Source organism: Pleurodeles waltl, chromosome 10, assembly GCF_031143425.1.
Source record: "Pleurodeles waltl isolate 20211129_DDA chromosome 10, aPleWal1.hap1.20221129, whole genome shotgun sequence".
In the NCBI taxonomy this organism is placed as follows: domain Eukaryota; kingdom Metazoa; phylum Chordata; class Amphibia; order Caudata; family Salamandridae; genus Pleurodeles; species Pleurodeles waltl.
This window is the reverse complement of record NC_090449.1, coordinates 350,028,726-350,172,904: the sequence shown is the minus strand read 5'-3', so window position 1 is coordinate 350,172,904 and position 144,179 is coordinate 350,028,726.

Genomic DNA, 144,179 nt, shown 5'->3' with positions numbered 1-144,179 from the left:
CAGTGTGTGTGAAGTTGGGTGTACATTCATACCCATCAAATGTAATGTGGATTTTTCAGTATCCTAATCTGTATTTCTGCAATGCTCCATGAAGCTACACTCTGATTATGAATCTTAGGGATAATGTGATGCATAAATGATTACCCAGACCATGATATAGTGATTAGAACAGGTGTTTAATGACATATGGTAAGACAGTGGTGATGGTGACTATAGTTAAAAGAAGTTTTGGACAATGTGTTGCCTCCGACGCAATTCTGCTGCAGTGTTTGGATGGTCCCCTTCATGTTGATGGACAGCATCCCCTTCTTCCTCCTCTTCAGCCATTTGTGGGTCTGGTTCATAGAGGGGAATGTTCCTCCTTACACAAATGTTGTGCAGGATGGCACAGGTCAAAATGATCTTAAAGACTATTTCTGGTGAGTATAGGAGGCTGCCTCTGTGATGTTGAGGCACCTGAATCTTGACTTCAGGAAGCCAAAGGTCCTCTCGACTATGGTGCGTGTCCTGCGATGTGCCTCATTATAGGCACGCTCTGATGCTGTGCTTGGGTTTGCAAATGGGGTCATGATCCATGGCTAGATCCCATGCCCCTGATCAGCTGTGAGAGAAAACGAGTGAGAGAATTTTGATGTTGCTTGCACCGTGATTATCACTTTGCACGGCAGCTGTTCTCTTCTGTTGTCTGTGCCTCATCAGTGTTTGTGTTATTGTGTGGAATCCTAGGCTTCTAGGATGTACCATCAGCTTTGGGACGTTTCATTATCTGAACTGGTGTTTGGTTGATTGACCGGATGTCAGCGGTATTTTTGTAAACTTGCAGTACATTGTGTACTCCCATGCATTATGTCATGTGAAAGAGGTGTCCACATGTCATAACTGGGGCGACATGATACTTCTATACACAGAATCAATTCCACAGTGGTGGTAACACGGTTACATCTATATGGCCTGGACATCCCATCCAATTTAACATATGCAATAGAATTTGTTAAACATCAGTGAGGCCCTTTGATTTAGCTAGGTGACATTGTACAACACATCTCTATAAATTTGCAGCACTCACGTGTTGACAATTCACAATGCACAAATATCCCATGTGTGACAAGTTCTCTGCAGACCTATTTATCTGCCCTTACCGAGTTAACTCATGTTCAAACGTGTACCTATACTACTGACCCTAGTCCAGTTCAGCTGGCTAACTTGGTTGTGAGGTTGATGGTTTGAGTGTCAGAAGGTCCATCTGCCTGTACATCTGTTGTGTATGTGTGTAATTGTCTCAAACCGTATGTGTAGGAATGTGCACTTTCAATATTGTCACATCAGTATGTGTTCTTAGCACAGTCAACTTGCTTATTGGTAGTGGGCAATGTCAGACCAGGAGTGATGTGAGATATTGGTACAGCCTTAATGATTCCATGTCACCTTCATTAGAGTCATCATCATCATGCTATGTGTCTCATGGTGTTTGACCTGCAGTGAAACACATTACGCACCCCTTACACAGTACTTATTGCTTGGAAGGGTGTGTGATTGAGTGTTATTGATATGATATTGAAAGATTCATCTTCCAAGTTGTACTGCCAGTAAGGCCATGTCATTGTCATTGTTTTAAATTGGTCCCTTGTGTCTCTGGAGTGGCATCTGTTGTTATTTGCAACTGTCATTTGTCCATAGGTGTGTATCCCATTGGGTGAGGATTTCACACATGACTAGCAGTGTCACAACCTCATTGTATTCCTAGCCACATGTCAATATAGTAGTGTATGTGTTGTGTGTCCTACAGGGTTGCTGTGCTGTGTGTATATAAGTAGGTTTCTGTACTTACCAACAAGTAAGCCATTTCCATATCGTCCATCCTGGAAGTGTTGATTGATGGTGCAGTGGCAGACGATGAATGAATCATGTACACTCCCAGGATACTTTGCCACGATGTTGGTGATCAATCCCCGGTGATCGACAATGGCCTGCATATTGATGGAGTTTGTGTGCTTCCTGTTGCGGTATAGATGTTCGATTGCAGCAAGTGGCACAATGCGTACATGTGTGCAGTCAATGGCACCAAGCACCTGTGGGAAGCCGTTGATTTGGTAGAAGCCCTGTTTGGTCTCCTGGTGTGGCAAGGTGTGAGGAAGATGATGCATTCAATACCTTGGGTAGGAAGGCAGAGAATGAGTGCTGTGAGATTCCGGCAACCAGGGCACCAGTGGTTTGAAACAAGCCACTTGCCAACATGTGGAGGACAGCTAGCAGCTTGGTCTCTGGTGGAATGGTGTGGGGTGTCTGCAAGCTGGGTGCCAGCTGTGGCTCAATGTTGCGCAGCAGCTGCTGAATGGCGTGCCAGTTGAGTCTGTACCTCTGGATGATGTCTTGTTGCCGGAGTCCCAGAAGGGTTGTCCTGGTCCTGAATATCCTCTCCTGCCTTCTGTGTTGCCTTTGGGGTCCCTGCTGGTGTGGAGGAAGCTGCTGGTGTGCTCAGCGTCTTCAGGCATGCTGGATGAATAGCACCTCAATGTCTTCCTTTTGGAGCTCTGCTGTTGCTTCTGTGTGTTTTCGTTAAGTACTGGTGTGTTTGCCCCATTTTGACACCTGCCCTGACCCAGGCATTATTTTTTTACGCAAATCGGGCTGTGCGTCATTTTCCGGCTCCGCCTCCCAGCCGTGCGGGATTTTTGCGCGGTAGCATAAATATGGTGCACAGGTGTTTAAGTCATTTTTTAGAGGGGAACGCCTACCTTGCATGTCATTAATGCAAGGCAGTTTCCCGCATCCAGAAAATGACACACACAGAGGAATTTGGACGTTCGCAGGGTTGGGCGTCATAGTATGAATATGGTGCAAGGTTTGCGCCGAATGTGCGTCAACATTTCTGGTGCACATTCAGTGCAGACAGAGTATAAATATGCCCATTAGGGCCTAGTTACGACCTTGGCGGAGGGGATTACTCTTTCCCAAATGTGATGGATATCCTGCCCACTGTATTACAAGTTCCATTATATCCTATTGAACTTGTAACAAGGCGAAAAGTATATCTGTCGCATTTGGGAACGAGTAATCCTCCCCACCAAGGTTGTAATCAGGCCCTTAATTTTTGGTTGTGGGTTTGGTAGTAAGGGGATTCTATGAAGAGATTGAAGTGGGTAGCTACACCTGTGACTGGTACAGCTATTAGTTTTTGCTTTATTTCAGAAGCAGATTGACTACTTGTTGCACATTTTCCACTTAGTGCAGATCTTTGATGGTGTCTCCAAATCCTTTGGTTGAAATAATAATAGCAGCATTGGTTCAGTGTTTGGGTTTGATTTTTAAAATTCTTTTATCATTTGTTGCTCAAAATCTATTATCTTTTTTGGGGTTAGAACTTGTTAGTTTTTATTTTAATTTGGATCAGTATTTTGTAGAAGGAAGCATTTTGATTGTTGAGAAGCAGCGCATACATTAGGGGGTATGTTATGATGTTCACCATGTATGGTGTATATCTCTATGAATTGTGAAGAACATGAATTAAAAGTGCCATTCGTCCACTTTTTGGTTTGGCGTAGACTCAGGTGGTTATTTTTTTGTTGTGTATAATATTGTTTTTCTGTCATCATTTTGATCGCTGTACAGGAATAACAGTTCTTCAATATGTATAGTGATAAGATTCTCAGGAATGGGTATGTTTTAGTATCTTCTGGTAGCAGCAGGGGCTTCTCTGGTAAAGCAGAGATTTCTCTTGTGGCTATTCTGGTTTATGCTATTATATTAAAAAAAAAAAAAAAAAAACAGGTATTTCTGGCATTTGCCCTGCGGTTGCTCAGGAAGTCTTGGAATTATATTTTTAAAGATTCTTGATGTGGGTTCCTGGGAGCCAGAGCTTGCTTCTTGCAGGCCTTGAAACACATCTTGCTTCTATCTCTGTTTTCTGTGGGCAGTGGTTTTGCTCACATTAGTTACAACATTTCTAATTGTAGCTCCCCCATAACAAGCATTAGCAAAGCATTTAGTACATTTCCAATATCTATTCTTGGAACTTGTGTTCTCCTGGCCATATGTATATCCCAAATAATAAAATAATGCTTTGCCTTTCTGGGAGATGAGATATGTGGCAATCCCAGACATTGGTTCTGCACTGTTTGGAAGTATACATTTATTACCTTACTTTTGTTTTCAATTTATAGTTAACTTTTTAAAAAAGGATTTTCACTGTTCACATTTTAAGGTTACATAGTTTCTGTCTTTTTACCATGCTGCTTTGACTCTTTTCTGTTAAGTTCAGTTGTGGGTCAGATGGGGTTTTTATCTTTGTTAGATACACAATAATTAAATTTGTTTTAGTTGAAGTTGTTGTTAGTAGTGTTTCAATGATTTGAGTTTCTGAAGTTAAATAACATTTGAGTATATTCACCCACTTTTTCAGTCAGTTTATCCAGTTTGTCATTTGGGAAGTTAGTGTTTTTGGTGAGCAGGATGACCTTCCCAGTTGTAGTCTTGTAATGGCAGCTGAAGTCTAGAGATATAAAGAGAAAATTTTATTGTAGTAGCCTTTTTAAGTTAAGGTTAGCCAAATAGTTTGGGTTAACTGTTAAGTTGACAGGTTTATTTACTTACTTTTTATCCTACCTTTATACATAGATGTTTGGCTTTGTGCAGGGTACCTCTTGGAATTTCAATGTAGAATCTGGAAGAGTGTCAGGTGTAACATTATTGAAGCAATATATACATAACTTTATTGCTTTTCCTATAGCGTTTATTTATTTAATTTAAGAGTTTTAAGGGTTATTTTGTTTATGTTTATTTTTATTGGTTACTCTGTGTTTAGTTTGAAGTTTTTGGCAGTTTGTTTCTTATTTGGTGGAAGCTAATTAAGGATGATATCAACTGTAACATATATTTCTATACATTAAGAATATTTATTGTAAGAGCATATCATTTTATGTTACATTTTTTAGTTATGCTTTGGTATAGATGAAAGTTTATAAGTTTTATATTATTTTTATATGTTTAATTAGTTAAAATCATTGCATGTTTTTTTTAACTCGATCAGTAAATATGGTTGTGAATATAATTTCTTATATTTTATGTTCTCTGGTTATTGTAACATTTAATAGAAATAGTGTATGGTTACTTTATGGACTTGTAACATTAACTTTTAGTTAAAAATAATTGATTTGAATGTTTTCAATTTATTTAAACAATATTTTTGTGGTCGATTATTTTTTTTATTTTTTTTACATTTGAAATGTTTTACCAATTTTTATACTATTTCTGCATTCAATAATATTGAATTATGGATATTTTATGGCACAATATTTGTTATCAATGATTTTGTGTTTTGTATTTGTGTAAAGGGTGACATTATGTTGGTAAATGGTATGTTTTGGTGCTGTTGTGATAATTTGCTATATGGTTGCAATATTATGTCATATTACTATATCCTATGCAGACAGTACACAATTATTTTTATATATTGTGAAAAATGTTCAGGCTACAAGATGTGAACTTGTAGATTGCTTGATGTAGGCGGATATGTCGATGCAGGGATACTGCTTAAAACTGAACAGGGATACAATGGAGGTGATCCTGTTCAGGAAGGCTTATTTTATTTGGGATAAGAACTAGTAGTCTAGTACTCTTGGCCATGTCCTTACTTCCAAGATCCCAGCAAGGAACCTGGGAATTATAGTTGACAATGTGTTCTCCTTGGAAGATCAGGACACTACTGTTTGCAGGACCAGCTAGGTTATCTTGGGTCTACTCCACAGGAGTATCAGGTTATTCAGAAAGTGTTTTAAAACCATCATCCACCCACTTATCATTAGCCCCCTGGTTTGTGTGAATACCCTGTAAGTGGGCATGGTAGATTGTCAGTTTTTATGTCTGCAAACCATACAGAACACAGGTGCCTCCATGATCCACAATCTAGTGAGCAGATCTGAATTTTTTCCTACATTTATGTTGTTACTGTGAGAAACTGGGGCTGATTGCAGAGGCCCCCTAACTTTTTGCCCCCATTTTCCACTTTATGCTGGTGTTTTCCTGACTCTGATGGTGCCCTGGGTACTGCTAACCAGTCCCAGGGCCTGTGCTCTGTGTAAAATGGATATGCAAATTAGGCTAATTATAATTGGCTAAGTTAACCTACCTATAAGTCCCTAGTATATGGTAGGGCATGTAGGTTTAGGGACCACAGCATAGGTGGTGCACACCTAGGTGCATTGCTGAGGTGCCCAGTGTCATTTTAAAAGCAAGCCTGCCTTGCTGGCTGCTTTTAAATTAAAGTTATATGCAAATTCGACTTTGGAATTAAAGGTACTTCCAAAGTCTTAAACTACCTTATTTTTACATATAAGTCACCCCTAAGGTGTGCCCTATGTGCCCCTAGGGCTGGGTGCCATGTAACTATAAGCAGGGACTTTATAAAAATAGATTTATAAGCCCTGGTGAGGTAAAAACAGCCAAATTCGTTTTTCCCTCACTGAAGTAAATGGCCTTCATAGGCTAGAATGGGCAGACTTTATTTAAAATTTTAAAGTCTCCTTAAATGTTACATACCAAGAATTTGGTATCAAATTGATTGTTATAATAAATCCCACAACTTCCAGTTGTTGGATTTAATATAACTAGTGCAGGTAAAAAGTTTAGACTTTACCTAAAAAGTTGCCAATTTCAGCTCTGCATTGTTTTTGCTGCTGTGCTCTGATTGGCCAGCCTGCAGCAGCTTCTGCCAGGCTACTTTAATGAGGTGTGAAGTGGCCTGACTTCACACAAAGGAATGTGCTTGGGGGAGAGAATCTCCCCTCAGCAGATGGGGAAGCAGGAAGGGGGAGGGCTGCCAAACTGGTCTTCAAAGGCAGAGAAGGACATTTGCAGCACCCAGCAACACCCCCACATCCTGCAACCCCAGACAGCTAGGTGCCCCCTTGATTAGATTAGGAGAGGGCAGGAGAGGGGTGTGTTTATGATTTTTAGCCACACCAGTGGGTGGGCTCAGCCAGATCTCTCCTCCAAAAATCAGATTCATCCATTTTGGATTTTTAGAGACTGTTGCCTTCTGGGATGGATTTTTGCCACACTTCCCAGGAAGTGGTCATCACAGGGGGACGACCCTGTCCCTGATTGGAGGACCAGGGCCCCCCTGCTTTTCACCCAGGAGCAAGGATAAAACTGGCAGACCTGCACCCACGCCTCAGATCCCCACCAAATTTCAAGAAGAAAGAACTACAAGGAGAAGAAGGACTGCCCTGCTGGACCCCTGGCCTGCACCTGGACCCTGCACTCAGAAAGACTGCACCAGCTGCACACTTGGGCTTCACCACAAGAAGGACTTTGCCTGGCTTCCACTGGTTCAAGGAGGGACTCCCTGTTTGCTACAGGTGAAAGATTGCTAACCAGAGTCCCCTGCACCAACTCCTGAAAAAGTGACCAGCTGACCACTGCCCAGTGGCCAAAAAGGAGTTTGCGCCAGGTGCACTCTGGGAGTTGAAGTCCGCACTTCCCAAGGACCATCACAGAACTTCTGGACCCTTGGGGTGAGCTGTGGACCCCAAAAGAACCTTAAAAGAACATCTGGGTGAAGCCCCAGAAGTTTGGAAAAGATTGGAGAAATTTTGGAAAAAAGCTCCATAAAGTGACCGACTCGACGCGGAAATTCTAGCCGGCTTGCCTCAACCGCGACCCGGCCTGACTTCGTGGTTCGTCCCGGTCAAGAAAAACATCCGAAAAAAAGACTAAGTCCGAACGTAAAAAGTTGACCGGGACCTTCCAGCCATCGTATCCGAGAAGGGCTCCACGGACGTCGGATCAAGATCCAGGTTTACCCCGGTCGAAGGATTTTCATCTCGAAAAAACGACTACGTCCGAAGGTAGAAATCACCACCGAGGAAACCGACTTCGCGTATCCGGACAAGGGCTCCAGGAGGTCGGATCCAACTGGCAGGTTTGTCCCGGTGAAGAAAAACTTCAAAATAAAGACTAAGTCAGAAGGTAACTTTTTAACCGAGGCCTCCCGCGACTTGTACCCGAGCAGGGCTCCATCGCGGTCGGCCTGAAAGTTTGACTTTGCCCCGGTCCTGGTGCAACCAGATGACCCGATTGGCGCTTTTTGTTTCTATGCGCTAGAAAATAATAATACTTTAAAAATTCATATCTCCGGTTCCCCTGAACCGATTTTAATCGTTTTTGTGTCATTTTAAAGATAAAAATATAAGCTATTTTTATAAATTGGTTTTGGATTTTTAAACTGTTTCCTGTGTTTTATTTAATTACTGTTGTGTGATATTTGAATGCTTTACACTTTGTCTCCTAAGTTAAGCCTTGACGCTCGATGCCAAGCTACCAAGGGTAGAGCTGGGATTAATTTACTGAGACCTAACTGTACTTTTGTGGAGGTTTGTGGCTTGTTGCTAGGTATAGGTACCTACCTGCCCTACCAATAACCCATTTTCCAACAGTTACATTGGCTGCATGTTTGCAAATGTTTGCAAATGTGACATTATTAAATCAGTTAAATGTCTTCAGAACCCTCTATGGTTAAGGGTCCTACTATTATTAACTTAGCAGAATATTTTTCTACAGTCCATCTAGGTCCCTTGGATTGGCCATGTAAGTTATTTTCCATACACAAATTCACCGGTCCACTGGAATTCCCTTACAAGGAATATACTTCTCATCTCAAGCCTTTCAATATCATCTCTTCAAAATGTAGCTTTTTAAATTTTTGCTATCTAATATTTGTCCTTTCTCTGCATAATACACCCTCTGACGTGACTGGTTGCCCTACGATAGTACTTGAGTAGGGGCAATACAAGTCATATTAACATCACATAACATAAAATCTATTCATTTATACATACATCTTTCATTTCATTCACTAACCTATCAATATATTAATGGATCCATCCATCCATCTGTTCATCTATTCAGGCTTCTTCATCTTCCATTCGCTCACCCATCCTTTCACTTGTTAATACTTTGATTGTTGCCTCCAGCCTTTTACCCATCCATCTATCCATCCTTTCACCCTTCCATCCATTTATTCTTTCATCTTTCTATCCTACCTTTCATCTTTTTTTCCTTTCACATTTCCATTGTTGCTGTTACCTTTCCTTCCTCCTCTGGTTCTTTCTTTCCCCCTTTCTAGCTACTTACCACATTTCTCTAACCCTCAATTTTTCTTTGTTACCTTTCTCTGTCATTATTGTGTTCTATTTGTTATTCATCCTGTCTCCTTCCCTGCTGTCATTGTTTTTCTTTCTTTGTTGCTGTCACTGTGCATGTCCACCCAAACCCCTCAGCATTTCATGTTTTCAGTTTACAGGGAAATGCAGAATGCAGGTTGCTGTACATTTCCAAAAGTCTGAATTCAGCAAGGGGTCATTGGTGTAGATCCCTCCTGGTATTCCCACATAAACCAAACATTGAAATAAAAAAATATTGGAATCAAGGCATAGGTGATTATGTTTTCAGCTGTAATTTCTTGCCCCAATGGCTAAACAACAAAAGTTATATAACGTTATGTCTGCCAGACTTTTCTGGTCACAGGGATATGAAGTCTTTGTTAGTTGACCAAAAACATGCGATACCCAGAGTAACAACAGAGCTGCAGTTTAAATAGTTTTCATTGTGTGCTGATTATAAAGTCGGGTAAGGTAAATTCTAATGAATATACAATGGTTAAGAAGGAAAGCTATGAAGTTTTTAAATGTGCCTAGCAATTTGATACTAGGAAATAGTGGCTATTTGTATGATTCCGAATTTGAGGTTACTCGTAATGTTTTAAAGTTCAAAGGGTGTGTTGTGAAATGTATTCTTTCTTGCATATAAACTTTCATTTAGCACCCAAAAATTGAGATAAATAAAACAGATAATAACAAAGGTTCTAATATTCTGTCCACCAAAACGTTTTCAATTAAAACAGTACCCAATTTGTGGGTGACCCTATCACCCCAAGAAGAAAAGGCCCCAAAAATGCAACATGGAAGCATCAAGATTTTCGCTTGGAATTACAATCTTTCTGGGTATGAGAGCAGCTGTGGCCTTTAGGCCGAAAATCTGCCAGCACCAAGGAAAACTTTCAAAACCCCAGAGATTTCTGAAAATGAGGGACACAGGAAATTCAAAGTTGGTTGGCCTAATTGGATCCTGCAACTTTTCCCACTCAAAATGCTTTGCCAAAACATTGGTTAAAAGAACCAATTTTCCTCACAATTATGAGAAGGGAAGATGATGACTTCATGGTCATTGACACAATCCCAAACATCCACCATTCACACACTCGTAAAAAAAAACTGTAGACTACAGTGTTGGTGGCATATCACCCACTATAGGAAAGGCCCCACAAGACACTGTAACAACAAGATTTTTCTTGAGTTTTCAATATTCCTGGGGATGTATTTTGCTGCAGTATTTGGACTCATGGTTCACCAGCACCCAGACAAATATGACATCTCCAGAGATTTCTGAAAACATGGTCTTGGGAGTACAGAGTGGTGTGGCATGCGTGCATTATCTGCTTCCTCTTACCCAGAAAGCCCTGTCAGCATCAAGCTTTGTCTACATGTACAGATTTGTCTCATTTTTCTGCGAGGGGAAATTCCAGAATCTGTTGGAATTGACAAATGTCTTATCAATCATTGCGGCTACACTTTTACTGATAAAAACATTATCCCACAGTTGTGAGGTGGGCCTATTGGACGCAATTAGAAATGCGACAAAATGCAATGTTGAAAATCTAGACTTTTCCATGGTATTTCAATCTTTGTGGGGATGTGGACAACTATGGAATTTGGTCCAGGGTCATCCAGCACATAAGAAACATTTAACCCCAGACACTTCTGTAAAGTAGACACTCAGGAGAACCTAAGATGTTGTGACATGCATGTCTCCCCACTACTCTTTCTTACCCATAATGCCTGCAATTTTCAGTTTTTGGCTAAAACCTCAACATTTTCTCACAGGGTTGTGGAAAAACTTCCATAATCTGTGGCGAGTTGCAAAAGTCCTACCACCTAGCATTCTCACATTTCTCACAGTAAAAATATTACGTCACTTGTGTGACAGAAACTGGTCAAACATCGACCCTGTGAAGTCAGTGTAACATCAATATGGTCTTCACCTGATTTCAATTTTGGTCCATTCTTATAATGTATTTATATTTATTTTTTGTAAAGCGAGCTTTCACCCTACTAGGGCAAATTGGTGGTAGGTCTAAACTTACAGTAAACCTCAAATATATACCAAAGCTGCAGGAAGCTGCTAAAATGAGCAAATAATCAGAAGTTTAATAACATTCAGGAGTTTAGTAAATAGGGTCCCGAACAAAAATACAGGGGTAGTGAATTATACCTGTTCATGACTGCAGCACAAGCAGCTCTGTCATCCATGGTTTTGGGGGAGTTTTTTTGTATCACACGAAGGCATAGGTTTGCATTCTCTATTCACAAGAAGGAAGGTGCCATTTAAAATGGTGCTGAAAATGTAATTTATCAAGAGAAAAGATCGCTTCATGAACCAGACAGTGATCTAGATAGGATAGTCCCTTTCACAGGAAGCCAATGAGCAGACGGCAAAGCAGGAGTAATGTGGTTTCAACAATTTACACCACATGCTTGTTTGGCTGCATGATTCTGGATCAGCCATAATGTACAAATCAAAGAGGAAGGCAATCCCAGATAAATGGCCTCTGAGTAACTATGCATAAAGGTACAAAATCAATCAGGATTTGAAAGGTAAAGTACATGCCTGAAAGTTGGTAGATGGAAAAGGCAAGATTTCACTACTCTTTAGACCTGATCTGATTGAGTTAGTGCTAATTCTTCTTCAAAGTTCATCACATCTTTCAGCGGCAGAGGTGCTGGGCCTAATGAAGTTTGTCAAATAGGAAGAGGTCAGGAGAACAGGGAGTTTTAGGAGAGCATGAAATCTCTGGGCCTGATTATGCTTGGCAGATGGTATACTTCGTCACAAACGTGACGGATATCTCACCCGCTGTATTACAAGTTCCATTATATCCTATAGAACTTGTAAACCTGCAGACAGTATATCCGTCACATTTGTGATGGAGTATCCCATCTGCCAAGGTCATGATCAGGCCTAAAGTCTTGCTGCTGTTAAAAGAAGTTCTGGTCACCCAGCACTGCTTTGATGTTCTAAACACTATTTCTTTAAACTTGCAAAATGTGTAACTCTGGTTCTACCAACTGGAATTTTGTTGTTTTGTTTTCAAATAAATTATTTAAATTTACTAAATCTTTCTAAATTAATGTAGGATTTTTACAGTGTTTTGCTTTCACTCTATTGCTCTTTGCATGCTGCATCAATGCTTTACACATTGCCTTTAAGTTAAGCATGTCCACTTTTGTACCAAACAACCAGAGGGTTAAGCACAGGTTCATTTAATGACTTTCATAGTTCACCCTGACAGGGATTGTGGCTGTTGCTTGAACAGAGGTCACCCCCCTATTCAACCAACAACCCAATTTCTGACAGTCTGCAACTCTTACTGACATCATCCTACTGTGTGAGGGTGAGGGAAGGTCCTCCTCTCATTATCTGACCATGACAAGGCCAGTCAATGAGATGAGGCAGGAAAACTTCCTGCTTTCCCCATTTGAAGCATCCAACTCCTTGTGGTGCCTTCTGCTTCCACTCCCACAGGACATGCCATCACTGCCGCAACCCAGTAAGTACCTTTTTTAAATGTTTGGCTGTTGGTGCATGTATGTGCAAGGACGTGCTGTGAATGTGTGTGCGTGCGTGTGTGCTTGTGAATGATGGCTGTATGTGAGTGAGCTTATAAGTGTGCATGTGGGATCATGAGGGTGAGTATGTGTGTGTATATGTTGCCCACCAAACTGCTCAGTCACATTACTGGCATAGCTGGCCCCCTTATGCCTAATCTGTGGTTGAATGAAACAAGAACTACTGAAATAGGCCTCAGATCTTTGGAACTTTCAAAAGTGGCATCTTCTAGAGCCAAACTTTACTCTTGGGATGGCGACAACTCACTCTCTCAATCCTCAAACAGCAAAAATGCTGGTTTGCCATACATATACTTGCATAGATTTCCAAATTACGATAGTTTCAAACACTGCTGAAGACACTTTGAATTTGAATATGGAACCGGTGCAAATAAAGGCATGCACAAGGTTCAGGCTTGTATGGTCATGCTATCATTCAAGCATGGAATTTTTTTTTCAAAACTGTGCCTCTATCCCGGACATTACATGTGACTCTTCAGTGCACTTTGTACAGTACACTTGATATGCACCATATGAAGACTGGAATTTGAGTAATTTTCCCACACTTTTGTTCATACATTTTCATCATTCACTTTGAGATTGAATATGTTGGGAAGTGGGAAACACGGATGTAATATGTGCATTATTCATGGCTAAAGGCCTTCTTTTCAGTTTGGTGGACTGGAGTTCCTGCTGTGCCCAACTTGTGACTCATCTGCCTCATACGAAGGTGGCCAACAGATCATTTGCTACATTCGCTACAGAGCCCTCATGTAATGCACCGCAGAAGGATCATCCTATTTATAACATTCCTCCTGATGTGCATTGTTTCTGCTCAGTACCAACAGAAATCATTATTTGGACTGGCTAAAATAGGTAGAAACAAATATCCCCGCTTGCTGAGAATATCTGTAAAGTGTCAGAACTATTTATTGTTTTAGAGAAACAAATACCATCTTTGGGGATTTGTTTCTAGGAAAAAAACAAGAAACTTTGCAGAGGGATGCCACAAAATCAAGGAGCCCACTCATTAAACGTGTTTTTCTTTTATAAAAGCATTGCCCCTGAGGATGCCTAGAGGGCAATGAGATGCCTGTCAGGCAGGTGAATATCTCATGATATGGCAGGAAGGAGAGGGACCATTGCCTCCACTGACCTGGCAGGCTGATGGACTGCTCCCTAAGATTTAAATCACCCTCAGTTACTGAGTTCTTACATCAAAGATGTTCACTGAATTTGCATGAAAGCTCCCTGACCACTCCTCTGATGCACTTTTGAGGATACCCATTGATATCAACTTGGTTAAAAAAGTATATGTAGGTAGTTTGAATATGGGCTTGTAGCTTAGATATTACATGCATTTTCATCTATTGCACATTTTATGATTCAAGCTTATAATACATGTGCATAATTTGCAACCTTTCTAGGATATAAGTAGACCTTGAATCTGGAAAAAGCTGTGTGCTCCAGATTCCTTTGGCATGTTTACTAAGAGCTGATACAATGTACAGCAGCAAGCAAAGTTGGTGTGCTGTGCTGCAATGCGTCAGCTGGAGGGAGCAGATTTGCCCCATATATTCAGAGCGATGTTGCAATTCTGCTCTCTCCGTGCGCAGGAGCACTTTGGGCTAACTACCACATATGCAAGCACCCTTGAACCGTAGTGCAAGGATGTGGGCTTTGGGGTCAGGATAGTTTTTGTTAAAAAAGGGGTACCTTTCCACACAAAAACTGTCCTTTGAGGCTTTTACCTTTTTATATGTGTGCTGAAGAATGCTTCAGATTTCTTGGATGGATGCACAAGAACATGGAATGCCTACCTGATGTAAGGTAGCGATAGGCAGCGCAATGTGTTGCATTGTGTTGCTTTTCGTTAAAAGTCATGCAAATAGACATTTGCATGACTTTGTAAATAACAAAAATGATTTATGTCTGAGGGTGCATCAAAATAGTGACGCAACTCAGACGCAAGTTCTTTATAAATATGGGACTTCATGTGAAACGTCTCTCCCCTTCTGCCTAGTAGCCATAGCTCTCATTACCACTGTCACCCAGAGACCAATGTTCAGTGTACTGCTTGTATTAGTGTTAATATTGATATGCAATTCAAATTATTCACATTCTTAACAGCTTTTACAGATTGGTGTTTCAAAACGTGTTCCCCTGGAAAATAGGTTTACTTAAGGTAACTGCGGGGCATATTTATACTCTGCCTGCACTGAATTTGCATCAAAAATTTTGACACCAATTCGACGCAAACCTTACACCATATTTATACTTTGATGCCCGCGAACGCCAAAACTCTGCGTGTGCGTAATTTTCTGGATGCGTGAAACTGGTTTGCGTTAATGACATGCAAGGTAGGTGTTCCCGTCCCAAAAATGACTTAAACACCCATGCCCCATATTGATTCTACCGCGCAAAAATCCCGCACGGCTGGGAGGCGGAGGCGGAAAATGGCGCACAGCCCGATGTGCGTCAAAAAATAACTCCTGGGTCAGGGCAGGCATTAAAATGGGGCAAACACACCAGTACTTAAGGAAAACACACAGAAGCAACAGCAGAGCTCCAAAAGGAAGACATGGAGGTGCTATTCATCCAGGATGCAGGAAGACGCAGAGCACAGGACCAACAGCAGCCGCTTCCACCACACCAGCACGGACCCCAAAGGCAACACAGAGGGCAGGAGAGGATATTCAGGACCAGGACAACCCTTCTGGGGCTCAGGCAACATGACATCATCCAGAGGTACAGACTCAACTGGCAAGCCATAAAGCAGCTGCTGCGCCAAATTGAGCCACAGTTGAGCCACAGTTGGCACCCAGCTTGCAGACACCCCACATTATTCCACCAGAGACCAAGCTGCTAGCTGTCCTCCACATGTTGGCAAATGGCTAGTTTCAAACCACTGGTGCCCGGGTTGCTGGGATCTGAAAGCCCTCATTCTCTGCCTTCCTAACCAAGGTATTGGATGCCATCATCTCCCTCACACCCCGCCACATGAGCTTCCCCAACACACAGCAGAAGCAGCAGGAGACCAAACAGGGCTTATCTCAAATCAACGGCTTCCCACACATGCTTGGTGCCATTGACTGCACACATGTACGGATTGTGCCACCTGCTGCAACCGAGCATCTATACCGCAACAGAAAGCACACACACTCCATCAATGTGCAGGCCATTTGCGAACACCGGAGTTTGATCACCAACATCGTGGCAAAGTATTCTGGGAGTGTACATGATTCATTCATCTTCCGCCACAGCACCATCAACCAACACTTCCAGGATGGACGATATGGCAATGGCCTACTTGTTGGTAAGTGCAGAAACCTACTTATATACACACAGCACAGCAACCCCGTAGGACAAACAACACATACACCACTACATTGACACCTGGCCAGGAAGACACTGAGGTTGTGACACTGCTAGTCATGTTTGATATCCTGACGCAATGGGATACACACCTAGGGACAAATGACAGATGCAAACAACCACAGATGCCAGTCCACAGACACAAGGGAACAATTTAAAAACACACAGTGACAATGACATAGCCTTAACTGTCAGTACAACTTGGAAGATGAATCTTACAATATCACATGAATAACACTCAATCACACACCCTTCCAAACAATATGTACTGTGTAAGGGGTATGCAATGTGTTTCGCTGCAGTTCTAATACCATGACACACATAGCATGATTATTATGACTCCAATGAATGGGACATGGAATCATTGAGGCTGTACCCACATCCCACTTCACTTCTGGTCTGGCATTGCCCACTACCAATAAGCAAGTGGACTGTGCTAAGAACACATATTGATGTGACAATATTGCAAACTGCACATTCCTGCACATACGGTTTGAAACAATTACACATATACACAACAGATGTACAGGCTTATGGACCTTCTGACACTTAAACCGTCAACCCCACAATCAAATTAGCGAGCTTAATTGGACCAGGTTCAGTAGTGTAGGTACACTTTTGAACATGAGTCAACTCAGTGAGGGCAGATAAATAGGTCTGCATAGAAATTGTCACACATGGGATATCTGTGGATTGTCATTTGGTTGCACGTCAGCTCCAACTTATGGAGATGAGTTGTACATTTTCACCTAGCCAAATCAAAGGGCCTCACTGATGGTTTAACGAATTCTATTACATATGTTAAATTGGATGGGATGTCCCGGCCATATAGATGTAACCGTGTTACCACCACTGTGGAATTGATTCTGTGTATGGAAGTATCATGTCACCCCCAGTTAAGACACATGGACACCTCTTTCACATGACATAATGTATGGGAGTACACAGTCTACTAAAATACCACTGACATCCGGTCAATGAGCCAAACACCAGTTCAGATAATGAAACATCCCAATGCTGATGGTACATCCTAGAAGCCTAGGATTCCACACAATAACACAAAAACAGATGAGTTACAGACAACGCAAGAGAACAACTGCCATGCAAAGTGATAATCATGGTGCAAGGGCCATCACAATTTTCCACTCTTTTTCTCTTACAGCTAATCAGGGGTATGGGATCCAGCCATGGATCATGATCCCATGTGAAAACCCAAGCACAGCATCAGAGCGTGCCTATAATGAGGCACATCGGAGGACATGCACCATAGTAGAGAGGACCTTTGGCATCCTGAAGTCAAGATTCAGGTGCCTCGACATCACCAGAGGTAGCCTCCTATACTCACCTGAAATGGTGTGCAAGATCATTTTGACCTGTGCCATCCTGCACAACATTTGTGTAAGGAGGAACATTCCCCTCTATGAACCAGACCCACAAATGCCTGAAGAGGAGGAAGAAGGGGATGCTGTCCATCAACATGAGGGGGACCATCCAAACACTGCAGCAGGATTGCGTCGGAGACAACACATTGTACAAAACTTCTTTTAACTCCACTCACCATCACCACTGTCTTACCATATGTCATTAAACACCTAACCTAATCACCAAATCATGGTCTGGGTAATTATTTATGCATCACATTATCCCTAGGATTCATAATCAGAGTTTAGCCTCATGGAGCATTGCAGATATACAGATTAGGATACTGAAAAATCCACATCACATTTGATGGGTATGAATGTACAGACAAATTCACAAACAGTGTAAATGACATATATCCTGTCTATTTCACATTTGAAGGGCAATATCAGAGGACCACAGATATGGCACACATCCATGTTGGCAACATGGTCCATTGCAGCATATGGCACACAACTAAGACACCATCATTCATAAGGTAAAAAACTGTTTCACACATGAGGCAGTGGATGTGCTATTGCATTGGTAACAGGAATGTATGACCAAACCCTTGACAGCAGTAAGTGTGACATCAGCTATCTCTGCAAGGAGTATATGTGACAAGAAGTCCATTTAAGCTGCAAATGGATAGCACGAGTGCCCCAGGTATGACAAGCATTGCTCACAAGACATGCCCTGCGCAGTCCATCCACGGTTATAAGTCCTGCCACTGCCATGTTTTCAGTATCTGCCCACCCTTCTCTTTCTTTTCTATGGAAAATATTTTTTTCTACCCAGATAATACTTCATCTAAACACACCCAGACTCACATTCTGACTCCAGTGTGCTTCCCTCTTTAGTATGGCATACCATAGTCAAAGTTCATCTGTCTGCATGGACTTCATGTCCGATAATGCACTGCCTGGTAGTCTGTAGGACCTGTAATCACCTGTCCTTTGCTTCCCATGTGAAAGTTACTGTTGGGCCTTTGAACTTGATTCCCACCTACAGGACTTGCGAGAGACTGAAGCTGTACACACCTGCACTTCTATGCAGACCAGCCATTTGAACGTGCACTGCCCTTGCTGCTGCCTGGAACGGCTTAGAAGCTGCCATTATATGTATATCCTTGTTGTGCGTTGCCGTATAAATCACTTGTGTAACACAGGTTTTGGGTGATTGTGTAACGTTGCAGCCCACAGAACAAATACTGTTTTCATTTTCCACAGTGTTGTTCTGACTTTTCCCAGTCTCAGTCTGCTCACTGTGAAATTGCCTTGTTCATGTTAGTTCCTGACAGAGCCTCCATCCTGTTAGCCTGATTGGTTCTTGTCTTTGTGTTACCATAAAGGTTCCCTGTGGTTACCTTTGTCTCATAGTTGCTTTCCATGCCTTTACTTTCCTCCTGGGGTATTGTGTCTGGTAGGTCTACAATGAATCTCAAATAGATTGTATACCGTAATCAGCTTACTTATCGTATCATGGTGTGGGACATGTTTTCAAATAGCCTAATCATGGCCCATCCCTTGTCTGGGTTGCATGTATGCATGAGTGACAAACAGGACAGTGCATCATGGCTGTATGCATTGATTGGGTATGGTGCCTCCAGCACCACAAACAACGTTTGCTAATGTGCATGAAAGGACATGACGTGCCCTGACGTCCACACACAGATTCACATCGGCCTCAACCTATTGTTGAGGCTTGCGTGGTGGCTAGCTGTGAGATTAATCAGCACAGAGGCACTGATGTTCCCGCTTGCAGTGGGAATTTTAGAGGCTACTCTGTGTACAAATGTTGTGATGAAACCTGCTGGTTTAAAATTACTAATCCATTAACTTTGTGAGCACACCAAGATTGCCCTGTTGTCAGTCTCATAAAACGTCTGCAGTGCCATAGCTGGACTATCCCCATGTGTGTTTTCAATTCCTCTTTGGCTTTCGGTCAATTCTGCTTTGAAGGATATTCTGTTAATGCAGGGAATGACTCCACAGACTCATGACTAGACCTGCACGTAACTGTGACAACATGGACCCCAGTAATGGCACAGGGTACACATGGCCACACCCTGGAACTGGACACCTTTGTGCAATTAACCACTGGAAATATGTGGACACATGCTGCTTGGTCTGCTGATCCTCCACTGCCACAAGAGAAACATAGGTCATTTATATGACTTAAACTGTGGAGTGACATTACATATTTTGATTGGATTTGGGACTCTGTGTCACAAACACTTTATAAACATAGCATTTTCAAATGCCTGACTCATGGGTAGTATACAAACAAGTGACCAGGAAGTGGTATCTAACATTCCAGTACATGTGATGGCTTAGTCTTGTAACATTGCCATTATCAACCGTCCTCTATCTATCCTGTGCATAGTTTGTCATGGGAGATGCTTTTGTCCCAAAAGTCAGGGAAGTTCACACAGCATTAGTTGCTATGTGTATGACAAACACATTTCCTAACTCATTTCCACACTGAATACCATCTGATGGTTATCCACATTTACAACACATGCATCAAGCACATTTATGAAAACACGTCTTGTGATGTTCACACAGAGGCCCAACTAAAATTGAAATAGCCAATTCACAGACAATGACAGACAGGCAATGAGTTAATGTATTAAGTTGCGTAGCCTTGCTATCCTCTACTGATGCACAACCTGCTCAAACTGGCTAATACCAATTTGTATTTCAAAGGTTTGGGTATCTATTGTGTCAGTGAAGAGTGCTAAACCGGTACAACAACTAGAGGATCATGGTCCCCAGTAGTGTGATCTGCCACATGTGCCCAAACACTGGAATGCACAATGCAGGTGCAAACAGCTTATCTCTGTATAGTTACAGCTGTCAGTACTACAAAAATGTGAGAAATTACTTAAACCCAGTAAAAGACATAAATTGTGACGCACACGCGTAAAAAAGACGCAAATGCATCACAAATCGCCGCATATGCGTAGAAAAATGACGCTCACAGCCATGACACATCCATTGGCAAGGAAGTGTGAGAAGTGTGGCTCAATGGTTAGAGCGGCAGACCCTGAAGCAGAGATCTGGCTCAAGACCAGGGTTCAAGTCCCCTTGACCAGATAATTCTCGCCTCAGTGCCTAATCTAATTCATGGGTCCCACTCTGCAACTCTGGGCAATAGCTTGCTTAATCTCCACAACGGCCCCAACAGCGCTTGGATGCCTGGCTTCACCCTGGGGGTGCTCAGGAGTGGGTGCCTCACAGGGAAAAGCCAGGAGGGGTTCCATAGCGGTATGAGTACAGCGCCTTGAGACCCTAACGGGTGAGTAGTGCGCTATACAAGTGCTAATTTACATTTTTTACATTTACATTGGCCCCGAGCGCTAATTCCTACACTGTACCCCATGAAATTGGTTACCAATGCAAAATATTTGGAACTATGGATGTAGAGTAATTTGTAAGCATTTACGAGAAAGAAAATTGACGCACATACTGTAAGCGTCATAATATTTTGACGCATCATAATAAAAACACACCACATTTGAGGCAGAAGCTGATGTAATAGGATATCTTGTTTACAGAATTGGTACAGTGGGTGTACTTTCACTTTCACTTTGCAGTCTGTGATTTTTCTAGACCGTGTGGCTGTGCTTAGAGTTTTGTCTGTCCCAATTGTGCTTTTGTCTCCTGTGTGCCATCAAATATGTCATCTGTGTTATTTGTAAGTGTCTCAGTTGTTCATTGTAAGTGTTTATTTGTCATCATTGGTGTCTAATTTTGTCTTTGTACTGTTGGGAGTCTGTTGTGGGTATTGTTAGTTTGGGGATAGTTGAGCAGTTTTAGGGTTACTTTTATTTCATTTTCCTCCCTCCTTTCACTTTATTATCCTCTGTACCCTTTAATTTTCATATTATTTCTGTCATGTTGGGTAGGCCTCATCTGGGGAGAATGGGTGAGGAGGAGCTGGGGGATTCATTTGGCTGGTGTGCCACTTCCTCCCTTTGATGATAGAAGCAGGAGGCAGGGTGATACTGGGGTATCACACAGAGGCGAGAAAGCTCCGGTGGTCAAAGGTGTTGTACCATCTGCGTTACATCTTCAACACACCGTGCAACAACCAACTAAAGCACCGCTGGGCTGACCTTGTTGCCAGAGAGCAAGTCCTGCTGGACCACCTGGGTATTGTGATTGGTGGCCCTGTTGGTCAGTACAATTCAGAGTAATGTGCAGATTTAAATGCTCTATAGTGACAGTAGCAGATTTGTTGATATGCTGCAGGCAATGTTTTTGGACATCTTGAATGCAAGTTAAACATATAGTGGCCCTGAGTTATACATTAATTGCTACAGATTACCGGCTTATGTTGAAGCAACAGCTGCACTAATTTACAAAACTCAACTGGATCTTGTAAATTAGTGCTGTCTTCACGTCAATAGATGATGCTAATGCAGCTCCAAAATGTTTTATCCAGGGTCTGTGAGTGTACCAGGAAAGAGATGGTTTCACCAGCTAATTCAAAGAATTAATGTGTTCCCCAAATATTTTGAATACATTGCTGAACTGTATTCTGGCCAATTTCTTTCTAACCTCAGGTAATATCTTAGGCTGATAGTTTGACTTGGTTGTGCCGCAATTAAATTAGGAATGGAGGCCAAAGTAATGCACACAGGTTCATATCTAAATGTTTGGTGCTTCTTTCCATAGCTGTAACATATAACATGAAGCAAATGATACCAATTGAGGGATAACAACTATCCCTGGCCCTCTGTTCATTGTACCGGTGTGTTTTAAATTGGTCTTGGTCCAATAGCTGGACCAGAGCTAATGCATTACCCATCTGTGTTACTCTATAGCCATGCACTTCTCATAAGTTATAGGGTCATTATGGGATACCTGGCGTTGGGGAATGTATGGTCACAATGTATTACGTGCATGATATTGTGCAAGGGACCCCTGACCAATTCCATCATACGTACAGAGTTCCCTAATACTTTTCTTGTTTACATTTGGTACACCTTTGCTGATCTAGTGCAGCATATGTACAATAACTAACTTCCCAGTATGGAGGCTATCACAGACATGGGTGTATGCTAAGATCAGAAGATCAGCATTCCTGTGACTGGTGCCATTCCAAAGGTACATACAAATTGAAACCTACATCATCATGATCGACACAATGGTCATTTGTTAAAGCATGTTTCACTAATGTGACAGTGTCAGTTTGCTGTATACCTGCTGATCACCCAACTTGGCAAATGTAAGATGATGAATGTGGCTAACTGTGATTTCCAAAACCCATTATGGGTACACAGGGCAATGAGTGACACATTTCAGGTGCAATGACTGCATCTGTGCCCATGCAGTCTGTCATGGATGACCACAATATACACTGTCAGCATATATTTCTTTGTTGTTTTAAAATATAAAAAATGGCCAATCCATGGCTTGCCTCAAATTGTCACCAAGTAACGCACAGGATCCCTACCATTATGGTGTCATAGGGGGCATATGTGGCTCAGGGTACACTGTTAATGTACCATATGTAACCTACACACAACACAGGCCCTACACGTAAGAGACCATAGAAAGCATAATAAATCATGACCTTCAATCAACCCACATGAGCATCACACAGTAACTGACTGTCCCTTAATGCACAAGCCACAATACTAAGTGACTGGTAGTGCAGTGCTCCAGCAATGTGGCTTTGTCTGTCTCTCATTACTACAAATGATGAAAGGAGTACACTCCATAAATGAGTCTGCAACCAATTGATGGATCATGTTTGTCACCACTTGATAGTTAGGGCCACTGCATGTGTGCAGATGTGTGTGTATCACTCACTGGAGTGAAAGGGTCTATACATGTTTGCAGTGGTATATATGCTGAAGCATCATCATGCCTGAGAGGCTGGATTTCAGATATAATGTCACACACAGTAATTTTATTTGAAAGTGTTGTACAGTGCACCGACATTGAGCACATTACACCCTTCCATGCTTTACAGGTGGTCCTGCCCCTTTACACAATTGGCGAAGTGGCACGATTTGCGGACCCAGACATATCCATTAAGTTTTGAAATTTCTGTTCTGTGTCGTGTTTGCAGCTGTTGTGTGATCGACTCCTGTGTGACAAAGAGCAAGGTATGATGTGCTGGCACATGATCTGATATGTAACTTTTCCATATTTGAGTTGGACAATCAGTAGCGCATAGTCATATCTTGTGATTGTAGTGCAGGCCTGTAGGCATGGCCAAGTGAATAGGGTGACATTTGTTGTTAAATTTTTTGTAATGAAAATTTTGCAGAGGGCCATCTTCATGATTTAGTCAGCAAGTCAGACCCTGCATCTCACAGAATTGGGATGCCAAAGTCTTACCCACAGACTTGAGCCTCCCTGTTCACTAATGGACATGTTCGTCTGTATGTTTGACTTCCTAGCAGCATGTAGCTTCACATGTTGCGCTACGTGTATGTGGCACTTGAGTACAATGTCATAGGTGTATATGCAGCTCATGCCCAGATGTGTGCTTGCATCTCTCTGCTTGTTGTAGGACAGGTATTAGTGGTATCAAATGAGGTTGACAATTGTCTGCAATTACAAACATAAATGTGGATGGGATTGTCAAAGGTTTGTGTCTATCCTAGTTGGACATCCACCTTACCTGTGGTGGACTGCCTAAACCCATGTACAGCTGTCCAAAGCTTCCTGGGTGTGCTTGATGTTTGAAAGTATGTGTTGCTTGTCCATCCCCCCCTGAGGCACAGGCTTAGGGTTCTGAAATGTGTACCTAGATGTGATGATCCAAGTTTAGATATGTAAATCACTTGTCCAAACTTAGGATACCCACTCTTGATTAGCAACTGCATACCATCCCGGCAATTCCATTTACAAATCACAGATCTTGTGGCCCTTGATTGTCATCCAGAAGATAGACATTAGTTGGCCTGTCAGATGTGGAGGACTTGCAGCATTTTTTATGTGACTAATGGCTGAACAATGATGCTTAGATAATTGAAGTTGGTACACATCTTTTAGAGCATTGCTGTGCTGTTAGATAGGACATGTGTAGGCTGCGTTGGCATGTACTTCCTCAGGGAGAATCTGTGATCTGTATGGTGATATTACCTGTTTCAGCTACATTAGATGTATTGTATGATTCTCATCAGTAGCTATATCACACAATGAAGTTCCTAATGTTTGGCTTTATCTTTTTTAACAGCAGCCAATATGGATGCCAGCCAAATCCGTGAATTTCAGCGGCGGGCGATGCGTTACCGCCACATTCTGGATGTGGAGTCTGGGTTCTGCCACATGTCACAGCGTTATTGCCATGAAAGAGCCTCAGGGGTGTGGAGGGCATTTGCCCAAGGGGGCCCTTTGGTGTCCACATCAGCCGTCACCACCAGCACCACCACTTCAACCCAGGTGGCACCAAGAATGACAGCCACCACTGCAGGACCATCGACTTCGTCAGCTCCAGGACCACTGACAGCAGCACCTGCACCTCCTACTCCAAGCATGGCACCAGCAACCGGACAACCCTCAACAACTGGCACTCAGACCACCCCTGCTGCAGTCATTGACACTGGTGATTTTCAAGGTATGCAACGTGACATGCAACAGATGTTGCGCAGACTGGACAGGCTGCAGCAGGAGGTGTCACAAATAAATAAGAGAGTGCGGGCCATTAAGAAGACCATATGGAGGGTGAACTTGTGAATCTGATACCCTCACCCATGATTCCCTCCCCTCCCTCCTCTTTCCTGGTTCTTTTAATTAGTGGGTTTAGGGGGCTTAGTGTTAGGTTAGAATAGGCTGTTAGTTTAGTTTGTAGTAGAGGGTTGGGGTGGGGGTATAATATTTGTACATGTTTTTTATGTGTGTTGATGATGTTGGGGTTTTTGTGTTTAAAAAAAAATATATATATATATATATATATATATATATATATTTTTAAAAATCCCAAAAATATATATTTGTTTAGTATGAGATAGTATGTGTTTAGGTTAGTATATGTTGTCCTCCATGTGTCCCGTCATGTAAGGGGGGTGGGAGGCTGATGTTTAGAGTGTTTAGCTAAATGTGATAAGTAAGTTTAGCTTAGGTTAGTTAGTGCCAGTTATGGGTAATGTGTAGGTAGGATAGGTTAGGTTAGTTAAGGTGTTGCCCCTAGTTGTAGTATCCTTTTTTTACTGTTAATGAAATATTTAGGTACTCCTTTACAGTATGTGTCAAATGCTTGGGGATCAGGGCATTGGCATGGGTAAACAGTGTCAATTTAGTATTTGCATTTGTGTTCCATCCAGCATCCAAATCCCAATTGAGCTGTCACATTGGCAGCTACACCAAAGCTACATCTCTATGCATCTGCCATCCATTGCACCCACCACTCAAGGTTACTATGGATCCCAATGTGTTGTTAAGTTTGGATGTATGTTTTCAATCTGACACACTTTGAGACCAGATTTGGTATTGAGGACACTGTGTTACGTCTGCCTGCAGTTTGATGTTCATGTGAACCCTGATAAGGTGAGTGGTGGTATAATCTCATGTAGTATAGTATACATAACTCACACCTATTATTTGTTACATTGTACAGCGAGGTTACTTATTTGTACGTACACTCATACACATCCATTCCTGCTGTATGGTGTGTGTGTGAGGAAAAAGTTGTGTCAAATGGAAGAAAAATTAGAAGACAATATTTTTCTGCTTAGACATCCCTTGAAGAAGACTTAGGGGCATATTTATACTCTGTTTGCGCCGGAATTGCGTCGTTTTTTTTTACGCAATTCCGACGCAAAACTAACTCCATATTTATACTTTGGCGTTAGACGCGTCTAGCGCCAAAGTCCATGAAGTTTGCGTCATTTTTTAACGTGGACACCTACTTTGCGTTAATGATATGCAAGGTAGGCGTTCCCGTCTAAAAAATTGACTCCGAGGCATGTGCGCCGTATTTACACTCCCGGGCAAAATTCACGCCCGGGAGTGGGAGGGTAAAAAAAAATGACGTACGGCCGCTTTTGCACCGTTTTTTAGCGCCTGGTCAGGGCAGGCGTTAAGGGACCTATGGGCTCGGAAGGAGCCCAGAGGTGCCCTCCCATGCCCCCAGGGACACCCCCTGCCACCCTTGCCCACCCCAGGAGGACACCCAAGGCTGGAGGGACCCATCCCAGGGACATTAAGGTAAGTTCAGATAAGTTTTTATTTTTTTATTTTTTGTGGCATAGGGGGGCCTGATTTGTGCCCCCCTACATGCCACTATGCCCAATGACCATGCCCAGGGGACATAAGTCCCCTGGGCATGGCCATTGGGCAAGGGGGCATGACTCCTGTCTTTGCTAAGACAGGAGTCATTTCAATGGGGGTTGGGAGTCGAAAAAAATGGCGCAAATCGGGTTGAGGCGAAAAATTTGCCTCAGCCTGACCTGCCCCATTTTTTGGCGCCCAAGCTCCATATCCCCCTACGCCGGCGCTGCCTGGTGTAAGTCGTTTTTTTTCACGCACATCAGGCAGCGCCGGCGGCTAACGCCGGCTAACGTAATTGAATAAATACGGTGCCCGCATGGCGCTTCAGAATGGCGTTAGCCGGCGCTAATTTTTTTGACGCAAAACTGCGTTAGCGCAGTTTTGCGTCAAAAAGTATAAATATGGCCCTAACTCTGTCAAACACAGCATTATACTGTATAGTTTCTAGTTACCTCAGAATTAACCCTCAGGAACGGTAGATGATGGACAATCCAGACCACAGTGCATAGTTATCAGCCCACATTCTTTCAGGCCAGTTGTATTGACATTCTATAGGCATTGACATGAGGCAAACATCACTAATATCCCTCACGTTTGATGTGTCACATTACACAGAGACAAAGTGGTTGTGTGCTATTTATAAAGTGCTGCAGTGCTATTTTACATAGTCCGGAATTGTGAGTCCATTAGTGTGACACCTTCCATTGGGATGCTACACAAGTGCAAATGGACATGTCATTGGACATGCTGGGGTGAAGTGTCATACAGTGCAAAGGGACATGAATTGCCAATGAGGTAGTGGGAGACAATCACAGGGCAGAGTGACAAGATAAACAGTGGGCTGGAGAACAGTGCCTGTGAGCAGCTGTTGCAAGACTGGCATGTTACAAATCACAGGACCTTGGTTATAAGTGGCCATGTGGCATGGACTTGTGCGACCGGGTACTCTTACGGGTGAAGGTGATCTGTTCCATGTCTTCATCTTCTGATGTGTGTGTCGTCTCCTCTGCCATTGGTGGTGGTGGGTGTGAAGGGGCAACACACACTTCAGTGTTTGAAGTGGAGTCAGAAATCCCGGTAGCTGCCAACTGTGGGGCTATTAAGGCCAGTACTGTGCAGCATGGAGGAGCTGCTGGTTCTTAAGGATAGCAGCTACATCACTGTGGTAGGCAGCCAGGTCGGCCCTGAGGGGATCAATATTACGTTTGTGCACACGTTGAAAGGTTTGTTGTTGGAGGTGTTGTGTCAACTCCCTTACTGCTGTGCTGATTTCCTTCACACTTTGTTGCAGTTCTTGCAAGATAGATGTTCGCCCTTGCATATGAACGCACCCCCTCTAGGCTGGCTGCGATATTTTCCATCCCCACCCACACCTCCTTGGCCAGCTCCCGCTGTACTCCAACTACAGTTCTCTCAAAGCTGGTGCCAGTGTTGTCAGAGTCCTCAGCTGGGTTGGAGCTGGCAGGTCGTACTACTGGGGTGGTGGGTGGGTCCTCTGTGATGGCTGCTATATCTGTGCTCCTCCTTGTGACTGAAGGTGGGGTCTGGAGGGTTCCGAGGACATCTGGGAGGGTCTGCTGGGTGATGTTTGTCAGCTCGTCATCCATGTCATTAGGGAAGTCCAGGACAGGCACACCCCCAGGAGATCCATCGTCCTCTGCAATGAGATATGGTACAATTAGTGTGTCTATGTTGTGGCATTTGTAATGTGATGTGCCTGACTTCCTATTAGTTGCACATTGTGATCTTGGTTCCTGTTCATTGTTCCTGTCATTAATATTAGCATTCTCCCAGGTCTATGCCCCACCTGCATGTCACATGTGGTGTGGGCAGTTTGGGGCAATGTCAGCATCATATCCTCTAGGTGTAGGTTCTGCCCAAATTGTATGTTGCCACCTTCCTGTCCTACTGAACCCTCCGTCTACTTCCATTCTCATGTTGTGGCCTTGCACTGGCTGTGGGTGTTCTGATGGCACTTGCACCACACTTAACAATGTGGAACTGCCCCAGTCTCAGATATTTCACATCCAGCTATATGTTCTGAGACCTAGCATATACTATGTATAGCACTGGCATGACACACTACAGATGTCAGCATTGGTAGTGTGTAATATTGATGTTGGGGAATGTGTGCTTCATTGAATTGCACTGATGGTCCTAGCAGTATTCCAGTTCCTCTTCTGACTGTGCGGGTGTATTTCACTAGCCAGTTACATATGTCCCCCCCTCAATGCTGTTGTCTGAGCAGTAGAACAGTTGGGATGTTGCATGGTGTCAATGCAGCTATTGTGACCCATGCACAGGGTGGACCCTGACATATGCAGCATGGGTATGACATTACTGCTGTGTACCTCATAATGTTTATGACAATAGCTGATGTTTTTAGCGACTATGGACATTCACATTTGTCTGGTTTGGCACATTTTGATTGATTTCAGGGGATTGATAACGTTGTCATTGTTAACCCTATAATTTGGGTGTGTTTGATCCATGAGCATGTAACTGCCATTAGCTACTTGAACTGCACACACAGCAGAGGTGGTAGTGGCAACTGTTGTCAATGTTAAATTCCCCTTGTGGATATTGCCTGAGACTGTTAATTTAGCCCTAGTTCATGCAGTGACAATACCAGCTGTCATGTGGCAGCAGGCCAGTTGTACCCTACCCTCCTGGACTGGCTGTACCTTTCCATCATCCTTGGCTTGGCAGCATACCCCAATGCTAAGGTTGTTGGTGTAGTGTAGTACTGTGCCCCAGATTTCCTCTGAACAGCCCATGCCCCGTGTCGTGCCCCTTTGCCCATTCCACTCCCTGAATACTATGATTTCCAAGCATTGTGTAGTAGGTCGGTCCCCCCCGCTTACAGTTTAGAAATAGCCATTGAGGTTCCCCATGCGATTTACCCCGCATCTGTGTTGTCTCCCGGTAGTCTGTGCTGTCCTGTCCTGGAATCCCTGTGACCATCCCCTCAGGGATGATGGCTGACACCATCTCCTCCATGTGGTCCAGGGCCTCCTGCGGTGCTGGACTCCCACCTCCAGTCTGCAGTGCTACCTTCCTGTTCCTGGACATCTTTTCCTTGGTCAGGCACTTGCAGTCATGCCAGCGTTTCTTGCACTCAATGACTGTTCTCCGTACTTCAGCCACACTGTTTATCTTGTCCACAATTTGTTGTCAAATTGCATCTCTCCTACCAATTGGCAATTTAGAGGTGACAAACACTTGGTGCTGGTGTTCCGTCACCTCTCTGACCAGTATTTCCTGCTCCTCTGCACTGAACCAACACTTTCTTTTCTTCTTCTCCCTCTCCTGGGTCTTTTGTGGGTCCTCCTGGCTGATTCGTGGTCTGTTGTCATCTTCCTGGGGTCTCTCAAAGTTTCTGGGATCCATTTTGGCTCTCCATTGCACATTTTGCAGTGTTTGCACCGCTTTTTGACGCAAATGCGTCAAAAAAAGGCATGTATCCGGTTTGCGACGTCGTAAACAGGCTCACAGTCATTTTCGCCGTGTTAACGTCTTTTTTCTTTACGACATGACGCATTGGTTTGAGTAAAAAAAAATGAGTCACACCAGTGGTTTGCGCCGCCGTGCGTCAAAATATAAATTTTACGCCCGAGCGGTGCAAAGCCGGCATTACATTTTTTGACGCAAAACTGCGTTGGTGCAGTTTTGCGTCAAAAAGTATAAATATGGCCCGAAGTGCTTCCCCTGGACTACGACAATCACCAGACAATCCTCAAACTCTCCTCCTGAACTTAAGACAGTTGCACGTCTTTTTCTCTTATGGTTGAAAGTAATTCTAAGACCGTCTCAACCCGTAAACAACAGAATACCCTTGTAAATAAGTCACTTTTTTATGTCTAAGGTCGCCTAAGACAAGAAGAACCTTCGTACCTCAGGCCAAAGTGTCAGTGCAATATGAATCTAATACAATTGGCTACATTCGAGGGGTGTCTGCAAACTCTCAGAATTCCGAGGCCAATTAAGAAGCATCATAGTTATTTATAGGCACCCTCACTAGAAAATATTCTTATAGGAAGCATAATTCGTATCCTTCATTTAATCAGCATCGTTATACTCATTATTAAATAGGCCTACTCTCTAAGAGAGTACGATCTTTCAAAGCTCTCTTCCGCCCTAGAAAAGCGCTGTGACCATTTCTTCTTTGTGTTTTGTCCATAGACCTACACCAGCAAAGCTCATAAAATGCACCTGTCATAGAAAGGATCTCAAATGCTCTGGATAACTATGTCACGTGTAAAAGAACAAAACACAATTTGAACTAGTCATTCTAATACTTTTCGAGTTAGAAATATATTTTTTTAAAATACCTAGTTCGGCAGTAATTTTATATAAGTCTACCATCTGAAATCTCCCCTCAAAATGCTATTGTTAAAAGGAAGCCTGCAGATTTTTTTTTTATAACGTATGCTTGCAGGAGCAGCCAGGTGTAGAATATGTCTATGAGTTTATAATTGGCTACAATATTTTGCTACATGGTTAAACGCTTGACTTCCCTTTAATCGAAGGCCACTGAAATCTGCATCAAATTTGCCAGTCCATGAACATCAAATGAGCTGTGAACAGCGTCTCCAAAACCTAATGAAATGTTCATTCGCGGACTTCTGGATTTAAGTAGCGCCTTGTTACCATAAATCAATAAACACATTAATGGATCACTTTTCTGAAAGGTCTAATTCTCTGTGCCTAAAATTGGCGATCTTGCATAGATTGATGGCCCTGCCGCATGTTTCCACCAAGAGACCCTCAATCTTTGAGCTTCAACACGAAATTTGAGATAACTCAGTGGTACTATAGTGATGCAAATCATGCCGCTGTCCTTATTTCACCTGTGTATCAAGGCCTTTTCAAGATGCAAAAAGGTATCTTAAGTTTGCAGAAAGTTGTTCATGCTTGACAGTGAAACTTGCCCCACACAATCACTCATATTGTTTCAGCGAACATGCAACAAAAAGGAGGATGCGAGGGTATCAATTGCAAGCTAATATATATCATGTACATTAATTGGCAATTTCGAAGTTGAAATGCTAAATGATATAATGATAAATCATTTGAAGTAAAAAATAAACATACATAGGAAAGATATTGTAATACATATTGATTGAGGCATTAGATTTTGGTAGTAATCCAGGGGCATCAACGTTGGGTTCGATTTAAATTTACCCAAGGTTTGATATAATATTTTTAAACATTTCTTTATTGTCAGTATGAATAACCTCACACACATACTCAGCGCCTTCAGTTTTGAATGCTTGCCAGAACCGATTCTGAGGGCCACATGACAAACAGATGATACAGAGCCACAATCATCATCACTGAGCTATTTTGCCGTTGGTGTGCAGGGGTCCATCCAATATGGCTCTGCAAATGGGTTTAGTATACACCTTCCCCTGTTGACTCTCATGGTAGAGAGGGCAGGCAGTTAAAGGTTTCTCAGGGTGGTAATGTGGGGTGGTAGAGACTCAGAACTCAACCAAACAACAGACACAAGAATTCACTGTCTAGCCCAGTTCTTATTTTATTATATAGAGGATTAATTGTTTTCACAGAAAAACAGAAATCTACACTTATTAATTGCAGTTCATGCTTGGCATGCTCCTTCAGGTCACAGAACAGCTTCTGGACCTCTTAATCATCATGGAGAGGCCTATTCCTCAATCAATCAATCAATCAATCATTTGTAAAGCGCGCTACTCACCCACTAGGGTCTCAAGGCGCTGAAGGAGGAGGGGATTGCTACTGCTCAAATAACCAGGTCTTGAGGCGTTTCCTGAAGGTCAAGAGGTCCTGGGTCTGTCGTAGGGGATGGGGAGGGAGTTCCAGGTCTTGGCGGCGAGGTGGGAAAAGGATTTGCTGCTGGCTGTAGTTCGGTGGATGTGAGGGACGGTGGTGATGGCGAGGTTGGTGGAGCGGAGTTGGCGGATGGGAGTGTGGAAGGTGAGTCACTCGTTAAGGTAGGCAGGGCCATTGTTGTGGAGAGCTTTGTGGGTGAGGATGAGGAGCTTGAAGGTGATCCTCTTGTTGACAGGGAGCCAGTGTAGGTCTCTGAGGTGAGCTGAGATATAGTTGTGGCATGGGCTGTCTAGGATGAGGCGTGCGGAGGAGTTCGGTATACGTTGCAGTTTCTTCTGGAGCTTGGCCATGGTTCCAGCGTAGAGAGCGTTGCCGTAGTTCAGTCTGCTGCTGACGAGGGCATGGGTGACCGTCCTTCTGGTTTTGGTGGGGATCCATCTGAAGATCTTGTGAAGCATGCAGAGGGTGTTGAAGCAGGAAGATGAGACGGCGTTGACTTGCTGTGTCATGGTGAGCAATGAGTATAGGATGAAACCTAGATTGCACGCGTGGTTGGTGGGCATTGGTGCGGTTCCCAGGGTAGCTGGCCACCAGCAGTCGTCACACGCGGAGCGGTTGGAGCTGAGGATGAGGATCTCTGTCTTGTCCGAGTTCAGTTTAAGGTGGCTCTTCTCTATCCAGTTGGTGATGGAATGTAGTCCGTCGTGGAGGTTGGTTTTGACGGTGGCAGGGTCCTTGGTGAGTGAGAGGATCAGCAGTGTGTCATCAGTGTAGGAGACGATGTTGAGGATGTGGGATCGGACGATGTTGGTGAGCGGTGCCATGTAGATGTTAAAAAGGGTTGGGCTGAGAGAGGATCCTTGGGGAACACCGCAGTTGGTCTTGGTGGCTTCAGAAAGGAAGGGAGGGAGGCAAACTCTCTGGGTCCTGCCAGGAGAGGAAGGATGTGATCCAGTCCAGGGCCTTGTGTTTGATCCCTGTGTTGTAGAGGCGAGTGCGGAGGGTGTGGTGACAGACGGTGTCGAAGGATGCCGAAAGGTCCAGCAGGATGAGGGCCGCGGTTTCGCCTTTGTCGAGCATGGTCCTGATGTTGTCGGTTGCAGGGATGAGGGCAGTCTCGGTGCTGTGGTTCCTACGGAATCCGGATTGGGAGATGTCCAGCGTGTTGTTGTCCTCCAGGAAGCGGGTCAGTTGGCCGTTGACGATCTTCTCGATGACCTTCGCCGGTAAGGGAAGGAGGCAGATGGGCCGGTAGTTCTTGAGATCTCCGGGATCTGCTTTGGGTTTCTTTAGCAGGGTGTTGACTTCAGCGTCCTTCCAACTCTCCGGGAAGGTGGCTGTCTCAAAGGAACTGTTGATGGTCATACGGAGTTGGGGGGCGATGATGGGGCTTGCTTTGTTGAAGCCCCAAGGCACACACCAGAGTTGTGTGTTAGCTGAGCCAAATAAAAGTGAGGATGTCAGTCTCACACGCAATACGGTCAATTGGGATGGGGGTACATGCAGTGCACATCACCATCCTGATACTTATTTAAATGTTGTCAGAAATTGGGTTATTGACTGAGAGGAGTGAAAACCCCACTCCAGCAACAACCACAATACTTGTCAGGGTGAACCACAAAAGTCACTAAACTAATCTGTGCCTAACCCTCTGGTAGCTTGGTATAAAAGCAGATAGGCTTAACTTGGAGGCACGGTGGCAGGAGAAAGCTCTGAGTGGGAAAAGCTGGATTTCCAGACTGAGGAGGTCAATGTCAATGTCAAGTCAGCCTGTTGAAGATTTTTACCTTCAGGCTAAGACAATTTTTTGGAAGTTGAAATTCTTCTGTTGGGATGAAGCTGCAGACTGTACCCGAAGAGGGGTTCACAAGGCCGGATACAGTTGCTGAGAGGTCCTGCTGAAATGGCTTTGCTGCTGCAGAGAAGAGCATAGTAGGAGCTACCACAGAGGCTTTAAGCCAACCGGCGAGGCACCTAGGACAGGTCATTTGGAAGCTAGGTCCCGGCCTTCTGTTGGTTCTCCAGGCACTTTTTGGTGAAAATGAGAAAGTTTTAAGGTTAGGAAGGAGAAGCTTTTATAACTGAAAAAGAGTGAACCACACCCGTCTCAATGTCAGACCTTTACAAGTGTTATCCCAGAAACCCTCAACCATTAATTACCACCAGTGATGTATACAATCTATACTGGGGTGGCATCATCATCTGGTCCAACACCTGGGTATTTGCTTCTCCAGGTGAGTAATGCCTCCATCAGGAGGGCGAGTGTCTGTTAAAAGGTACTGGTGGGATCTGTGCAACCATAAAATTACCTCCTATACCAAAAAAGAGATTCTTCAATATAGAATAAGGGATAGGGGTATGGTTAGAAAAAGGGCATGATGTTACACCTGACACGCATCCACAAAACTTCAAAACACACACGTAGACACCCCACAATCTTTTGCAGCGCCAATAGCATGACAGATATTGACACCACAACACTCATACACTGAACTAACCATCTAACAAGTCACACACACAAATACACCACCAAAATTCATACATTGCACATCCACCATCACAAGCTACACACCCAACCACACAACAGCACCATCACCAACACACCTATAACACACCACTCACAACACAAACAATAGCACCCCAGCTTCACAAACAGGGAGTTAAGGACCATGGTGGACAAAATACTCAGGGTCTAGCCACACCTATTCGGGGTACAGGTGCAGCAGATACACTTGGTCAGGAAGATGGAGCTATGGTAGAAGATAGTCAACAAGGTCAATGCAGTGGGAAACCATCCACGCACAAGGGATGACATCAGGAAGAGATGGAATGACCTGCGCGGGAAGGTGTGTTTCATGGCATCCAGGCACAACATCACCGTACAGAAGACTGGTGGTGGTTCCCTGCCTCCTCCCCCCGAATGCACCGACTGGGAGGAGAAGGTCCTGGCTATCCTGCACCCGGAGGGCCTCACTGGACTCACTGGAGGACTGGACTCGGGTAAGTCAACTACAATACCTTAACCGTCACCACATCTGTAATGCATGTATCACCCCATCCCTCTCACTACCACCATGCCCCCAACCCCTACCCAGCCCACAACACCCACACACTCATATCCATGTCACCTGCATGCCCACAATCCCACATACAAATCACCATCCAGCCCCCTGTGCACAGTCACCAACCCATGCATGTAATGTCAGGAGCACTACAGCACCCACAATGCGCCCCCCTCTATAAATGCATCAAAATGAACACAAAGGGACCCTGCATGCCACTACACGGGAATTCAACCACCAATTACTGCTGACCAGTGCTGCAATTGACAAGAAAGTGCATGACACCCACATCTCTATTCTCTCACATATAGGTACCACCACCCATGCCACCCGGACGGAGACGGTAAGGAGTGCCAGTCCTCCACCTGAAGATGAAGACCCCACTCAGGAGAGTGCAGATGGATGCCTGGACACAGAGGAAGTCCTTGGCCCATCCCACACCGATGGACAGTCACCCTCCAGAAGCCCCACCCAGGATACCACTGACACCCCTACCACTCAGCCACCAACATCATCTATGGCCAAACGCTGCCGCACCAGTGCCCCAGACCACGGTCTGGCTGCCCACATGTACAGAGGCCCGAGTCCCACCCACCACAAGGCAGGATGATGACGGGCCCAGTGCAAGTGGGACTGCCAGAACTATGCAGTGGACACAGGCACTGGGGGCTAGGGCAAGTTGGAGGGTATCAGTGGCCCAGGGGGGTGGCCCAAGGAGGGATGCTGCTGCCCAGGAGGTCATTGCTGAGGTCCTGGGAGCATACCACCATTCCCAAGACAGGATGGGCCATATCCTGGCCACGTTGGAGCAGAATCATAGGCTGCAGGTAGCACACCACCAAGAAGCTATGGAGCAATGGAAACAGCTCAATGCTACCGTGGCCTCCATTGAAGGGGTGCTGCAGCACCAGACAAATATCCAGCCTGAGTCCTCCACCCACCTGCAGACACCAGCACCCCTTCCCCTGCTGCCCAGCTTCCCCCTCGCAAAAGTGGCTTCAGACCCAGACATCCCACTAAAACACCAGCCAAGACCAAGCCCACCACCAGGAAGTGACTCTGCCCTGAGCTGTCTCCCTTGGTTGCCACTGAGCTACCTGTTGACATGCCACTACCATCTCAACATCTTCCACTGGCCCCATGGACTATACCCCTGTGCTACCAACAACTGAGCAAATGTACCTGAGTATGTTGTTCACCATGTGCCCACTCACTTCCACTCTCCCATCACTCATGGATGTTTTGACTTTGAATAAATACACGTGTTCACTCAAAATATCTGTCCTTAATCAATATGAGCAATCAATTGTGAATGTGAATGCATTAGCCAGTTACCATCATTATGCCGCTTTTATAGTAGGAGGGGGTCTTAAAGACTGTAGTGTCTGAAATATGTCACACTGTACATTCCATAGTGTTAACTCACATCTACCACTTCAGTCATGATTTTGCTATATCACTGGTAAGGGACACCACAGCACTTACGACATGAGTCACCCTGAAACAATGCAATGAAGCCATCAGCATCATAGGAAATGTACCTGAGAGTCATTGGAAGTGTAGCCAAATTGGCTGGGTCTTGGAGTTGATGTCTTCCCCTCTTCTTCCCCATCTCTCTCATCCCCCTCTGAGGTTGCAGGGCTGGTTGGACAGCATGCTCCTCTTCCAGATGTGGGATAGCTTTCCTCACAGCCAGGTTGTGCAGCATGCAGCAGGCCACCACTATCTTACACACCTTGTCAGGGACATAGCACAGGGATCTTTCAGAGAGATGCAGTCAACAAAATCTTACCTTCAGGAGTCCTGTGGTCCACTCAATCACCCTCCTAGTTCGACCATGTGCCTCATTATAATGCCTTTCTGCATCTGTCCTGGCATTCCTCATAGGTGTCAGGAGCCATTGCATGTTTGGGTAGAGAGTATCCCCTGCAAGAGTGTGCGAAAGAGGGTTGAAACACACAGTATCCACTTGCATACAGCCTGCCTGTCAGCTATGTAACTGATCCAGTGTCATACACACTCACCTATGAGCTAAGCTCTATCCCCCTGTAGTTGTCCCATCATATGTGACACACTGCTATTTCACAGGATAAATGAATCATGGACTTATCCTGGGAACCTTGCATTGACAATTGAAATGTACTGATCAGCAGTACACACCAATTGGACATTCATGGAGTGATAGTTTTTACGATTCTGAAACATCTGTTAATTTACTCTTGGGGGTATAAGGGCTATGTGGGTACCATCCAATGGCACCTATCACATGGGGGATGTTTGCAAAGGCATAGAATCCTGATTTGATCGTGGTGAGATCAGCCCTTTGGGGAAACTGGACATAACCTTGCAGGTGTTGAATGAATGCATTCAGGAAATTAGACAGGATGTGGCTGAACATTGGCTGAGATACACCTGCAGCCATGCCCACTGTCACTTGGAATGAGTCTGTGGCCAAAACATGGAGCACAGATAGTACCTGCACAGTTTTAGGTATGGCAGGAGAATTCCTATTAGCTGGCTTCAGAACAGGCTCCATTTCTGCACAGAGTTCAAGGATTGTAGCTCGATTCAGGCGGTAATTTATGATGATGTGATGTTCCTCCATGGTGGCCAGATCTACCAGGGATCTGAAACAGATGATGCCCTCCCTTGCCACATGGGTCTGTACCTATGGGGGAGGAAGGAAGACACATTGAATTGGGACATACACTTGCATCACATGGGACAGAATTCATGTTTTACGCAATACACAAATGTACTGCACACAGACACAAAGAAGGTGGTAATCCTATCAGGCTAATGTGTGGTGAGGTGTCTCAGTCATAATGGCATCACAGTGTAGACACACTTCCCACCATGATTACATGTGGAGGACCAGTACTCATGTCAGTACTCGACAAAGGGGAGAGGGAATGGAGCCATGGATGAGGCCCCCGGCCAGGCTATGGAGGTGTGGTGGATGCAAAATTGCAGCCTCCTGCCATACAGGTAGTGCAGTGTGGAAGTGACTTCATTCCACTGGAGTTACTCCTCATGGCTGTAGGATGTAGGCGGTGTTCACCACCATGCACCTGATCAATGGATAACATTGTTGTCAATGGGGAAGCTGGGCCAATCATGACCCCAACCGGCGGTGACGGTGCACACCGCCGCGGTACCTACCGCCATTTTGACATGCCCTTGATACTTCACTCCTACACTACGGGGAAGGAAGAACTCCACTGCATGTGCTGCTGTGTCCTGACTCTGGTCCCTGAGATGCCACGTGTTACAAGGAAACAGGCCTCGGCCTTCATTGTGGAGGAGTGGAGAAGCTGGTGGAAGAGGTCCTACCCCTGTATGCCAAGCTGTATGGGCGATCAGAGGAGCAGGGGAGTTGCTATTTGTCCTTTTTAGATGTGTGTGAATGTGGTGGATGACTGTACACATTTTTGTTGGCTGTGTGAATGCTCACCCGTAGTGTGTCTGGCAGCTTTTGGCTTGGAAATTGTCCATATGTACGTCTCCATGGGCCATATCAGGTTGAACGGGAATAGCATTTGTGTATGGGGCACATTTGTGTTTACCGCCACATTCATATTGACCACCTTAGTGTTGTGAGAATCTCCAGCTGGTGCGCCTACAGCATCCAACAGGTCCTGAATGTTGGATATACATGTAAGTAAAAGGCCACTGTGTGCACAAAATTATTACATTATGGGGGTCATTCTGACCCTGGCGGTAATTACCGCCATGGCGGAGGTTGGCGGTAGCACCGCCAACAGGCTGGCGGTGCTCCGCTGGACATTCTGACCGCGGCGGTACAGCCGCGGCCAGAAGCGGAAAGCCGGCGGTGTACCGCCGACTTTCCGCTGCCCATGGGAATCCGCCATGGGGATTCTGACAGCCCATACCGCCATCCTGTTCCTGGCAGTTCACCCGCCATGAACAGGATGGCGGTATGGGGTGTCGTGGGGCCCCTGGGGGCCCCTGCAGTGCCCATGCCAATGGCATGGGCACTGCAGGGGCCCCCGTAACAGGGCCCCACAAAGAATTTCAGTCTGCTTTGCAGACACTGAAATTCGCGACGGGTGCAACTGCACCCGTCGCACCTTCCCACTCCGCCGGCTCCATTCTGAGCCGGCTTCCTCGTGGGAAGGGTGTTTCCCGCTGGGCTGGCGGGCGGACTTTCGGCGGTCGCCCGCCAGCCCAGTGGGAAAGCCAGAATGACCGCAGCGGTCTTTCGGCGGGAACCGCTTGGCGGGCGGCGACCGCCGTCCGCCGCGGTCAGAATCACCCCCTATATCTCTTGTAGGGACATATTATATAAGGATGGTAACTACTTATGCTTAAAAAGGTGTATTTCTTGTTGTTGCATGTATAGGTGTGATGGTGTATCTAATTGCAAGAAGATTAGACTAGATCTTCATACAAACATTTATAAGAAATTATTATGTCAGGTATACTATGAAATATCCAGTGGATAATTAATTTTAAGTTGGGAGTACCTGGTAAAACATGATAACTAAACATCAACTATCTTTTTCCTGCTAAATCATCAGCTGAGCGATTAAAGGCGACTTCATTGTTATTTTGTGAAAAAGTGGTTGGGTTCAAAATAGAAATATATGATACTCATTCAGGTGCATTTTGTTTTTGACACATGTAGTTTCCGAAATGGCCTTTTTAAACCCCCACGATAGATGTGGGATGCAGAGTAATATCTTTATGCACCTTTGCGTGTTAGGGTTTGGATTATGAGGCAGTTATTTTGTGGCTATTGGTTCAGTGCCAGCTAAGGGATATTATTGTTCAAGCGTGTGTGGAAAGTTTTATGATGATAAATCCATCTTTGTTCCTTTTGGAAGAGGACTCTATCTGAGTTCTTGTCGTTGAAATATAGTGTCTCAAGCACGACCCATTCCAATTCATTTTCTGTGTGTTTACTTGTGAGGAAGTGGTCACTCATCCGTGTTGTTATCTTACCACACCTGATGTTGCTATGATGTTCCCCTATATGGGTTTTGATCTTTATACATGTCATGCCTATGTATTTCAGGTAACAAGAATATTTAGTGGTCCCAAAGAGGAAGTGTAGCCTTTAACTTCCACAGCAAATAAATCAGTGAACCTCATAACTATTTCAGATTAAGCAATTAAATACACCTTTTATTGAAATAAGATTTTGTAGAAATAAAATCAAATTTACTATGAACTACAGCAAAGATGATATTCCATTTTTAGACCTAAAAATAGGAATTGATGAAGACAGACTATTTGTGTCGATATATAAAAAACCAACAGAGAGGAACACATTGTTACGTTATAGTAGCAGTCATCCAAGGAATCTGAGAGACAACTTACCATTTGGGAAGTTTGTACATATTCATAGTAACTGCAGAAAGAAGGCAGACTATTTAAAAAATCAGAGGTATTGATCAGTAGACTGCTTGAGAGAGGTTATCTGAAAAGACTAGTTTAACAAACAAGGAAAAGAGTGTTTTTTAACCACAGAGAATGGCTCTTGGAACCTAATCAAAGAAAGGAAAGTTTAGGTAGAAAAAACTGTGTTCCCAGCACTTGGCACAGCTATTAATGGGATTAAGAAGATCATGAAAAGACATTGGGAACTGGTTAAGGATTTCCTTACTGGCAAAGAATTGCCTCTTTTCCCTTTCAAAAGAGGAAAGAATTTGAAGGGTACATTGGTAAGGGCGGCTTTACCACTATCACCGACACCTTCTATTATCACAATATGGGCTCCTCCAACAGTGTTGGGTCATCATAAATGTGGACACTGTTTAGCTTGTAATTTAATTTTAATACTGAGGAGTTTTGTTTTGAGAGGAATGTGTTTATTTTCACCTCCTTCAGTAACTGTGACACACAAGATTTTATTTATGTGATTTGGTGTCCATGCAATCTGATGTATATAGGAAAAACAACTAAAAAGGTGAAGTGCAGAATTCTACAACATAAGAGTAGAATTAAATGTAAAATCATGGGAGCACCACTTGTGGAACATTATTGGGAACAACAACATAACAGCGATGATATAAGGTGGCAAGTCATGGAACAAGTCAAGTTTGGACCTCATGGAGGAGATAAGAACAGTCTTCTTTCCAAATGTGAACTTCACTGGATGGAACGGTGTGGAACAATAACAAATGGGCTCAACACACTAGAGGATTGGAGACAGGATGCATGCGTCTGAATACTCCAATCCTTGATAGTCCTAAATTGAGGATCTTAGACTGCTATTTTATAAGTCAATTGGTGATGAATCTACCTCCTGAACAAGCCAATCCAGGGTGGGGACGATTGCATTTTCAATGTTCTCTATCCATCTTCCTTTAATCTCCAAAAGTTTTCTATCACGAGAATATGAGGTTTAGATCTGATTCTCTAAAACACCTAAGTGAATGACTTTACTTCTATTGCATGATGTATTATTTACATATTCATATTCTCCTCCTGTACAATGTGGTTCTTTGAAACCAAACAGGGTACTAATAAGGGTTACCGTCAATGGAACGGATATGTAAGGTGTCAACTAAACAACCTAAGTTGCTCGATTCGTTCACAAAATAATGAGACTAACCTGCCCAGCCACCTTGTTGCTTCAGAAAGATAAAGAGTTGTCATTCATTTTGAATAAGTGTGTGATTCATTACCTCCTTTTTTGGTACAATCTGCGGTAAACACTAGACGGAGCCCTTTGCCATTCTGCGTAGGTCTTATATATTCGAATCTATGTAGGTGAGCAGCTGTGGCTCGATGAACACTAGAAGGAGCCCTGTGAAATTCCGGGTATGTCATGCGCGTTCGAATCTATATAGGAAAGCAGTTTTAGCGAGACAGAAGAGATGTACGTTGGCGTCCTCCATTTCCCACATTCTAGTAAGTTTGTTTTTGAGTGTTTTTCCTATGGATACAAGCTATCGCTATCACGGACTCGTGTCTATCTTTGGTACAAAACAACATTAGCCTTGATGTGAACATGCTTTCAACACATAGTACGGTTGCTTTGTATTATGATTGAAGGCAATATGAAAGATCTGAACAGTATAATCCAGATGTAGTCGCATACGCTTTTATCACAGTGAATGGCACTACACACTTTTGTTCATTAACACATGCTAACATTAACTTCGAGGGCCGCACGTTTTTGTTCTAAAAAGGTACACAATACGGATTCTGTTGTGAATCTAAATCTTGGCAGCATGTTCCTGATGTAGTCACAAGCCATTTTATTTCAGCTTCAGGATAGAGGGCTTCTTGAAAGTATATACAGAGGTCGGTGGGTAGTAGAAACCGATGTTCGAGCTGTGTAGATTGGATATTTGTAATACCTCGAATCACAAGAGAATTTTGGCAGCGCATTTTTATTTTAGTTGCACGCTATTTAATTCAAACTTGAGAACACAAGACTTTTTATGATATTTATGCAGTATGTTGGACACCAGTAGCCATTGTTTGCGCTGTGGAGAAATGTAGGATAGTTCTAAAAAGATATTGTGATTTCCATTTTTAGATTTGTTGGATGATTTAGTCCCTTTGAGGAGACATAATTCATAATCAAGTACAGGAGAAACATATTGCAGCTCCAAGGATGCACATCATTGGATTGGATTTTTTGTATTACAGCACATAATGATTTACGGTGAGTTTTGAAAGCATTAGCTGGTTCATTTTGGCCTATTTTCTAAAATAAAAACAAGGGCCTAGTCTCTACAGGAAACTAAAGGGTGTCTTTTCTTTGGAACAGGGGATAAACCTATTTCTGACTGTGAATAGGAGGCAGTGTAAAGGACGTCATATGAAATGTCTTAGCATTGGTTGTATTTTAGGATAAGTAGCTTGGTGGTGGAAATTGATCAACCCTTATTGACACAATGTCTTCACACACGAGGAGGCTGATAATGGTCTTTTTGGTTTATTTTAGGTGCTACCTATAATAAATACTTCTGTCCTGATGATGATCCTCTAATGATTTTTTCTTGTATGTTGGGTCAAAACGTCGATATAATTCATTGTGGATTATTGTTTAATGTGGATAGTGACTTCTGGATATCTGGATTGAAGGGCTATTTTTGAAGATCTCTATTTTTAGCCGCAATCTTGTAGATATTGTACACTTTGGCACTTTTTCTTGCACACCAATCACGTTCACTGCACAGTCACTTTAGGAGCACCTAAATATTTTGAAAAATAATTTGGGACATTTGGATTCTTGATTTTATTTCTGCGATATCTTATTTGAATAAAATATGTATATAATGGCTTAACTTGATACAGTTATGGGGTTACTGATTTATTTGTTGTGGAAGTTAAGGGCTACACTTCCTCCTTGGGGGCACTAAATATTCTTGTTACATTTAAATACCCAGGTCCAGAGGCTGGTGGATTTGCCTCATTTATTCTAAATATGTATTTCAGGTGGCACGGACATGTGATCATGTACATGACATGTGTTGTACTGCAATTAGTGTGCTGGCTCAAGTTCCATTTTAGATTTGTATCAAGCTCTAAGATTTTTGTTGCCTTTGTCCCTGAACAGGTGCCACATTATCTAATGACTGGTAACTAGCTGGAGGCCCCAAGCTGTAGACACAGTATTGTTGGTTTTTGGTGCTCTGGGCAGTCGTCTGTGCACTTGGTAGTCCCTAATGTTTTTCCCTCATTTGTAAGTAAAACTAGGTTTTGGCCAGTTCAAAGTGCCAGATGTGATAATTCCCATGCTTGTTGATGACTTTTTTTATGTTATCACAGGTCAAACAGTTTGTAGTGACGCATGTTAGGGTATCATTCACCTGACTTCTGTTGGATTGTTCCAGGAGACTCTCTCAGTTCTGATTTTTTGCATTTTTGACACTTATTGATGATTGTGTTCTGGATATTCTCTATCCTTTAATTTCTTTGTGAGATCTTGTGCTTCATGGTCTAAGTCTTGTGTTCTACTGCAATTGTGACAGATTCTTTTTGGTGAAAATGTTTCTAAGGCCTAAGTTTGAAGGTTAGGAAGGAACAGTACCTTTAGCACCACTTCCAAGTTTCCAGGACCTGTGGGCTACCACTTTGAGGGATTAGGACTCATTCCAGCAGAGGGCAGTTGCACAGATCAATGTTTCTGGAGCTTGTGATATCCCTGTAGCCTCACACAGGAGGCCAGCGAACTAGCGGGCGGAGTCACTTCTAGTGGACATGGGTTCAAGAAGATTGTCCAGTTCTTCAGTCAGCAAACCAAGCATTTAAGCAGCAGGGTAGTCCTCTGGTAGCAGCAGGACAGTCTTTTTGGGGTCTAGGCAGTCCTTCTGAAGTCTTCTACAGGTCCAGGAGTGTACTGAAGATGTGGTCAGAGGGACCAATATTTATACCAGATGCCAGCCCTTGAAGTGGGAGGATTTCCAATACTACAACCACAATATGGTTCAATGAGTTAAACATTTTTAGCAGTAGTATTGCAGTAGAAACCTCTAAGATGTGTGCAGCTGTGATATATGTATCTAGTGAAAGAGAGATTTGAATAACACTTGGGCCCTCATTACAACATTGGCGGTAAATCCCGCTTTCCGCCATGCAGAAGACCGCCAACACACCGCCGCGGAATTCCGCCACAGCAATTATGACCCACAGTTCTGAATCCGCCAAAATCTACACACCCACACAAGTCCGCCACACCAAAGGTCAGTGATAAACTGGTGAAAACCAAACCTCCACCGTCACGCCAACAGAAATACGCCCACACTATCACGACCCACGAATCCACACGGCGGTCTTTCAATCGCTCAAAATACACACACATTTATAAAACACAACCACATTGGACTATGCAAAATACACACACCTGATACACATACACACACCACTCCCACACACCCAATACAATATAAAACACACACCCACATCACCCTCAAACCCATACGACAACAATTCACGAATGAAAGCCAGAGAGAGACAGCACCAGCAAGAACAACAGCATCCACAGGCACACAACACCATCACCCACAGAACTTCCACGCACCTCACACAACATCCCACTACATATCAGCACACTTATCACTCACACACTCCACCACACACATCACCTACACCACCCCATGGTACGGCAAAGACACCCCAGGTTCTCTGAGGAGGAGCTCAGGGTTATGGTGGAGGAAATCGTCCGGGTAGAGCCACAGCTATTCGGATCACAGGTGCAGCACACCTCCATTGCAAGGAAGATGGATCGATGGCGAAGAATAGTGGACAGGGTCAACACAGTGGGACAGCACCCAAAAAATTGGGAGGACATCAGGAAGAGGTGGAACGACCTACGGGGAAGGTGCATTCCGTGGTCTCAAGACACCACCTAGCGGTTCAGCGGACTGGTGGCGGACCCCCACCTCCTCCCCCACAACTAACAACATGGGAGGAGCAGGTCTTGGCGATTCTGCATCCTGAGGGCCTCGCAGGAGTAGGTGGAGGAATGGACTCTGGTAAGACAAATCTTAACTATTACATCCCCCACCCTACCTGCATGCCAGCACATACCCCCACCCTCACCCTCACCCCCAGCACTCCAAATCCTCACAAATGTCCCAACATCACAAACCACACATCCCAACACCAAGCCCTGCATGCAACAACAAAGCATGGACACCCATAACTAAAGCATGCCCACTGCACATACCCATACATCCCCCTAAACCATCATCACATGATGTCCCACACAGGAATGCAAGCACTGGGGTACACGGTCACCCACCCATTGCACACCATGACACACACAGATGTAATAAACATCCTTTTATACCCCTGCAGGACCCCTACCCAACGTCACCGGACAGGAGGATCCAAACATGTCCACACCACCAACAGAAGAGGCCCACAGTGATGACAGCACATCTGTCCAACTGGATCTAGATGACCAGCCCGGCCCATCAGGGACCTCTGGACAGTCGGTTCCCCTGACACAGTCACAGGCCACTACAGAGCTTCCCCCCTCTGGAAACACCAGCACAGCACCCACCCAGCAGGCCCATACCTCCGTCCCCAGGACACGTCAATCAGCTGTGTGTCCACCACTACAGGGAACCCAGGCTAACCCACCACCCCAACAACAACAGGGACCTGGGGGCAGTGGTAGTGGGCACACAATCCAGGGGACGGAGGCCCAGGAACACAGGGGAACAGGGAGGGATGCTGTGGGACAGGGGGCGGACAGAACAAGGGAACCCACTCTCCACGAGGCCCTCTCCTCCATCATGGGAGCCTAACACCACTCCCAGGAGACGATGGCAACGGTACTGGCCAAGTTTCAGGAGACCCAGCACCTGCAGGAGGAACAGTATATGGGCTTCAGGGAGGAACTCAGAACCATCAACTCCACCCTGGGCACCATCGTAGGGGTGCTGAAGGAAGTACTCAACACCAGGAGGGACACTGTGGCACTACAAGGGCCCCCTGACACTAGCATGGACGATGAACTGCCCACCACCTCTGTCGGCGCTAGTGGACAGGACGCCCCGCCACAGGACCACCACACCAGCACCCCACCCCCTGCAGAGGGAGAACCACCTCGCAAACGGTCCCTGAGATCCAGGAACAAAACAGAGCACGATGACAAGAACCCCGCCAAGAAATGAGACCACCCTGATTGTCATCCTACTGTCCCACTTTGTCACCCTGTCCATACTTAAACTGCCCCAGCTCCACTTCCTATGCCCCTTTGGACAATGCACCTGTGAGACTAATAGACTGGACTCTGCCATGGACATTCCTCCACCATCACCCCTCACCATTTTACTACCCCCTCTAATATTGAGCACTGAAATAAACACACTTAAAGCACAAAACAATCTGGAGACTGTCTGTGATTTCGAAATAGTGTATTAGCAATTACAGTGGCAAAATGTTCATTCAAATGTAATGTCAACATACCCATGTCACACAGCTCTAGTCCATGAGGAATCAAAGCAGATGTCACACAGTGGGACCCACATCTGTGAAATCGTAAGGGAAAGTGACAACTCAGTGACCATACACTGGGTGAAAACGACAGACAGTAGAAAGGCAGTAGTGTTTAAGTACATGTAGTAGGCAGGTCTGTACTCTTACCTGTGTCTCACTGGAAATATTGCTGGATCATTGAGTCCCTGTTGTTCATGTCTTCTTCCTCTGCTTCCTCGTCTTCACTGTCCACATGCTCCACAGCTGCCACAACACTGCCATCTGGACCATTCTCCTGCAGAAAAGGCACCTGTCGTCGCAAAGCCAAGTTGTGAAGTATACAGCAGGCCACAATGATCTGGCACACCTTCTTTGGTGAGTAGAATAGGGATCCACCTGTCATATGGAGGCACCGGAACCTGGCCTTCAGGAGACCGAAGGTCCGCTCGATCACCCTCCTAGTTCGCCCATGAGCCTCATTGTAGAGTTCCTCTGCCCTTGTCCTGGGATTCCTCACTGGGGTCAGTAGCCATGACAGGTTGGGGTAACCAGAGTCACCTGCAAATGGCGAGGGGCAACTGTTAGACATGCACTAACCTGTAGGGATATCCCCAGACACAGACAACCATTCCCACTGACTAGCTTCCAGGTGCTCACCTAATAGCCACACACGGTGCCTCTGGAGTTGACCCATCGCATAAGGGATGCTGCTATTCCGCAGAATGTAGGCGTCATGCACTGAGCCAGGGAACATGGCATTCACATGGGAGATGTACTGGTCTGCCAAACATACCATCTGTATATTCATCGAATGATAACTCTTCTGGTTTCTGTACACCTGTTCACTCCTGTGGGGGGGACCAAAGCCACATGGGTCCCATCAATGGCATCTATGATGTTGGGGATATGTCCCAGGGCATAGAAATCACCTTTCACTGTAGACAAATCCTCCACCTGAGGGAAAACGATGTAGCTCCGCATTTGTTTCAGAAGAGCAGACAACACTCTGGACAACACGTTGGAAAACATAGGCTGGGACATCCCTGATGCTATGGACACTGTTGTTTGAAATGACCCACTTGCAAGGAAATGGAGCACTGACAGCACCTGCACTTGAGGGGGATTCCTGTGGGATGGCGGATAGCTGACATCAGGTCTGGCTCCAACTGGGTACACAGTTCCTGGATTGTGGCACGGTCAAGCATGTATGTGATAATCACATGTCTTTCCTCCATTGTCGACAGGTCCACCAACGGTCGGTACACCGGAGGATGCCGCCATCTCCTCACATGTCCCAGCCGACGGTGCCCATGAAGGACAACAGCGAGCACAGAGTCAAACAACTCAGAGGTACGTACACACAGTTTACACAGAACACCATTCATAATCAAAAAGTGGCCTGTATGTGTGTTGAGTCTAGGCCTAGGTATGTGTGACGCAGTTGAAAATGAAGCCATGTGGGCCCCTGAAATGGCGGCTGCCTGACCTCTAAAGTGGGACAATAGGATGTGAGGTAACTGCGCTGGTGTTGTACACCATCGCGGTAGGCGGTCGAAGACCGCGGCGCAATGCTGCATTGGTTAACATTGGACCCTATGGGTCCCAGGAGCCAATGACGATGTACGCCGGCGGTGACGGTACGCACCGCCGCAGACGTGACCGCCATTTTCTATCTGTTCAATCACTCGATACCTGATCTTCGACAGGAGAGGACCTACACTGCAAGTGCTGCTGTGACCTCGGTCTGGAAGAGACAATGGCTCGAGTGTCTGGGGAAAGGGCCCCTGCCTTCACATCGGAGGAGTTGGAGAAACTCGTGGATGGGGTCCTCCCCAGTAAACGCTACTCTACGGTCCTCCAGACAAACAGGTAGGTACACTGGGAGCATGATGTATGGGCTATGCCTGTGTGGAGAGGGCTGGATGTAAGAAGGAAGGGGGGAGAGTGTGGCGTGCATGCAACGATGGTGAATGCATGTGCCACATGGCAAGGGTAGGGATGGGGGCCAATCACTTTGACAGTGCAGTTGGTAATAGCTTTCTCTTGCCCCTGTACAATTCATGTAGGTCAGTGCCCACCAGAAAAAATATATTTGGCGTGCCATCGCCAAGGACCTCCGGACCCTGGGGGTCTACCACAGACGGAGCACACACTGCAGGAAAAGATGGGAGGACATTCGCCACTGGAGCAAGAAGACGGCGGAGGCTCAGCTGGGGATGGCCTCCCAACGTGGGAGGGGTGCCCGTCGCACCATGACCCCCCTGATGTTCAGGATCCTGGTGGTGGCCTACCCAGAGTTGGATAGGTGCTTGAGGGGATCACAGCAGCAACAAGGGGGTGAGTACACTCTCATTCTGCTGACTTTGCGTGCAGTGGAGGGGTCTGGGTAGGGGAGGTGGGCTGTGGGTTGTAGGCCAGGGCGAGTTCCATAGGCAAGGTCCCTCCATAAGGCAGGCCATGTGGCACCCCACCCCACCTCTGTAGAGTGCCAAGTACACCTAGTCATACCCCTGTGTCATCTATGTGTGCAGATGTCGTCCATAGCCTTGTAGGCCATTTCCCAGGAATTGAACAGTGGAACCCAAGAGCGCGGCATAGTGCAGGGGGCTTCTGTGTCTGTCGTGTCCGCCAACGGTAGCGGTAATGCATGCACCCAACATGTCTTTCTTCTGTCGTCCCCCCCTTTTTGTGGTCTCCCTGTTCTTGTGTGCATTAGCATCATCAGGTGGAGGAGCAGTGGCACCGGAGCACCAGGGGGCTGCATCCCACATGGCCATGGAGGGCCACACTACGGAATCGGACTTCCCCAGTGGGACGGAGGGCGAGGGGAGCTCCACGGCGGGGACAGGAGCTGAGACCAGTGACAAGGACTCATCCTCTGATTGGAGCTCCCTTGTGGTGGCGGCAACATCTGTTCCCCCCCCATCTACAGGTACAGCCGCCACACCCCCTTCCAGCACCGCCCTCCCAGCAGCCCCTCAGCCTTAGCCCCGTGCCCGCTCACCCGGGAGGGTGGACATCACCTTCGCCCCAGACACCTCAGGCCCTGCCCCAGTCACCCCTGCTGCCCTCAGTGAGGAGGCCATTGACCTCCTCAGGTCCCTCACTGTTGGGCAGTCTACCATTTTGAATGCCATCCAGGGTGTAGAAAGGCAGTTGCAACAAACAAATGCATTCCTGAAGGGCATTCATTCTGGTCAGGCGGCCCTTCAGCGAGCTTTTCAGACTCTGGCCTCAGCACTGATGGCAGCCATTGTCCCTGTCTCTAGCCTCCCCCCTCCAACTTCCTCCACCCGACCCAATCCCCTGTACCGCAGCCTATCCCGATCACACCTACAGACCAGCATGCACACACGTCAACACACAAGGGAAGCTCAGGCAAACATAAGCACCACACATCCCACAGGCACTCATGCAAGCATCACACACATGCAGACACACCAACATCCACTGCCTCCACTGTGTCCCCCTCCTCCTCGTCTCCCTCCTCCCTCCCTGTCTCGTCTACACTCACACCTGCATGCACTACCTCTATAGCCACTAGTTCCCTCTCCAGCACACCCACCACCACACCCCGCTCACGTGCAGTCACCACCCCCACTACCATTCACACGTCCCCTGTGTACTCTCCCAGTGTGTCTGTAACGCCCCCTCCCAAGATACACAAACGCAGGCACCCACCCACCCAACAGCCATCCACCTCATGACAGCCTCCAGCGCATTCACCTTCACCCAAAGTCAGCAAACGAACACCTACTACAACCACCACCTCTTCCTCCACTCCCAAACCCCCTCCAGCTACCCGTCCCAGTGTGTCAAAAAAACTTTTCCTGTCCAACCTTGACCTCTTTCCCACACCTCCCCCACCCCGTCCGTCTCCTAGGTCCCGAACTAGCACCTAAGCCACAACATCTCCGGGACCAGTGGTGCCTGTAGTCACCGGAATCTGGAGTGCACCGGCCACCAGGGCAGCCAGTGTAGCAGGGAGCCACAGCACAGACAGTCCCCCACCTGTGAAGCATCAGAAGTTGGCCAGTGCCCGGCGGGAGAGGGGGAAGACTCCAGCCACCAAAGTCGCTCCCAGAGGTCCCGGTGGGAGTGTGGAGTCAGCTGTGACACCTTCCAAGGTGGGGAAGGGCTACAAGAAACCCAGCAAGTTTGGGAAGAGCAGCACGGCGGGGAAGACCGCCATCATCCCCGCTGCCCAGGAGGCCACCGCCATCATCCCCGCTACCCAGGAGGCCACCTCCAGCACCAACCCAGCTGCCCAGGACAGGACCGCCAGCACAAGCCCACCTGCCCAGGACAGGATTGCCAGCACAAGCCCAGCTGGCAAGGAGGCCACCGCCAGCACCAGCCCAGATGCCCAGGATAGGACCGCCAGCACAAGCCCACCTGCCCAGGACAGGACCGCCAGCACAAGCCCACCTGCCCAGGAGGCCACCGCCAGCACAAGCCCAGCTGGCCAGGAGGCCACCACCAGCACCAGCCCAGCTGCCTAGGACAGGACCGCCAGCACAAGCCCACCTGCCCAGGACAGGACCGCCAGCACAAGCCCTGCTGGGCCATGAAGGACCGCCAGCAAAAGCCCCGCTGGGCCATGACGGACCGCCAGCAAAAGCCCCGCTGGGCCATGAAGGACTGCCAGCAAAAGCCCCGCTGTGCCATGAAGGACCGCCAGCAAAAGCCCCGCTGGGCCATGAAGGACCGCCAGCAAAAGACCCGCTGGGCCATGAAGGACCGCCAGCAAAAGACCCGCTGGGCCATGAAGGACTGTCCGCAAAAGACCCGCTGGGACATGAAGGACCGCCAGCAGCTGAGTCCCTGCAATGGAGACCACCGTCTCAAGCACCGCTGAACAGGCACCGCCGTCTCAAGCACCGCTGAACAGGGCACCGCCGTCTCAAGCACCGCTGAACTGGGCACCGCCATCTCAAGCAACACTGGCCCATGAGCGCCAAGGGCACTGACGCTACTGAGTCCGTCACGGGCAGGATGAGGCACTCTGGGCACCATGCCCCCTCCAGAATCAGTGGGGAATGTCATCCACTACCTCTGTCCTTAGCAGGATGAAGCACTCTGGGCACCATGCCCCCTTCAGAACCAGTGGAGAGATCCATCCACTACCCCTGTCCTTAGCATGATGAAGCACTCTGGGCACCATGCCCCCTCCAGAACCAGTGGAGATATCCATCCACTACCTCTGTCTTTAGCAGGATAAAGCACTCTGGGCACCATGCCCCCTCCAGAACCAGTGGAGAATGTCATCCACTACCTCTGTCCTTAGCAGTATGAAGCACTCTGGGCACCATGTCCCCGCCAGAACCAGTGGAGAGATCCATCCACTACCTCTGTCCTTAGCAGGATGAAGCACTCTGGGCACAAGGCCCCCTCCAGAACCAGTGGAGAATGTCATCCACTTGAGAGACTGTGGCTTTGCACTCCCCAGTATAGAACAGTGGGCAAGCCACCCACTGTAGAGACTTGAGAGACTGTGGCTTTGCACTCCCCAGTATAGAACAGTGGGCAAGCCACCCACTGTAGAGACTTGAGAGACTGTGGCTTTGCACTCCCCAGGATGGAACAGTGGGCAAACCACCCACTGTAGAGACTTGAGAGACTGTGGCTTTGCACTCCCCAGAATGGAACAGTGGGCAACCCACCCACTGTAGAGACTTGAGAGACTGTGGCTTTGCACTCCCCAGGATGGAACAGTGGGCAAGCCACCCACTGTAGAGACTTGAGAGACTGAGACTTTGCACTCCCCAGGATGGAACAGTGGGCATATGGCCCCATCGTGGATTTGGCGTCGTGCACTCAACCGGCTGAGGTGCCCCCCCTTTCCCTCCCCCTGAGGTGCCTGTTAACTTGCTCTCTGATGCCCCTGCAGTGTTCTCTCCGTCATGGTCGGGGATCTTGTGTGGGCCTCGCCCATACCGTGTGGTCCCAGTGTTCCACTGACTTAATTAGAGCACTACCTGGACTACTATGCTTGGTATATATTTTGTACATGGTGTATATATATATATATTTCTTCCTACTTGCTTTTAATATATTACAATGGTTACACTCATTTTCTATTGTCTTTGCATTCTTCCATGGGGTTTGGGGGGTGAAACTGTGTTGTATTGATATGCAGTAGTGTGTGTGTTGTAGTGGGTGGGGGTGGGGGTGTTGCGTGCTGCGTGTGAGTGTCACTCTCTTTTCCCTCCCCCCTCCCCTGTGTCGTAGGTGCAGTACACACCGTGGTCTTCGCCGCCGGCGTTCGTGCTCCTGGTAGAGGAGCAGGAATACTATCGCAGGTAGAATTTGTAGTTCCGGCTCCATGGTGTTCTCGTTCCTCGTGGGGTGTGTAGAGGTGAGCATTTTTCCTTCGGAATTCCTGTTTCCGCCGTGTTTTTATCCGCGGTGAATCTGCCCCGAAAAGGTGGCGGATTGGCCTGTCATAATAGTGTGGGCGGTACATTGTCCTCTGCCTCTCTGTTGGCGGTGACCGCCATGCTGTTTGTTTGTACCACCGTGGTGGTTGGTGTGTTAAAGTGGCTGTCTTTGTTGGCGGTTTCCGCCACGGTCGTAATAGCAAAAAAAATTCTGCCGGCCTGTTGGCGGTCTTACCGCCGCTTTATCACCGTCCGCCAGGGTTGTAATGACCACCTTGATTTTTCTACTGTGGTTCATCTACAGATTGTCAGTCATAGACGAGTGACTTGAAATTTACTTGGAGTGGAAAGAGTGAAAAAAAATTAAGGAAATGGAAAGAATGAACAAGTGAAAGGAAATTAAATGCAGCAGTAAAAACAGATGGCAAAACATAGGGGGTCATTCATGACCGCCAGGGCCGGGGACGGAGGAAGCACCGCCAACAGGCTGGAGGTGCTTCAGGGGCAATTCTGACCGCGGCGGTAAAGCCGCGGTCAGAAAAGGGAAACCGGCGGTTTCCTGCCGGTTTTCCCCTGCCCCAGGGAATCCTCCACAGCGGCGCTGCAAGCAGCGCCGCCATGGGGATTCCGACCCCTTCCCGCCAGCCTGTTCCTGGCGGTTTACACCGCCAGGAAGAGGCTGGCGGGAATGGGTGTCGTGGGGCCCCTGGGGGACCCTGCAGTGCCCATGCCACTGGCATGGGCACTGCAGGGGCCCCCTAACAGGGCCACATTAAGATTTTCATTGTCTGCAAAGCAGACACTGAAAATCGCGACGGGTGCCACTGCACCCGTCGCACACCAGCAACTCCGCCGGCTCCATTCGGAGCCGACTTCATCGTTGCTGGGGCTTTCCCGCTGGGCGGGCGGCCTTTTGGCGGTCGCCCGCCCGCCCAGCGGGAAAGTCAGAATGACCGCTGCGGTCATTTGACCGCGGTACGGTCTTCTGGGGGGGGGAACTTTGGCGGGCGGCCTTCGCCGCCCGCCGAAGTTGGAATGACCCCCATAGTTTGAAAAAAGGCATACCATGGGAAATGGCAAATCCAGAATTTTTGAAGTGTATTTAAATCATATTGCTCTATAGTCGTTTAAGGCAAATTGTGTTGTAAAATAGTTTATTCTTTAGCCAAAGCTTTTTCAGTGTTTACTCCAGGATGGTGAACATTCCTGGCACCTGAAAAGAGTAAGGGATAGCAGGCACACAGTTAAATTAGTGGAATATCCCATTGTTTTCCTTTTCAGAACCTCTGAATAGATATGCCAAGATATCTAGCATTGCACTATAAAATGCAAACTTTAGGTACCTTTTCTGTGATGGGAACACACACACTATGGGGGTCATTCCGACCCTGGCGGTCATTGACGGTCAGGGCCGGGGACAGAGGAAGCACCGCCAACAGCCTGGCGGTGCTTCAGGGGCAATTCTGACCGCGGCGGTAAAGCCGCGGTCAGAAAAGGGAAACCGGCGGTTTCCCGACGGTTTTCCCCTGCCCCAGGGAATCCTCCACGGCGGCGCTGCAAGCAGCGCCACCATGGGGATTCCGACCCCCTTCCCGCCAGCCTGTTCCTGGCGGTTTACACCGCCAGGAAGAGGCTGGCGGGAATGGGTGTTGTGGGGCCCCTGGGGGCCCCTGCAGTGCCCATGCCACTGGCATGGGCACTGCAGGGGCCCCCTAACAGGGCCCCATTAAGATTTTCAGTGTCTGCAAAGAAGACACTGAAAATCACGACGGGTGCCACTGCACCCGTCGCACACCAGCAACTCCGCCGGCTCCATTCAGAGCTGGCTTCATCGTTGCTGGGGCTTTCCCGCTGGGCGGGCGGGCGGGCGGCCTTTTGGCGGTCGCCCGCCTGCCCAGCGGGAAAGTCAGAATGACCGCCGCGGTCATTTGACCGCGGTACGGTCCTCTGGCGGGGGAACTTTGGCGGGCGGCATCCGCCGCCCGCCAAAGTTGGAATGACCCCCTATGTCTGGATGTGGATTATAGAAGAGAGAGCATGTGATCCACAAACAGTTGATCAGCATGTAAAGATCACCAAGACATCGAGTTGCTGCAACCAGATTGGGAACTAAGCTCATCTTGTCTCCCTGATGGGTGATTGGCCATGACCCCGGAAGTCAATACCACTTGCCCTGACCGTGGACCACCAGCCTTCTATCTGCCTGCAAAGAACAAGGTAAACTGTGAGGAGGAGGTGAGCACCTGGAGGGAATAAAGCCCAGCAGGGATCGTGGCAATGAGACCCCGGGGAGCAAAGTGTGACACATATGTCCATTCAGAACAGTTATGAGGGTGTGGGATGCCTGCCCCTCTCGTCATCAAGTTGATGACCCCAACAGCCACTGGGAAGTTTGGGTTGTCACCCTGATGGTGCTGTATGCTTATGACCCCCACATGCCATCATGAAGATTAGACTCTTCATCCTGCTCTGCTGTAATCCAGGCTACCTTCGTATGCCAGAGGGGACTACCACAAAGAATAGGATTCTCACCCTGGATTATTGTGACAAGAGGACCCGACTGAAAAATCTACAAGGAAGAACCTGCACTAGAGACCACTGCTTGTGGAAATACTTACTAAAGGCAAAAAACAAGTGGAGTAGAAGTTCAACAGTGCTATGGGTCTTCTGGAGACTGTGGTCTTTCTACCCTCTCTTCTCTGGGATGAAATGTTTCAGTACTTGAGATATTGTGTTAATCATATAAGGAACAGAATATGGTTGTCCAACTGTACTGCTTCTCCTTATATTTTTGCCCACATTACTGATGAGGTCCAGGAAGAGAGAGAGGAGGATCCCCTAGATATTTTAAGCTTTCCCATTCTGGTGGATCAAGCTATTGCTTAATTATCACTGGCTGATTGCCTGGTGGCAAGGACACAAATAGGGGTAGCAGACTAGCTGCCCATGTAGCGAGTACAGCAAACACAACCACAATAAATGACAATGCATTTGGAAGCAGTGTGATAAGCACAGGTGATAAATGAGATACTACAGTACCTCATATACAGTCTCTTATGAGATCACAATCAGAACCTCGTGGAGATTCGGTTCATAGCCTAAATATTACAAAAGCTAGTTTATGACCATGTGATAAGCAAAAGACTAATGTGCATGGACGCAGATCCACTAAGTGAACCTTGGACACCTGTGACAATGACAGTGATCATTCAGACATTCAAACAGGTACCCTCTTACTACTAAAACACCATGTGGGCTCAGGAAATAGAGATAGGACTGCATTCTTATCCCCTCACTTAGTGAATACTACTATAAAGTTCCTCAGGATTTCTGAAATCCTTGCAAATGTTAAGGAAAAATTGCAGACTGTTTTTGAGTGTAACAATCCCAACTCGGCTGACATTATTCAACTCTTGATAGTTATAATGTCTGTAAAAGTCTGAGACAAGCTGGTGGCTATGGCCAATTGACCACAACAGAATTCCAGAGATAATGCATCTTTGACCACTGCTAGGCATGGACTGCTAAAAGCAATAACAAGACCTTGTCTACTAAATCTTTGGAGTCTGCCTTTGCTCACAAGAACAATTGGGAACAATCTGAGTAGAATCCCAAAATAACAATCCAAACTGTTTGAACAGCTGAGCAGTGTGTGGAACGGAAATAACATTGATCAAAAATAATTTAAAGTCTTTGCAAAAACAGTCTTTCCAACAGAGGGTCAGAAGGAGAAGCAGGAGTGGACAGAGAGTTTGAAAAGTTGGGAGAGGCCATGGGCAGTGTCCGGGAAAGTTGTTCCATCTGGAAACACCCCCAATTTAAAGTGTGGACAGTCAGAAAACTTAGAATGAGGATGCCCAAGCCATACTCAGGAAATAATGAAATACATGAGCAACCCAATTTCTCATTACCTCCTTTCCCAAACCAATATTCTCTATTTAAGGACAGCAAGAGTAGGACCAGTTAAGTAAGTATATCAAAAAGAACTCCATGTTTGATGTGGTGCAAGGATGCCTATGGTGTCAGCAGAATTGTTCCTGCACAGAATCAATCCACAGAGGTGTTTTCCTTTTTCTATGTGTGCTGCAATATGCACAGAAAGAGGAAAAAACGAGGAGAAATAAAGATATCTCTCCTTGTTGCCCTGGGGAGGCGTAAGGTTTTGGCGCATCCCCAGGTTTACGGGTTTATTGGCTCTCATAAGTCTGGGGATGTGTCAAACCTCTTGGGTGTTTTGCTCGGGGAAATTCACAGCAAAGTCTAAGGAAAGCCTCCCTGGCACAGAATCCGGCAACACAGCGTCTTGCCCTGTCTTGCCTTACACCATATCTATGAGGCCATTCAAAGCCACGCGAATATGAATTTTTAGTCTGCGCTACTGCACGGGGTTCTTAAATATGCCCCCCTAATGTATATAGTGAAGATGTGAAAAATAATCCTACATACCTTTTCTGCACCAGCACAGTGCAGAATATAGGATCATGCTACTGCCCAGGTTTTCTGCATAGGGGCAGCAGATGCCCATCTTAATGAAGTGTCTGAAAACATTATCCTAGGACCACCTCCTACTTTTGCTGTGGCACACCCTGGAGGTGGATTATTATTAACTACAAAGACACAACATGTCTCAATGCCTACACTGTCAAAATATTACATATTTTTACTTTCTTCCTCTCATTTTACCTTTGCATTATGTAATGTGCTAAACCTAGCTTTGTTGTTCCCTTCCACTCAGAAAGAGGAAAATGAAGAATAGAAACTAGCAATAGGATATGCGGTAATTACTTTCAATGAGATGGGGGAAAATCAGTCTTCACAAGTATTCTATTCTATTCCATTCTATTTATTCCATTCTTTCTATTCTATTCTATTAGCAAGGCTTGTAAAGCACATGGGTACCCACAGCGGGCCTTCCAGCGCCAGCAGATCTCGATGGAGAGAGACTAATAAGAACCATTAGAGATAAAGATGAGTTTTTAGTTTCTGAAACTTGTTAGGTTGTTGGTTAATCTCAGACAAAGAGGTAAAGAGTTTCAGAGATTGGGGGCAAGATGTATAAAAGAGCGACCTCTGCCTCTGTTGGCCCTGGGCCTAACCAAGAGACCTAAATTATTTAGTCTGAGATCTCTGTTGGGATGATACGAGGTGACCAGTTGATGGAGAATACGCAGGCTCAATGTGTCATGCACTATGCCATGAACTGTATTCTGGAGCTAATTGGCAACCAATGCAGGGTCTTGAGTACCGCCCAAGGAGACTGTGTTTTTGGAACAACCAGCAGTGTTCAGGCTGTGGCATTCTGGATGATTTGAAGTTTATTAATGACAGCCTTTGAGCTGCCTAGGTAAAGTGAGTTGCCATAGCCCAAATGGGATAAGATAAGTCCTTGAATCACAGTCCTACGAGCCTCTAATGGTAGCCATTTTAGTATTTTCTTAGAGCATTAAGGAGGCCAAAACAATATGCGGTTACCTTCTTTGCCTGCAAAAACATGGTAACAAGGCTGCTGGTCCAATATGACCCCTAGGCTCTTTACTTCCAGGGCTGGGGGGTGTCACTCCCTAGGGTACGGAGACCAGTTCATTTGCTGGGTGTTGGGTTGTTGTCAACTACCAAGACCTCAGTTATATTCCTGTTCAGTTTTAGGCACCTAGCTGCCATCCAAATGGACACCTTTTCTATGCAGCTGATCAGTCTTAGAGAAGTGGATTCTGTGTCGGGCGATAGCAGAAATGAAAATCTGTTTATCATCTGCATAAGGGACCTTAGATAAAATAAATGAGAAGATGACATCTGAAAGGGGTTAAACAACTCATGCAGATATTTAAGACACCTTTATCTTTTTCAAAATGGCTTTTGGCTCTCCTATCATTTACATTAGCAGGGTCATTTAGCATGGCTATGGGAGATTCAGCATTATGAGACCAATACTATCTAATACTAGTTGCCTCAGGAGGTAGGTGAAGGAAAGACAGTATTTTTAGCAGAACTATCAGCAAAAGCATTCCCATGGGATACTTAATCATGGTCGGATTGTTGAGTAGTACATCATTATCACTACCTCCCTTGAAAGGTGAACAGCATTGCACAAACCTTTAAAATAGGATTCTTTTTTCTAGGCATACCTGCAGAAGTAAAGATGTCACTCTGATACTATTGACACCCAAATAATTGGAAATCCCAAATTCTATTGTAAATCAGTAAAGACAGCAACACTTTTCTTTCCTTTCCTTTCTTTTCCTTTGTAGCTCAAATATAGGCTGGAGTAGAGGCTAATAGTGATAAAAACAAAAATAACAAAACATAAAACAAAAAAAAATCATGAAATACAAACTAAATATAGGACAAAATTGAATGCATAGTCGTTCAATAAAATGATTAAAAGAACTATATTTAGGAATTACATGTAGTACTCTAACTGCAATCCAATTAACATTTGGAAAAATGTTCATAGTGGGGTCAGGGGATTTCTAATACAAATCCAAACTAAGCAACATATAGAAAAGTGTTTGGATGGGTGAGACGTAAGGCCTTATTACAAGTCTGGCGGTCCTAGGACAGTCAGACTCGCGGTGACTGTCGGACCGCTGCAATCCACCACTGGTTCCAGATGGGCTTATGGCTGTTGGTCTAATAGTCAACCATGGTAGCGCTGAATTCAGCTGATCATGACTACTGTTTCCACCAGCCTTTCCATAGCGGGGACCCCACCATGGATACGCTGGCAGAAATACAGTGCTGGGGGCCACCCAGGGGCCCCTGCACTGCCCATGCCCATGACACAGGCAGCTCAAGGGCCCCCCAGCCCATGAGCCTTGGAATGTGCACTGTCTGCTGTGCAGACAGTACGCATTCTGAGGGTGCTGTTATGCCACAGAATTAGCCTCTGCTCCTTTAAGGGAGTTGAGACCAATTCAGAAGCACTGTTCCTGCCAGTCAGCCTGGTGGAACGTTGTAATATAATGTACCAATCAGTAAGCCCAGCTGGAACATTGTAATACAATTGGGGGAACACCGCTGGCATGACGGCAGCGTCGTTCAAGCAGCTTTGGTGGTCCCACGGTGGGACCACCAAAGTTGTAATGACCCCCTTATTATTCCCACTACAAACATACCAATCTTAGGGAAAAAACAACAATTGGAATATAAAATATACATTCCAAAATATTTAACATAAAATAGAGCAATATATATAATCATTAACTTAAGAGTAATATTGTTAAAAAGCATAATTATGTAACAACAAGTTAAAAGATATAAATAAAATACTGTAAATACATTTTAATAAACCTATGACAATAATATTTAGAAACTATGAATTCACACTAATACATTAAAAAATGTAATTTTCCTTTTTGAAAAATGAAACATTTAGAAAATGTTAAACATTTCATATTTTAATGTAAATTTTTCAAGAAAATAAAAATGGCCAAGAGTACTGTAAACAAACAAAACAATTACATGAAATAAAACATATAAAAATAAAATAAATATCTACACCCTTAAATGTGTGAAGTGGCTTAGATCAAAAGGTCTGACCAAAGATTGGAGGGTAGTGAAGATGCACTATAAACATATGAAGAGTTAAGGGTATAAAAGAAACCTGGCAGAAGTGGGATTTAAACCCAAACCTGCATGAGGAGATCAGATAGCTCAGTTACACTGAAGATCAGGATCTCTTGAGTCTGGCGCCTTAGACTACTCGGCCATTCTGACAGCTGTGGCCAAGCACAGGTCAGTCTGTTCAGTCTGCACTTGCCAATGCTGTTGGTTACAATGACCATACCAATGTCATAGGTGTAAAGGCCCCACAACACAACATGGCTTAAAAAATATAGCCAGGCATAGACTTGACCAACAATGGAAGCAGACTTTCTTTTGTCCTGCAAGAGTAAAACATGTTTTTCACACCTCACTGATTTCAAAGACCATCTCTGTCTCAGCATGTATTCATGAGGCTACAATTTTAAAGTGTGAACATAAAAGTAGCTGTAGGAGTGTTGGTGCACATTCTCAAGACTGGGGACCTTTTGTGTGTTAGGTGAACATGATAATCACTACTCTACAGAAACAACCTTTACAGTTTTACTGATGGACAAACAACATGTCTAAGGTTCCCCTTCAAACTCTTCCCTATGAAGGATTGTTTTATTCAGCAAGATCACATAGAATAGCTTATCATTTAGAAATCAGCACCTCAGATTACGATTCCTAATGTGAGTCTGACGTGTTTCATGTTGATGTTTTGGTTGTGGACAATTCATTTTCCCAGTAGGAGAAACAATCTCTTTGCTTTTGTGATCATATTGTATGTAAATAATGTATTTGTGGAACAGCTACAGGACTATTCTCGGATTGTCCAGAGCTGGGCATTTTGACATTGTGTCCTGATGATAGTCTTGATGACTTCTTGGCCTCAAGAGACTAAAATGTTGATGGTTTCTTCTCTCTAACATCAATTATAGTATTATATTGCTTATCAGTCCATATCATTCATGGAACAGAGAAAGAATCAAACGGGACTATGGATCTGTAAACACGTGGTTAGGAGGAATTTTTGCCTTCCAGTGACCTTATGTTCTGATTTATTTTATGATTTTTTTCGATCATTTTGTTTGCAAAAGTGTTGCCGTATCAATATTCTTAAATTGCGTCTTTGACCCTGAATATGATATGCTTTATGTATGGTGAATTGTAAACAATATATATATTTTTTTTTTTCTGTTAGAACAGTACACTTTTGGTCTCATTGTTTGCCTCTTTAGATTGATTACATGTCTGTATTGTGAGACTAACAAATTAAAAAGTGGATAGCAAATAATTCCTCCAGGAACATTTGTTTCTGTATATAAGATTCAATTAGGCAATTTACTGATTTTTTTAACTCCATCAGTGCCCATGTTGCACCTATTTGAAACTCTAGACCTAACAGCCAACTCCTAAGTTGAACATATGGGAGTCTACTAACCTCAAACACTTTGAAGTCCCTTTTATGAACTTCAATTGACCTTACCAGTCCCCATTCTAAAAAACAACAAGCATTCTACAACCTACCACAGTACCAAACTAATGAACAACTTTTTTTCCATCCTCTGATTGGTAGAATTCTGGATTAATACACATAGGTAGGAAAGGTGGAGAACACGTAGTATCTCCATCCTTAGCAATAGCTTCATTCCAGTTATACATCAATACTTTAATAATCACAATAATGAACACCTACCTTAAAACCTTTTTAGAAGGTGGTTTATTAGTATGTGTAGGTAGATACCCACCACTAGTAATGATGCCACAATAACAAGATCAGGTCCAGTGAAGGTCTCAATAAATGGATCCCTTGCTCAGCCCTTAATAGCTGTCAATGAGCAGGCAGGCTTAACTTAGAAGACAGATGTGTAAAGCATTTAAAAACACCCATACATTAAATAAGCACGACACAACACACAACAAAAATCTAACACCAATTTATAAAATTAGGAAACATTTTGGGGGTCATTCTGACCCTGGCGGTCGGTGACCGCCAGGGTCACCGACCACAGGAGCACCGCCAACAGGCTGGCGGTGCTCCGTCGAGCATTCTGACCGTGGCGGTTCAGCCGCGGTCAGAAACAGAAAGTCGGCGGTCTCCCGCCGACTTTCCGCTGCTCGGGAGAATCCTCCATGGCGGCGGAGCGCGCTCCGCCGCCATGGGGATTCTGACACCCCCTACCGCCATCCTGTTCCTGGCGGGTCTCCCGCCAGGAACAGGATGGCGGTAGGGGGTGCCGCGGGGCCCCCATAAGAGGGCCCCACAAAGTATTTCAGTGTTTGCAAAGCAGACACTGAAATACGCGACGGGTGCAACTGCACCCGTCGCACCTTCCCACTACGCCGGCTCCATTCGGAGCCGGCGTCCTCGTGGGAAGGTAGATTTGCCCTGGGCTGGCGGGCGGCCTTTTGGCGGCCGCCCGCCAGCCCAGGGCAAATCTCAAAATACCCTCAGCGGTCTTGCGACCGCGGAGCGGTATTTTGTCGGGGGAAGACTGGCGGGCGGCCTCCGCCGCCCGCCAGTCTCAGAATCACCCCCTTTATCTTTAAAATGACACCAAAATGACAATCATCCAATGTAGGGAACAAGTGATATGAATTATTAAAGAATAAATGTAAAACTAGCTCTTAGAAGCAAATAGCACTCAAATGGTTATAAAAGGTCAGACTAGATCAGGACAAAGTCAATATTTCCAGCCACCTGTGATATAACACTTTTTACACTTACTTCTAGTAGTGTTTCTTGTTGCAGAAAAGTGGTCCACAACATCAATCCAAGGTTCAAGAATCTTAGAGTTCCTCCTAGGGGCATTGGGATTATGATTCCCATAATGCATCTGGCCAAATCCTTAAAAGTCCACTGAATGCTGTCCAGCGGGGCTCTTCTGGCAAGGGTTAATGCAGGTGACTCTTGGTAGCTCCTTCATTTATGTCACTTACAGGGAGTTAATTCCTGATTCCTTTAGAAGACAGCTAAAGTCCTCTTTGTGAAGCTCTGAGTGTGCAACAGGTGCAGTCCTTGTGAGTGCAGTCTTTGGGAGTGCAGTCCTTTTTGGTGCAGACCAGGGGCTCAGTACCGCAGCCCTTCTTCATCCTCTTGTTTCCAGGCAGAGATTTTTAGGCATCCACAGCACCAATTCAAGGGGCTAGAAGCTAGGAGATTGTCCTTGGGATGTTGAGACTATGTTTCCCAGAATGTACTTATCAAATTCCTTCAAAGACCACTGGAGGCTGTCCAGCTGGGGTCTTCTTGATGGAGATATAGCAGGTGAAGCTCTGTTAACATGTTGCTATCAGAGAGGAGAGTCCACTTCTTTACATCTTCAAGCCAGTCCTTAAGGCTGTAGTTCCTCAGTGTGCAGCAGGTGCAGTCTTCCAGAGTGCAGTTCTTTGGGGAGCAGACAAAGGTTCCAGCAGGACAGTCTGTCTCCTCTTTGGAATTTCAGGCAGTGATCTGAGTTGCTGGGCTACTTCCCCATATTTATTCATTGTTCCTGGGCTGGCAAGCAGGGGAGGGGGCACCTCTGACCAATGGGATACAGGGTGCAATCCTATGGGGTGACCACTTCCTGTTAAGTGTGGCAGAAATCCATCCCAGGAAGCTCTATTCTTTCAAAATCCAAAATGGAGAATGTTTCTTTTGGGGTTGAGATCTTGCACAGCCATCCCACTGGTGTGGTTAATTTCAATTAATCCCCCCAGCCCCTTTGCTAATCTAATTACTGGGGCTTGCTCCCATTTGGTTGAGGAGGCAGGAAGTGGGTGTGAGCCTGTGTCTTGCGCTGCCATTCCCCTTTGAAGATGATTATGGCTACCCAACCCCCTTCCGGTCTTTTAGTCTGCAGCTTGCTGATCTCCACCCACCAGATGTACCTTTGACTCAATGCAGGTGACTTCATACCTCTTCAAGGTAGCTTGACTCAGCCTGGGAGAGGCTGGCCAATCAGAGAAGAGCTGCTGGTAGGCTTGAGTTTAGCTCATCAGAAAAGCCAGTTCTATCACTTATCTTCTGTGGTAGTTATAATAAATCTAAAAGTGGCAAGTTGGATTGTTTTCTAACAATCATTTTAAGTCTAAGAATGGCATTTGTAGCTCTTTCCCAGCAACAGTTATACATTAATAGAGTATTCCCATGTTAGTTTATGGAGCTAATGTACTTCAATGGGGAAAATTAAAGTGGTAGTTTTTCCCTCATCAGGGCATAGAAAACATATTTTATAATGTCTTGTTTATACTTACAATATACTGTAAAAATGAGATTGTTTGAGACTTTGGAAGTACCTTTAATTTCAAAGTCCAATTTACATATAAATTTAATTTAAAGGCAGCCAGCAAAGCAGGGCTGGTTTTTAAATTGACAGAAGTGCACACTTAAATGAAATAAATCTGCTGGGCCTCCAACTCTACATGCCCTACCATACACTAGGGACTTACAAGTAGGTTGTCATGCCGATTATGTTCATATGCCTAATTTGCATAGACCTTTTAATCAAAGCACACACCCTGGGTCTGGTTAGCAGAGGCCAAGACATCTTCAGAGTCAGAAACCAGCCTTTCATGGTCAGAACTAGGGGCAGAAAGTTGGGGGGGGGGCACTGCAAAAAGTCCTGCTTTATCCAAACCTGAAACTTTAAAACAGATTCAATGCAAGAACCACTTATTATGCAATAACGTTCAATTATATGAATACCTAGAGCCCATAGGTTATCTGGACTCAGTAGCCTACATTAAAATGTAAAAACCCCACACTTAAGTACCAATACCCATTCAAGAAGCAGTCTCTAAAAGTGTACCATCTAATAGATCTATTAAATTAAATATTATGAATTAATTATTATAGATATTGAATAAATATTAAAAAGATAAAAATGAAACTGTAAATACCACAACACAAATAAACCAAAACGGTAATAAAACAGTAGCTGAAATTCAATAAAATCAAAACTCAAACAAAGTAATAGTTTTCAAATAATACAATCCCTAAACCACTCAGGTGAATAGTTTGTCAATAAATATATTCCTATGATTTAACATACCAAGAAAATCCATCAAGTATGAGTGTTTTTTCAATGGACATTTTGTATCAGAGGGATTGGAAACTTATGAATATTCTTTCTAACAAAAATACGGTGAATGTTCACTGAGGTAAGCAATTTAATCTTTAGAAATAGAAGGGATTGAAGGAAGGGATACATTTGGAACACCAGAGGTTTGATAGTCCTATGTAGTAGTGCTATTTAGAAACTTGAAAAATTGACAACGGAACCTTGAGGAAGAGGCAGGAAAACACAAAACACCTTTAAATTATTAGGTCTTGTCTCCCTTTTATAATCATCCTTTGTTTGTGTCTGTATCCCAGCACAGATAAAAATGTTCTATTGGAAACGGATTGAATATAGGACATTAAATAGGCCAAATAATCATATGACAAAGTGAAGAATGTATGGTTCCACATGTAATGGGTTCTGAATCCATTTTGGAATGAACTGTGGAATAGATTTATTTTTCAAGATATTATTTTAACATTTGTGTTTTATGAGCCTGAGAAATAAAGAATGTACATGTATTATGCTACAATATTTTCAATTGAACTTAACTATGTCAAATGGTACATTAAGGGGGTGATTCTTACCTTGGCGGGCGGCGGAGGCCGCCCGCCAAAGTACCCCCGCCAGAACACCGCACCGCGGTCGTCAGACCGCTGCAGTGATTCTGGGTTTTCCACTGGGCTGGCGGGCGACCGCCAAAAGGCCGCCCGCCAGCCCAGTAGAAAACAACCTTCCCACGAGGACGTCGGCTCTGAATGGAGCCGGCGGAGTGGGAAGGTGCGACGGGTGCAGTGGCACCCGTCGCGTATTTCAGTGTCTGCAAAGCAGACACTGAAATACAAAGTGGGGCCCTCTTACGGGGGCCCCTGCAGTGCCCATGCCATTGGCATGGGCACTGCAGGGGCCCCCAGGGGCCCCACGACACCCCATGCCGCCATCCTGTTCCTGGCGGGCGAACCGCCAGGAACAGGATGGCGGAATGGGGTGTCAGAATCCTCCATGGCGGCGCAGCGAGCTGCGCTGCCTTGGAGGATTCATTTGGGCAGCGGAAAACCGGCGGGAGACTGCCGGTTTTCCACATCTGACCGCGGCCAAACCGCCGCGGTCAGAATGCCCTGCGGGGCACCGCCAGCCTGTTGCCGGTGCTCCCGCCAACCCTGGCCCCGGCGGAATGACCCCCTAAGTATTGTGATGTAGAGTTGTTACTGGCTTTGAGGGTTTGGGCTCTATCACAGGGCTAAAACACTGACATAACTGCTTTCCTAGGCTTCAGACTTACAGTTTAATTACAGTAGAGAGCCTTCAAAAAATCCTCATTCACTGCCATTATTGTGCAAATTTCTACTCCACAAAGTTTCAAAAATTCTAACATTTCTTATTAAAAAAACTCCATTCAAGATAAAACCATCCATGCAGTCAAAATACCCTTAACATCCCAATTTTTCTTTTTTAAATCAACAGCATACAGCAAACCAAATAAGTAAAGGAGTTTCTTAAAAAAATGATCTAATAATATATTGAAAGTAATTCCTTTCCACAAAATAAGGACCCATGGGAAAAACACCTGATTACAGTCTTCACTTTTGTTGAAAAGAACGCAACAAATACATTCCGAACTCCTCTCAAATCATGTACATTAATTTTAAAAAAGTTAATAAAACTCAAAAGCATTATACCATTGCATCTATATAGAAACATTTACATAAATGACCTGTCTTCGTAGCAAATACTTTCTTTAACACATAAACATGATTAAACATTCCTAAACCCCAAATAACTGCTTAAAAGACTTAGGGCCTCTACACGATGCTGGCGGTCGCAAGACCACCAGCCTCACAGTGGCGGTCAGACCACTGAGGCTGTGGTGGTCCAACTGCCACATTACAAGTTTTGTGGTTGGACTGCCAACCGACCACCATCTCCTCCAGGATCCATGATTTCGTGCTGGTCTTGGTAGTAATCAGCCAGGGCAGTGTTGGACTCATTCAGAGGGTGCTGGTTGCCCCACTCTGTGCTACAAGATAGCACTTAGCTCGACTATCTCATAGCACTGTTCGTACCAGCGGGAACACTCTCTTTTAAGGTTTCCACCGGTCAGTCAGGTCAGGCAGGTGGACACCTTATAAAAGGGTGGGGGGACGCCATTGCCATCGTGGTGGTGTCTTCCCCTCGCAAGTTTGGTGGCATATTTCTAAGGAAGTGATGCAACAGATCGGTATTTACAATGCAGTGCACCATGGTGCATGTTAACATTTTTGATGCTATTGTGGCGCTTTGTTTGGCATGTGCCAAAGCGTTTGATGTTAGTCCAGCAAAGCTCTGCAAGGCCCACAGGAAAGGGCCTAGCATCACTTTAATGTCTGCCCTGGGGCCGCATTAAAAATAAGGCTAGAATGGTGCAGTGAAATCTTGTAAATTTAATTACACCATTTTTTTGGGCCTCCCTACAGAGGAACACCCCCCTTGCATACATCATACCTAGCGCAGGCATAATGTGTGCAAGTGGTTACAAAGTGGTTACAAAGTGGTGCAATATGGTGCAGGGTGAGGGCCTGATTAGCGCCGCCGTAGTGTCATAAACATGACGCTACGGCGGCTTCAAGGGGCACAAGGGCCTTGTAAATATGCCCCTTACTACACTTTAGTATAAAAATGCCCTCACGCACACATAAAACAACTAGCAAAATAATCATTAAGATCAATCCTAAGTGATACAAAGAGCCGCAACCCAACCTCTATCCTTGCTCAAATGCAACTAAATGAAAAGAAAAAAGAACAGAAAAAAAAACATTATTACCCATAACCTGCTGTTTACTTGAAACAAAAAATAGCTGTTTATTACATCCTGTGAATTTTACTTTTCTGTAAAAGGCATAATTTTGTTTTATTTAATTTTTAACTTACATTGTATAAATATGACTAATTAAGGATTGAGCAGGGAATTTGTCAGGCTGATGTTTAAGCCCTGACCCTCTTCACTTCATATATCTATAAGCTAGTCAGATTTCTAGGTTTTCTGGGTAACAATGCCCTGGAGCTGGGCACCACATAAATCCCCATGTTTTTGTATGCAGATATCACTCTCCTTGTCTCCAAAACCCCTGCAGGGCTACAAGGCATAGGCAACTGTTTCCTATCTTTCTGTAATGAATGGGGCCTGGAACTAAATATCAGCAAGACTAAGTTCATGGCATTCAACCCCTATAAAGCTGTAAAACCTTTCATCTCTTTGCAGGATGAACCCCTTGAACAAGTACACAATTTTGGTATTTGGGAGTTAGACTGTCCAATAGGATAAACTGGTCATTGCAGATTAGCAAGATTGTTTTAAAGTTCCAGCAGAAGTCAGGAGCTGTAATCAAGATAGTAAAGACGATCAAATCTAGAATTTTCTCTTCAGGTGTAGAGATTTACAAAGTGAAAGTTAAGGTCTCAGCACTCTCTGGATTGGAGATATGGATTATATGAACAATAATGAGCCTGTTATGGTTGAGAACTGGTTCATTAGGACCCTATTGAAACTCCAGCAGAGTGCTCCTCGTCTTCCTCAGTTTCTTGATTTGGGTGTTTACCCAATTACCTTTACTCTGAAGCAGAAACCTCTACTGTACTGGCACAGACTATGGTCCACAGATGAACTGGGGGAGTACAGGCTCCCATTAAGGTTACTTTTAATAGTAAGGGGCTATCCAAAAATCTCATGGTTAGCTTACTTTAAGTGAATGTTATTCAAACTAGATCTGTATATCCTGTCCTTTGGGATTCATCTGAGCAACCCAGCACAGTTTCAAAACTATCAATTAAAGAAACAATTAAATAAAAGCTCAGGGAGTACCTTTAGATAGAGGAATTATACAGCTATATCAGTCAGGTAGTTGACAGATACATTTGCATATCATAAAATCACTTTTTCTTAGGAATCAATTCTTGAAACAATTCCTGGTGACTCAGCCAAGCTATTATATCAGATATGGGATGGATTTTACCTATCAACAACATTTGAGGCAAATAGGGACAAAATGTGCCTAGCTTGCAAACTAGAGATCAAAACATTGCTTAATTTGATTTTTCTTCTGCAGTGCACATACACTTCCAAGAGGGATATGGATTGAACCGGTGTGCCGGCTTCTAGGAGTAAGACAGTATGCAACTGTGTTGAGAATCTTGAGCTGTGACACAAGTGATGTGATCATCACTAGTGTTGTTAAATTTCTGAGACCGGCATGATCTCTACAGAAGAGATTCTCAACTTGTGATGCTAATAATTCTATCACTGATCTTTGATTTGGGTTTAAAACTATAGTATTACTTTCAGTGGTCTGAACCTAATGACAGCCCTAATGCATGCCAACTTCACACAAGAATCTCAAAGCGAGGTTGGTCTTTTCAGTCATGGTGGTTTGTTCAAAGACGTACTTGCTCTAGATGACAAATAGCAGAATCCAATGCACTTTGAAAACCGACCAATTTTTAAATCAATGTAGTTTAACTGTTCAGTGATTTTAACTCAGTAGTTTATTTCAAGCGGTAGCTTGTATGTATGCTGTTTTTGCATACACTTGACATGAAGTTGAGGGTAGGGTCTTTATGTTTAATGGTTTCCACTTTTGCACCTAAGAACTTTGTCTTTTGTATCATGTGTGTGCACTTTTATATGTTGCTGCTATTGTTGAGATTTGGATTGTGTATCCAAAATAAACAGATTGACTGACTGTAAAAATAATATAATTTTTATGTTATTATGGAAAAAAAAGGTGTGTGTGTGTGTGTGTGTGTGTGTGTGTGGGTGTGTATAAATATATTTATTTATATATATATATATATGTTTTATTTTAAATGTTTACTTTTGCTGTCAAATTATAAATCATAAAAATACATTATCAAAAAATCCTATAAATTAGACAAATTTATGTTTTATATTTAAAAACATTGTTTCAATTGTTTACGGCAAAAACAATTTATGTTCAAGTAATGACATGAATGATTATGATTTTGCATTAAATAAAATGCAAAAAGTTTGTTTATTGGAGAAATAGTTGGGGAAGAGTGAAATGTAATATTCTAACTCCATAAGGACTAACAGCAGGGAAAAAAGATTATAGTTGATGTTGTCAGATTTACTATTCACATTTGAAAACAAATAACATTGAGAAAAACGCATATAGGTATGAAAGTCAAATTGACTATTGTAGCTCCAGCCTAACTAACATGAGTTAAAATACTTAAATTAGGGTCCTCCAGTTTACTATTCTATCTCCAACCCAGTTAAAAATTGTGAAAATATATATAGTTGAGGTAATGTCACACAACCTAATTTACAATCGAAATAGTGCACATAACTATAGAGGTCACATTTTACACCAAATCAACTAACACGGGGCTCTGGGGAAATGCACACAGCTGGCATCGAATTTAGTATTCTACCTTTAAACCAACAAACTTTATGGAAAATTGATATAGTTAGGGTAATCAGATGTACTATTTCAACTCCAACCCACGTAGAATTGGAGAAAATGCATATGGGGTCAGATTAACTATTCTATCTCAACTCAACTAACTTTGGGGAAAATTGATATGGGGCAGATTTACTATCCTAACTCGAACCCAACTAACACAGTAGAAAATTCATATTGTTAGGGGGGTTAGATTTACTATTCTAACTTTAACCAATATAACATTTAAAAAGATGCATACACTTAGGAGTCAGTCATTCAGTCAATCAAACGTTGTACAACCTTCTTTGGCAATTAAAGTATAAAACAAATCATAAAAATACATGGCAAGCAGCCATAATAAAAACCACTATGAAATTTATAAATACAGCACTAATAAAATAGATATCTAAAAACAGTCCAAAAATTGGGCCTTCTATATCTTGAGAATCTCAGACTCCAAGGCAATAGGACCCTAGGAAAAAGTACTAATGGACTCTGCAACCTTTGAACCACAGAGTAAGAAGTATCTAGGGGTGCTGACTCCAAATTCATTGTGCTGATCCATACCTATTTCTAATCCTCAAAGGGGGACAAAATTTACTACATCAACACAGAGCTCCAGATTATTCAACTTTTGCTGGAGTGCGAAGGCCTCCTTACAGGATTTAATCTTAGAAGAATGTAAAATTGGAGTTGTGTAATGCTTTCTTGCATTAGAGTATAAATAACAGAATAAAAAAAAGTGCATTGTACTTTGCTGGGTAACGTTGTTGCAAGGACATCTCTACATTAGAGAGCCCCAAGCAGCATTCCTGGGAAATACAACAAAAAATTATAACAAATTAAAATGAAATTCTGCTAAATAAAACCCAGGATTCAAATTGTAAAATCAGGAGACGTAGGGCTCACACCAAATTGAAAATTTGATTAAATTGTGATTAACACTGGCACCCAATTTATCAAAATGTGCCTGGTGGCATTTGCTCCGCCTTACCAGGAAAGTCTCCTTCATCTGGGGGACAGCCTTTGCATTTATAGTCACAGGATTCTCATACCTTTCCAAAAGGCCTAACTCTAAAAATACCTGACGTAATATAACTGAACCAAGGGATAGCATAAACAGTGCCCATGGTGAGACAATCCTCCAATACATCTCTTGAAAGTTGCACTTCCGGTGTCCCTCAGATTCCAAGCCATACAAAAAGTGGTTCCCACTCAATCTTATCAACCAGAAGAGTCAGACAGTCTCTGATTGTCACATAAAGGCAGGGGTTGACAGGGGCACAGCCAGCAGTCTTAAAAAAAATAGTTTTAGACCTGCTGCAAACGCCCGGCACCCTTGTATCCCCACACTCCAGCTCCATAAGACGCCACAGAAATACATTTACTCTTATACATATTAATAATTTCTCTGATTGACCTGTCGCCAAGCCTCCATGCAAAATTAAAAATTTACTCTACAACTCTTTGACTTTGGGCAGCCCCGTTATTATGCAAAGTTTTCCAAGTTAAATTTCGGGCCAAAAAGAGTTCAAAATAAATAAAAGACTTATCTCTTAAAATTTCAATCCACACCAAATTAAAAGACCTAGGCCTGATTTAAGAAATGTGGAACTGCACTGCCACTTTTCTTGCACTCCTTAGCACCCCCCTAACACTATCATGTGTGTACTGTATCTAGGATATGGTGCACCAGGGAACTAGTGTCAAAATTGTTTGCGCTAGTTCAGAGCTTTTCACAATTAGCGTCAACATTTTTGACACTAATCCCGGAAAGCCCATTGAAATAAATGGTGTGACTCCTTTTAACGCCTGCTCTACGCAGGCATTAAAAGTGCCCCAAAAAAACGATACAAAGAACTTACTTAGATTTCTGTGCGCCATTTTTTTAGCCCCCTTAACGAGGAACACCCCCCTTGCATACGTTATGCATGGTGCAGGCATAATGTGACGCAAGGGGTTACAAAGTGGCGCAATGCATGCATTGTGCCACTTTGTAAATTTCGCATGGCGATTTTGGGCTCATTGAGCCACATTAGTGTAAAAATATAATGCTAATGTGGCACAAGGAGGCGCTAGTGGCTCCTAAATCTGCCCGCTAGTTTTCACATTTTTCAGAACCATGCTCATTGCAAATTATTTCTTTTAGGTTTGTTTTAGGATCCAAGCCCCCATAAAGCTACAAAACACATCTAAAAGAAGCTGCAATCCATTAGTGTTTCTCAACATTAAAACCACATCATCTGCACACTTTTTATAGATGCTGTAAAAACATTAGTTAAAATGGGAGCCCAAAGTGGAAGGTTTTCTTTAAAAAGATCCAAAGAAACTCCATCTGAGCCAGGTGCCTTTCCAGTAGGGCTTTGATTAATGACAGCAATCACATCCTTTACTTCAAAATAATCTCTAAGGGCATCATCCATTCCTGAATTATGATCTCCTGCAACTCTTAAATCGTTAGCAACAGTGTTCTTGCCAGGATTAAAAACCCTACTCAAAAAGTCAACACACACTTGAAATGGTACAACAGTATCTAAAATTATTTTTTCATACCCAGTGAAGAAAAGTTGATTTACAACCTTCTACCAGGCTACACCAGACTAGCAGCCCTTTCTAGATCCTCCAAGGCAGCCTTCCTTAACGCAGACCTTCTTGCCTCAAGGGTGTCCTTATAGAACATCCAAGAACTCTGGATATCCTCCCTGTAATAGAGAACAGGCCAGTTTCAACTTCTTATGGGCCAGAGTGCATACATGATTAAACTAACCTGTGGGAGGTGAAGGTTCCTCTATTATATTTAACCTCAATCTTTCTCGACTGTGGCACAAAGAGAACCGAGAGCATATATATTAGGCCTGGGTGATTCCTCCCCCGATGTCAGTGTTAGAAGAAAATGAAAATTCTCCTTAACCAGACTTTTTGTAAAGAGCCCCTTGCTTACCTTGCCCCTTTCACTTATTATGCCCTCACTGCACAAGTTGATTAGTGGTATAGTCTCCAGGATCCCTGCCCTATCCACCAAGTGCAAATCAAGGACAGGTACCAGGGGATTTTGATCACTGATACATGAAGCAATAACTGCATCCCTTATCATTATTTCTACTAGGTCCAAAGACAAAATAAAATAGTCAATCTCACTTTCCTTAGTGGCCCCAGTGTAAGTAGTATCTACTATTTGTGAGAACATTGCTTTTATTTGGGCAGGTTGTGAGTCCTTTCCAAGTATTATGTTCAAAATCCTGTCAGGTCCAACGTACAAGTTCACTACATACGTCTAGGCTCAACCTCTGATAGCTAAAGCACAGAGGTAATATGCTTGATTTAAGTAAAAGATGTGAAATGTATCTATCAGTATCAAAAATCAAAACTAAATACCATAAAAATCCCACAACCAATTTCTAATAATAGAGAAAGTTCAATAAGAAAAATGACATAAAAAGGGCTAAAGTCCAATAATAGGAACAGGAAACATGAATTGTTTTTCTTTTAGGGCAAAAAGCACCAGTGAAAAGCAAAGAGCCAAACAGAAATCACTATTCATAGTTGACCAGGAGCTATGCTCAATTTCAGGCTGAGCAGGATGCAGTGGAGTTTGAATATGCCTAGTGGGATGCCCCAGTCAAAGATTTTACTTGCTGACCAAGTCTCTGAAATGGAAAATGAAATCCTGCAGAGGGGCAAGGATTCAAGTGGTATTCAGTGAAGTTTGCTTGAAGTCGAATAGCAGAGGTCCCACTAAAGTCACTGATTTTGGAAGACAAGCTCCAAGCAGGAAAATTCTACTTTTACACCTGCAGAAGTGCATTCATATGTTAGATGCTTTGCATGCCTTCACTAAAGACTTCTACATTTGGACATAGGGCCTGATTTAAATTTTGGCAGACGGGTTACTCCGTCACAATGGTGACGGATATCCCATCTGCCAAAATATAAATCCCTTGGGAAATAATGGAATATATTTTTTGCAGATGAGATATCTGTCACCATTGTGATGGAATAACCCGTCTGCCGAAATCTATACCAGGCCCTTAGGGCCAGATGTATCAAACAGTTTTGTGATCGCAAAAACTGCATTTTGGTTTGTATCAAATCCAATTTGCAATTCAGTAACTTGTTACAAAATCGCAAATTGGATTTGCAGTTACATACCGATTCGGTATTATGAAGGGGCGTGTCAAGGGCGTCCCTTCCTAATACTGAATCGCAGAGGTATATGTGATTGTTTTGTGATCGTGAATGCGGTCGCAAAACAATCGCAGTTACCATCCATTTCAAATTGGTGGTAACCCATTCACAAAGGGGACGGGGTCCCCAAGGGACCCCGTCCCCTTTGTGAATGCATGTGAAAACATTTTTTAAGACCAGGCAACGGTCTCACAGACCACTACCTACTCTTAAAAAATTTAAAGAAAACTTTTTCTTTTTCATTTTTAAATGCATCCCATTTTCCTTTAAGGAAAACGGGCTGCATTAAAAAAAAAAAAAGATTGCTTCATTGAAAAGCAATCACAGACATGGTGGTCTGCTGAGCCCAGCAGGCCACCATCCCTGTGATTGTATCCATCCACAAAGGGTCGCAAATTGTGACCTACCTCATGAATATTAATGAGGTGGGTCCATTTGCGAGCCCGTGCGAATCTCTATATGAAACTCTTGGAGTTTCATACATTCCAATAGCGATTACTTAATTGCAATTAGCAAAAAATCACAATTTGGTAATCACGATCGGGAAACAAGATACATTTGGCCCTTAGTCTCTTTTTTAGTAGCTTGCAATCCTCCAGCCCAGCAAGAACAGAACTTTTATCTGATGAAGTCTTTTCAAAATTGGACACCTTTGCTGTGAGGTCCTACTGATGTTTGGAAAGTCTTTCTTGAGCAATTTCTCTTGGTATTTCAGAGGTTACCAGGATCTCCAGGACAGTGCTTAGGTGCCAAGACTCACTCAAGCAGAAGCCACCAGCAGGATCCAGTGCAGTCCATTTTCTACTGTCAGGTGCTCACTAGTAGAATGGCATCTTGTAGTTTGTTTTGTCTTTGTAGACACACATGAGGTCAACAACTAACCCTTGTAGTCTACTTCTCAGTCCTGGGTAAGGGTGGGAGGGGTTTTAGACCTTCAGGTTTTCCCACAGGTGACAGAGTGCAGGTATAGCCCTCTTTTGTTCTTCCACAGGTCTGGATTTGTTCTGATGAGTAGGGGGTAAGTGTCACTTTAGAAGTATTCACAAACCTATTCATTTTGACGTGACTCCAGGACATTCTGTAACCAATGAGAAAAAAAGTTCTTAAGGGCAAATCTTTCTGATTTTGCAGCACATCATGTTTGCTTTGCTGCAAACTATCACAGCGTGCACTCTTGTATGTAAACTCCAACATGAACTCTTTAGTGCTTGGTGATGTTTGGTGTCTCAGGCAGGGGTGTGTCCAAGGCAACGAGCAGTTCCCTCCTCTCAATACCACCAATCTGGTTCTGGGTTCTGCTTTCCCTTTCACTCTGCTGGTACCAAGTTGACTACAGTTGTTCAATACACCAAAGGCTTCTCTTACCAAGGTTTCCCTTTACACTTAACTGTAAATGGGCAGGCCTCAACCTGGTCCCTTTCAAGTTAATTAATTTCCTGAGCTCTCGCCAACTGCCCTTCCTAAGCTCGGAAAATCATCCTACCCCACCCAAAGGTCTTCTTGCCAAAAGGCCTAAGACATAATTTTGCTCTGGGAGCGGTTTTTATACCTCCGTAAGAAGAAGCAATGACAGGGGTCAGCTGCTGACAGAATAATTATTGCCAGAGTACCGCAGGCAAAGTCTAACTTTTTAAAAGTTACTTTTCCTGTATATTTACCACAAAACAAACTTCACCACTAAAGTGTCTTAGTAAAATTTAAAATTAGTTTTTGAATCATTTCTGTGGCAGACTGTTAGCAAAAATAGAATTTTAATTGCACTTTAGTTATCCTCATAGGATTAGCTAGAGGCCTTAACAGGAAAAATAGCTCATGTGGTCTAGTCACCGTAGGAACATGTAAACACATAATTTGTGCATGTATTACTTTTAAATACTAGGCGCTCTACCTTATCCGGATATAAGGCCTAATTAGTGGTGACTCAATTAATATCTAGAAGTAAGGTTCTTGTCTGTCCAAAAGGTTTATTTTGACAGTTTCCCTGCAGGTTTCAAAGAAGTAGCAGTTGCAGTCACACTACATGTGTATGCCTAAAACTATGCTTTCTGTGTTAAGTTAGTGAACAGCACAACATGTGATGCAGTCCAGAAGTAAAATGTAATTTTCCATGCCATTTCTATTCTACATACCATTTCCTTCTCCATACAGAGTTAGACTATTCTGTCATGGTTAAAGGAGTCAGAACACACACTGGGGACTGGACAGCAGTTCCCCTGTGTGCAGACTTAAAAAGATAAGCAGCAGAAAAGGTGCATAGGGTGGGGGGCAGATTTGCTAGTCTAACTCCAGCCTACCTAAAATGGAGGAAAAGGCATACAGTTAGGATGTCAAATTTACTATTTAAATACAACTATAATTGGTGAAAATGCATCCAGTTTGGATCAAATGTGTTTCTCCAATCCAGCTAAATTGGAAAAAATAAATAGTTAGACAGATCAAAAACGTTTATAACCCGATCCCAAGTAACATTGGGGAAATGCATGCAGTTGGGGGTGCGTCAGATTTAGTATGTTAACTCGAACCCCGCTAACATTGGGGAAAAATCATACAGTAGGGGGCTTCAGGTTTATTGTTCAAACTCCAACCCATTTAACAGTGGGGAAATGTACACAATTGTGAAGGTCTGATTACTTTTCTAATTCCGAGCAAACACTGTGGAACATGCATACAGTAAAGGGGTACAGATTTACTATTTTAACTCTGAACAAAGCAATATTAAAATAAAATTATTTGTAATTAAAAATAAAAGCAAAATGTAACACAACATACCAAATAAAACGTACAAGAGAAGAAAACTGTTAAAATGAATTTGAATTGTATACATATGTATATATATATATATATATATATTTTTTTTTTTTACTGAAAAAACAAAGGTTAAAGTATTATAGTTAGGCAAGAATTTGAGTGACAGCGCAACATTATAAACATATAAACGTAGTACAAAACAAACAGCAACTATATTTAGCTCTGGCAATTATAACGGGTGCTGTAAATTAGCTATAAGTTATGACTCTTCCATTCACTGTTTTCTTCTCAATAATTTCATTGCAAATATTGCAGTGATATTATCAATGGTGTCATAGAAAATGCCATGAGTGATGTAACATGTTGGGTATTTAGCAGCGCATGGCAAGGGTATGAGTCATAGTTACCTTAGGAGGTGAGTTAAAATTACCAGGTCCCAGTGTAGCTGGTGAATTTCAGTGGTTTTGTACATTTAAAAAGTTATTAGCAACAGAAAAAGACATATCCTAGGGAAACATGATCCTAACTATAACTACTCAGTGGCAACTGCCACAGGATTATATATATGTGTGTGTGTGTGTGTGTGTGTGTGTGTGTGTGTGTGTGTGTGTGTGTGTGTGTATGTTATTGACAGTCATTCAAGACTTGGGAACTCAGTCCCCTGTCCTGAACTTAAGAAAAAAAGATATAAGGGGGAATGATAGGGATACCCTGCATCCTCTATGCCGCATGGGAGTGACCCAGAGGGACCCAATGGGGGCAGAATTTAAAAGAAAGGGCAATTTCTGTCACATTCCCACAGGTCTCCTGTGGGATCGTAAAAAATAACCAAAAACAAAATGGTTTTGTGGAGTTGCATTGGTAAATTAATGGGAGGGGGTGCACGGCCCCACTCCCCAAGCCATTATAGGCCCTGGAGAGCTCACCTCTGGGGCTGCATTTCAGAAGGGGAGGGGGCATATGGCCCCCCTCCCGGGCCACTTTACACCCAGGGTAGCCCACCCCTAAGGCCGAAATATGTACAAAAGGGAGTAGCTGCCCAGGACCCCCTCCCCAAGCCTTGAAAGGTCCCTGGTAGCCCACCCCTGCGACTAAAATGTGCCAAAAAGGTGAGGGGACACCCAGGGATGATCCCTGTGGGAGAGAACAATGTTGGCTCCCACAATGCAGCATACAGAAGCAAGTCTGACACCCCAGGAAGCCTGTGACTCCCACAAAAGCCCCCAACATTTTGTATATGAGGGGTGCCCTGGCTGGGCACCTGGACATTGACCTATATGAAATGTAGACCATGGGGATTAGGTTCCTGGGGCCTCAATAGGCTCAGGGAGGATGAGCTGCACAGCATCCCTCCCCTTAACAAAACAACCCTGGGGATGGGGTCTATGGCCTAGTAAGGCTAGTCGAGGGAGGCCACTTGGCCACCTTCCCCTTCAAAATAAGTAGGCACTGGGGAATGGGGACCCCGGAGCCTTAGGAGGCTCGGGGAGGGGGGGCACATGGCCTAACTTGAGGTAAAAGGCTGTGGGATGCAGTCCCCAGGGTCTAATGAGGCTTAAGAAGGAGGGGACCGTCTCCTTTAAATAAAGTCTCTGGGGGATGGGGTCCCCTGGTCTGTTGAGGCTCGGGATGGGGGGGAATTCCTGTTTTTCTATAATTATAGTTTCATTCCATTAAAATTCTAATTGTATGCCCGATCGCCTGAAATGCTCAAAAGGCTGTTTATGATACAGTGACCACCATCCGCAATGCCTTGCCTGCTCTTCTTGCTGCGGTGATGCCTGTCTGAGACGCGCTGTCTTCCCGTTGCAGATTCCTCTCTGAGAACAAAACTCTTCACACTGGTCTTTGAAGGTAATTTTCAGCTGGACTAACCTTGTTCCTGTATCCGACCAGTGCTCCAATGTGGTTATCCCAAACTTGTGACTTTCCCCTGGTCTAGCACGAACATATGACTGTGAGTGACGCTTTGTTCTTTTAGGAGAATTTGGGCCTGATATAGGGCCCGATTATGAGTTTGACAGGCCGACCATCGGCCCCCCAGACCCATGGGAGGAGACCGCCATGAAGCTGAAAGTCTACCCCTGGCCCTATTACAATGTTTCCACTTGGCTGACCTATGGAAACCTCCATACTAGGAGGTTTCTGTCGCTAGCCCAGGGGAAACAGTGCAGTGGCATTGGTCTCTGCTCCTCAGGGAGCCAAGCCAAATGCCATTCCACAGAGGGTACCCCACACCCTCAGAATTAGCACTGTTTGCCATAGCAGACAATGCGCATTCTGAGGGTACTGGGCAGGGGGACCCTGCAAATGGAGGAGGCAGAGGAGAGGGGAGTGGTGTGGCGTGGCGCAGGAGTGCAGGTAAGTGTTTTTTTTATTATTAATATTTTGTATTTAATTCTCCCCCCTCCCTCCCAGCCCACCGCCCCACCCCTTTAAATTTGTGCAAGCCGCAACTGTGTTTGTCAGACTTAACCATGAAGGGGGGAGTAAAGCAGCACCAAGGAAATCACAACAGCACTTCATCGATGCCCTGATAAAGTAGGCAGTGAGGGGGAGACCTAGTGTAAGCCATTGGCTGCAGTTTTCAAAACTTGCAATCCATCCTTCATTGTAGAGCAGGGGATTGCTTTGTTAGCCCACTACCAGCATAAAGGGCAGACATAAAATGTATGTATCTTCTTTGAAGGTCCATGGGCTGATCCAAAATGTGCCGAACAGCATACCAAGCCAAGAAGTATAAGGACTGCCAGGTGCTTTGAAGAATGAAGTCGTCTTCTTACTATTGAGAATATTTTGCCCTTATTAAGTCCTGTATTTGTATATTAAGTTAAAGGATTAGATACTGTATTTTAGGGCCATCTAGTGCAATGGTTTATTTTTCATTGCAAACATATGCACTCTACGTTTCGATAACAGCATTGCTATTTACATAATTTAAATTAAAAATAAATAATTTATTGTGTAATCTACAAAAAATACATTCCAAAAATCTCATGTTTTCCAAAGCCTGGTCTATTGCCCTTGTCAATGCTTGCTTTGTTTAACTGTTAAACTGGCAAAAGAAACCCAAATCTACGAAGACTCGTATGAGAAAGCTCGATTTTATTCACTTAGTTGAAAAACGGAACTGCGGGTACACCAGACAGGTGAGAAGATGCAGAATCATTGGTGAAGCAGGGACAGGAATCCTAGGGCATGGAGGTTTGCGCGGCCCAAGAGATAAAGGCCCATATTCATACTTTTATAGCGCCGCATTTGCGTCATTTTTTTACGCAAAAGCGACGCAAACTTGCAAATAAAAATTGTATTTTGTAAGTTTGCGCCGTTTTTGCGTCAAAAGCGGCGCAAATGCGGCGCTATAAAAGTAGAAATATGGGCCCAAGCTTGTGACGGTGTCCTTCTATTAAATATATTGAATTGGGTCTCGTGACAGCCTTATTACGCCACTGGGCAGGAAAGACTTATTTATGTTCACTTCTTGGGCATGTCTTCCCACACCCCAGTTTAACCGTCCACATGTGCATTCACTAAGCTTATGTTGGTGCCTTCTCGCTCATAAAATACGTTTAAAAGATGTCCTGGTGCCGACATATTTTCCACCGTTCAAAAAAGCAAAGTCTAGTGCTATGTGCTTTTGATAAATCCTAAATCGCCTACCAAATGGTTCGTTTTATCATCGCTTTGACGCAGTTTCGGGGTCTCAGAAGAACTGCAGAGAAGTAGCATCCACAACACCTCTCTGATGGTTCCATTATGCAGCAGTTTGCCCACCTTTATTTCCGCCGACGGATTCACGTTTAATGGCTCACCTTAAATTACAGCGGTGGCGGTAGTTGCGGCCGCTCAAGGGCGAAGCAGCCGCGACGAAGGACATTATTTATCGCAGGTTTCTTTCTAAGACGGCATCCACTGCCCACGTCCACCTAGTCATTAATCAATGTAAACAATCGCTAGTGAGATAGATGGGGACTCTGGTTTAGCTACAAAGCATTAGTGTATGCATTAGTTTTTCATTTACAGAGCATTTGTGTCCATGTGATTGAAAACGCATAGCATTATACTGTCTACCATCAATGAGAGCAAACCACTGTAGTTTTTAGCTAGTGTCATACCCACAATCATTGTGCTAGTAGTAAAGTGTACCGTTGAATATCCATGGGACTGCAAAATAAGGTAGACTCGCCAGTGGACATTTGATTTGTTGATTTTACTTCGCAATATGTTTTGAAATGCTGCTTTTTCTCGTTTTATTTTATTTTAGACAGGGATGCAAATATGCATATATTTCTTCTGTTTATCACACAGCAGTCACAGAAATTTTGAAGCAAACTAAAGATCTCACCATTCCTGCTACCTCATAGCAGAGTTTTAGTAAGGGGGTTCCTAGTTGGCTACGGTAGGCACCAAAGCCAGGCAGTAACCACACCTCTAGTCAGGGCAAGGGAACTACAAACCTATGACATTCCCTGCTCACCCCACTGGTAGCTTGGCTCGAGCAGCCCTGCTTATCCCAGCTGCAATGTGTGAAGCCTTTGCACAACATACACAACCCATTGAAACAATAAATACACCACAAAAAGAGACTTCACAATAAATTATATAACTAATAAGCTGTATTTCACATAAACAATATAGACCAAAATGACATGAATCAGTAATATCGTGCCAAACAGGCACTAGTCAAACCATAGCATAATGAATACATATATAAGCACAATTCCCACATTGCACATCATGAAAAACATTATCCACCTTCCCACTGTATATAAGGCAGATCCTACAAATATGTGTGTCTCAGGGGAGGCCGACCTGGGAAGCGCTGCAGCCAAAAGAGTGCCGCGGGAAGAGCAGATCCCTGGATCCTAACTGCTGCGCACCCAGCCTAAGCAGTGCAAGCCACGGGTGCAGATTTAGGGTCTCAATCCCCAGCTCCTGTGGGAGACCCTGAACGATCCCCACAATCAACTCCACACAGCAGTTGCCCGCGTCTATGTGGTGCAGATTCTTTTCTTTACACCTAGGTGTTAGGTGCCTCAGGGTTTCTTCTCTCTTCCTACCCAAAGCGACATCCTCCTGGTGAGATGGCCCAGGGACGTCTTCCAGCATTGTCAGTAGCGTACCGTCTTCTCTGCTGCCTCAGCCCTGGGTCTCAATGGGGAATCACCCCAAGTAGGTGTCTGCTTGTACCCCCGGGGAACATGATGGAGCGGTCCTTGTCCACACTCAGGAAATCTTCGTGCACTGTGCCTGGGGGGACAGAGGGAAAATTGCTCTCCTCACACTCAGTAGAGATTAAAGGGGGGAGTGTTCTCCACACGTGGGAGGCACAACTCCTAGCCAAAGATTCTAGTGCTCACCTTGCACTCAGAAGTAGAAACAGGGGGAACGAGGGGCACACCACCCAGCCCCTGGAGAACAACTGTGAAAACAGGGCCGAGAGCAAGCAACAGGCCAGCACACCAGGGTCCTTGCAGGTGAAGTGGCAGTCCTTCTTCTGGCTCAGCAGGCCACAGGTCTGCACAACAACATCGGTCCAATGGTGGTTCCTTGTAGCATAATAGCCCCCTCCAGGAGCATCTGGTTCCAGGTCCATTCAGTGTCTAAAATCATGGGGAACGACCCCTGCACTTATACTCATTTTCTCTTTGATCTCACTGGGCACTTCAATTAAACTACAGAAGTGCACAACACCCACTTCTAAACCCAGCCCTGGTTTCATACATCAGTAGGGGGTAAACAAGCCCTTCGTGTGAGGGCAGGACACAGCCTATAGAAATGTAAATGTGCCCACCTCTCCCTCCCCCTCTCCCAGCCCAGGAAAACCATTCAGTATGCAGATGTAATCCTATTACACCTCATGTCTCCCTGTGTAATGGCTATCTAGAAAGTAAGCACAAAGCCCAACTGTCACTCTACCCCAGACATGGATTTGACTCAGGCTGCAAAGCTCAAGAGTTATCAGCACAGAGAAATGCCTACTTTCTATAAGTGGCATTTCTACAATGGATATAAAATATCCACCTACACCAACAAGTAGCATTCCTTGCTACCATTCCAAACATGCCCAAGCTGCTCCTCATCGATCAGAACATACCACTAAGAGAAACGCAAGGGCATTCCTAATAAAACCTACGAGAGAGGCAGCACTCACAGCAGTTAGAATCCAAATAGGCTGTTTGTCACTACCAGGATAGGCCACACAATAAGGCACATGTCCTGCCTTTTACCTGCACAGCACCCTGCCCATAGGGCTACCTAGGGCCTACCTTAGGGGTGACGTATATGTAGTAAGAGGGGAGTTTCAGGCCTCACAAGTAATTTTATATGCCTAGCAACTGTGGCAGTAAAATGTGCACACAGGTCCTGCGGTGGCAGGCCTGAGACAGGTTTGAAAGGCTACTTCTGTGGGTAGCAGAAGCTGAGCTGCAGGCCTACTAGTAGTGTTTAATTTAAAGGCCCTGAGTATAAGGGATATCACTCTACAAGGGACTTACAGGTAAATTAAATGTGCCAATTAGGTGTAAGCCAATAATACCAAGTTTAGAAGGGAGAACACATGCATTTTATCACTGATTAGCAGTGATAAAGTGCCCAGAGTCCTAGAGTCATCAAAAGCATGTCAGAAAAACAGGAGAGGGAAGGGAAAAACTTTGGAGATGACCCTGCAAAAAGGGCCAAGTCCAACAGAAAGGCAATTATGTTCACCTTCCTGTACAGAAGGCATCCCCACATTGTTGTCCCCTTTTCTTGATGCAAGAACGTTCACAAGGCATGAATGAAACAAAAGAAGATGAATAATAACAAATCTCCCAATAGTAAGAGGACAACTTTGCCCTTCAAGTGAATTTGGAAGCACTTCCACATTTGTTCATGATATCCCTTCGTCAGATGTTAGGCTCGCCTATTATGATGTACCCTCAAAACGCAGAAGGAATGGTGGCTACTGCGGTTAGAAAAACAGATATGAAGTTTCATTTCCAATGGATAAGTAGTTTCCTTTAACTTTTTTATGGCTACTGCCAAAGTTGAATATGCAAAACAGAGCCATGTGTCTTGAAATAAAATGAATGTGCACGAAAAACTATCTTGCATATATTCAAAATTATATCGCTGAACCACTATTACCTACTGCAATGCTCCCTGCACCCACATTGTCTCTGAATGATAGGGACAACATTTGTAGTTAAACATCAGCTGGTTTAAGTTGCCATAAACAAAATATGGTTGTATGTACTTAGCTCAATGCATGTCACAGTGAGTTATAAATGTAGTGAGTTTTTAACAAATATCACAAAAAATATTATTTGAGATTGACTGTGCTCAGGAGTTAGGCACACAATAGCTTCTCATAAAACGAATGATGAGCTATGCAGTAAAACCTGTACCTTTTGTGTTTTTCCTGCCTGAATTTTGCATGTTAAAAGCAAGAAACATTTGTCATAGGAAACATTTACTGAATGAGGGAAGATCCGCAGAAGTCAATTAGGAATCACCAACTGCCATGATTATTCCTTATTCGTGGTAGAGAATCTTTTAAATGGTCCAGCATGGGGGTTACTGGAGCCCATGATATTAGCAGTTGTTGGTTGAATGTCATAATATTGGGTTCCCCTCATATTGTAATGGAGGCTCAAGTGTCAGAAGAGTAAAATATCCCAAAATTAAAAAAAAAAAGAAAATCGTAAGAACGTGTTCGAATTAAAAGGTTGTCACATAAGATTGTCATTACATGTGTACCAGACTCCTAGTATATTCACAGCAGAGCTCTTTATTGATGATCACACACATTAGGGAGACATTTAAATTTGCCGTTTGAAAGGGCCCTCTACCTGCTCAAACCACACCTCTCTCCTGGAATACACAATACCAAATGACCCCCTTAGTCATCAACCAATTTCACAGTAACAGGCCTTGCCAATGCCAGTCACCCACAAGGTACTTCGTCTCACACACACACAAACAAGCAAGTGGATTTGAGGAAAGGGAGAAGCTGTAATTAGCAAAGCCCAAGTCTAAGAGGTCTTCCTGCCTTTGTTCTTCACTCACAGTGTAATTTCTGTGCACAAAATATTAATTAACCAGTTACCAATATATGTACAAGTCTCAAGCCTCTGTGCAGGCATTTATGTTCCGGGACCATAGTAGGAAATGGACATCCTTTGTGTGGTTTATACCCAGACATTTGGTGTTTTTGCTGGCTGTAGAATGCTGGGCACGTTGACCTCTGGCCCAGCTATCACCCACCCCAGATGTTTTTTTGGAGACAAGCAGCAGGCACACAGGGCTAAGAGAAGAAAAATGCCAACTTTCAAAAAGTGGCATTTTTAAATTGTATTGATATATTCAACTTTCCCATTAAAGAGAATTAAGCATTACAATTCTATAGGTACTAAACATGACAAGTCTACCTTCTTCCAATCACAAATTATACTTAAAAAAGTTATTAAGCAGTCCCCCAAGCTATCCTTCGAGAGGGATAGGCCTCACAGTAGTGAAACATGATTCTGGGAGTTTTCATTACAGGACATGTAAAACTAAAAAGCACATGCTCGGCATTTTACGTACACAGCACCCTTCCCTATAGGCTACATAGGGCCTTCCTTAGGAGATCCTTATGTGTAATGAAAGGGGAATTTGAAGGCGTGGCAAGTGGTTTTAAATGCTAAGTTGACATGGCAGTGAAACTGCACATACAGGCTCTGTGGTGGCAGGTCTGAGACATGTTTAAAGAGCTACTTATGTGCATGGCACAATCAGTGCTGCAGGCCCACTAGTGGCATTTACTTTACAAGCCCTGGACACACAAAGTGCACTTTACTAGGGACTTATAAATAAATATAAGTAAATTAAATATGTCAATTGTGGATACACCATTGTTACCTGTTTTAGGGAAGTGAGCACAAGCACTGGTTAGTGGTGGTAAAGTGCCCAGAATCCTAAGGTCAGCAAAAACAGATCAATGAAAAGTGAAGGAAAAAAGGCAAACTTTTTGGGGGTGACCCTGCCAAAAGAGCCATTTCCAACACCCCTGCAACCAGAATTAGATTGCCTGTGTTCTGTCCCTGCCTTTAAACATGGTTAAATTGGCATAACCCTAATTAGCATATTTAACTTACATATAAGTCACAATCATAATGCTACACTCAGTAAGTACAGCTCTAAGAAGTTCCATGCGGATTTTGAAGATGAAAGGGGAGACTATGGATTTGTTGGGTATGCTCTGCAGAACAAGGGATGTATGTGGGAGCTTGCCTCATCTGCATGTGATGTTGGGAGGTGGTAAAATAGAAGGAAAACCATTGCACTTGGTGAGACAAGCCCATTTATGTTTCTAGAGTGTGAAGCAATGCCTGGTGGTTGATTGTTCTGTAGGCCACAGAAAGGATGGAGTTAGATCAGGAGGTAAAGAAGTTGACTACTTTAAGGGCAGATTTTTCACATTGCAGCTTGGTCTGAAGGTGTATTCATAGTCATGCAGAGTGTTATTCAAATTGGTCAATTTTGTATTTAAATGACTGTTGCTTTTTTCTGATAAAAGATAGATGGGTGATAGTATGGTACTTGGAGTGACTTTGTGGGTCAAAGGTGGGTTTCTTCAAGATGGGGTTGATCAATTTCTCCTCCTTGACTCTTCTTCATAACTATTAATTTCTGCTGATTTAATTTCAGCATTTCACTAATACTAAAATCCAAACTCAGAAGCATTTTATAACTGGAAAACACAGATATATCGCCAAACCTAGCAGACATGTACCCCTGCCCTGAGTGCCCAACTGTACAGTCGTTTGGATCCGTGTTGCTGATTTTTTGTTACAAGCGAACACAGATCATATTTGTGTGCCATGATGTAGGCCTGTTTCATGGTTTGAGGTCTTGTTGGGAGGGACCCCCAAAGTGGTACCCTAATAATGGTGGGAGGCTACTTCCTCCACCAGGAGTTAAGCAGCACAAGCTTGGTGGTGACAGCACAGGAACAGTGACTGTGCTGAATGTATGTGTGCCTGGGAAGGGTATAGTACGAGGATAGAGCAGTAGTGCGTAGTGCATGTGTGGCTAATGCATGTACTGATTGCTTATATGCCTGAGAGCAATACATTACATGAGAGATGTAGTGCTATGCAGAGCATAGTCAGAGACTGAATGGGCTGGTTGTATGAGTGATTGCAATAAGGGCAACACATGAAGGGTGAAGAGTTGTGCACCTAGCACATAGCAGGTATGTGTGCTTGCAATACGTATGTCTTGAAATAACACACCTTGGTTAAAGATAAAAAGCTTCAGTGCTAAATGGTGCACGCAGGCAGAATGTGTGTGCGCTGAATGCATGTGTACATGTGAGGGTACAATGCATAACAGTATTAGTGCTCAACAGAATGTGTGCTATGAATGTACATTGAATGAGTGTACCTGCAATGGGACTGTGTATTAAGGATCCTGAGTTCCATTGTAGGAAATCCAGGCCTGCCTGTAGAAGATATTAGGAGGAGAGGGATACCCCTCAGACAGATCTGAGAGCATCCTGTGAGCAGGGTGAGGACACAATGGAGAAAAGTAACAGACTCACATTACATCCCAAAAGTCTGCTTTTTGATTCGGTGATAGATCACCAGGTGGGGGCCAGTACTCATATCTGGAAAGCAGACAAGGCTAATAAGAGAATCATAACAATTAGGACTGGAGTCTGGGATTAACCCTTTGATGCAGATATCACTGTGGCTAACATCGAGGTGTAAATTCTTGCCACTCCTGTGATTTATATTATCAGAGATGTGCCTGCTGTGACAGACCTCTTTCATGAAGGAAGATGAAAAGAAGTGCCCACTTCAAAAGAAACAAAACCCTAACACAAAACTTCAGAGACCCAGACACTAAATTACAGTATTGGCTGTATCGCTGTGGCCAACTGTTCGTGCTGTGGCTAGGACAAAAAGATTATCACTGTGATGTGCGGCTGTTGCACTCCAACTTCACAGAACTGTTTCCCTGAGGATCGCAGGATGTCACTGAGGATGTCACATCCTTGCCAGAGCTCCATTTGGGAACCAAAGAACACCTGCCACTTTTTTCCTAGAGGAAGAGCATCTCAATTCACTGGAAACCAACCAGGAGTGCTTCTCAATAGGAGAAGCCTGTGTGTTAGACCTGACAGCCTTAGGGTGGTCACCCCTAACTTTTTGCCTGCCACCCTCCACTTTTTGGACACTGTTTTTGCTGGCTTTTAGACTCTGCGCACTTTACCACTGCTAACCAGTGCTAAAGTGCATATGCTCTCTCCCTTTAAACATGGTTATCTTGGAACATACCTGATTGGGCCGGTAGATTTAATGCTACTAGTGGGCCTGCAGCACTGGTTGTGCCACCCACTTTAGTAGCGCCTTTTCCTTGTCCCAGGCCTGCCATTGCATGGCCTGTGTGTGCAGTTTCACTGACACCTCGACTTGGCATTTAAAAGTACTTGCCAAGCCTAAACCTCCCCTTTCTCCACATATAAGTCACCTCTAATGTGTGCCCTAGGTAACCCCTAGAGCAGGGTGCTGTGTGGGGGAAAGGTAGGACATGTACCTGTGTAGGTTACATATCCTGGTAGTGTAAAACTCCTAAATTCGTTTTGCACTACTGTGAGGCCTGCTCCCTTCATAGGCTAACATTGGGGCTGCCCTCATACAGTATTGAAGTGGTAGCTGCTGATCTGAAAGGAGTAGGAAAGTCATATTTAGTATAGCCAGAATGGTAATACCAAATCCTGCTGACTGGGGAAGTTGGATTTCATATTACTATTCTAGAAATGCCACTTTTAGAAAGTGAGCATTTCTCTGCACTTACATCTTTCTGTGCCTTACAATCCACGTCTGGCTGGGCTTGGTTGGCAGCTCCTTGTGCATTCACTCAGACACACCCCAAACACTGGGTACTCAGCCTCACTTGCATACATCTGCATTTTGAATGGGTCTTCCTGGGCTGGGTGGGTGGAGGGCCTGCTCTCACACAAAGGACTGCCACACTCCCTACTGGGACCCTGGCAGATAGGATTGGACTGAAAGGGGACCTGGTGCACTTCTTAGCCACTCTTTGAAGTCTCCCCCACTTCAAAGGCACATTTGGGTATAAAACAGGGCCTCTGCCCTACCTCATCAGACACTTGCTGGAGAAGAAACCTGAACCAGAAACTACATCCTGCCAAGAAGAACTGCCTGGCTGCTCAAAGGACTCACCTGTCTGCTTTCTACAAAGGACCGCTGCCTTGCTGTTGGCCTGCTGCCTTGCTGAACTCTTGTCTGGCTGTGAAAGTGCTCTCCAAGGGCTTGGATAGAGCTTGCCTCCTGTTCCATGTAGTCTCAGGACCAAAAAGACTTCTCTTTTTCACTTGGACGCTTCGTGCGCCGAAATTTTCGACGCACAGCTTGTTCTGCGGCGAGAAAAACGCTGCACACCGACGCTGAACGACGCGACACCTTCGGGACGACCGGAACTTCGACGCATGGCCTCGCAAGGACAACGCCGCCCGACCTCCAGAGGAGAAATCGACGCGACGCCTGCTGTGAGAGCAAAACTTCGACGTGCAGCCCCGCAGAACGACGCGCAGCCGGAAAACAAGCAGGAGAATCCACGCACAGACCCGGGACATCCGGTAATCCCCGGGATCCACAGAAAGAGACTGTCCGCGCGCCGGAAAATGACGCCCGCCTCCCCGCGTGAAAAATAACGACGCAAGCCCGTGTGTCCTGGGGAGAAATCGACGCACACACCATTTTTCCACGTATCTCTTCTTCTGTAGCCCTCTGAGGAGATTTTCCACTCCAAACCAGGTACTTTGTGCTTGAAAGAGACTTTGTTTGCTTTTTAAAGACTTAAGACACTTTGGCCCTCATTCCGGGTGGAGGGCAGAGGAAGCACCGCCAACAGGCTGGCGGTGCTTCCCGGGCCATTCTGACCGCGGCGGTAAAGCCGCGGTCAGAAAAGGGGAACCGGCGGTTTCCCGACGGTTTTCCCCTGGCCCAGGGAATCCTCCATGGCGGCGCTGCTTGCAGCTTGCAGCGCCGCCATGGGGATTCCGACCCCCTTCCCGCCAGCCTGTTCCTGGCGGTTTACACCGCCAGGAAGAGGCTGGCGGGAACGGGTGTCGTGGGGCCCCTGGGGGCCCCTGCACTGCCCATGCCACTGGCATGGGCAGTGCAGGGCCCCCCTAACAGGGCACCACAAAGATTTTCACTGTCTGCTTAGCAGACAGTGAAAATCGCGACGGGTGCCACTCCACCCGTCGCACCCCTGCAAATCCGCCGGCTTCCTCTTTGCAGGGGCTTTCCCTCTGGGCCGGCGGGCGATCTTTTGGAGATCGGCCGCCGGCCCAGCGTGAAAGTTGAAATGACCCCCACGGTCATTTGACCGCGGCGCGGTCTTTGGGCGGTTTCCGCCCGGCGGGCGGTGCCCGCCGCCCGCCGAGATCGGAATGACCCCCTTTATATCACTTTTCAGTGATATCTCTACAAATTCACATTGCAACTTTATTCGTTTTGACCTACAATTATCCTGATAAATATTATATATTTTTCTAAACACTGTGTGGTGTATTTTTGTGGTGCTATATGGTGGTATTGTATGATTTATTGCACAAATACTTTACACATTGCCTTCTAAGTTAAGCCTGACTGCTCGTGCCAAGCTACCAGAGGGTGGGCACAGGATAATCTTGGATTGTGTGTGACTTACCCTGACTAGAGTGAGGGTTTTTGCTTGGACAGAGGGTAACCTGACTGCCAACCAAAAACCCCATTTCTAACACTGTGCCACCGTGTTCAGTTGTGCACATTGTGAACTGACCAACTTCACCATACAGGAATCAGACTTGGGAGTGCCCAAGGAAAGGGCTCTTGTGCATCACTGAACATTGTCACAGCAGGAGAGGGGCTAAGACCAACAACGGACCTTTGGGCCCCGGGGGGGGGGTTCACTGCTGAAGGTTCTGTGGCACCATAAACACTTTTGACTGATAGCTTGAGGAGTCAAAGAGGAACCCTTGAGTATGGGCTAATAGTTTAGCATTCCCTGATGTTATAAATCTGATCTCTAGTTGGCAGTGGTTTGCACCCTGTCCAAGTAGGGACCCTCACTCTAATCAGGGTAAGGGAGTCACATAGCTAAAATATCCCATGCTCACCCCCTTGGTAGCTCGGCACTAGCAGTCAGGCTTATCTTGTAGGCAATGTGTAACGTTTTTGTACACACACACAGTAACACAGTAAAAACACCACAAAAGTACACCACACCAGTTTAGAAAAATCACCCACATTTATCTGAGTAAAACAAGACCAAAACAACAAACATCCAACATGCACAAGTAAAGATATCATGTTTTAAAAGTTTAAATGAGTTGTAATCTGTAGGAATCAATAGTTGTATCTTTTAGCACAAAGTACCTGGGATACGTCAAAAACAAGGATGATGCGGGTGACAGGTGAAGTAAGGTGCCAAAAAAGAAAAGCAATGCATTGATTACTTACTGCGCAGTAGAGGTGTTGCATCGATTCTTTCCTCGTAGGTGAAGCAATGCGTTGGTTCCTTACTGGCAAGGGAGGTGATATATCAATTCCTTCCTTGCAAGAAAAGTGATGGGTTGATTTCCTGACACTCAGCCTTGGTTCCTTACTGCGGTGAAAGGTCAATGAGCAATTGATGCACACGGACAATGCATGGAAAATCTGGACTCACTCTGTTGATGGAGCCATGGCAAAACAGGCCCTGCATCAATTCTGCAGCCGAGAGACAACCGCTGCATTGATTCTCCAGCTGCGGGACAGGCGTTGTTTTGATTTTTTTCCACGGCACGTCAGTCCATGGATTTTCTCCTTCAGGTCACCAGCTCACACTTCCAAAGGCCCAGAGACTGGAGTTGGCACCACTTGGCAAGTCAGAGCTCTCAGCAGAAAAGATTAGGGACTGGCAGATTAGGTCTTTGATGTCCCTGAGACTTCTTAACAGGAGGCAAGCTCAGTTCAAGCCCTTGGCGAACCTTGGGAAGCAGGGTGTAGAGAACAAAGTCCAGTACTATCACTCTCAGGACAGTAGCAGAAAGCAGCAGGCCAGCACAACAAAGCTAGAGGCAGAGTGGAAGTCCCTCCTACAGCACACAACTCTTGTTCCTGGCAGAAGGTCCTCAGTCCAAAAGTGTTCTATGTGATGTCAGAGGTCCAGTACTTATACCCATTTCTGTCTTTGAAGTAGGGGACCTTCAAAGAGAAGTCTTTGTAGTGCACAAGACCCTGCCTTTCCCAGCCCTGGACTCAGGCACACTCCGGGGGGTTGGAGACTGCTTTGCTTGAGGTTCAGAACAACCCTATTCAGGTGCAAATGTCAGCTCCTCCCACCACTCTAGCTCTGGAAGACCCATCAGCCTGGTGATGGGCCATCATGATTTGCAGGGCACACCTCAGCTCCCTTTGTGTGACTGTCAAGAGTGAATGCACAAACAGCCCAACTGTCATCCTAACCCAGACATGTAATCCAAAGACAGGCAGCGGCACAGAATGGTTAAACGAGAAAATGCCCACTTTCTAAAGTGGCATTTTCATACCTACAATTCAAAAACTAACTGCACCAAAAGATGTGTTTTTAAATTGAGACCCCACACTCCATAGGTATATCTGCTCCCAATAGAAAATTACACTTAAAAGGTATGTCAAGGCAATACCCATGTTACCCTATAGAAGAGTTGGGTCTTGCAATAGTGAAAACTGAAGTTAGCAGTAGTTCACTATCAGGACATGTAAAACACACCAGTATAATGCCTACCTTTCAAATACAATACACCCTGCCCATGGGGCTGCCTTGGTCCTACTTTAGGGGTGACTTACATGTAGTAAAAGGGAAGGTTTGGGCCTGGCTAGTGGGGGCACTTGCCAGGTCGATGTGGCAGTTTAAAACTACCCTCACAGATACTGCAATGGCAGGCCTGAGACTTTTTTATAGGGCTACTCATATGGGTGGCACAATCAGTGCTGCAGGTCGATTAGTAGCATTTGGTTTACAGGCCCAGGGCATACACCATGCACTATACTAAGGAGTTACCATTAAATCAAATGTCCCAGTCATGGAGAAACCAATCACCAATACATTATAGAAAGACAGCATATGCACTTTAGCACTGATTAGCAGTGGGAAAGTGCCTAGAGTCCTAAGGCCAACAAAAACAAATCGGAAAAAATAGGAGGAAGAAGGCAAAATGTCTTGGGATAACCCTGCAAAAAGGGCCAGGTCCTGATGTGGCTGCAAGTGGATGGGAAATAGCCTGGAATACGTTACATGAAGAAGGGTGGGATAGGGATTGGCCTGACAACTACTAGAGCCCCAACCTCAAAGGGGATTGTGCTATTGCATTTGAATGATGCATCAGTTTGCATGTGCAGGGTTAGAAATAAAACTACTGCATACCACATTTCCATATAAAAGCAAGTATTTGGCTAGACATTGATTTATTGTTCGTACTGTCTGCACTTTGAGGTAGAAGTGGTGCACAATGACCTGTACCTATATCCCCCCTTTACGGGAGCCTTGACTGCTTCAACACAGCTACCACTGAGATTCAAGTGCAGAGGGGGTACTTGGCCTAGTTGAGCAGGATCCATAGTAGGTCAGACCCAAGGACATAAGGAGTAAAATGCCTCAACCACCACAGATGGGTCAATTATCCCCTGCGTGCCCCGTGGCCCTCTGAAAGGGGTTCACTATTAAACATTTTATTTCAACATAACATTACAGAATTAGTGAAAAACGCACCAAAAGGGATTTAAAAAAATGACTATGAAAGTGATAGTGGGTGTTTTAAGTGGGCTGAAAAGAGAGATTTTTTTAGAGAATTTGTAGTAGAGTAGAAAGCAATTTTAGCCTTCTGTGTACTATTTCAATGTGTCTCGTAGGCACTCATTATCCTAATGAGACTACTGGATTTTGAGCAACAAGATCGTCCACGATGTGGGGGATTGAGTCTGGCCCACGGTAGATGACGCTTGTCACTCCAAATCTGGGTTTTGCTCCGGCTAAGTAGCAGTGCCTCATCTCTCCCAAATGGTAGAGACAATTGGGCAGCCGAGCGCATGACATCTCAGTACTTCTGATGGAAGTTGTGGTCACTCAGGTCACAACTGGTTCTCTCATACACAGTACGGTCTCATATATACATGACAATAGAAGCAGTATAAGTTTTAAAGATTGGTTTAATAAAACAACCGCATTTTGGATAACAAAGCGTGAGCTGCAATAACCAGAACTATTTAACACAGTAATATTAAAATGGTAACGATGAGAGTGAAGCACAAGAATAAGGCTACCATAGTGCCACTAGATTATTCTCTCTCTAAGGTAAATTTCGAGCACAGCATGTTAAGCTCTAAGCCTGCCTTTCAGGTTCCCCCGGGAGGACATCAACCCTCATACCTGAGCAAAAGTCTGTAATCCGCATCAGCATCTGCAATGGGGCATTCAGCACACAGTTGTGGTTCCCTGGCTGGAATCTCCCTCTTGACGTGTACTAGGACTAGAAAGTGTTTTTATAACTAACACGCAGATGTTCTAAGAAAATGTCCTTACGTAAGGATGTGTATTTTCTACGAATGCTGGAGACTAAACTTCTACCATGTGTACCAGCAATGTACCAGACTGTAGCCTTGCCAGCCTTGACAGTCTTGACTGGAGCACAGGGCGATCAAGAATGCATTATTTGAGAACACAGGGGGTCATTACAACATTGGCGATAAAGGCCGCTTACCGCCGTGCAGAAGACCGCCAACACACCGCTGCGGCCGTGGAGTTCCACCACAGCTATTATGACCCACAGCTCAGAATCCGCCAAAATTTAGACACCCACACAAGTCCGCCACACCAAAGGTCAGTGATAAACTGGCGATAACAAAACCTCCACCGTCACGCCAACAGGAATACGCCCACATTATCACAACCCATGAATCCACGCGGCGGTCTTTCAACCGCGGTATTCCATTGGCGGTACACACCGCCGCGCTCAAAATAAACACACATTTACAAAACACTACCATATTGGACAATTCAAAATACACACACCTGATACACATACACACACCACTCCCACACATCCAATACAATATAAAACACACACCCACATCACCCACAAACCCTTACGACCACAATTGCGACTGAAGGCCAGAGAGAGACACCACCATCTACAAACTAGCATCCATAGGCACTCAACACCATCACTCACACAACATCCAAGCACAAAACACCACACACCCCTAAACATCACCCCACACATCACAACACACACCACCCCACACATCACCCACACCACCCCATGGCACCGCAAAGACACCCCAGGTTCTCTGAGGAGGAGCTCAGGGTCATGGAGGAGGAAATCATCCAGGTAGAGCCACAGCTATTCAGATCACAGGTGCAGCACACCACCATAGCTAGGAAGATGGAGCTATGGTGCAGAATCGAGGACAGGCTCAACTCAGTGGGACAGCACCCAAGAACACGGGATGACATCAGGAAGAGGTGGAACGACCTACGGGGGAAGGTGCGTTCGGTGGTCTCAAGAAACCACATCGTGGTTCAGAGGACTGGCGGCGGACCCCCACCTCCTCCCCCACAACTAATAACATGGGAGGAGCAGGTCTTGGCTATACTGCATCCTGAGGGCCTCGCAGTAGTAGCTGGAGGAATGGACTCTGGTAAGTCAAATCTTAACTATTACATCCCCCACCCTACCTGCATGCTATCACATACCCCCACCCTCACCCCCATCACTCCAACTCCTCACAGATGTCCCACTATCACAACCCACCCATCCCAACACCAAGGCCTGCATGCAACACCAAAGCATGGACACCCATCACCAATGCATGGCCACTGCACATACCCACACACACCGCTAAACAATTATCACACAAGGTCCCACACAAGAATGCAAGCACTGGGGTACAGGGTCACCCGCCTATTGCACACCAAGGCACACACAGATGCAATAATCATGCCTTTACACCCCTGCAGGACCCCTACCAATCGTCACCGGTCAGGAGGGTCCAGACATGTCCACACCACTCACAGAAGAGGTCCACAGTGATGACAGCAGCTCTGTCCAACTGGATCTAGATGACCAGCCCGGCCCATATGGGACCTTGGGACAGTCGGTTCCCCTCACACTGGCACAAGCCACAACAGAGCCTCCCCCCTCCGGAAACACCAGCACAGCACCCACCCAGCGGGCCATACCTCGGTCCCCAGGACACGTCAAGCAGCAGTGTGTCCACCACTACAGGGAACCCAGGCTAACCCACCACCCCAACAACACCAGGGACCTGGGGACAGTGATAGTGGGCACACAGTTCAGGGGACAGAGGCCCAGGAACACAGGGGAACTGAGAGGGCTGCTGTGTGACAGGGGGAGGACAGGCCCAGGGAACCCACTCTCCACGAGGCCCTCTCCAACATCATAGGAGCCTACCACCATTCCCAGGAGACGATGGCAACGGTACTGGCCAAGATTCAGGAGACCCAGCTGCTGCAGGAGGAACAGTATTTGGGGTTCAGGGAGGAACTCAAATCCATCAACACCACCCTGGGCACCATTGTGGGGGTGCTGAAGGAACTCGTCAACACCAGGAGGGACACTGTGGCATAACAAGGGCCCCTAACACTATCCTCGATGATGAACTGCCCATCACCTCCGCCGGCGCTAGTGGACAGGAGGCATCGCCACAGGACCACGACACCAGCACCCCACCCCCTGCAGATGGAGAACCACCCCGCAAGCGGTCCCTGAGATCCAGGACAAAGACAGAGAACAATGCCAAGACTCCCGGCAAGAAATGAGACCTCCCCGATTGTCATCCTTCTGTCCCACTTTGTCATCCTGTCCATCCTTAAACTGCCCCAGCTCCACTTCCAGTGCCCCTTTGGACAATGCACCTGTGAGACTAATAGACTGGACTCTGCCATAGACATTCCTCCACCATCAACCCTGACCATTTTACAACACCCTCAAATATTTAGCACTTAAGTAAACACCCTTAAAGCACAAAACAATCTGGAGTCAGTCTGTGCTTTCGAAGATGTGTATTTCCAATAACTGTGTGAAAATGCTATATCCATTGTATTTTCAACATACCTATTTCACACACCTCTAGTCCATGCGGAAACAAAGCAGATGTCACACAGTGGGACCCACATCTGTGAAATTGAAAGGGAAAGTGACAACTCAGGGTCCATACACTGGGTGAAAGTGACAGACAGATGAGAGGTAGAACAATTTTATCAGATGTAGCAGACAGTGATGTCTTCTTACCTGTGTCTCACTGGAAGTACTGTTGGATCACTGTGTTTCTGTTGTCAATGTCCTCTTCTTCTGCTTCGTCTCTTTCACTGTCCACAGGCTCCACAGCTACCACAACACCTCCATCTGGACCATCCTCCTGCAGAAAAGGCACCTGTCGTCGCAAAGCCAAGTTGTGAAGCATACAGCAGGCAACGATGACCTGGCACACCTTCTTTGGTGAGTAGAATAGGGAACCACCTGTCAGATGGAGGCACCTGAACCTGGCCTTCAGGAGGCCGAAGGTCCTCTCTATAACCCTCCTAGTTCGCCCATGGGCCTCATTGTAGCGTTCCTCTGCCCTTGTCCTGGGATTCCTCACTGGGGTCAGTAGCCATGACAGGTTAGGGTAGCCAGAGTCACCTGCAAATGTCGAGGGAAATCTGTTAGACACACACTAACTCTTAGGGACATCCCCAGACCCAGATACCTAGTCACACTGTATAGGGTCCATGTCCTCACCTAACAGCCATACACGGTGCCTCTGGAGTTGCCCCATCACATAAGGGATGCTGCTATTCCTCAAAATGTAAGCATCATGCACTGAGCCAGGAAACTTGGCGTTCACATGGGAGATGTACTGGTCGGCCAAACACACCATCTGCACATTCATTGAATGGTAACTCTTCCGGTTTCTGTACACCTGTTCACTCCTGCGGTGGGGGACCAAGGCCACATGTGTCCCATCAATGGCACCTATAATGTTGGGGATATGTCCCAGAGCATAGAAGTCACCTTTCACAGTTGGCAAATCCTCCACCTGAGGGAAAACGATGTAGCTGCGCATGTGTTTCAGCAGGGCAGACAACAATCTGGACAACACGTTGGAGAACATAGGCTGGGACATCCCTGATGCTATGGCCACTGTCGTCTGAAAAGACCCACTTGCCAGGAAATGGAGTACTGACAGCACCTGCACTAGAGGGGGGATACCTGTGGGATGGCTGATAGCTGACATCAGTTCTGGCTCCAACTGGGCACACAGTTCCAGGATTGTGGCACTATCAAGTCTGTAGGTGACAATTACATGTCGCTCCTCCATTGTCGACAGGTCCACCAGTGGTCTGTACACCGGAGGATGCCGCCACCTCCTCATCTGCCCCAGCGGACGTGCTCTATGGAGGAGAACAGTGAGCAGAGAATCAACCAACACTGAGGTACGTTAACACAACTTTATTCCTCAATTTTTTAAAACCACTATGTGCCTGTATTAGTGTGTATTCAAGGCCTAGATATGTGTGATGCATTTAAAATTAATGCCATGTGGCCCCCTGAAATGGCGTCTGCCTGACCTGTAATGTAGGACAAGGGGACATGAGGTAACTGCGCTGGCGTTGTACACCGTCGCGGTAGGCGGTCGAAGACCGCGGCGCAATCCTGCATTGGTTAACATTGGGCCGTATGGGTCCCAGGAGCCAATGATGATGTACGCCGGCGGTGACGGTACGCACCGCTGTGGACGTGACCACCATTTTCTCTCTGTTCGATCACTTTATACCTGATCTTCGACAGGAGAGGACCTACACTGCAAGTGCTGCTGTGACCTCAGTCTGGAAGAGACAATGGCTCATGTGTCTGGGGAAAGGGCCCCTGCCGTCAGCACGGAGGAGTTGGAGAAACTAGTGGATGGGGTCCTCCCCCAGTACACGCTACTCTACGGTCCTCCAGACAAACAGGTAAGTACACTGTGAGCATGCCCAATGGGCAATGCCTGTATGGAGTGGTGTGGATGGAAGATGGGGGGGGGAATAAGGCGTGCATGAAACAACGGTGAGTGCATGTGCATCATGGCAAGGGTAGGGATGCGGGCCAATGACTGTGACGGTGCGGACGGTTGTATCTTCTCCTTTTCCCCATGTACTATTCCTGCAGGTCTGCGCCCACCAGAAGAAGGATATTTGGCGTGCCATCACCAAGGAAGTCCGGGCCCTTGGGGTCCACCACAGATGAAGCACCCACTGCGGAAAAGATGGGAGGACATTCGCCGCTGGAGCAAGAAGACGGCGGAGGCCCAGCTGGGGATGGCCTCTCAATGTGGGAGGGGTGCCCGTCGCACCATGACCCCCCTGATGTTCCGGATCCTGGCGGTGGCGTATCCGGAGTTGGATGGGCACTTGAGGGCATCACAGCAGCCACAAGGGGGTGAGTACACTCTCATTCAGCTGATTCTGAGCGCAGTGGAGGTGTCTGGGTGGGGGAGGTGGGCTGTGATTTCCCCTAGGCCAGGGCGAGTTTAGTAGGCAAGGTCCCGTCGTAAGGCAGGCCATGTGGCACCCCACCCCACCTGTGTTCAGAGCCAACTATACCTAGTCAGGCTCCTGTGACTTCCATGTGAGCAGCAATCGGGCATAGGCTTTGTACCCCATGTCCCTGTGATTAATTAGGGAACTCAAAGTGCACGGCGTAGTGCAGGGGGCTTCTGTGTCTGTAGTGTCCACCAAAGATAGCCGTATTGCGTGCACTCAACATGTCTTTCTTCTGTCTTCCCCCCCTTTTTGTGGTTTCCCTGTTCTTGTGTGCATTAGCATCATCAGGCAGAGGAGCAGTGGCACCGGAGCAGGAGGGAGCTGCAACCCACATGGCCCTGGAGGGCGAGGGGAGCTCCACCGCGGGGACAGGAGCTGAGACCAGCGACACAGACTCCTCCTCTGATGTGAGCTCCCGTGCGGTGGCGGGCCCCTCTGTGCCCACCGCATCTACAGGTACAGCTACCACCTCCCCTACCAGCACCGCCCTCCCAGCAGCCCCTCAGCGTGTGGCCGCTCACCCAGGAGGGTGGGCATCTCCTTCGCCTCAGGTACCTCAGCCCCTGCCCCAGTCAGCCGTGCTGCCCTCAGTGAGGAGGCCACTGACCTCCTGAGGTCCCTCACTGTTGGGCAGACTACCATTTTTAATGCCATCCAGGGTGTAGAGAGGCAGTTGTAACAGACCAATGCATACCTGGAGGGCATTCATTCTGGTCAGGTAGCCCAACAGCGAGCTTTTCAGACTCTGGCCTCAGCACTGATGGCAGCCATTGTCCCTGTGTCCAGCCTCCCCCCTCCAACTTCCTCTACCCAGACCCACATCCCTCTACCTCAGCCTATCCCAAGCACACCATCAGACCAGCATGCATACACCTCAACACACAAGGGAAGCTCTAGCAAACATAAGCACCACACATCCCACCGGCACTCACACAAGCATCACACCCATGCACACATGCCAACATCCACTGCCTCCACTGTGTCCCCCTCCTCCACGTGTCCCTCCTCCCTCCCTGTCTCGTCTCCACTCACACCTGCATGCACTACATCTTCATCCACTACGTCCATCACCAGCACACCCATCACCACACCCTGCTCACTTGCACTCACCACCCCCACTACCATTCACACATCCCCTGTGTCCTCTCCCAGTGTGTCTGTGAGCCCACCTCCCAAGGTACAAAAACGCAGCCACACACCCACCCAACAGCCATCCACCTCACGACAGCCTCCAGCCCATGCACCTTCACCCAAACGTACACCTCCTGCAAACACTACCTCTTCCTCCACTCCCAAACCCCCTCCATCTACCCGTCCCAGTGTGTCCCAAAAACTTTTCCTGTCCAACCTTAACCTCTTCCCCTCACCTCCCCCACCCCTCCAGTCCCCTAGGGCCCGCCTTTCCAGGTCCCAACCCAGCACCTCAGCCACAACATCAGCAGGAACAGTGGTGCCAGCAGTAACCGGCTTCTGGAGTGCGCCAAGCAGCAGGGCAGCCAGTGTGCCAAGGAGCCAGACCACAGATAGTCCCCCACCTCAAAAGCATAAAAAGTTGTCCAGTGCCCGGCGGGAGAAAGGCAAAACATCTACCACCAAAGCCTCTCCCAGGAGTACAGTTGGGAGTGGGAAGACAGCTGCCCCACCATCCAAGGTGGGGAAGGGGCACAGAAAGATAGGCAAGTCGCTGAAAACCTGCACGGTGGACAAGACCGCCACAAGCACCGCTGCCAAGGACACCGCCGCCACCAGCACCGCTGCCAAGGACACCACCGCCACAAGCACTGCTGGCAAGGACACCACCGCCACAAGCACCGCTGCCAAGGACACTGCCGCCACAAGTACCGCTGCCAAGGACACCGCCCCATAAGCACCGCTGCCAAGGACACCGCCGCCGCCAGCACCGCTGCCAAGGACACTGCCGCCACAAGCACCGCTGCCAAGGACACCGCCGCCTCAAGCACCACTTCACAGGACAATGCCGCCACCAGCACCGCTGCCAAGGACACTGACGCCACCAGCACTGCAGGCCAATGAGCGCCAAAAGCTCCGACGCTACTGGGGCAGCCACAAGCAGGATGAAGCACTCTGGGCACCAAGCCCCCTCCAGAACCAGTGGAGTATCCCATCCACTACCTCAGTCCTTGGCAGGATGAAGCACTCAGGGCACCAAGCCCCCTCCAGAACCAGTGGAGAAAGACATCCACTATCTCAGTCCTTGGCAGGATGAAGCACTCTGGACACCAAGCCCCCTCCAGAACCAGTGGAGTATCCCATCTACTACCTCGGTCCTTGGCAGGATGAAGCACTCTGGGCACCAAGCCCCCTCCAGAACCAGTGGAGACTGTTATCCACTTGTGAGACTGTGGCTTTGCACTCCCCAGGATGCAGTAGTGGGCATACCACCCACTTGAGAGACTTGTGAGACTGTGGCTTTGCACTCCCCAGGATAAAGCAGTGGGCAAATCACCCACTTGAGAGACTTGTGAGACTGTGGCTTTGCACTCCCCAGGATGCAGCAGTGGGCAAACCACCCACTTGAGAGACTTGTGAGATTGTGGCTTTGCACTCCCCAGGATAAAGCAGTGGGCAAACCACCAACTTCAGAGACTTGTGAGACTGTGGCTTTGCACTCCCCAGAATAAAGCAGTGGGCAAACCACCCACTTGAGAGACTTTTGAGACTGTGGCTTTGCACTCCCCAGGATACATCAATGGGCATGGAGCCCCCTCGTGGCTCTGGCGTCGTGCACTCATCCGGCTGGGGTGCCCCCCTTCCCTTCCCCCTGAGGTGCCTGTTGTATTTCAAACTGATGCCCAAGCAGTGTTCTCTCCATTTTGATCAGGTATCTTGCGTGGGCCTCGCCCATCCATTTTGAATCCAGTGGTCCATGGACTGTAATGGTGGAATACCTTGGACTTGTATTCTTGGTGTATATATTTGTTTATAGTGTATATATATATTTTTGAGCACTGGATTTTAATAGATTACAAATGTTCAAATCATTTCCTTTTGTCTTTGCATTCTTCCGGGGGTGTTGGGGGGTGTAACTGTAATGTATCATGATGTATTAGTGTGTGTGTTGTTGTGGGTGAGGGTGGGGGTGGGGGTGTTGCGTGTTGCGTGTGTGTGTCACTCTTTTTACCCTCCCCTGTGTCGTAGGTGCAGTACTCACCGTGGTCTTTGCCGCCGTCTTTCGTGCTCCTGGTAGAGGAGCAGGAAGAGAAAGGCAGGGAGTATGTGGAGTTCCGGTTCAATGGCGTCCTGGTTCCTCATGGGGGGTGTAGAGGTGAGCGTTTTCCTTTCCAAGTCCTGTTTCCGCCGTGTTTTTGTTCACGGTGAATCCGCCCAGGTAACGGTGGTGGATTGGACTGTTGTAATAGTGTAGGCAGTACATTGTCTTCCGCCTGTCTGTTGGCGGTTACCGCTGAGGTGTTTGTTTGTACCGCCGTGGCGGTCGCAGTGTTAAAGTGGGTGTCTATGTTGGCGGTTTCCGCCATGGTAGTGATTCAATTTTTTTTACTGCCGGCCTGTTGCCGGTTTTACCGCCACTTTAACACCGACCGCCAGGGTTGTAATGACCACCACAGTGCTGAACTAAGCTAAACAGTGTGATAGAAGAAATTAAAACAAGATCGTAAGGACTGGTTATTGTAAAATAACAGTGTGAAGCTGAATAAAATATATCTAGGGCAAAGTGCACAGCCGCCTAGTATGTTAAACTAACGTGCATGGAGCTATACTTAAAATGGCTACACTACACCCTCCCCTTGTCGGTAGAAAGTGGTTTAAGTCGAAGTTAAAATGCCTTAACCTAAAATATATTTAAAACCCTACTTAATTTTGACAAGTTAAGAGTTCACAAAAAGCATACTACTTGACAATTTATAAGTGAGCATGCGGCTTAGTGGCAAATTGTAAAAAAAAAAAAAGTCTATTTAAACAGTTCCAAATTAATCACTTGCGATGGAACGGAGGAGATCATCCACTTCGGCAGATGACATAACAGGTAAGTCCACGCCAAAAACGAGAAAGGAGCAAGACCGCGGCGGTCATTCTGAGTTTCCCGCTGGGCTGGCGGGCGACCGCCAGAAGGCCTCCCGCCCGCCCTGCGGGAAACCCCCTTCCACGAGGATGCCGGCTCCGAATGGAGCCGGCGGAGTGGAAGGGGTGCGACGGGTGCAGTTGCACCCGTCGCGATTTTCAGTGTCTGCCACGCAGACACTGAAAATCTATGTGGGGCCCTGTTAGGGGGCCCCTGCAGTGCCCATGTCAGTGGCATGGGCACTGCAGGGGCCCCCAGGGGCCCCACGACACCCGTTCCCGCCAGCCAGGTTCTGGCGGTGAAAACGGCCAGAACCAGGCTGGCGGGAAGGGGGTTGGAATCCCCATGCAGCGCCGCCGTGGAGGATTCCCTGGGGCAGCGGGAAGCCGACGGGAAACCGCCGGCTTCCCTTTTCTGACCACGGCTTTACCGCCGCGGTCAGAATGCCCCCGGAAGCACCGCCAGCCTGTTGGCGGTGCTTCCGCGGTCGTTGGCCCTGGCGGTCCATGACCGCCAGGGTCAGAATGACCCCCTATATGTTGTAATTATGTCAGCATGTTCTGGTGATATATAGCGAGGGTCTGACCTACTCGTTCGGAAACCCCCCGAGGAGGTGAAAAAACATTGATGACACCCGCTGGTATCTATTGGTCACAATAACCACCTGCCTGGACGTGTCAGTGAAGCATTAAACGTACCATTCTGGACCCACTCATTGAGCTCATTTATAGTTGCATTTGTGTACTTTTGCCAATTATCAAATTTTGCAGGGGCAGGTATACTGGGCATGTTTAATTCTATAATTGTTGCTAAGCCTAAACAACTTGTTTGCTGTACCGTTTCATTTAAAAAGATCATTTGAACAGGGATGAGACATGCTCTAAACAATGTTTCTCTACCCTTGGTCTGCCAATTTTTTGTTCCCCAAACACTTTTCAAATCAACATATTTTGACCAATATTCATAACCTTCAATTGATAACCGGGAAACAAAGGATTCCGAATATATACATTTCGTGTTGGTCAATAACATATGTATATCCTTCCTAGGAGTTACCTTAAAATAATATGACTCAGCATTTTTTTGACGATGCCCAGAAAAATACGCAAACTTTTCAGTATACGTTTTTGAACTCCCTTGCGGGGGAGTTGGGCAATGTTCCCATTGTGTGTAATTAAATATCCTTTTTGGACTGCTCGCTCTATGTATGAAGTGGTGCCCATAATAATTATAGCAAGACATATCACCATAATTTTCTTTAAACTGGTAAACATCTTAGTTTTCAGAGACAGTATAATATTGCAATTCTGTCTTCATAGAATCAGCTGTTTTCACATCCCAATCATCAGATACAATGCCTGGTATGACTATATCGTTCATGGATAATTTTAACACATACGGTATTTGAATAATTTCAGAGGGACCATATATATCAAACATTACTTTGTCTCACACAATCCCATCAGGAATTGGCACTGCAGAAATGCTCACAAAAGACAAGTCTCTTCGAATCTTATGTGATGAAAAATGTGGTTTCAAAACCTCCTCCACCAGTTCAACTGCTGATCTCTCGGGAAGAAAATGACCATGTATTAACAAGAAAAAGGTAATGACAAAACCGATCCAAAGCAGAAAGGCTAGGACAGCCAAGGAAAGCCATACATAGTTCCATGGAAAAATGAAATATGTTTCTTTAAGCCAATGTATTAGCTTACGTGCACCTGACAGATCAGCTGTTGAAGAGGCAAACGAGTCTGATGAACCGTCGTTGTAGTCGGCAAAATAACCAGAGGCTGTTCGTGCAAATGGCATAGCCGTGGCCAACGGTGGAGTTGGTGTTTCCTGTGGAGGTACACTTTAGACAGCACCATCCGTTTGGCTTGTAGTCGTAGTGACTTGATCAAATGTTTCTAAATTGCTTGTTGTTAGTGGAACTAATGCAAGATCATCATCCACCCTCCCCAAGCTCGGAGAGGTATCAGTGTTGGTATAAACAACTTGAAGCGGAACTTCTTCTCCAGTAGTGAGAGGGATTCAGGAACTACTGGACGTTCCTCTTGGTCCGCTGTGCAGAGTCGCCCACTTGTTGTAGTTTGACATTGTCAATGGAAACAAAGCAATTTTTTTTGGCTCCTGGCAACGGTGGTAGAATAACAGTTCTGGTACTGTGTATCCCCAATACAGGGACCGGTGCTCGATAAGAAGGGCCAAATTCTTTTTTCACTGCAACCTTTTCACATACAAGATCCCTAACCCTGGGAATCTAGCCGGTAGATGTTACTGGCACATCCTTAATTCCTGTGGAGGCAGCACTTTTAGAAGAGTTATCTTCACGGAACTGCTGTAATTCCTGTAAAACAGTGACACAATAATTTATGTCAAAAGGTGTTTCTGCTGCCTCCACGCCAGGACCATCAAGATCTGGAACAAACATTCGTGTTCCGAACAGGCACTCATATGAAGTACGACCCCCAGGGACTTTCTAGGCAGGTTATTCAGTGCTCTCTGAACTCCATATAGGTGGGTTAGCCAACTACGACCCGTACCTAAGACTCTGGCTGTTAAGGATTGCTTTAAATCGCGGTTTAATCGCTCCACAACACTATTTCCCTCGGGATGAAATGGAGACGAGTACTGGAGTTGGACCCCCAATGAAGCCATGGTGTCCCTGAATGCCCTTGAGGCAAAAGCAGGGCCCTGGTCCGAATGGAATGCCACAACTGCATATGCACAGACAAACACTCGCAGATCTTTAATAACAGTCCGAGCGTCAGCTGAGCGTTGCGGTCACACCCACACAAATCTGGAGCAGAAATCAACAGCCACTCCCCCTCCATATAGTCGCTTACGACTGCGCATACAGCAGAATATTGATGTTTAATTCCAATCGCTGGTTGCGCAGAGCCATCGGTGTACATGACTATATGATATTGATCAATAGGCAAGGTGTCTGCTGGAACTGGATATTCTACTTCATATTGTAGAAATTCTTGAGTTTGTATTTTTGGGTCTTAAATGTAGTCTACATCAGTGGCTGTTAGAGACGTAGCCCATTGTCTCCATCGTGGATGAAGTGCTTTCGCGTTCGGAACGCTAGCTTTTGTAACAGCCTCTAGGGCTGGAATAGGAGAAATGACAATAATGCGTTTTCCTTGGGCAAGAGGACTTTCTTTAATAACAGCAATCTGCACAGCAGTGAGAATTTTCTCCGTGGGTGCCAAGAGTTGTTCAGCAGCTGAATACAAATGTGATTTGTATGCAATTGGGACTGTCTCACCTTCATTAAATGTTACATAAGTGAAACCGATGGCCCCAGCTTTTACCCTGATGACCAAATGTGTTTTATTGTCCCTTGTGTGTAAATGTTTTGCTGCTAGCATATCTGTCTGTAAATCTCAAAGAGTGGGTGCATGTTCAACCGTCCAGAATTTACTTGAGAAATCGGGACGTATTAAGTCATATCATGGTTTTATGCGTGTTGCATAATCAAGAATGTATGTTCTGCCAAGATTTAGAAAGCCCAACAACGATTGAAGTTTTTTAATCATATTTGGTGGTTGCAATTGTGCACATTTTTCAAAAAATTGTAGCGCTAGGCTCTTCCCTTCACTCGACAGCTCATATCCCAAAAACAGGACGCCGAGGAAATCGATTTTTGATTTTTTAAAGTTACATTTGTAGCCGAGTTCGGCAAACCCTACAACAATGCAGGCTACCCGTCTTAAATGTTGTAGTAACTCGTCATCCGTGAGATATATATCGTCCACATATGACAATGCTTCAGGATCTATCTTGTGTAAAATAGAAGTCACACGAGCCACAAACAGTCCTGGGCTGTTCTTATACCCCTGGGGTAAACGACAGAATTTTTTCTGGGAGCCTAATGCGCTAAAGCTTGTTAAGTCTCTGCTTTCAGGCACTATGGGGGTGATTCTAACCCTGGCGGTCGGTGTTAAAGCGGCGGCCAACCCGCCAACAGGCTGGCGGTAAAAAAAATGGGATTCTGAGCCTGGCGGGAACCGCCAACACAGACAGCCACCTTAACACTCCGACCGCCACGGCGGTACAAACAAACAGCGCGGCGGTCACCGCCAACAGACAGGCGGCAGACAATGTACCGCCCACACTATTCCAACTCACCAATACGCCACCTTTTCCGGGGCGGGAGCACCGCCGATAAAAACATGGTGGAAACAGACTATGGACGGGAAAACGCTCACCACTACGCACTCCAGGAGGAAGGAGGACAGCATGGAACCCGAATTAAACATCCTACCTGCTCTCGTCTACCTTCTCATCTACCACGAGTACGAAGTCCGGCGCAGACGACAACGGTGAGTACTGCACCTACGACACACGGGAGGGGGAGGACGAAAGGTTACGGGCACACACATATGCGACCCCCCCCCCAACTATGTACTCACCAATGCAGAGCACCAAGTCACAGTGACACCACCCAAACACCCCTGAAAAATGCCAGGACATAATCAAATTTGGAATAAATATTTATGTACCAAAAAGCTCCAGAACATTATCGTACAACCATGAAAGATATTCACAACAAAACTAATGACATACACATCAGTGTATAACTGAAGTACCAAGTCCTGCACATCCTACGAATTCAGCATGTCCGTGGGCCAAAGTCTTGAGAAATAAGGGCAAAGCCCACACAGGAGACCTGAGTCCTTTGGAGAGAACACTGCAGGGGCATCAGATGTAAAAACTACAGGCACCTCAGGGGGAAGGGAAGGGGGGGGAACCACAGCCACATGAGTCCACGACGCCAGATCCACGAGGAGCCACCATGCCCACTGGACCATCCTGGGGAGTGCAAAGCCACAGTCTCTCAATGTCTCTACAGTGGGTGGGCTGCCCACTGGACCATCCTGGGAGTGCAAAGCCACAGTCTCTCAATGTCTCTACAGTGGGTGGGCTGCCCACTGGACCATCCTGGGGAGTGCAAAGCCACAGTCTCTCAATGTCTCTACAGTGGGTGGGCTGCCCACTGGACCATCCTGGGGAGTGCAAAGCCACAGTCCATCAGGTGGATGACAGTCTCCACTGGTCAAGGAGGAGGCATGGTGGGCACAGTGAACCATAAACGGTGCTTGAGACGGCGGTGCCCAGCGGAGCGGTGCTTGAGATGGCGGTGCCCAGTGGAGCGGTGCTTGAGAGGAAGGGCCCAGCGTATCGGTGCTTGAGAGGAAGGGCCCAGCGGAGCGGTGCTTGAGACGGCGGTGCCCAGCGTAGCGGTGCTTGAGAGGTAGGGCCCAGCGGAGCGGTGCTTGAGATGAAGGGCCCAGCGGAGCGGTGCTTGAGAGGAAGGGCCCAGCGGAGCGGTGCTTGAGATGAAGGGCCCAGCGGAGCGGTGCTTGAGACGGCGGTGCCCAGCGTAGCGGTGCTTGAGAGGAAGGGCCCAGCGGAGCGGTGCTTGAGACGGCGGTGCCCAGCGGAGCGGTGCTTGAGAGGAAGGGCCCAGCGGAGCGGTGCTTGAGACGGCGGTGCCCAGCGTAGCGGTGCTTGAGATGAAGGGCCCAGCGGAGCGGTGCTTGAGAGGAAGGGCCCAGCGGAGCGGTGCTTGAGATGGCGGGGCCCTGTTCAGCGGTGCTCTTCTCCACGGCGGGGCCCTGTTCAGCTGTGCTCTTCTTCACCGCGGGCCCTGTTCAGCGGTGCCTATCTCCACGGCGGGGCCCTGTTCAGCGGTGCTCTTCTTCACCGCGGGCCCTGTTCAGCGGTGCCTATCTCCACGGCGGGGCCCTGTTCAGCGGTGCTCTTCTCCACGGCGGGCCCTGTTCAGCGGTGCTCTTCTTCACCGCGGGCCCTGTTCAGCGGTGCCTATCTCCACGGCGGGGCCCTGTTCAGCGGTGCTCTTCTCCACGGCGGGCCCTGTTCAGCGGTGCTCTTCTGCACCGCGGGCCCTGTTCAGCGGTGCTCTACTCCACGGCGGGCCCTGTTCAGCGGTGCTCTTCTCCACGCCGGGCCCTGTTCAGCGGTGCTCTTCTGCACCGCGGGCCCTGTTCAGCGGTGCCTATCTCCACGGCGGGGCCCTGTTCAGCGGTGCTCTTCTCCACGGCGGGCCCTGTTCAGCGGTGCTCTTCTGCACCGCGGGCCCTGTTCAGCGGTGCTCTACTCCACGGCGGGGCCCTGTTCAGCGGTGCCTATCTCCACGGCAGGGCCCTGTTCAGCGGTGCTCTTCTCCACGGCGGGCCCTGTTCAGCGGTGCTCTTCTTCACCGCGGGCCCTGTTCAGCGGTGCTCTTCTGCACCGCGGGCCCTGTTCAGCGGTGCTCTTCTCCACGGCGGGCCCTGTTCAGCGGTGCTCTTCTGCACCGCGGGCCCTGTTCAGAGGTGCTCTACTCCACGGCGGGCCCTGTTCAGCGGTGCTCTTCTCCACGGCGGGCCCTGTTCAGCGGTGCTCTTCTGCACCGCGGGCCCTGTTCAGCGGTGCCTATCTCCACGGCGGGGCCCTGTTCAGCGGTGCTCTTCTCCACGGCGGGGCCCTGTTCAGCGGTGCTCTTCTCCACGGCGGGCCCTGTTCAGCGGTGCTCTTCTTCACCGCGGGCCCTGTTCAGCGGTGCCTATCTCCACGGCGGGGCCCTGTTCAGCGGTGCTCTTCTCCACGGCGGGGCCCTGTTCAGCGGTGCTCTTCTCCACGGCGGGCCCTGTTCAGCGGTGCTCTTCTCCACGGCGGGCCCTGTTCAGCGGTGCTCTTCTCCACGGCGGGGCCCTGTTCAGCGGTGCTCTTCTGCACCGCGGGCCCTGTTCAGCGGTGCTCATCCAGCAGGTCAAGGGAGCCAGACCTGGCCTGGACTCCCTGCTCAGTCGCCCTCGGACCGTGACGTTTCTGGACCCTTTGGGGACGGACTCCTGGCCTCCTTAGTGTCCTCCTTCCCAGCTGGGATGTGGCATGTGGGGTCCACCTTCTCCGCACTCCTGCTGCCCTTCCGCTCCTTTGATGGGGCTCTCGGGCCCTTGCCTCCCCTAGATGGTGTGGGTGGTGAAGTGGCCGCACATTGCTCCTTGGGGGCAGCCCTGTCGGTCCTCGCATGGCGGCCCTTGTTTTTGCGGGTCCTCTTGCCGGGGGGGGGGCTGGACGTGTCCTTGCTGCTGATCGATGTGTCATGCTGGCAAAGGGTGGGCTCCAGAACCCAGGCACAACAGTGACACCCGAAGCTGGGCTGGTGGTGGCTGCGGTGCTCTTGGGACTCTTTGAAGATGGATGGGGGAGCTCATCGGGGGGAAAGAGGTTAAGGTTAGCCAGGAAAAGTTTTTTAGGGCCAAGGTAAAGGGTAGGAGAAGTGGAGATGGAAGTGGAGGTAGAGGAGGTGGTTGTAGGAGAGTCAGGTGTGCTGTCATTGGGTGAAGGTGCTGGTGCTGTAGGCTGTCGTGAGGTGGATGGCTGTTGGGTGGGTGTCTGCCTGTGTTTGTGTGTCTTGGAAGAGGGGGTGACAGACACAGTGGGAGAGGACACAGGGGACGTGTAAATGGCAGTGGGGGTGGTGACTGCACGAGTGTGGACTGTACTGGAGGGTGAGGTGGTGATGGAAGCACTGGCTGATGTTGGGGTGCATGCAGGTGTGAGTGTAGACATCACAGGGAGGGAGGAGGGAGACGAGGAGGAGGGGGACACAGGGGTGGCAGTGGCTTTTGGCATGTCTGCATCTGGGTGTTGCTTGGGTGAGTGTTTGTGGGATCTGTGGTGCTTGTGTTTGGATGAGCTGCTCTTGGGTGTTGAGGTGTGTGCAGGCTAGTCTGATGGTGTGGATGGGATAGGCTGAGGAACAGGAGACAGAGAAAGGCTGGAGGCAGTAAGAAGAGGGAGGCTGGAAACAGGGACAATGGCTGCCGTCAGTGCTGAGGCCAGAGCAGTGAACGCTCGTTGATGGGCAGCCTGACCCGAATGAATGCCCTCCAGGTACGCATTGCTCTGTTGCACCTCCCTTTGCACACCCTGGATGGCATTCAAAAGGGTCGTCTGCCCAACAATGAGCGTCCTTACCAGGTCAATGAGCTCCGCACTGAGGGCAGCAGGGGCAACAGGGGCAGGGGCTGAGGTGCCTGGGGTGAAGGAGACGCGCGCCTTCCTGGGCGAACCGGCACGGAGCGAAGACTGAGGGGCTGCTGGGAGGGCGGGGCTGGTGCGCTGGGTGGCGGCTGTACCTGTAGAGGCGGGGGGCACGGATGTTGCCGCCACCCCTAGGGAGCTCCCATCCGAGGACGTGTCGCTTTCGCTGCTCTCACCAGCGGTCCGCGTCGTGGTGCTCCCCTCGCCCTCCGGATCACTGGTGCCCTCGGTGTCTGTTCCTGGGCCTACCGGGGCCTTGTGTCCTGCAGCTCCCTCGTGCTCCGATGCCAAATCTCCTCCGCCTGATGATGCTAATGCACACATGCACAAGAAGATGAAGAGAAAGGGTGGGGGGAGAAAAAAGAAGACCAGGTTGAGTGCATGCAATGTCAACACCGTTGGCGGAGAGGACAGACACAGGTGCCTAATGCACGAAGCCGGGCATTCGGGGTACACTACTCAGTACTACTGACTAAGACAACAGGCCAAGAGACGTCAAACGCGCACATGGGAGATGCTGGACCTTCAATGGCTGTACTTGTCACCCTACCGAGGTGGGGGCCGGGGGCACAGGGCCATGCCTAAGGGAGAGGACTACACTACAGAAAGCACCCTGGCCTAATGTCACCCACAGCCCTCCTCCCCCACCCAGACGCCTCCACTGCGCAGAAAGATAGGAGAATGTGCTGATACTCACCCCCTTGTGTCTGCTGTGATGTCTTAAAGCGCCCATCCAATTCAGGGTAGGCCACCGCCAGGATCCGGGACATCAGGGGGGTCATGGTGCGACTGGCACCCCTCCTAGGTTGGGAGGCCATCCCCAGCAGTGTTTCTGCGGTCTTCCTTGTTCCGCGGCGGATGTCCTCCCACCTCTTGCGGCAGTGGGTGCCCCGTCTGTTGTGGACCCCCAAGTTCCGGACTTCCTTGGCGATGGCACGCCAAATCTCGATCTTCTGATGGGCGCTGACCTATTTGACATTTACAGGGTGGAAAGGAGGAAATCATGAATGACCTGCATGTTAGATGTGATTGGCCCCCCCCACCAACTTTGCCATATGGCACATGCTCTCATCTGTCGGGCGTTGCACTCCTCATTCGCCCCCCACCCCACCAACTTACATCCACCCCAATCCACACAGGCATAGCCCATTCCATGTGCACCCGGTGTACTCACTTGTTCATCTGGAGGACCGTAGAGTAGCGCATACTGGGGGAGGACCCCATCCACGAGCTTCTCCAACTCTTCAGACGTGAAGGCAGGGGCCCTTTCCCCAGTCGCAGCAGCCATTGTATCTTCCAGACCGAGGTCACAGCAGCACTTGCAGTATAGGTCCTCTCCTGTGGATGATCAGGTCTCGAGTGATTAAGCAGATAGAAAATGGCGGTCACGCCCGCGGCGGTGCGTACAGCGGCGGTGCGTACCGCGACCACCGGCGCACTTCGTCATTGGCTCCTGAAACCCATAGGCTTCAATGTTAACCAATGCGGCTTTGCGCCGCGGTCTTCGACCGCCTACCGCCACGGTGTGCCCCGCCAGCGCATTGACCTCACATCCCATTGTCCCACTTCACAGGTCAGGCAGCCGCCATTTCAAGGGCCTACATGGCTTAATTTTGACTGCGACACACAGGCCTAGGCCTTGCATTGCCACACATACACGCCTTTCAACCCATTGCCATTCTTTAACTGTGCAAGCTGTCTGTACGTACCTGTGGTTTGGCTGACTCTGTGCTCCATGTTGTCCTTCCTAGGCACCGTCCGCTGGGACTTGCGATGAGAAGGAGGAATCCTCGCGTGTACCGACCGCTGGTGGACCTGTCGACAATGGAAGAACGCCATATATTACTTCGATACAGACTTGACCGTGCCACTATCCATGAACTGTGTGCCCAGCTGGAGCCAGCCCTGATGTCCCCCATCCGCCAACCCACAGGGATTCCCCCTCTGGTGCAGGTTTTGTCAGTCCTCCATTTTTTGGCCAGTGGGTCATTCCAGACCACAGTGGCCATGTCATCTGGAATGTCTCAGCCTATGTTTTCTAAGATTTTGAGCAGAGTGTTGTCTGCCCTGATGAAACTCATGCAGAGCTACATCATTTTCCCAGAGGAGGGTGACTTGCCTACAGTGAAGGGTGATTTCTATGCCCTTGGACATATCCCCAGCATCATTGGTGCCATTGATGGGACCCATGTGGCTTTGGTACCCCCAAAAGACGATGAGCAGGTGTACCGAAACAGAAAAAGTTATCATTCGATGAATGTCCAGGTGGTCTGTTTGGCTGACCAGTACATCTCCCATGTAAATGCCAAGTTCCCAGGGTCAGTGCATGACGCGTATGTGATGCGAAATAGCAGCATCCCCTATGTGATGGAGCTGCTACAGAGACAACGTGTGTGGCTAATAGGTGACTCTGGTTACCCCAACCTGCCGTGGCTACTGACCCCAGTGAGGAATCCCCGGACAAGGGCAGAGGAACGGTACAATGAGGCCCATGGGCGTACTAGGAGGGTGATTGAACCTTTGGCCTCCTGAAGGCCAGGTTTAGGTGCCTGCATATGACAGGTGAATCCCTAATGTACTCACCAAAGAAGGTGTGCCATATCATCGTGGCGTGCTGTATGCTTCACAACCTGGCTTTGCGACGCCAGGTGCCTTTCCTGCAGGAGGATGGTCCAGATGGTGGTGTTGTAGAAGCCGTGGAGCCTGTGGAGAGTGAAGAGGAGGAAGACTCAGAGGACGACACAGACAATAGGGACAGAGTGATACAACAGTATTTCCAGTAACACCCAGGTAAGAATCACCCACGCCATTTCACAATTGCTTCTAGCCTCCTGCATCTGTACTTTCTGTAGTTCCCACCAGATCTTTTTGGGTAATTTTTGTTTTTCCCTTCCCTTCTCAGTGCTGTATGACTCAGTGCCTGACTTCTGCTTGGTTTGCCCATGAACTACAGCATATTGACATTGGTATGTTGTCATCACTAATTGACAGAACAGATATTGAACAGTAATATGTAATACATTTAATACAGCATGACTCCAAACTGATTTGTGTGCAACATGTGATTTATTTACAGGGCTAGATATTGGTACATGTGATTATAAGGGTGATGGGTGGGGGTGGAGTAATGTCCATGGCAGAGTCCAGGTCTCAGTCTCACAGGTGCATTGTCCTTTTGCCTGTGGAAGGATGGAGCAGAGGCAGTTCATGGTTGGACAGGGTGGCAATGTGGGACAGTGGGAAGAGTTCAGGGGGTATGTCCTGCTGGCGGGGGTCTTGACATCCTACTCTGTCTTTTTTTTGGATCTCAGGCTCCTCTTACGGGGTGGTTGTTCTTCAGCAGGAGGTGGGGTTCTGGTGGCCTGCCGTGGTGTTGGGGCCTCCTGTCCACTAGCGCCGGCGGAGGTGGTAGGCTGTTCCTGGTCCGGGCTAGTGACAGGGGCCCTGTGTGGTGCCACATGGTCCCGCAACGCGTCTTCTATCCTGTTGAGGGCCAGGACGATGGTCCCCATTGCGGTCCCGATGATTCTCAGCTCCTCCCTGAACCCCATGTAGCGTTCCTCCTGCTGTGCCTGGATCTCCGTGAACCTGGCCAGTACCGTCGCCATCGTCTCTTGGGAGTGGTGGTAGGCCCCCATGATGGTGGTGAGGGCCTCTTGGAGAGTGGGTTCCCTGGGCCTCTCCTCCCCCCCCTGTCGCACAGCAGCCCTCCGAGCTGCCCGGTTTCCCCCGGCCTCTGTCTCCTGGACGGTGTGCCCGCTCCCACTGCCCCCAGGTCCCTGTTGTTGTTGGGGTGTTGGGTTAGCCTGGGTGCCCTGTAGTGGCAGACACACCTCTGATTGACGTGTCCTAGAGACAGAGGCATGGGCCCGCTGGGTGGGAGCTGTGCTGGTGTTGGCAGAGGGGGTCGGGTCTGGTGTGGCCTGTGTCTGGGTGAGGGGAACCGACTGCCCAGAGGTCCCCGATGGTCCGGGCTGGTCATCAGGTTCAGTGTCGACAGAGCTGCTGTCCTCACTGTGGGCCTGTTCCGGGGGTGGGATGGACATTTCTGGACCCTCCTGGCTGGTGTTTTGGCGTTCGGGTCCTGCATGGGGTAAGAGAGTTTGGTTATTGTTTCTGTGTGTGCAATAGCGTGCGTGTTATGGGTGCCCTCATCCCCCAGTGCAGGCATTCCCTTGAGGGAGGTGTTGTGAGGGTAGTTAGTGGGGGGGGGGTAAGTGCAGTGGTCATGCTTGGGTGATGGGTGTCCATGGATTGTGTTGGCATGCAGGAGTTGGTGTTGGGATGGGTGGGTTGTGCTGGTGAGACATTGTCAGGGAGGATGTGTGCTGGGGGGTTGGGGGTGAGGGTGGGGGTGTGGGTTGGCATGCTGGTGGGGTGGGGGGGATCTAGTAGTTGAGATTGGACTTACCAGAGTCCATTCCTCCGGCTACTCCTGTGAGGCCCTGAGGATGCAGGATGTTGAAGACCTCTTGCTCCCATGATGTAAATTCGGGAGGGGTGGGTGGGGGTCCGCCGCCAGTCTTCTGGACCGCGATGTTGTGCCTGGAGACCATCGATCGGACCTTCCCCCGTAGGTCGTTCCATCGTTTGCGGATGTCCTCCCTATTCCTGGGATGCTGTCCCACCGCGTTGACCCTGTCCACGATCCGCTGCCATAGCTCCGCCTTCCTAGCTATACTGGTGTGCTGCACCTGTGAGCCGAAGAGCTGGGGTTCCACTCTTAGGATTTCCTCCACCATGACCCGGAGTTCTTGGTCCGAAAAGCATGGGTGCCTTTGGGGTGCCATGGGGTGGTGTGGGTGAGGTGTGGGGTGGTGTATGTGATGATGAGTATGTTGGTGTGTGGTGCTTTGTGCTACTATGTGGTGTGTGTGATGGTGTAGTGTGCCTCAGTGTGTATTGCTATGGATTGTCTGCTGTGTCTCTCTCTCCTTCTCTCAGTAATTGTGGTCGTAGGGGTTTGTGGGTGATGTGGGGGTGTGTTTTATAGTTGATTGATTGTGTGGGAGTGGGTTGTGTATGTGTATCAGGTGTGTGTATTTGTAATTGTCCAATGTGCCTGTGTTTTGGTGCTGTGTGTGTATTTTGACCGCGGCGGTGTGTACCGCCAATAGAATACCGCGTTGGAAAGCCCGCCGCGTTGATTCGTGGGTCGTAATGGCATGTGCGTTTTTCTGTTGGCGTGACGGTGGAGGTTTGGTCATCTCCAGTTTATCGCTGCCCGCTGATGTGGCGGGCTGCAGTGGAGGTCGGATTTTTGGAGGTTTGGCCGTTGTGGGTCAGAATGACCGTGGCGGCTTTCCGCGGCCGCGGCCGTGTTATGGCGGTCTTCTGACCGGCGGTAAGCGCCTTTTACCGCCGAGGTCAGAATGACCCCCTATATTCTGACAGAAGAACCCATTAGAGATATCTAAAGTTGTTTTGTATTTTTTCCGCACTATGTTGCTCATGAGTGTAGTGCTATGCGAGTTTTGTATAGCATATGTACGTGTATGTCCGTTTAAATGTCTGTAGTCTAAGAATATTCTGTGTGAATGGTCCGGCTTAGCTATAGGGAATAAAGGGTTATTCATCGGTGAGACACAGGGGTCAATCACACCCTGGTATTCTAATTGCGTGAGTATCTCTCTCACCGGTGCCCTTGCTTCATGTTTTTTGGGATACTGCGGTTGTGGCTGAGGTTCACTTTTAATGGGAATTACATGGTATAGAGAGTTCCTATCCCACTCTACGTGATTTCTATATAACGCAGGTGCTTGTGCTAGAGCCCATTCTATAGAATAAGACTCAGCGAGTTCCTTGGGAACAAGGGGTGAGAAGGAAGGTTTAATAACCTCTTCTCCATATGGGCAGGTGTGGAGAAAATCAGGCGGCCAATCTTGTTCGGCCAACAAGATGTCATATATTTTAACTACACGGTCCCAAAAGATTGCGTGTATAGTGCGTTCAATGTCTCCTTCCAGTTGTAGTGTTACTTTAAACACCCTATTGGGTTCGGAGACACGCATGTCCGCTGTTTCTACTTCTATAAAGTCATCAGTTGCTTTCACCTCCAGATGCTCTAGAAGATTCCGGTGAACTATTGTGACCTCTGCCGCGCTGTCTAGCAGTGCTAGAGCCTAGTTCTTGTTCTTCAAGAGAACCCTCTTCCTAAGTGGCATGTCGAACTGAGACAGCTGCCACTTTTTTCTTTTTAAATTGTTGTTTTTGTTGTACAGGTTTCTCTTCCTTTTTAACAGAAACCTCCGAACAGTGTTGTGATTCCTGTCTCGGTTTCACGTACTCTGTTCTCCGCTCTGATCGCCCACCTCTCTCATTTCTCTTTTCCGATGAGTCCTTAAAGGAACGAGATTGGCGTGTATCAGTATGTTGATATCTATCAGGCGTTTTTATATTCTCTCTATCCTGAGATTATATCTCTTCTGTGGGGTCTCCACTCGTGGAGATTATCCCCTTTCTTTTTTAGGTGATTGTTGTTTTTTCTCCCAGCGTTTCTTAGTACCCTCAGGTTGCTGTTTAGTATTATCTTTATTAATTTTACCTTGAATTTGAGGTTTTTGTGGTCTAGCCCCTAGGCTATCTCGACCGATACTTGAATAACTTTCCTCTATTATTTTAGACAGCTCTTGTTCCTGATCTTGTTGCGGAACGTCACAGAGCCGCATGCGCACTGGGAGTGCAACTGCTTCCCCTTTAAGGTTACTTAGGATGATTGAAGAAACTGTGGCAAAATTGCCCATCAGTTGCATTCCCAAATCTAGGGCCAAAGCAGCCCCGTATTCATCTTGAATTTGTTTAAGCACTTCCGGTAGGTTGGCAAGTGTGGGTGTACCGTGTGCCATTGTATAGAGCACAGCAAATACCGTGCCCCATGTGTTACAGTGTTCAACTGTAGGGACCATCCCAAAGGGCAAGCACATAGTTAATATTCTATGTTTATCCTGAGGTCCCGTATGGGGAAATACTGCCTCCAGCGTATTCATTTTTTGTGCTAGCCAAAACGGAGTCTCCTCTTGTTTGGCCGGGACCTTACCCATAATTGAAATGTACAGTCACCGGATTTATACCTGGTGTTACTGCATGTGGTTGTGCTGGAGCAGCACGCGCTGGGTTTGTATTTAAAGTTTGCATCACAAATTGTACTAATCTTCTATATATTGCTGTTAACTCAATGTATAAGCGTCGAACCTGAGCTACTGCCAAATTCGCAACTGCAGGATGTGGTGTATATGTGGCCAATAAAGGCCAGGTAGGACCGTCATTAATTAGTCGACCTAACCTTACTGGTAATATTGTATGGGGTAGGGCACCATCAAGCCAATTATTATGTTCTTGATAAGATAGAGGTATCTCTAAGTATGCGTACGCTCTGTATTGTCCAGGCGCGTTCGCAACTGTATATGTATGAAATGTATTTGAGTTCCCATCAACTGCTGGAAATGTGACCCAAGAGTAGAAAAGCTCTGTTCTATAGGCTGCGTGGGCGTCCACCACAAACGTGACTGGACCTCCCTGGGCCGTAAGGCCATGTGCTAGTAAGTGTGTTGTGAGAGGTTGTCTCATGTTAAGAGCTATTTGTACAACCTGGGGATTCGCCATCATAGAAGCACTAAGAGTTCAGAGAAGGCACACCAAGATGGGGTCTTTTTTCCTTTTAAGGTTCAAGCTTGAACAACCACCAGCTAAAATAGGATTACCTATGTGGCTGTGATGGAAATCCTCAGCACCATGGACGTCTCCGTATATGGAACTGAGGTGTCATTATATATAATGAGACTCAGATATTTCGGTGGACCCGAAAATTAGAGCCTGACCAAACGTTGGCGGCGCCATTCGCATAGGCTCTCATTATCCTAATGAGACTACTGGATTTTGAGCAACAAGATCATCCACGATGTTGGGGACTGAGTCTGGCCCACGGTAGATGACGCTTGCCACTCCAAATCCGGGTTTTGCTCCGGCTAACTAGCAGTGCCTCATCTCTCCCAAATGGTAGAGACAATTGGGCAGCCGAGCGCATGACATCTCAGTACTTCTCAGGGAAGTCGTGTTCACTCAGGTCACAACCGGTTCTCTCATACACAGTACGGTCTCATGTATACATGACAATAGAAGCAGTATAAGTTTTAAAGATTGGTTTAATAAAACAACTGCATTTTGGATAAAAAAGTATGAGCTGCAATAACCAGAACTATACAACACAGTAATATTAAAATGGTAACGCTGAGAGTGAAACACAAGAATAGGGCTATCATAGTGCCACTAGATTATTCTCTCTCTAAATTAAATTTCGAGCACAGCATGTAGCTCTAAGCCTGCCTTTCAGGTTCCCCCGGGAGGACATCAACCCTCATACCTGAGCAAAGGCCTGTAATCCGCATCAGCATCTGCATTGGGGCATTCAGCACACAGTTGTGGTTCCCTGGCTAGAATCTCCCTCTTGACATGTACTAGGACTAGAAAGTGTTTTTATAACTAACACGCAGATGTTCTAAGAAAATGTCCTTACGTAAGGATGTGTATTTTCTATGAATGCTGGAGACTAAACTTCTACCACGTTTACCGGCAATGTACCAGACTGTAGCCTTGACTGAAGCACAGGGCGATCAAGAATGCATTATTTGAGAACACAGTGCTAAACAGTGTGATAGAAGAAATTAAAACAAGACCGTAAAGACTGGTTATTGTAAAATAACAGTGCAGAGCTGAAAAATATATATCTATGGCATACTAGGCCTATATATCTATAGGCCTACTATGTTAAACTAATGTGCATGGAGCTATACTTAAAATGGCTACACTACAAATGATTGCTGGCCTATTTTGTAGTTCCCAGGTTGTCCGATATCTGCTGTCAATTGGTTGTATAAAGTCCACAGGACAAATCAATGTTGACTTTGCAAAGTAACAAGTTTACTTTCCTCCAAGGTATGGCATAGGTACAAGTGGAAGCCGGTAACTTTAGCAGGGAAGCATCAAGTGGACACACACACACACACACAATTACTCATACCCATGCATTCACATACGTGTGTGCACACACACATCCAATCACAGCACTCACTCTCAAAAAATTCATACGTACACACACACGCACGCACCAAGCATAAAATAAATCACCCTTACCTGCACAGCTCTGCTTTGGAGGTCCCAGGGATTGGAACTGCTATCTTCTCTCATTGGCTGACCTTATGTCAGTCACTGACACCTTGTCACAGAGTGTGGTGGGTCAGCAGCTCTCCCTGACCACATCCCACTCTGTGACGAGGTGTCAGTGATTGACACTCAGCCATAGGCACTTCATATCTTGTAATTGAAGCACCCAGGTACCAGGCAATAAGTGATGCTCTGCCTCATCATGAGAGGGAGGGCCTAAAAGTGCTTTTCCAGGCTGAGGAGGTCAGACCCATAGGAGCTCTGACAATCTGACAAAGTTCAGCTCTGCCAGCCAGGAGCCTGCACAGTTATCACAAGTCTAGCTCATGGCAGCCTGACTTGACCTTACCTCCACCTGGCAGGCAATGTTCTTGTCAGGCAAAAGGTGGGAGTGCATAGTGTCTCCGCTTTTTTAGATTGGCCACACTGATGGGTATAGTGACTACAAAACAGTGAGGCACTCTTTCTCTTTCTGCTTATAAACTTATTGTACCCTCTTTTGGATGCAGTAATATTTTCTCACCTATAATTTGTTTATTCCAGGGCATTTAATGCATAAGCATGGGATATAAGGTGCAATTGTGCACCCTTTTCTTTGTACTCTGCATGTAAACCCTGCTGCTTCCCATTTTATGTTTTTAGAGCAAGCTAGCAGTAGGAGGTGAATGAATGAAGGCTCTTAAAGCCAACCAGTCAATGGAATAGAATATTGTACAGTTAATTAAAACTATCATAATACACAATACAAAACAATTACTGTTAAAATAAATTGTGCGTACAGGGTTGAGAAAATGGCATGTTTTAGTCTACCAACAATCCATCTTTTAATATCAAAAGATGGACAAGCACAAAGGATGTGGGCCAGCATATATTTGCAATACAGGCAAAATCTGCAAAATCTGCAATATGGATTTGATTTCATATATTTCCATTTGAGGGTTATTTCTCCATGTCAAAAATCTCAAACCTTAGTCTCAGAAATTGGAATTTTGTTTATTGTGCAATCAACAAGTCCAGACAATTTTTGCATCTCTGGGTTTCTGTAGAAATCAAATACAAATGTATTGTGATATTTTGCCACAGGGTTGAGTAAGTCTGATTCTTTGCATTTCACAACTAATGTTTTCTTAAGACACTGCTTGAACACTTGGGTACGCAGAAACTACAAATGTGGTGTTTTGGGGTTGAAGCTCCATTATGGAGTTCTGTAGCAGCTAACCTCTGCTGCTGCCTTCATGTCCCACCATCTCACCACCCTTTCAGAGTCCACTGACATGATCTGTATGTTAAGTTGAACCTTGGAAAACCTGTGAGGAGTAAAGTAGCCCCTTGGCCTCACCGAGCGAGGTGCACCCTACCTGTATCTGTACCTAACAGAGAAATTGGGCTCAGGAGTTCATTGACTTCTCCGATACAACAGTTTACTCACTGTCTCCTCATCACTCTCGGATATTGATGAAATGTGTTCCTCAGCTCTGGGCCCAGTGTAGAATATTGGAAATGGGGCACATCTCTACCTGGCCTAATCCATGTTAGTTAATACATAGATTTCAGGGACCTCAACAGCTATACTATTTTGAGCACACACTGACTGTTCTCTCTGTGAATACCGACTAATTGAATTGGAACTTTCTAGTCTCAGTCATGCAGTTATTTATCTTCAACGAAGAAAATGATCATCTGTGCAATAGTATACTGTTATGTATAAGTTTGAACTTGTCCTTATGCAAAATGCTTGTTTGAAGTTGGAGACCATCCTTTTGCTGAGCACTGCCATTTCCATGGGGTCTTTTATTGAACTGTTTAAAAGTGTAAAAAACAAAAGAGATAAATTACCAAACAACTCATTGAGATAAGGGAACATTACTCAAAGTGATAAATGTTAACTTTGAAAATTTGATTTTGACCTTCAACTCACAAGTGTGAATCTTGGCAAGACTGATAAATTGGGTTCCATTAGAATGGGTATTAGTAACACTTGTTATCTGCAAGGCTTAAAAATGGCAAAAGTGAACTTTTAGTGATTATTTTATAGAGTTAGAAAACATTATTCCCCACACTGGGACTTTGAAGGTTTTCTGTCAAAAAATGGGTGAAATGGTGTATGGGTAAGCACTTTAAGATAGTAAAGTTGATCAACACCTACTAGACCACTTTATAGGGTAAGCTTGGTGGCTGTCCCATATCAGTTTTTTTTCTCTGGGATGTGTAAGTAGTACATTTTGTGCCTCTTTATGTTAGTAGCATTTGTTCGAAATGTGTGGATTTAATTCTTTACAGAAAGGAAATTTTGGGAAGCATTGTGGTAACTTTCATTAACATTAAATATTATGAGCAAGATGTATGTACAATGCATGTAGTAAAAGTAGTCACAATATGAGCAGTGACTTTTACTGAATGCATTGGCATTTTGTGAAAAAGCCTAAGTACAAATAGGTTGGTTCACAAAATACCGAACTGTAGTTGGCCACAATCCAACCTGCTCTATTAATAGTTTGCATATTATTGAGGTAGGACGCAAATTCCAACCTACTATGATTTGTTGTCATCACAAGGAATTCAGCTTGCTGTGGACACCAGGCCACCATGTCTTTAATTGCATTTAAATAAAACAATCATGTATTTAACCCTTAGATGCGTGTGTCTGGCAATAACTGACAAATGTACACCCTCCCCAGTGCATCTGCCGGCTGTTGACCGACACCGGGGAGGGCTTAAAATAATTCTCTGGTGCTAGCACCAGAGGATTGCTTTTGAAAAAAAGCAAGAAGGGAGACATGAAGGGGCATATTTATACTCCGTTTGCGCCGAATTAGCGTAGTTTTTTTCAACGCAAATTCGGCGCAAAACTAACGCCATATTTATACTTTGGCGCTAGACGCGTCTAGCGCCAAAGTATGAGTAAAGAGCGTCATTTTTTAGCGTGAACGCCTTCCTTGCGTTAATGAGATGCAAGGTAGGCGTTCCCGTCCAAAAAAATGACTGCGCCGCAAATGCGTAGTATTTATACTCCCGGGCAAAAATCACGCCCGGGAGTTGGCAGGGCAGAAAACCCCGCATTTGTGCCACTTTTTAACGCCTGGGTCAGGGCAGGCGTTAAGGGACCTGTGGGCTCAAAATGAGCCCACAGCTGCCCTCCCATGCCCCCAGGGACCTCCCCTGCCACCCTTGCCCACCCCAGGAGGACACCCAAGGATGGAGGGACCCATCCCAGGGACATTCAGGTAAGTTCAGGTAAGTATACATTTTTTTTTTTTTTTTTTTTTGGCATGGGGGGCCTGATTTGTGCCCCCCTACATGCCACAATGCCCAATGACCATGCCCAGGGGAGAGAAGTCCCCTGGGCATGGCCATTGGGCAAGGGGGCATGACTCCTGTCTTTACTAAGACAGGAGTCATGTAAATGGCGTCTGGGCGTCGTTTAAAATGGCGCAAATCGGGTTAAGACGTTTTTTTTGCGTCAACCTGACTTGCGCCATTTTTAAGACGCCCTAACGCCATTTTTCCCTACGCCGGCGCTGCCTGGTGTACGTGTTTTTTTTCCACGCACACCATCACTCTCGGATATTGATGAAATGTGTTCCTCAGCTCTGGGCCCAGTGTAGAATATTGGAAATGGGGCACATCTCTACCTGGCCTAATCCATGTTAGTTAATACATAGATTTCAGGGACCTCAACAGCTATACTATTTTGAGCACACACTGACTGTTCTCTCTGTGAATACCGACTAATTGAATTGGAACTTTCTAGTCTCAGTCATGCAGTTATTTATCTTCAACGAAGAAAATGATCATCTGTGCAATAGTATACTGTTATGTATAAGTTTGAACTTGTCCTTATGCAAAATGCTTGTTTGAAGTTGGAGACCATCCTTTTGCTGAGCACTGCCATTTCCATGGGGTCTTTTATTGAACTGTTTAAAAGTGTAAAAAACAAAAGAGATAAATTACCAAACAACTCATTGAGATAAGGGAACATTACTCAAAGTGATAAATGTTAACTTTGAAAATTTGATTTTGACCTTCAACTCACAAGTGTGAATCTTGGCAAGACTGATAAATTGGGTTCCATTAGAATGGGTATTAGTAACACTTGTTATCTGCAAGGCTTAAAAATGGCAAAAGTGAACTTTTAGTGATTATTTTATAGAGTTAGAAAACATTATTCCCCACACTGGGACTTTGAAGGTTTTCTGTCAAAAAATGGGTGAAATGGTGTATGGGTAAGCACTTTAAGATAGTAAAGTTGATCAACACCTACTAGACCACTTTATAGGGTAAGCTTGGTGGCTGTCCCATATCAGTTTTTTTTCTCTGGGATGTGTAAGTAGTACATTTTGTGCCTCTTTATGTTAGTAGCATTTGTTCGAAATGTGTGGATTTAATTCTTTACAGAAAGGAAATTTTGGGAAGCATTGTGGTAACTTTCATTAACATTAAATATTATGAGCAAGATGTATGTACAATGCATGTAGTAAAAGTAGTCACAATATGAGCAGTGACTTTTACTGAATGCATTGGCATTTTGTGAAAAAGCCTAAGTACAAATAGGTTGGTTCACAAAATACCGAACTGTAGTTGGCCACAATCCAACCTGCTCTATTAATAGTTTGCATATTATTGAGGTAGGACGCAAATTCCAACCTACTATGATTTGTTGTCATCACAAGGAATTCAGCTTGCTGTGGACACCAGGCCACCATGTCTTTAATTGCATTTAAATAAAACAATCATGTATTTAACCCTTAGATGCGTGTGTCTGGCAATAACTGACAAATGTACACCCTCCCCAGTGCATCTGCCGGCTGTTGACCGACACCGGGGAGGGCTTAAAATAATTCTCTGGTGCTAGCACCAGAGGATTGCTTTTGAAAAAAAGCAAGAAGGGAGACATGAAGGGGCATATTTATACTCCGTTTGCGCCGAATTAGCGTAGTTTTTTTCGACGCAAATTCGGCGCAAAACTAACGCCATATTTATACTTTGGCGCTAGACGCGTCTAGCGCCAAAGTATGAGTAAAGAGCGTCATTTTTTAGCGTGAACGCCTTCCTTGCGTTAATGAGATGCAAGGTAGGCGTTCCCGTCCAAAAAAATGACTGCGCCGCAAATGCGTAGTATTTATACTCCCGGGCAAAAATCACGCCCGGGAGTTGGCAGGGCAGAAAACCCCGCATTTGTGCCACTTTTTAACGCCTGGGTCAGGGCAGGCGTTAAGGGACCTGTGGGCTCAAAATGAGCCCACAGCTGCCCTCCCATGCCCCCAGGGACCTCCCCTGCCACCCTTGCCCACCCCAGGAGGACACCCAAGGATGGAGGGACCCATCCCAGGGACATTCAGGTAAGTTCAGGTAAGTATACATTTTTTTTTTTTTTTTTTTTTGGCATGGGGGGCCTGATTTGTGCCCCCCTACATGCCACAATGCCCAATGACCATGCCCAGGGGAGAGAAGTCCCCTGGGCATGGCCATTGGGCAAGGGGGCATGACTCCTGTCTTTACTAAGACAGGAGTCATGTAAATGGCGTCTGGGCGTCGTTTAAAATGGCGCAAATCGGGTTAAGACGTTTTTTTTGCGTCAACCTGACTTGCGCCATTTTTAAGACGCCCTAACGCCATTTTTCCCTACGCCGGCGCTGCCTGGTGTACGTGTTTTTTTTCCACGCACACCAGGCAGCGCCGGTCTGCTTGCGCCGGCTAACGACATTCAATAAATACGGCGCCCGCATGGCGCTTCAGAATGGCGTTAGCCGGCGCAAATTTTTTGACGCTAAACTGCGTTAGCGCAGTTTAGCGTCAAAAAGTATAAATACGGGCCGAATTCACTTCCACAACTACTCCAGCCTCCTCCCACCCATCTGTGAAGTTGGCACACTGATGTTTCAGTTTCCCCACCGGCGACAGAGAAAACTCAAGGTGAGAGCTTGCTCTGTCATCGGTGAGGTTTGAGGAGGGGCGTGATGCCTTACCAGGTGTTATAGAAGCATCATTGGAAAGGGGAGAGTCTCCCCATTCAAACAATTCCTTCCTGACACTATTGCTTGGCTGTAGATTGCAGCACAGCTGCAATCCACAGCCAGGATATGCCACTAGACACCAGGGATGTCATCTGGGGGGTCGGCAGTCTTAGTGATGGCCCCCTGCAGGTCAATATTTTTTTTTTAAAGGTATTTTTTTCTCCAGGGGCGAGATCGGGCCCCAAGAGGATAATAAAAGGAAAAAAAAAATGAAATTGTCAGGGGGGGGTCAGCCCCCTAGATCACAGGCCCCCAGGGAAACCACACAGATATAAAAATCATGACTGCCAGTAGGATATATTTACATATATATTTATCCTACTTGCAGTCATCAGTAGGTAGTTAAAGTTAGGACCTAATTTCCATAGGAAGAGCGTTTTTTGTTTTACCATTAACTTTGGCACCGCTTGATGAATCTTCATGAATCTTCATGAAAGTTTCAAAACGTATATATTTCATTCGGTTCAGCTGCTGTGTTGAAAAGTTTGTGGTGATTCATCAAGCAGGAGCTGAGAAGAAGGGGGGGGTCCCAAAACACGTTTTCCCCATGCATTTTCCGATGAGGATTTTGAACACTACTACAGCCTGAACCGCAGGACCGAATTACCCCAAATGTAGCAGAAAGCTAGCTCTTGGTCCAGAAAGTGTGATTTTTGTGAGTTGGTGTAAATCTCTTAAGCAGTTTTAGAGATATTAAAGGAAAAAGAAATATAGATTTCTAGGGACTTGGATCCTCTGCGAATCCGGCTGTCCCCATGCTGACTGGCTGCCACCACTTCAGCAAGGACGTTTTGGCAGCCATTTTGTGACTCAGCTTGAACTGAGTCCCCCAAAAAAAGATAAAAAAGAAAAGGGGCAAGGGTAGGGTCTCTCTGAGACCCTACCCTTGGTACAGGGGTTCCCCACAGACCCCACCAAGGTTAAAAAGATGTTTTTTTTTTTTGGAAAAATCTGCAGATAGATCTGTGTTTTTTCCCGAGATTTGGAAAAATGTGTTTTCCCGCACGAGAAACATCTGGAACCACAACAACGTTGTCAACGCAAGCAGAACCACGCTTGCGTTAACAAAGACTCAATTTTTCTCTGCCTTAACCATGTATATGCTGAACAATGCACATGCGTGGTTAAGGCAGAGAAAAAGGAAGTCAGCATCGGGGGAGGACGTGGTCAGGTAAGTCGGGCTGGGGGTAGTTTTAGGGCGGGTGGGGGTAATTTTGTTTTTAGGGGTGGGTGGGCAGAGTAATTTTGTAGTTAGGACGGGTGGGGGCAGGTTTTTAGGGTTGGGGTCGTGGTCATTTTGTATTTAGGGCAGGTAGGGGTGGATTTTTTGTGGTGGGAGTGGGGGGTTGGGGTAATTTTGCATTTAGGGTGGGTGGGGTAGTCAGGTTTTAAGGGGCCGGGTGGGGTGTTGGGTTAATTTTGTTTTTAGGGTAGGAGTGGGGTGTCAGGGTAAGACGCGATCAGGTAAGTGGGGCTGGGGGAAGGTTGGATTGGTAGTTTTTAAGGGTTAGGGGTGGTTGGGTTATTTTTTTAAGGGGTGGGGGTTGGGGTAGTTTTGTTTTTAGGGTGGGGGTTGGGGAGGAGTACTATGGTTTTTAGGGGAGGGATGGGTGTCAGGGGAATTTTGTTTTTAGGGGTGGGGTCAGGGTAATTTTTGTATTTAGGACAGGAGGGGGCTGGGTTTTTAGGGGTGGAGGTGAGTGGTCGGGGTAATTTCGTATTTAGGGCAGGTGGGGGATCGGGGTTTTAGGGGCAGGAGTGGGGTCAGAGTAATTTTGATTTTAGGGGCAGGGTAGTTTTATTTTTGGGGTGGGATCAGTTGTTTTTAGGGTAGGTGGGGGTTGGGGTAGGTTTTAGGGCTCAGGGTGGGTGGGGATATCAGGGTACGTTTTAGGGGTGGGTGTTTCATTTTTGGGGTTGGTGGGGGGTCGCCGTAGTTTTATTTTTAGAGCAGGTTGGGGGGTCGGGAAATTGTATTTTTAGGGCAGGGTCAGGGGCTGGGGAAATTTTATTTTTAGGGGTGGGGTAGTTTTTTTTTGGGGTGGGGGTCAGTTTTTACAGGTGTGGAGGGTTGAGGTAGGTTTTAGGGCTCGGTAGGTGGGGTGTTGGGGTAGTTTTTAGATATGGGTGGGGGTCGGGTAGTTTTATTTTTCAGGCAGGTGGGGTGTCGGGGTAGTGGTATGTTTAGGGCGGGTGGGGAGGTGCCATGTGAAAACCATGCATGCCTTACCACACATGCCTTTACTAGGAATGCCTTTACAATGAAAAATAGTTGTAAAGGCATGCGTGGAAAAGGCATTAGTGGAAACAATGCGGTCATTGTTCTGACCGCATTATTCAGCCACGCTCTTCCTTTAGTTTGCCTGGTGGGCCAGGTCCCAGGTGCATTGATAGGGGAATTTTTTTAGATCAATGGTGGGGGTCCCATGGGGCCATCCCCTGCAGCCCCGGGGACCGACACCTCCTCAGGCAATGTTCCTAGTTCAATGCAGGGGCCTGCGTGGTCTCCCCAAGATACCCGGGGACCGCCATCTCCCTGTGTTAAATCTATTAAATTAATAAGGGGGGCCCGCATGGCCCATGCAGTCCCACGGACCGCCAACTCCCTGGGGTAAAGTTATTTACAAAATGTGGGGATCTATGCAGTCATCCCTGCCACCCAAGGGGCCACAACTTCCCAAGGGCACTGACCAATATGTATAGAGACAGGCCCAGTGGGGACCGCCACCTCCACACAATGTACTAAATTAAATGCAGGAGGCTAGCATGGCTCCCCCGCAACCCCAGGGTCCACCAACTCCCAGAGTAATGTTATTAAATTAATTTGTGGGGCCTGCGTGGCCCCCCACAGCCCTGTGGACAGGGACCTCCCCAGGGCAATTTTCTTAATTCAGTGTGGGAGGCCCGCGCTGCACCCAGCAGCCCCAGGGACAGCTACCTCTCTAGGTTAAAGTTAATGAAATAATGTGGGAGGTCCGCGTGGGGGGCCATGAGTTATAGTAACTTTAGGGCGCGAGTTATAGTTACTTGAAATAACTACATTTAACTGCTGAATTTCAATGGTTTTGTACAAGTAAAATCAAAACCTAACTGTAACGTCCTTTTGTTTTTTCAGTAAAAAAACACAAAAACACAAACAAACAAAAAAATATATATATATGTGTGTATATATATATATATATATATATATATATATATATATATATGTAACAATAATTGAAATCTAATGTTATAGCACTGTTGGAAAGGTATGACACATATTTGTATTTAAGTTAATAAAGATCCCACATGTATTTGGTATTTTTGTATACCATGTGGGTCTTATATTTGTGTACCTATACGTAGAGATGTCAATTTCTACTGTCTCAGGCGTTGTTACCTCAGCCACATTTGTTTCTCTGTTGTATTCTGGAACTTGTAATCCTGCGTGTGTAGTGAGAAAGGCAAATCCATAAACCACGTGCAAACAAAATCCTGATTGAGTGTATGTTTCTAGTTGCATAATAATTACAACACATACCGAATTGTATATTGGCACTTTTGTTAGTTGCCTTTGTTGGCCATCTAGCACATAGTCATTTAAACAACCATATATGTATGAAAATCTGTGTGGCCCCATGAATGTGACAATCTCATATAGAGGTTGCAAACAGCTATCCACAGTTCATGCACTGTCCCACTGAGCTACCTTACCAGTTGTCTTCCAAAGAGCCTAAGCACACGGTACGTTGCTTGTGGTCACATTGGAATGGATGCTCTACCTTGGAATAATAGAGCAAGGGGTCCGAGCCAGGGCCAGACTGGGCACACAAAGCAGCCCTGGCAATTTTGTTGGACCAGCCCTGAAGGGGGGCTGCAAGTGTGAAGCACTGCTGCTTTTGTTACTGGAGGCCAATATTGCAGCACTGCTCCAAAAGCGGCCCCCTGTAACAAAATCGGCCTTCACCACTGCAAAACCGGCCCCCACCCTTCCAGCCTCCTGGGGAAATGCCTAGTGCCTGCTACTGCCAGTCCGGCCCTGAGTGTCTCTATAGTTTAAAGTATACCTGCCATATTTCCATCTTGAAGTAAAGGTAGATGTTGATGGTGTCAAAAAATCACCTCCTGTTTCAAAAAAGACTGCACGTTGTAACCTGTCCTTCACATGCACTGGATCAGGCCCAGAGTGAGACTGAATTCTAGTGTGCGACACTCCAATGAAAAAGAGAGTCCCTGAAAGATTCTAGCCTCTGAAAACAGCTTGTATCTTTTCGAAGTTTAAAGAAGGTCCGAGGTGAGGTTACTTTCTACTGGATGAGACTAATCAAACCTGCAGCCATGTTTGAATCCGAGTTGAATCCGCGCTGGAGTAAGTCTCTCTTCTCTCTCTCTCTCTCACTCTCTCTCTTCCCCCTCCCTCCCACTACCTTCCCCATCACTACTTACCCCTCTCTCTCTTCTCCCTCACTACCTCCCTCTATCTCACAGCTCATGATGTCCCACATATTCTGCCCATCTGTTTATATGCGCAAAATGCCTCTGTATACTTTAAAGTGTCACGGTGTTCAATGCCTCACTACATTCCTTGATGACTGTATGAACCATCTGTTCCGATACGTTTGTTGTGCAACACAAAATAATAGGTTGCCATGCCACTATTTTGCCTAGTGAAATCAGTTGTGCTTTAGACTTTGGAACAAGGCTGTTTCACCAATACTTTTTTAACGCTTTTAAGCTTGGCTGGCTCTCATTCACAAGTGCGCTCCAGAGTAAAAAGTGTCAGATAAGGCACAGAACATGATTTCACATTCAGCGCTATATCGTTTAACGTCCACAGCTCACGTTCTATCACACGCTGTGTGCCAAAGTCCTACTGTAATTCGTGGGTAATCTCTTGACTCAGTGGTTACTCTCTCGCCCCTCCCTCCGTTTAGATTTTTTTCTAATGTGTGTAGCCACACCAGAATTTGAAAAACTGACATTAAAGTTACAGACAACAATCCACAGTGCATGCATCATCCCACTGAGCTATCTTACCAGTTCCCTTCCAGGCGGCCTGCCTACACGGTTGCGGTACTTGGGGTCACATTGTGATGGATTCTCTCCATTGAGATAAAACAGCGAGGGGTCCAGTGTCCCTGTCAAGTTTATACCAAATGTATATAACTACCACGTGTCCAACTTACAGTAAAAGTAGATGTTAATTGTGTAAAAAAAAAACTCTCCTACTGTTTCAACAAAGACTGCACCTTGTAACCTGGTCCTCACGTACACTGGATTAGACCCGGAGTGAGACAGCATTCTAGTGTGCCACACTCTTGGAAAAAAGAGTCCACGAGAGATTTCAGGTTCTGAAAATTACTTGTCGATTTTCAAAGTGGGTTTGCTTTCCAATGAATGAGACTAATCAAACTTGCAGATATGTTTAATCCATGCTGGAATAAGACTCTTTCTCTTCCTCTTTCTCTCACTCACTGCTCACGTTGTCCTACACATTCTGCCCGCTTGTTTACATCTGTGTACTTTAACCCCTTCGCTGCCAGGCCTTTTCCCCCTCAGGTGCCTGGCCTTTTTTTGGCTATTTGGGGCAGTTCACACTTAGACCCTCATAACGTTTTGCCCACATAAGTTACCCACATCAAATTTGTGTCCTTTTTTTCCAACATCCTAGGGATTCTAGAGTTACCCAGAGTTTGTGGGTTCCCCTGAAGTAGACCAAGAAATTAGCCAAAATACAGCAAAAAATGTGTTTTGTTTTTTTAAAAAAAGGGAAAAAAGGGCTGCAGCTTGTGGTTTTTTCCCTTAAAATGGCATCAACAAAGGGTTTGCAGTGATAAAATCACTAGCTTCCCAGCTTTCAGAAACAGGCACACTTGAATCAGAAAACCCAATTTTCCAACACACTTTTGGCATTTTACTGGGTCATACCCGATTTTTACGATTTTTTGTGCTTTCAGCCTCCTTCCAGTTAGTGACAGAAATGGGTGTGAAACCCATCTTGGATCCCAGAAAGCTAAACGTTTCTGAAAAGTAGACAAAATTCTGAATTCAGCAATGGGTAATTCGAGTAGATCCTACAAGGGTTTCCTACAGACAATAACAGGTGAAATAAAAAAATATTGAAATTGAGGTGATCAAAAAAACAGCCGTTTTTCTCTACGTTTTACTCTGTAACTTTTTCCTGCGATGTCAGATTTTTGAAAGCAATATACTGTTACATCTGCTGAAATCTTGTGGTTGTGGGGATATATAGGGCTTGCAGGTTCACCAAGAACCCTAGGTACCCAGAGCCAATAAATGAGCTGCACCTTGCAGTGGGTTTTAATTCTATACCGGGTATACAGCAATTCTTTTGCTGAAATATAAATAGTGAAAAATAGGTATCAAGAAAACCTTTGTATTTTCAAAATGGGCATAAGATAAAGTGTTGAGAAACAGTGGTTATTTGCACATCTCTGAATTCCGGGGTGCCCATACTAGCATGTGAATTACTCAAATAGACGTCTTTTTTACACACTGTCTTACATTTGGAAGGAAAAATGTAGAGAAAGACAAGGGGCAATAACACTTGTTTTGCTATTCTATGTTCCCCCATGTCTCCTGAGAAATATGGTACCTCACTTGTGTGGGTAGGCCTAGAGCTCGCGACAGGAAATACCGCAAAACACAACGTGGACACATCACATTTTCCCAAAGAAAAAAGACCTGTTTTTTGCAAAGTGCCTAGCTGTGGATTTTGACTTCTAGCTCAGCCGGCACCAAGGGAAACCTACCAAACTTGCAAATTTTTGAAAACTAGACACCTAGGGGAATCCAAGACTGGGTGACTTGTGGGGCTCTCACCAGGTTCTGTTACCCAGAATTGGTTGCAACCCTCAAAATTTGGCTAAAACAACACTTTTTCCTCACATTTCGGTGACAGAAAGTTCTGGAATCTGAGAGGAGCCACAAATTTCCTTCCACCCAGCGTTCCCCCAAGTGTCCTGATAAAAATGATACCTCACTTGTGTGGGTAGACCTTGTGCCCGCGACAGGAAGTGCCCCAAAGCACAACGTGGACACATCACATTTACTCAAAGAAAACAGAGGTGTTTTTTGCAAAGTGCCAACCTGTGAATTTTGGCCTCTAGCTCAGCCGGCACCTAGGGAAACCTACCAAACCTGTGCATTTTTGAAAACTAGACACCTAGGGGAATCCAAGATGGGGTGACCCAGAATCCTTTTCAAACCTCAAAATTTGGCCAGAAAAACACTTTTTCCTCACATTTCAGTGATGGAAAGTGCTGGAATATGAGAGGAGCCACAAATTTCCTTCCACTCTGCATTCTCCCAAGTCTTCTGATAAAAATGGTACCTCACTTGTGTGGATAGGCCAGGTGCCTGCAACAGAGAAAGGCCAAAAGACTGTAGAGATTGAGTGGATAGCACAGTGAGTTGATAAACACATATCTATCTTTATATATCTTTAGGCTGACTCTGCTTTGGGGACCCACACAAGTGAGGCATCATTTTACTTGGTAGACTGAGTGGCACGCTGGTAGGTAGGAAATTTGTCCCGGAGCGGTGATCCTGCAAATAAACTGAGGAAACTATGCATTTTTAAGCAAATTCGAGGTTTGCAGAGGGTAAGAAAATATTGGGGGATCCATGCAAGCCATACTGCCCTAGACTCCTCCAGGTGTCTAGTTTAAAAAAAAGTCTGGGTTTGGTAGGTTTCCCCAGATGAAGCCCGCGCCCGGCACTAAAAACATAGGTGCCCTCCACAAGCACAGGTAGTTTTGTAATAGATCATTTTGATGTGTCCACATACTTATGTGATGTTCCAAACACTAAAATTGTGAAACAAATGCACCTAGGTTATGTTAAAAAGACCCCCCACCCACCAACCAAGTTCGTGGCATGCTTCATCATCGGGGTCCCACCTGAGACACATAGCAAATGAAAAAACTAAGGAAAAAAAAATCCCTGGCATCTCAGTAACTTCTGCCCCCCTTTGAGGCAGATGGGCCTATACAAATAGGTCGATCTGCCGCCAGTGGGGGCAGAATTGGCCATCATTAATGTGGGGCAGAAATGGCCATCAGTAATGTGCCCCCTTTGGGGAGGCAACCCTTACCAAATGGGCTGCCCCCCACACAAAACACACATACAAAAGATCCTTAGTGGCTAAATGGATTCTGCCCCCCCCCCATTGGGGGAATATAGGCCTAAAAAAATAGGCCAATCTCCTCCCAAAGGTGGCAGAAATGGACAACAGTTCTGTGCTCCCTTTGGGGGGTGGTCCTTGCTAAAGGGGGCACCCCCAACACAAAAAAGCGAAGGAAAAAAAATCCCTGGCGTCTTGGGGGCAGATAGGCCTAAAAAGAATTGACCGATCTGCTCCCAAGGGAAGCAGAAATAGCCATCACTAATGTACCCCTTTTGGGCTGTGATCCTTGTCCAAGGGGTGCCCTCCAGACACAAAAAACACACAAACACACAAACACACACACAACAGAATCCCTGAGGCCTAGTGGGTTTTGACCCCCCCCCCCCCCCCCGGGGGTGAGATCGGCCAAAAACAGCGACCCCTTAGTCAACCATCATCGTAAATATAGTCCTTGGTGTCTAGTGGGTTTCAACACCTCCCCCCCCCCCCAAGGCAGATCGGCAGAAAAAAAGGCCGATCTGCCCCCGGAGGGGGAGGGGGGGGCAAAACATGGATATAATTATGCCCTCCCGGGGTCACTACCCAAAATAAACTACAAAAACCATCCCTGGTGTCTAGTGCGCAATCATGGAGCAGAAATCCATTGAAAACAGGCACAGGGGGAAAGGAAAAATTCTTTCCTTTCCCCCTGTGTCTGTTCCCCCCCAAAGAGAAGGACTCATTTTTTTTCTGTCCTCTCTGTCCATGCGCTGGAAGCAAATGACTTCCAGCGCGTCCCCGGCAGCATTTGATGATGTCGGCGTGCTGTGAGCAAGGTGACGTCATCAGATTGCCACAGGGGTCGGGTGGAAGGGGAAGCGATTCCCCTTCCATCCCTGATGGGGGGTGTGAGTGGGAGGCTAGCACTCCCACCATGGGCAGGGTGCAGGACGAGCTGGTCTCGTCCTCGGCACACAGCGACCGTGGCTGAGGGCGAGACCAGCTTGTCCAAGGCACAAAAGGGGTTAAGAGTCAGGGGGGGTTATTCTAACTTTGGAGGAGTGTTAATCCGTCCCAAAAGTGACGGTAAAGTGACGGATATACCACCAGCCGTATTACGAGTTCCATAGGATATAATGGACTCGTAATACGGCTGGTGGTAAATCCGTCACTTTTCCGTCACTTTTGGGACGGATTAACACCTCCTCCAAAGTTAGAATAACCCCCAGGGTGTTCAGTGCCTCACTACATTCCTTTAGGAATGGTTGTATAAACACACTGATCTAATCTGCTATTGTGCTCGTCTGGCTATCATTCACAAGTGTACTTCTAGGTAATAAGTGCCATGCAAGGCATAGAACCTAATTTTACATTTATTGCCAGATACACTGCTATGTTGTTTCACCTCTACAGTTCATGTTTCATCACACGCCGTGTGCCAGTGTCCTATGGTAATGAGTGGTTAGTCTTTCGCCTTTCCCTCCATTTAGTATTTTTGCCATTTAATTGTCTGTCCCAGGGCAGCAGATGGCAGTTTGGCTTTGGGATGGGAGGAGTCTGTAGAAGGGACCACAGCAGAAGTCTGCACTAGCCTTGGGTCAAAGGTAACAGGAACCTCTATCCCCCCTATGCTTCTAGGAGTCAAATTTCTGTAGATGGGGGTAGGACGGGAAAAAGAATACAACCTGTTGCTCGAGGGGTTAAAAGGAAGTGTTGAAGCCAGCAAACTAAAGGGCAGATGATGTTTGTTGGATAACTGCGTTGGCATGTCTCTTGACAAGATGTACTCACCGCCTCGCTGCTTTTGGCTAGAAATAGATTTTAATTTCAGTTCCTTATTTTATGATGTTTCAGTTGATTTTAATGCCAAGAGCTGTGCTTTTTAATGTGAGTGTCTCCAACAATTCCAGCACAAACGGAAGTAAATCATAGTTTGCACTTACTGCTGAATTGTTCTCAATAACTAATGGACAGGATCCAACACCCCCCCAAATCTTGCACACCAGGAGGTCAAATAAAAACCCAAGCATGAGAGACCACATTTTTTTTTTTTTCTTTTACTTTTCATTTTCACAAAGATTCACAGATTCTACCAAAGTTCACCAAATTTTGTTTTTTTACAAAAAATTAAATTCTAAGGTGGTCCCAGGGGGGCCCCAGCTCCAAGGCTAGGGGGTCAGGGTATTCCAAACCTGCCCCCTTTTCTTTTTTTATGTTTTTTGGGACTCGGCTGAAGTCAAGTCCCAAAATGCCTGCCAACACTTCCTGGTTAAAGTGTTGGCAACCAATCAAATCTCAGCATGAGCTATCCGGGATCGGCAGAGCCTCTGCATCTCTGTATATCTGTATTTATTTTTCCTTTAATAGAAGTAAAACCACTGAAGGATTTACACTAAATCACAAAAAGCATTCTTTATAGACCAAAAGCTAGCTTTCTCCCAAATTCGGTGTCATTCCTTTCAACTTCACAATCCCTAACGGGAAAATGTATGAGGGAAATGTGTTTTTGGAACCGCCTTTTACTCGGCCCTCGCATGATGATGGATCATCCTGTATCTGTAAGTGTGTGTGTGTGTGTTGGTGTGTGTATGTGATACACACACCCACTGGCGGTCGCCAGTAGGTATTTATAGTTAAAACCTAGTTTCCATAGGAAGAGAGTATTTGGTTTTGCCAATACCTATGGTTCCGCTTGATAAATCTTCACAAAATTTTCAAAATTTATACTTGAGTGGGTTCACCTTTTGTCTTGAACATTTTGGAGTGATCCATAAAGTGGGGGCTGGGAAAAAGCAGGGGTCCCCAAAAATGTTTTCCCTATGCATTTTCTCATAGGAATTTTGAACACGACTGCAGCCCGAACTGCTGGATGGAATTACACCAAATTTGGCAGAAAGCTAGCTCTTGGTCCAGAAAGCGTGCCTTTTGTAATTTCGTGTAAATATGTATGGAGTAATTAGAGATAAAAAATATAGATATCTAGGCACGCAGATGCAATTGTTCCCATGCTAATATCTGACTGGCTGCCAACACTTCAAAAAGGAAGTGTTGGCAGCCACAAAAAACGCTTAAAAAAAGGGCCATAAAGGCAACCATGTTCTAAGTATTTTCTAAGTGTCCAGATTATTGTTCTAACAACATGGTAAACATACTTATGAAGTGAAGGCATTTTGAATGAGATACTAAACTTTTTCACATGTTTGGGCAATTTTTTAGGGGATATGATTTAGGTTGCTAAGAATTCAGTATGTATATAACTCTTACACTACTGATGGATTAAATTATTTCTTCTATGTTTATGATGAACTGTTATGAATGGTATGTTCTTTCATAAGATATATATATATAAGTTTACTGAATCAGTGATATCCCATAATTCATCTGAAATAGTATCATGATTACATAACTTTTTCAAGTGTTGGGAACCATAATATCAACATTATTTCTGTCATTTCTGTTATGTTCTTAGTATATTTTCGAGGTGACTAAGGCACTCACTTAACTTGACAAAGGCTTGTAGCCAAAAAGCATCTTTGTTTTGCACAAACAACCACAAGTGCAGCTATTTGGAGTTCCACTTCCTTTTTTCACCCAGTAAATGGCATTGGGGATTTGGATTTCTTATATTTATCTATCTATCTATATATGGCCAGTTGAAGGCTCCAGCTGAAATGCATCGCCATATTTGTGCATATTTGTGCCTTCTACAGGAACAGCTGAAGCAAAGATAAACGGAAGCCCTTGTCAGGGGATTCCCATTGACCTTGTTTTGATCCGTTTCTATTAAGGGCACTAGCCTTAGGGGAATGCTGGATGAAAGGATGTTTGTGGCTTCTCCTAGATTCCAGAACTTTTCATCACAGAAATGTAGTAAAATATGGGCCGGATTTCCAAGGCCCTAGCACCTCCTTTCGCCACACTAGCGTTGTATTTTTTTACGCTAATGTGACTCAAGGAGGCAATTTTTGCTGTGCCATATTTACAAAGTGAAGAAATGCATGCATGCACTGTGCCACTTTGCGACCCTTTGCACCACATTATGGCTGTGTCAAACATAATATATACAAGGGGGGCCATTCCGGGGTTAGGGGGCCTGCAAGAATGATGCAGTGAAATCAACAAGACTCCACTGCGCCAATTTTGCCATCATTTTTAATGCCTGCTCAAAGCAGGCATTAAAGTGACGCACCCATTTTAATCAATGGGCCTCGTTGCACTTTGCTGCACTGGCGTCAAAATGTTTGACGCTAGTGCAGCTAAGAGCCACAATAGCGTCAAAAATGTTGACGCTGTTGGCCTAACGTGCGCCATGGTACACCATATTGTAAACACGGTGCACCTCTGGTGTAGTTAGGAGGACAGGTGCGATGAAAGAAAACTGACGCAACAGCACTGATGCAGTTTCTTCTAAATATCCCCCAATGTTTTTTAGTCAAAGTTTGAGGTTTGCAAGGGATTCTGGATGTAAAAAACACCTGGTGATACTCATGCTAGTCAGCTTACTTGGATCCCCTAGATATCTAGTTTTCAAAAATGTACAAGCTAGCTAGGTTTCCGTAGGTGCAGGCTGAGCTAATGTAAAAAACTAGAGCTACTCACAGTGGATAAAAAGGGGGCAGTTTTGGTGCAAAAGAGCAATGCGTCCATGTTGCGTTTTGGCTGTTTCCAGTTGCAGGTACTAAGTCTACCCACACAAGTGAGGTACCATTTTTATTGGAAGACTTGTGGGAGCAAAAATATGAGAACATTTTTTATTACCAATTAGATTTTACTACATTTGTTCCTTTCAAATATAAGCCAGTGTACAAGAAAGATGACATTTTGAAAAATACCCTCTAAATCACACACTACTACAGGTACACACAGATTCAGAACTGTATGTAAAGCCACTGCTCCTAAACTCTATATCTTGTGCCCATTTCAGAAATACATAGATTTTCTTGATACCTATTTTTCACTCTATTTCGCTATATGAATTGGTTTATACTTGGCACTGAATGAAAAAAACATTGTACGGTGCAGTTCAGCTATTGGCTCTGGGAACCTTGGTTTCCTGGAGAGCCTACAAACCCTATATATCCTAACAACCAGAAGGGCCTAACAGACATAGTGGCATATTGCGTTCGTAAATCGGCAACTGTGTCAAAAAGTTACAGATGAAAATGTTATCACAAATAACCATTTTTTCCTACTCCTTTTCAGTCTTTCTTTATTTCAACTGTTATATTTCTTGGAAGAATCTTGAGAAATCTGCACATCTGACCCCCCTAATAGAAATCTGTAGCTTTTCTGGATCTCCCATGTGTTTCACAGTAGTTCCTACCACAAACTGGAAGAAGGTTGAGAGCACAAAAAATAGGGAAAATGGGCTACCTCTTAGAAAAATTCCCAAACTGTGGTACAAAACTAGTTTTTTTATTCAGCTCTACATATTCCTGAAAGCTGTGAAGATGGTGACTTTACTAAAGCAAACCCTTCATGAATGCCATTTTTAGAGAAAAACCAGACACTTTTATTTGGAGTGCATGTCCCAGAGTTTTTCTCAAAATACTCAAACTTTTGCTACATTTGGACTATTTTCTTGATCCTCTGCAAGAGACTCCATAAACCCTGGGTATCTTTAGAATTCCCAGGATGTTGGAAAAAGAGGATGCATATTTGACCTGAACAACTTATGTGGGAGAAAAAGTTATGGAGCCCTACGCTAAAACTGCCCCAAATAGCCAAAAAAGGACTCAGCACTGGGGAGGGAAAAGGCCCAGCAGCTTAGGGGTTAAATACAGCTCACTTTCTATTAGGTAAAACAGCATTCATTTAAAAAAAAAAAATTAAAACACGAATACATACCATAATGGTTTCGTGAATCCATTCAATGATTCGGAAAAGCTTTTCCAAATCATTAATTGAGCGTAGTACATTTAAAAAAGGTTTTAGCATTCATGAACTAATTGCTACAGAGGCCAACAAAGCCTGTTTTCCTATATATATTTAGGGGCTTGATACAGACACTTCACACTTACCTCCTGCTACTGAAACTTGTGACTTAAAGGCTGTCAAGCCACCTAGAGCAGAGATCAAAAAGTTTCATTTTTTTCAATGAACTTCAATGAAAAGATTATGTCGGATCAATATGTCCTGTAAGATAAACCATGCTGGTTAGGAGTGAATTGTCTATGACGTCACTGAGTCATATATTTTTGTTGTTTTATTTTTTACTATATTTAAAGAATAATCATTTTTTGTGATGGCACATTCATCAAGTCATGCCTTTTAGCTAATTTCTGTGATTTGACATTTCAAGTTTATCTTTATAAATACAAACTTAACATTCTCAGTGTTGTTGGATAGAGGACTTCCTGGTTTAGCTGCATGTGTCACAGATGCAATGTGACAATTTTGAATAATGGTTATAATATCATAAATCAAGAGTTGACATGATTAATACTAGTAACTACTTCGATGAGGGAGAGGTTTTAGGGGTTAGTTCAGTACAAAAAGAAAATGCTGAACTACTGAAAATAGCAAAGGTTAATGTTTGCATAGCTGTAGAAAAAAAGCAATTTTGTATTTATTAGGTGCTACAAATAAATATCTTGAAGGTTCATGAGGCAGGAATAAGATTCCTGCCACGCTGAGAGAAGCTGGCCATGGTCACTGTGAAATAGGTAAGATAGCAACTGCAGCTGTACCAATGCAGTGAATGTGGAGCCCTGCAAAGCCAGATGAAGCCCTAGGTGGGGAGTGGTTGGTCAGTGCTGTGGCTGCCCATGCTGCCATTGATTCCTTTATAGGGTTGTGTGATTGTGAGACCTGGCATTCTTGGTGTGGTTTCTCTTAATATTTTTGCCTTCAGACCTCCTGTTTTACTGGCCTCGTTTTTGCTGGCTTTAGGACTCTAGGCACTTTACCACTGATAACCAGTGCTAAAGTACACATGCTCTCTGCTTAAAACATGGAAAAATTGGTTTATCCACCACGGGCATATTTAATATACTTGTAGGTCCCTAGTGAAGTCCACTACATGTGCCCAGAGCCTTTAATTAAATGCTAATAGTGGGCCTGCAGAAAAACTCATGGGTATTTGGCACCTAGCCTGACTTATGGAGATGGACGAAGAAACTAAATATGTAGGCCTACAAAGAAATCATTGCTCTCGAAAGAGAAGTAAGAAGGGGCCCTCATCCACACAGCACAGTGCAAGCCTGAGATGCAATCATGGTATCCAGCCCATTTCTTGACCAGACTGGGCAGATAGTATCTTTGCAGGCTGGGGATGATTGAACATTATGGAGTGCAGGACCGTCTTCCCCCCTCCTCATGGATATGAGGACATGGTGTGACAGTTGCATTAACAATAATGGTTGTAAAA